At 39.2% G+C, this 142,250-nt stretch overlaps 5 protein-coding genes, 2 long non-coding RNA genes, 1 other non-coding gene and 1 pseudogene across 16 annotated transcripts; 4 read left to right on the top strand and 5 right to left on the bottom strand.

The window, feature by feature from the left end:
• Window positions 1-4,728: 4,728 nt before the first annotated feature.
• LOC145214980 (uncharacterized) lies at window positions 4,729-7,312 on the bottom strand. Its single transcript, XM_080083629.1, has one exon. The coding sequence runs from the start codon at window positions 6,392-6,394 to the stop codon at window positions 4,916-4,918; it is 1,479 nt and encodes a 492-aa protein (XP_079939755.1). The 5' UTR covers window positions 6,395-7,312; the 3' UTR covers window positions 4,729-4,915.
• A 14,922-nt stretch (window positions 7,313-22,234) lies between these two features.
• Window positions 22,235-31,041, top strand: LOC145212303 (b(0,+)-type amino acid transporter 1-like). 4 transcript variants are annotated; one of them, XM_080080393.1, is made up of 10 exons: window positions 22,239-23,023; window positions 24,073-24,215; window positions 24,623-24,845; window positions 25,187-25,399; window positions 25,734-25,867; window positions 27,543-27,677; window positions 28,246-28,446; window positions 29,245-29,394; window positions 29,810-29,978; window positions 30,776-31,041. In XM_080080393.1, exons 1-10 carry the CDS (start codon window positions 22,966-22,968, stop codon window positions 30,835-30,837), a joined length of 1,488 nt encoding a protein of 495 aa, XP_079936519.1. In that variant the 5' UTR covers window positions 22,239-22,965; the 3' UTR covers window positions 30,838-31,041. The 4 variants fall into 4 exon arrangements, with proteins under 4 accessions (XP_079936517.1, XP_079936518.1, XP_079936519.1 ...); XM_080080394.1 differs by having other exon boundaries at window positions 22,240-23,023; window positions 25,214-25,399; XM_080080391.1 differs by lacking the exon at window positions 30,776-31,041 and having other exon boundaries at window positions 22,235-23,023; window positions 29,810-30,705.
• A 66-nt stretch (window positions 31,042-31,107) lies between these two features.
• LOC145212304 (b(0,+)-type amino acid transporter 1-like) lies at window positions 31,108-41,394 on the top strand. Its single transcript, XM_080080395.1, has 10 exons — window positions 31,108-34,169; window positions 34,974-35,131; window positions 35,572-35,794; window positions 36,214-36,396; window positions 37,799-37,932; window positions 38,567-38,701; window positions 39,335-39,535; window positions 39,838-39,987; window positions 40,599-40,767; window positions 41,079-41,394. The coding sequence occupies exons 1-10, from the start codon at window positions 34,151-34,153 to the stop codon at window positions 41,138-41,140; spliced, it is 1,434 nt and encodes a 477-aa protein (XP_079936521.1). The 5' UTR covers window positions 31,108-34,150; the 3' UTR covers window positions 41,141-41,394.
• LOC145215698 (U6 spliceosomal RNA) lies at window positions 31,603-31,709 on the bottom strand. Its single transcript, XR_013857350.1, has one exon. It is a non-coding gene; the product is annotated as a U6 spliceosomal RNA (small nuclear RNA).
• Window positions 41,395-42,504: 1,110 nt separating the features above from the next.
• On the top strand, window positions 42,505-97,898 carry LOC145215087 (BCAS3 microtubule associated cell migration factor-like). The gene is made up of 20 exons (XM_080083739.1): window positions 42,505-43,321; window positions 43,436-43,487; window positions 44,181-44,345; window positions 44,847-44,931; window positions 47,135-47,195; window positions 49,121-49,305; window positions 49,709-49,785; window positions 50,300-50,383; window positions 51,789-52,028; window positions 52,824-53,090; window positions 56,293-56,420; window positions 57,910-58,049; window positions 60,259-60,510; window positions 86,388-86,580; window positions 86,995-87,469; window positions 88,047-88,159; window positions 89,226-89,342; window positions 90,591-90,715; window positions 95,035-95,247; window positions 95,703-97,898. The coding sequence occupies exons 1-20, from the start codon at window positions 43,230-43,232 to the stop codon at window positions 95,798-95,800; spliced, it is 3,162 nt and encodes a 1,053-aa protein (XP_079939865.1). The 5' UTR covers window positions 42,505-43,229; the 3' UTR covers window positions 95,801-97,898.
• Window positions 77,021-79,184, top strand: LOC145215088 (guanine nucleotide-binding protein G(i) subunit alpha pseudogene; annotated as a pseudogene). The gene has a single exon (XR_013857201.1). The product of XR_013857201.1 is annotated as a guanine nucleotide-binding protein G(i) subunit alpha pseudogene (transcript).
• Window positions 97,899-98,213: 315 nt separating the features above from the next.
• LOC145215089 (uncharacterized) lies at window positions 98,214-98,782 on the bottom strand. Its single transcript, XR_013857202.1, has 3 exons — window positions 98,573-98,782; window positions 98,451-98,500; window positions 98,214-98,387 (listed from the first exon to the last, which is right to left on the bottom strand). It is a non-coding gene; the product is annotated as an uncharacterized LOC145215089 (long non-coding RNA).
• An 11,844-nt stretch (window positions 98,783-110,626) lies between these two features.
• LOC145215678 (uncharacterized) lies at window positions 110,627-117,938 on the bottom strand. 5 transcript variants are annotated; one of them, XR_013857344.1, is made up of 3 exons: window positions 116,808-117,937; window positions 116,291-116,737; window positions 110,627-114,037 (listed from the first exon to the last, which is right to left on the bottom strand). It is a non-coding gene; the product is annotated as an uncharacterized LOC145215678 (long non-coding RNA). The 5 variants fall into 5 exon arrangements; XR_013857345.1 differs by having other exon boundaries at window positions 116,291-116,466; window positions 116,541-117,924; XR_013857347.1 differs by having other exon boundaries at window positions 116,287-117,938.
• An 834-nt stretch (window positions 117,939-118,772) lies between these two features.
• Window positions 118,773-139,274, bottom strand: LOC145215677 (uncharacterized). Its single transcript, XM_080084423.1, has 7 exons — window positions 138,859-139,274; window positions 138,177-138,780; window positions 126,724-126,994; window positions 124,763-124,909; window positions 121,274-121,350; window positions 121,033-121,145; window positions 118,773-120,835 (listed from the first exon to the last, which is right to left on the bottom strand). The coding sequence occupies exons 2-7, from the start codon at window positions 138,554-138,556 to the stop codon at window positions 119,514-119,516; spliced, it is 2,310 nt and encodes a 769-aa protein (XP_079940549.1). The 5' UTR covers window positions 138,557-138,780; window positions 138,859-139,274; the 3' UTR covers window positions 118,773-119,513.
• Window positions 139,275-142,250: the final 2,976 nt, after the last annotated feature.

The following is a 142,250-nucleotide window of genomic DNA, read 5'->3' as shown; positions in this document are numbered from 1 at the left end:
AACTATTTGTTGTATCTATGAAATACCAGCCACGTTGTCTGCAAAATATTAGATGTTTAGCAAAGTTTACCACGTGTGAAAGCGATTTTAGTTTGTCAAAATTGAGTTCACTCGCATCAACAATACAAGGTTCAGTTGAAACCATCCAAAAAACGGGGATTTTAGGTTCGGCCTGATTTTGCCGAAATTATTCGGCCTCAAATTAATTGTTTGTTCGTTAAACCCCTTTCGTATTTTAATAAGCAATTATTTATGTCACATTTCTCCTGTAAAACCAGCCAGGCGAAAAAAGATGATAACAATCATTATAAACTAATCAATAATCGAGTAAAATAACTGCTAGCCTACACTGAATAGCAGATGTATATGAAATATTTGTTCTTTTCACATCCAATTAATTAAGAAGTGCGACTTAATATATTGGATGTAAAAAGAAAAAATATTAAGATGTGCGAGCTATTCAAAAAAGTTCTTCTCTTCGTCAAAGTAAATATATTTTCGCCGACGTCTTATTTCCTAAGTGAGTCAGATTTCCAATCTTCTAGAATCAACTGTGATTTCTCTCAAATACGCTTAACCGAGGAACAGGGGTCAGAGGTCATGCCGGTCGTGCGGGAGAAATCAAAGACGTCACGCTGAGTCCGAATTGACGTTAGCTTGTGAAATGCTGTGGCCACCAACCAAGCCAGTGTATCGACCGTTTGAAGTGAGAAAAATACGTAGCGAGTTAATGTAAATATTCGTCTTTGCTGGTGGCCCTACAGCTGCTTGCTTCACCGACCGTGCACTCCTTATTGACTTATCAATCAAATGCCATTTGGCCAACAAGGCTATTTGCTCTTTAAAGTGGTTGGTCCTTTTTTGGTCAGTCGGGGTGATTTAATTGACTGTACGAATTTAAGGTTTTATGTTGCTTTTCTCCAAGGTCCTGCTGATTTTATATTTACCAATTGATACGCTTTAAACATTGAGATTGTAGCTAGTGATGCACTGAGCCCGCCTCAAAAGTTTCGGGACGAACCTAAAATCTATTCTGAACTGGTTTATGATACTTCAAAATCACTGCCACAATGCGTAAGTTTTACTAAACACTTTAATATTTAGCAGACAACGTGGCTTGTATATCTTAGATGCAACGATTGGTTAATCTGTGACGTTTCATATTGGAGATTTGAAATGACAGGTATTAATTTCATAGAATCAAAAATTTCGGTTTCGGTCGATTTTTTAAAAGTGTTTGGGCCAATTCCGAAACATTGGAAAACAGCATATTTCGGCCGAAATGTTTTCGGTGAATCACTAATTGTAGCCTCTGACGATAAAAAGCCGAACAGACTATTCTTTCACTTACTTTTGTCAAGCATTTTTCTTTTCTGTCTGAGTTGGTTTGAACGTCAAACTTTAATCTTTAAATCTTCTTCGAAAAATGTGGAAACTGCAAATTAAATTCTTTAATCTTTGTGAGTAAAACAGAAAAATTGTTCTCTACTTCCTGAGGTGAAAAGTTTGCTGCAAGCATTGAAAAAATCTTGTCTTTAGAGCCGCTGCAAGCATAAATCACGTTTTAACACATACGTAACTTCTGGCATTGCAACGTCATGTTCGAACAGTTGCCGTCTGACCCAAGCTGTATCCAATGACAGCACCGCGGGTTTGGGCAAGTACGCTGTTTGACACATAAGCTGAAGGCAAATATCCGGCATTTAAGGTTAACTTGCTTGCATTTCTATGGGCCAAGCTGTTGTTGTTGTTTTTCCGTTATAAGTAAGTCGTCAACGGACGCAATATCGATGATGTCATACAAAATTTGTGAATACACATTGCGAATCATGTTAGCAGTTAAATACGTTTCAAATATTTTGCCTTAATGGAAAAGATGTAGTCTACCCCCAATGACAAGTAGCTTATGTGTTAAAAATGTTTTATCGATAAAAAATGACTTAAAACCGACCCGAAGTGTTTTTTAAGATATACGTGTCACCAGAAAAGGCGTTGGTCATTCCTTATTCACATGGAATCAATATATTTTTCCATAAAGTATTATGTCGAACACAATGAATGTCAACATATAAGATGGCTGCTATTATAGTTTCGAATGCAGCAAAAGAATATGAACGGTTACCTCATCTGCAATTGAAACACTTCGATAACATTCAGTAATGGTTGTTGCGTGTAACATGTCGTCACTGGGATTTTGGGTTAAAGCCTCTCCATCGTTTGTGTTTTTTCCTGTGGGTCTTCAGCTCCGCAGAATTGCACTTGACCGCTGCAAGTGAACCACATAAGCTAAATTGAACTTTCGTGCCTGCCAGCTGTCAGTTATACCTCGACACTCATATTGAGTTGGCAGAGCTTACATAATCAAACTGGGGGTCAAAAATTGATGTTTGGGGTGTTTAATTGACGGTGTATAATACGAGTGTTGGTAGATATTATTATACTTGCCACTGTTTCATTGAATGTAGATATATTATTATGCACCAAAAGCAACTTACTAAACTCATAACTTATTGTAGGCTTTGTATGTTAAGGGTTACAATAAAATCTTAACTAACTTTATATTTTGCATTAGAATACCGCTTTAAAGTTACTACATTTTCATTTTAAGTTAATAACTTCTATTATTATGCCTAAGATAGGTCTCTCATGCACAATCTATGTTCCGTGCCTCGTTAAGGCCCAGTGACCCCTGTTATTACCCCTTACCCACCACCCTTCGCCCCCAATCGTATTTGTTCTGTCAGGTGTGGGGGTCCGATATCGAGTTACCAAAACACACACGCTACAATCGCTAAATGCTTATGATGTCAGCAGTTTTATTAGCTACTTCTAAAAACCGTTACGTTCAAAGTTTCGTAGAAATCTATTAGTGTTTTCAGCTAATCACCCCATTTAATTAGGTGTATCAAATTCTGTTTAACTATAATTAATTTTACTGATCTTCCAAACAAATTATTAATAATTTACATATATACTGTATGTTTTTTAATGGGGCTTTACACAATGAAGTCCTTTACTTTAAAAAAAAATTGGAATTGATAAATGTTAAACAAGTGTAAAAAAAAAAATTAAAATGCCACATGAAAAGGAATAGTTTCCAGGAGTTTGTAAACTGGCCCGTTTTGTCAGAAGTAAAATTTGTGTACTACCAGCATGCCCTACTTTAGATGTGGTTTTTAATATCCTTTCGCCTCTAGTGTCTCTTGAATATTAACCCTACTTGCTTTAAAATGAGATTTTTTTCTGCAACAATTTGTTTAACTTTTTAAACACAAATGACACAAAATACATTCAATGCATTTCCAAACAACACTTCAAGATAGTCTTTCCCAATAGTCGAAGGCATTCAAACAGCTGCTACCTACGTTCGTCGCGTGAGGGACAACACGGCTGTAAACTGATCACTAGGAGATGCTAAGCGAACCCGAAACTGTCTCGAGTAAAGGAAATGCAACAAACACTTGTCAACCTACCACGGTTATTGCTACACAGATGACCTGAGAGTTTACTATACGAGATCGTATATCTCCGGCATTTTAACAGGCAGTCATAACGTTGGGATCGTATTCCATATGACAGTCTCGTCTGCTTCCGTACAACGGTCTATTTGGAGTCAGGGAGTTCAGCTATTATTATTTTTCCCTATTTATTCCACTAAAACTTTTCTAAAGTTAGGTACACAGTACACCTGCTAAAATATTCCGTTTAAAGTAGCATAAAACTTGGTCATGGTAATAATAGAACGTTTCACAAAACCATTTGTCATCATCTGTGATGTAACAAATGACAAACAAAACAAGTAAAGAACACTTTTTCTTGCTTGAAGACCTGGTAGACTTTTTCATGTGACATTGTATTCTATTGCCTGCTACGTACTTTGTAATTTATTAGACTTTCGTAATGATGAGAAAGGTACCTTTTTCCATATAAAATCTTTTGACAGTGGAATATGTTACATATTTTGTATACATTGGACATTCCCTGGGGGTAATTATAAGGAAGCATAAAGTTTTGACATCACTATTAAGATGAAAAATGGGATGTGATTCGGTTAACATTGTTTTCGCAATGCCATATATTGCAAGCACGTTAGCAACATACTTTTAACAAATCGCCAATGGAAGTTGCTTTTCTTTCTTGTCTTTGCTTTTGCACAAATTTCGCGTTTGGTTTGTTAAAATTCCCTTGGAATTAATTTTGGTTTCAACATTGACTAAGGATTAAAGGAGACAAAAATTTATCGTCGGTTTGTCGGAATGGTCCTTGAAACATACTCTTAAATGAAATAGCAATCGAAACAATGAAATCTTTGCGTGATAAATTACAACACGTTGGCTTTGGGACGCGGACAGTCACCGTTACCGCAACATTTACGCGCGTTGTTTGTTTATTAAAACGCCCAAAATCGTATTGCCTAGCGCAGTTGTTGTCACACTTTTTAAGCACGCGGCATGTACAAACTTACACTTTGCAAGCCGACCACATTAAATTTGTCAAAAGAAAGTTAATTTGCAACTTTTTTTGGCTGAGATTGATTTTTTTAATGACAAATAAGATAAAAATAAGCTTATTAAGGTTATTATGCACGCTCGTACTTCGTCGTCAGTTGCTAAAACACAAGCAGATATTTTGCTACATACTTAAAAATCTCGCATGGTGCACTTGTGTGTCGCGGCACACAGTTTGAGAATTACTGGTCTAACGTTACGACTGCAATATCTGCAACGCTTTTTCAGACAACCCAAAATGGCTTTTTTATTTAGGAAAGATCACAGCCAAGAGATACGGGTATAAGTTAACAGAACGAAACACAAATTACAATGGAACGCGAAAAAAATGATTTCAGACAGAGACACAAAGATAATGAAAAATACGTCATGAACTAGTTCGCTGTGTTTGGTCCGTTGGCATGATCCTATTGGACTTGCAACTCGGTGAAACGCTTTAGGCGGGCAAACGCCGAATAAGCAAGTGGTGGGTCTTTAGATTCAGACGTAGGACTGTGAGTGGATTGGCCCAATTGCAACATTCTCTGTCCCTGCGACAAATAACAAGCGCTAAAGTTTGTTGTTGGCGCTGTGCTGGTTGGGTGATGCGCTACACTGTCGCCATTTCTTCCTCCCGATGTCGGAATAGAAATCGTATCAGCCTGTGCGCTTGGTGAAGTTTGGTCGTCGCGTTTTTGCAGGTAGAAGGGCAAGTAAAAACCGTCGGACTTTGGGGTGCTTGTTCGCGGGGCGCACTGCAAGCGAAGTTCGGTAGGAGACGTCTGCGAAACGCCGATGTCGCCATTTTGTATTTTTGAGCTTGATTTGTCGTCCAATTTTGCCGGGGTATCGCCGTCGAGCTTGAGTTTCTTGCTTGGAGTTTCGGGTCCATCGCTAGATTGTCGCTTGCGCCTTGGTCCTGCTTCGGTTGACTTTTGTTTGCTTGCGCTCTTTGGGGAAAATCTTCCACTAATGATATTCTCAATCGAGAAGCTGATGGCTTTGGAACTCGTAACTCGGTCATTCGAGTGCGACTCATCGCCTGACGAACTCTGAGCGAGTGGCGAGCTGCTACCGACTCCGGAACGACTCGAGTCGAAAGAGTTTGATTTTACCTCGCTGGCCGAATCGCACTCGCTTCGTGTGGGCGCCGATAAAACGCCGTCGTCGGCCGATCGCCTCGGCGCCAAAAAGCTTCGGAAAGCTTCGGAGTGCGGAAAGCCGTAACCCCTCATCAGTGGGTGAAGTGAATTTCCCCGCATTGACAAAGACGCCATGGCGTTTCGGTAACCCGCCATAGCGGTTTGGAAATACGCCACAGCTGCCGCGGTGTTTGCTGGACTGCCTGGTGTCATCTGTGGATACATCGGGGTCGGAGGAACAGTTGGGTGACGATGTTGTCCAGGTAGAGGGTAACCCGGGTACTGGGGAAAGGCCCTTAACCCTGGGACGTCGTACACCCCTCTGTTGTTGATCACGTGGTGTACAGGTTCGCCCGTTGATTGGTTGAACATTCTTTGGTTGAAAGCGTCGTGGGGATAGCTGTGTGCTGATGACTGTTGGTTTTTGTCTTCAGTTTTGAACCTTTTGCGACGACGCAGGAAACTTCCGTTTTCAAACATTTCCCCGCAAGTGGGGTGCATCGCCCAAAGACTGCCTTTACCAGGTTGATCTCCGCGCCGCGGAACTTTGACGAAACAATCGTTGAAGGATAGATTGTGACGCAGAGAGTTCTGCCAGCGCTGCGTATTTTTCCGGTAGAATGGAAAACGGTCCATGATGTAACGGTAAATTTCCGACAAGCTCATCATTTTGTTGGGAGACGATTGAATCGCCATTGCTGTGAGGGCGATATAGGAATATGGAGGTTTCTGGTCTCCGTACGAATCTCTGCCTGGTCGTGGCATTCTTGTAAGTTTCAAATAAGTTGGTTTAATATGCACTGAATAAGTTCGTAATAGATTGATCTAAATATAGAGAAAATGGGTTAGATTGCACCAAAATGTATTGCCACAGTGTAACATTTTGTAAAAATAATAACAATAAAGCGTGTTTTTATTCTAACATTTGAATTGGACTGCAAGTTGATTTAACGAAAAACACACAATTTAAGCTTCAAATGACATTATGTTAATCAAAAATTCAAAAAAACTGTTCAAAATAAAGTCTCTAAGGCAGCTCTCTTTAGATCAAATTCTCACTGTAATCTCTTCTGCACAAACATACAGCAAAACTTTCTTGCTAACAACCTCATCTATCACTCTACGGCGTCGTTACACCTGTTACCGTGTGTGCGCGCCAAGGCGCTATGTCGTAATGTTGCAAGCGACGACGTCTGGGCCAACTCATTGCAAATGTCGGTCGTTTGTCACTTTCTCGCCGCTTATGGAAAGTGCCAGACGGCTGAGTGTTGGTCTGCGACCGGAATTGACCGTCGCTAATTTGTTCATTCACTTGCAATTTTCGTGACCATTGTTTCTTAGGACGATACGATTCCATGTACCCCGGTTATCGACAAAAGCGACTGTTGCCAGAAATGGTCGCAAAACAAATTGGTTTGTTTTGGTAAAGTTAATTGTTAAAGACCACTTCGTTAATAAATACTTCGTTAATAAAACACTCTGTCAAAAACTAAATTTAGACTTATAAAGTGTACAGATACTGAACATAATCTTAACCGCAGCGCTGTCTTTCTACATTTATATACCTATAATGATGTAAAACCTTGAAAAAACGTCTCAAATACGTTACTCATTTTGTTGAGCTAAAATATTTGTTTATAAACTGTTCTAGTAAACTACCTTTGCGTTTTAGCGCTGCTAATATCAGGAGATGTGCTGGTCTCGAAGCCGAATACAACAATGTGGCGAAACATTGCGGCGCGACAGCTTTTAAACTCCCGTCAGTCGCGATATTTTTTCTCGTCCCGGCCGTGCATCGAAGTTTGTCATCCCGCTGTGGCGAGTCCAATACCCCTGCTCTCTGTATTTCAGGTGATTAAGCAAATATTAAGAGAAATACACAACACCGTGGGAGACTGTTGGTTTTGATGGGTTGCAACGTTTTAATTGGAACTTGCTTTTATTTTGAGTAACTGACCTGATGGTAGGTGCTAGTTTGGGTGTTGTAGTATTAAGCAGGTGGCCTAAGGAGAATGTTTTTTCTGTCTAACGATATTTCCCTAAAAATACTTGCATATGCCTATTCTCCATTACCTTAACACATGGACCTTCTTTTTAAGGAAATCTGTAATGAAATCACGCGTCGCTAACAGTTCGTTGACTTAAAAAGAAACCCTCAATCACGATGTTAAATGTTATCCAAAATATAAAAATATTTAATTGGCTTTATGTGCTAAACATACTCATTAGAATTCAACCTTACGAATCTAGTTCCTGATTTTTACGTTGATATGTAATGTAATAACACCAGTGCAGTGCTTTTATTTATTTTTCGGGACAAATTATGTCATAAAATTATAGTTTTAATAAACCACTATTCCAAATTTTTCGTCGAAAAAATCATTTTTCAGCATTAATTGTAAGCTTAAAACAAATTATGTTTTGATCCAAATAGCTATAGCGACAAAAAGGCGCGAAAAATATCTTTCATTACAATCCATCACCACGAAGTCCCCTCTAAAAAAACTAAATGATTAATTTTGAAAAAAATTGTCATGAATAAAAGTTATTGTGACATTTTGTTCACCAGCAGCGCATTGTTCTTGATAAACTCAGTCACTTATTTCAATATTTAAGTGTGAACTCATTTCAAATCGGTTGGTTACGCATCTACGAAGCGTTCAATGATACTTCTGGCGCGATTGGAGGCCGTTGTTTCCGAAGAGTGATCAGTCGTAACGAGGCGTTTAATTGTTTGTTCGGCGATCCGAAATACACTTGCAAATAAACGAGTCCAGTTTGCGCTTTATTTGCGAAAGTTAGGCCCTTTATTTACCAGGTGCCGCTGCCCTATACAGCACGTGCGTTTGACATTGAACGCAGTGTGTTGGCAAAGTAAGAGCTCCCTTGGAAGTCTTCACTACCAAGCGTAGTGAACTCAATCGTACTGTTTAATTAATTTGTTTTACTCGGGGAATAATTAGAAAGCAATTAGGACTGTTTGAAAAGGAGAACCCCTATTGTAAAGTCGTTCCATTTACTTATATTAATGTCAGTTTAGGCATTTTGTTAATCCGTTCATATTATAGATACTTTTACAACACAAAGATGCATTTCTGACACACGCCCTATACTTCCTTATTAAACTACCTCAATCTTTGTTTTAAATATATCTTTTTTTTATTGCGACCGTTAACAAATTCCAAAAAAACTAAAATTGTTGTGCTTGTACTTACCTTATTTTGTTTTTTACATCATATTTTTTATTTTTCTGTTTATTTTGTTTATTTGCGCTTTATTTTTGTTATTTTCTTTTCTTTTTATTTGTGAAAAAACGCCACCTTATTTTCTATTTGAATAAGAATGCATTTTTAAGTACATTTTACATTCGTTTTTAATTTTCGTAATTGCAAATGGAAACGCACGATTTACAGAGATGTTAGTTAAGTCAGTGTCCCTATGGGCTAAAGCTGTTGTTTTGTCGATAACAGAACAAGGCAGGTGTCAATACACAAATGCCGGCAACAAAATCTCCTTCTTGTCAAGTTACTCAATGAGAAACTGTCATTGCGATCAATTTTTGCCCGGTGATGAACAAAAACGTGCTTACGGCATCGTTTCAAAATGCCAATAAGGATTCAATCTTACTTGTGTGCGTGTGAAAGGGCTATTCTCTCGAGGCTGCGTAGGCGTCCAGGCGAAAAAAATGACTTCTCTTTTCAATTACAATACACAGCCGCCGTTACAACACACAAACGAAAATCCACATTTTATTAGTTTTTTTAAATCTATGTGGCGCCTAAAACCCATGGCGGCCTTGATCCGGTTGCGAAACCCATGCGTACTTCCGTTTTCAGCGTCAAACGGAATCTACGACTGGTTTTGTATGATACATATTTGTTCGCATAAATGGATTAGACCAGTTTGTATTGGCGTCGTATATCTGATGACCCCAATGTGTTCGTCGGCATGGGAAACTGTAGCATTTTGCGGCGCTAATTTTTAATTAACCGTGGCAGATTTGTAATTGGATGTGCAACGAAAAAAAGATTGGTTTAGATTTCTAAACATCCATGTTTTGTTGGTTGAAAAGTTCATGCACCTGTTATACGGATGATAGTTTATTACATTTTTGTTTTTGTTGACATATTATATTTAAACCAATATGTTAAGAGCATTCTTTTTGACCCCACTTATTAATTTGGCCTTACTTAGTGCAACAGTAATCATTTTTGCTTTTCAACAGAGTCATTAATTTAAATTCTGATTCGTTTGCAAATCGTCCCAATATGATATTTACTTTTTGTTTCGTCAATTGTTTTTATCTGTCTTAAATTATAAATGTGATAACTATATGCCTACTAGGAGCTTGTAATGTGTTTGTTATTTATCAGCATAATAATTTTTACAAATAATTTCAAAAATCCTTTTAACTACTCGAATTATAAGCGGTTTTGACATTGATTTCGTTAACAGTTTTTTTTACCGATCTCGTACATAAAGAACAGTCAAATCATTTGATGAACTTTTTGAAAGCTTCTCTTCGGCAACATGAACCCCGTTTATGTTTGAGATCAAACCGTATGTGTTTTTGCGCAACCTTGTTTTTTTTTCTCCACGGCACTTGAAGATATCTACCCTCATTAGTGAGTTTAATTACAAACCTAATCCGAATAAGCAATGAAAGAAAACGCCTCTTAACCCAACAACCACGTTTTCTAGCGTCTGTTTGTAAACGAAATCTCTCTTAGAGAGTTTAAGTAAATCTGTATCACGTTGAGTGGGTATAATTCCTACTTCGCTTCGCATTTAAACATCTTCAATTCTGATCCCTTATCGCCCAAATGAGCACAAACGCGCTGCAAACGATCAGTAAATGCGATAAATCCGATATCGGTTGATCCTAAGCCCCCTATCAAGCTTATGTCGGATTTGCATGCTTCCCTCGATTGGCCTATGCAGCCAAAGGTTAGTCGTTCAAACCTCGCCTTCACCACCGGTCGATATTTTATCATTTTAAACAAGGGGTCGCGTGCAGCGTTGACAAATGTGACGCAATTGGAAAGAGATTCTTCCATTTGTCGCAATCACACTCTCGGAGGCTTAGTTCATTACAAAACCGCCTTTCAAGCGCTTTTTGTGGCATTATAGAGTGGTATTAATAACTCGTAAAAACGATATTTGTATCTGAATGTAATCGATTTCAGTGTTAGTAAACCCTGCCAAAAAAGAGCAATTATCTTGAGCAATGCATCGCCCACTTGTACTCTTGATGAATTAACAACTGTTTGGGGTTTTCAATCTGTAGTGGGGTTGTTTCACAAAAATGTTTTTGTGTGTAACTTTTGACTGAAAGTTTGTTAATATAAAATAAGCAATTCATAAATTATCTAAAATTGATAGATTTGTCAACTCAGCCAAACGCAGCACATATTCATAGATCTCGAATTTGTTTGTTTTATGATTTTTTCTCGATAATATTTGTTGGTTAGATCAATTTTTGTTTTAACAACTATAACAGTTGCAAAAGAAAGCACATTGATAATTAGCTTGGTTCATTTCTAGACTACTATATCACACAATTCTTGTTTTGGTCGAAGCATTTGCGAATGTTTTGGAATATAAGCCGGTTCATAAAAGATTTTGCAAAAACTCGGATCGAACTGGAAACAGTTGTTCAAATCAATTCAAACGCACAACGTATTCAAATTTTTGTTGTTCAGGAACTTGATTTCAAACTCGCAAAAATTCAAAGCAGTAAAAAACAATGAACTGATAAAGGTTTATTATAATGAACTAGTGCTCAAGTTTATCCAAATATTGACCTCCAGGGTAAAAGAGAGCGAAAGCGCTAACAATGACTGAAACACTGCTGCAGGCGTTCGCCACCTGTTTGCCATCGGCCTTGACCAATTCATTGTCCAGTGTTTGCTGTTCTTGATCAATCGCCTGTACGTTGCAGTGATGAATGACTGTGCACCCCTGATGACATGTTTACAAACTCACCATTCGCACATTCACCAATGTATGTTTGCTCAAGTGTGACCATTTCTGCCCTCCCTGATTTGAAACACCTGTTGCGTGGTGACGTCGAACGACGATAATCCAAATAATTCGTCGGCAGTGTTGTTTTATCGTCGACCAGAAGAAAGTTATCGTACGATCTGTTTGGTATCGGCAATTGTAAATATCCTGCCACTTTCGGTGGCGCGTTGTTTGGCTAGTGTTCCTTGCGACTGTGAAAGTTTGACGGAGTAGCTTGCGAAATTCCTTCTAATCTGTATCGTGTGTAATTGAAACGGGCAAAGATGAAAGAAACTTTTTGTATGCAAAATCTAGGCTTAAAATAAGATTTCTGATGTATCGGCAGTTACTACATTAAACTGTTAGTAAAGAAATTTTTGATTATCGTTGTGTAAAATTCATGCAAGGAAAGTTGTCGTACCATTTTAATTACAGATTTTATATTTTAACTATAGTTTATTGACCATTAAAACATATATTTAAAAAAAAAACTGGTCCAAAAATATATTTTTCAATATATAGTTCAACATATCACGTCTGCTTATTATAAGCAGGGGATGTCACAAACTAAACTCCAAAGTGCCAGTCAAAGTTTTCGTTGGCAACAAAAATTATTTCATGCCTGTTAAACACTAAACTTTTTTATGAAATCGGATTTAAGGGTTTTTTCTACTGTAGCATTTTTGACCCTGTTAAATCGACTTCTTGATAGTTTACGCTACGTCTGAATATCAAGAGATATATCCGGAAATCGACGGAAAACAAATCCCTTTTTAATGTAAATACAAGCACAGGTGTCCACCGTCAAAGTTTGATTTGAAGCATTGAGCAATGTCCCGAAGGCATTAAGATCTCATACTGATTAAAATGCCCCGACATTTGCTCACGTGGTCGAGCTAGCTATATAGAGTCTACAAGTAACATTATTGAAATTGTATTTTGAAAAGTGTAATGTTAATGAACGATTGTTTTGATAACGTTTGGCATATTTTTTTACAATATATTTTTTACATTATTGTAAAGGAAACAAACATTATCACTAACTATTTTTCAGTTGTGGCTACTTTATTATCTGTTTTGTTATTCAATATACTTTTGGTATTATGTAGTTTATTGTTATTTTCTCGACATAGTTTTTGCACAACTTTGTTGACTGTACACCTTTGGAAACAATTTATGACATTTTACAGCATTTTTGTAATAACCCGTAAGGCAATCTGTATTGACAAAGCAAGTTAAAATTTACAATCTCATTACAGACCTATGGCTTTAGTGCCTTGCATTTTATCAAGCAATCACAACAGAAGTTTTGCGAACCTTGTAAGCACAATTTAACGGTCAACTTGTTTTATGGCACTCTCGTTTGCGAAGATAACAAACAAGCAATAAACCGACGAACGCTTTCCATGCGCGAGGTGTCGATGTTTAGAAACACTTGATTTGTCGCAAAGAAAATTAGGTGTCAAAAAAATAATAGCTTGTGCATTTGGCAAGCGAGCAGTTTTGACAATCGACTTGGTCGTGGTGAAAGAATGCAAATGCACAATCAATCACTTTACGAAAACACCATTAAAGTGTTTACAGCATAAACTTCTGGCAGATGAGGTATCACACGTTAAGTAAAAACAATCAAAAGTTTGAGTTTCAAAGGAGGAGAGTATTTTGTTTGTGTGCATGTTTGTCACCTTTACAATTTTAAACCATTTTTTCACCGCGCTTGAAAGGGCCTATTTGCGATCCCTGTGGAACTCCACCAACTGTTTATGCGACTGTCATCTCCTAATCAAGGAAATTGACACCCTATCCAATCGAAACCCAATCTGTCGGTTGAGCATTGTTGTCGAAACACTTCAAATCGTTCACAAAGAAGCGTTGCATTGGTTTTGGCTGGCGTGAAATTGCCTTCTTTGCGCTGCTATTATTTTGTCACAATGTACCCACCTGTGGAGCGCCTTTAAAAACAAATTAGCAGGCACGATTGATTTATTGACCAGCGCTCTATATTTAACATTTTATTCTGACCCGTGGATCAATTTAGTCGCTTTGCTGATGGGTTTTGGGATAGAAAGAAATGATAATGCGCTGAAAATCCGTTTATATCACATGCAAATGGCCAATGCCATGTATTAATACGCAGTTTATGGCGCATTAGGATTTGCTCTATTTTCAGCATATGCGTTTCTCATTACGACTTGGCACATTTACAAGTGATATATTAGCTGCCCCCTAAATGACCAAAGCTTAATTAAATGTTTACCAGTTTATAAGACAGATGGTCATATTCATATTGCAATAGCTTTCAGTTTATGCACAACTTCTAATGTAATATATTTAAGATTTACGCTGAACATCTCTGCAATGCAGACAAACGAAGCCACAAAAACATTTCCCAAACCTTCTTTCTCCGTTGGAACACTATACACGGATCTGTGAGTTAAATGAGGAAAATAACCGCCCAAATAGACGTAAAAGCGACATACTTTATTATTCAAACTTTAAGAACTTTCTTTTTCCTGATGTAAGTTTACAAAGAAATCAACCGACACCTATTTGTTGTTATAAATGTGAAAAAAGGTGCATCTATGTGTGTTTTAAATCGTCCATGAGTCGAGTACTTAAAAAATCGAAACTTAACTGTCTTGAGTTCGCTTTACTTTCTTAATGACAAATGGTTGAATTTTTATCCTCGGTTGACCAGCAACATCTGAATGTGTCATGCTCACAATGAATCGCCGACGAGCTGCCGGTTTCATCGCAAGTTCATTTTCGTTTTAAGATAAAAAGATACAAGTCCGTATTTGAGTGTAAAACACCAAAACGTTTCGACAGTTTCTTTTGTCATCGGTGAATGAAACCAACAGAAGGGGCGTTGTGATCTTTTACACTTAAATACTTGCTTGTATCTTTTTGCTCAGATTATCGCGCATGTGTACCTTCATTTTTTTAGTTTTTCGACTATGCGGGTTTGCGGCCTTAATTTAGTTTAACCCATCCTATTCCACTTGGTTGGAACAATGCCGTTTAAGTTTCCCAGGTTAACCCTACTGGTCGAGACGAGGTTAGAACCAGCAACCTTGTGAACAGGTGATTTGCGCTAACCACTAACCTTACCATCTGTTATGGATTATGCCTCGTGTAACTTATTTCTGCTGTAGTTTAAAACGTTTTTCCTGCTGTTGTTTGAACCGGATGGTTTATCAGAGGCGTAATAATGAATTAACGCAGAACATCGACTTATTCTGGATCAAAAGCAATGTAAAAGTGTAGTGTTAACAAGGTGTCTCGGTACAAGCTATAAACCGAGTCACTACAAATTAGAAAGGTATACCACCGTCCTTAACCTCCCATAAGCTCCTGAGCTTGTCAGGACCGGAGTCCTGGAAACTCCACACACGCGTGTCTTGCACTTCGGTTCGTTTGTTTATTGGAGAGAATGAGAAACAGAAGAAGAGAGCTGAAAAAAAAAAACTAAAAAGATTGAAATGAACGAGTGCGGTTATACATATATACCCCGGATAAAGGCATTAAATCGTACACATGTGCTTTTGCGATTGGCTCTTGCACAAATTCCCACAGAAAGCAACGTCCAATCACAACACGAGACAAAACATACGGCAAAAGCACATGAACACCAGATCACAAAGACGCTTCTACATCCCAATTAACTGCGACAGAAAATATTACAAAGTCCGAACATGATTCGTCAATACAGTTGAATTTGGTGCTACACAATTTAACTTCCTCGCAAGCTTTGAGCTAGCGAGTCAAAACGAGCTACTTTGGTAAACAATTATTGCAAAGTTTGCACAAACTACGTCCCAACCGCTACAAAAGTGTACTTCTGTAGTTCTAAAGCAGCGGTTTCCAGACTTTTTTATATTTTTTTCAAAACGGCCCCTTTGCCATTATTTCGAGGGCTCGCGGTCCTTCAGCCTAAATGTGTATTACATAAATACAAAAGCTGATTGCACTATTTTAGCTAGTTATGCAAAATTTGCGTATAACAATCATCCAAAGACAGCATGTGACATCACAAACAGGACAAAAACATTACGATTGTGCGCGAACAATTGCATTTTGATAGTTGTCATATAATAAAGGCCATTGTTTAGCAATAGAGACAGTCGATTCTCAATTCTACTTTGATTAAAACTTATTTAGTGGCACAAACTGACGCCAAATAAGATTTCAGAATTACTTCAACCGCTTCGCGGTCCCCCCAAAATTGCCTCACGGACCCCTAAAGGACCGCGGACCCCTGTTTGGGAACCGCTGTTCTAAAGGGAGCTTACAAACCACGTCGGGGTTGGAACCCGCAGCCTTCCAAGAGCAAAAACAGCTTAGGCAAGTAATTTATCTGCAGTAAAGAGCATTCTTGAATTATATAAATACAAGCAGTGTACCAAGTAACTGGGCCATTTCCATTTTTGTGGCTTTTCACTTAAAACAATCATAAATCAACTTAGAACCAATAGAAGTTTTTCATCCTTTTCTGAAACATCTTTACCACAAAATAGGCTTCAAACCCGGAACTAACGAACCGCGTTTTGTGTGAACAGAACCGAGCATTTACATTATGCTGTTTAGAACTTGCCGTTAATGTAGCGAAAAATCGTGTACACATTGGTGTGAGTGGCAGAATCAATCTTCCGTGGCGCAGGATTTTTGCTTGAAGCTTTGCTGCTGTGTGTTTTGACACCTAGTTTAGCATTTACAAACACGCTTCAGTTTAAAGGGGAAATCAACTAAAAAATAATTTTAACATAAACTAGAAAGCTGAAATTAAATTAAAAGTCAAATCATCGTCGCTACAAGGCATCAATCGAGGAAACAAAGAAAGAGTAATTAAAAATCTAAAGCATTGAATTTTTCTTTGCATTATTTTTTTACATACTGCCACAACAAAAATTAATACACTCACTGTAATACCAGCACTACACAAATATGTTACAAAAGTAATTAGACAAAATCAGTTTCATGATTTAAATGTTTGTCATTTTCTACTTTTTCGCTTCCCAAACGTAACACTATCTTTTTGGGCTTAACCCCTAATGTACACAACAGTGCGGCATGTTTAACAAGCATGGGATTAAACCAGGCTTACCCAAAAGTAAACAAACCGGCCCCAATACCCTACTTAAAGAGCATTAGGGGTCCCGGTTTGGCCCCAGGTACAAAGGACCCCCAAATAGCCCCAGCCCCGTCCCTTTTGCCTTCAAAGAGCTGGGCGTTATGTTATTACATTATGTTGGGTGGGGATGAAAGGCTCAGAGTTTTGTGATTAATGTTCTGACAAGTTTGGGGATAAAGTGTTAATGAGGCGTTGAATAGAAGAGTGTTTCTTGTGCTCTGAAGTGTTGACTATATCTTGAACTATCCCGTTGCCGTGTTAGAACGGATTATATGAAGTTTGTTTTTCGCCCAAAGGGCAAAGGCTCAGCAAATGCTACATTTTTGAAGAGTTTCTTCGTTTTTAAAATGTGACAAAATTGTCGTTCCTCTGTGCGTTTTGTGAAAATGAAGCAATTGACCACTTTGTCCAATTTTTGCTTATACTCGCAAGATCTGATGTTACATAAGATCTGATATTACATTGTAGAAATACTTTAAGCTTCTCGCGGTCCCCATAAAATCGCGTGGCGGAACCCTAAAGGACCGCAGACCCCCGTTTGAGAACCGCTGTTTTTTATCAAGATTGTTATAATATAAGCAATTCCCACATTAAATTGCATTTTTATGTATTTTTTTCACGGATTTCAAAACTTGAGAGATAGGTCCAAATGAAGTAATAAACAAGTAATGCAAAAGGTAAGAAAATTCAAGCATTTGGATGTAGGCCTAAAATTATTATATTATATTGTGATTGACAAACATTACACTAGACCGCGGTAGTTTTATATGGTGCGCCCTGGTAGGTAGCCAGGTATGTACGAGGATAACACAAAAGTTTTACATAATATGATGGTATTCTGAAATTTTCGGTATTTCGTAGGTGCACGTTGGGATAAACACGTATGTGAAACACTAAGTCATGTTTTTTACACTCGCACTACGTTGGCAGAACTTTTACAATTCATTGAAACAGCTGCAGACAATGCACACTGTTTCGACTTGTAAGGTCTCATCAGTGCAGCTGGTGACGAGAGATCGGCCGTATATTGGCTAGTGTATGTGTAATGCTCCAGATAAAATGTAGCAAACAATACACTTCGTGTTTTAAACAATATCAAAATAAGATATTTGTGCTTTTTTACATATACAACACATTCGCTGCGAACTGTCATACATAAAAACACCCTGCATCAAAATTGTTACTGTTTGAAAAGATTTGTTGGGTTGCAGTTACATGAGTTGATGAACAGATCAGTTGCATCCAAATCTAAATTATACGCAAAATTGTGATCCAAACCCGAAACAAAGCCCGAAACCAGGTTTTGACCTTCATTTTTTTCAAAAAAATCCTAATTAGACCCCAATATTAGATCTACTAACTTAAAAAGGACACAAATTTGGCCGAATATAAGGTCAGGCCCGAATCAAGCCTTTTTTTATTTAAACTTAAGCCCAAACACTACCCCCCAAAAAAACGAATGTAGTTACAATTCTGGTCGCAATATAAAGCAGAGCAGATCGTTACAAGGTGGAAGTGACAACAAAATACAGTCTTGACATTTAACTCATACCCGTGTTGACAATCAAAGGCTCGTAAATACTGAAGAGAACGACAAACGGTGTAGTAAAATCCCATAAAAATAAATAGACGTGTTATTGCTGCTTAGATCATTTGCGCAGAGAGCCGACAGGATCCACGCTTTTACGTAAATGTCAATCACCTGAACGCCTCAATCAAATTGAACAAATAGTCCAGTTTTATTGCCACCGACAACGTCAACGAGCCAATGACGTCACAATTTGGTGTTGGGCTGTAAATTGTAAAACGCTCGCGTGGTGGCCTGACTGCGGGACATGAAGGCACAGGTGTAAGTGCTCTGGTGTGCACGACCTTTATATGTGTGTGTTGCAACGGTCGTTTACATGATGTTTAACGCGTTCACAATAAGCATTTTATCCTACCCGCGAATAGATTTATGACCTTTAACCTTTTCTGGACACCGAAAGAAATGAAATGTCCGTAGTGGACTGCGTAAGTCGGGTGGAAAAATAACACAAGCCACAAAAAAATTACATTTTAAACACATTGGCCGTTGAACAATTCAAGTTATATTTGAAATGGGAATTGTATGGCTGTACGTAAAAATAATAACATTCACGATTATAAAATTTATAGAGCTCTTCTGGCAAGTGTAATTTTATTCCGACGTTTCGACGTCCTATACAGGTCGTCTTCATCAGGGTAAATAACACTGAATGCGACTATAGTACAGTAACGATAAACAAAGGAAAAAAGAGTTAAAGTACGTCACAACGCAACAAAACACCTTGATATTATGCCTGGCAGCAATCGCTTATATATTCACGATTATACTTTAATTAAACTTTAAAGTTTAAACCATGACATCGTATTTGAAACTGGTTGACAATATGAAAATTAATATGCGTAAAACGACATCTCACATTTGCATGTAGTTTCCAAGAAAGTGTACAAAATACAACTACATCAATAAGCTAACAAATATTTTTTTACACAAGACTGTTGATTAAATGGTGATGAATTTGTAAAATATTTTCGGTGGTAATCAATCCCTGACATTTTGCTTCAAAAACGTTGAAATGTGCCTAGCAGCTAAAACGGTTTGTCGGTATAGGAATAATTTTGTTGAATTTGGACTAACTGTTCAAAATTTGGCTCCAAATACCAAATAACGATTTTTTCGTGTGACGTAATCCTATCAGGCAACTCCGGCAAGAGTAAAGGAAATTAAGGGTTGTTTGTTTATCGCAGAATTAAACGGATGTAACACCCATGTTTCCGTGACATAATCGAAATCGGAGCTGATATTAAGTTGTAAAGACAAATAAGGTTTAATGCTGACCCTGTCTGGATTTTTTTGATCAAACTGAAAGAAAGAGAAAAATATTACAGGAATATTAAACTAATGTATTTAATGTTCATGCATTTCAATGATTTGTTTCTTATAAACGTTCAAATGGTAATTCCATGACATGTTGATGGAACAAATTTGTTTTCAATTTAATCGGTGTTTCAGTCGCCAAATACTGTTTCCCCCACATGAAGCTCTTCTAGCATTTTTTTTCATCAAGGTAATGGCGTGTCTTGGAAAACGAAATGCCTATGAAGCCACAGAAGCATCGGTAACACACAAAAACTGCTGGAAGAGCAATACTCGTTTATACATACTGTCTGGCAGCAACAGCCGTTTTTGAAAAGTTTTTTGATTTCTTTTACAGACTCATTCAAGTAGTCATTCCATAACATATTGATGAAACAAAGTTGTGTTTTAGTCGCCACATTTACCCACATGACTCTTTCTAAAACGATTCGTGCATCTTTTGTTGTCAAATTGCATTGTATGGTATGAATTTTGATTCTATTAATTGCAGTGATACCACACTACACAGACGAAAACTACACTATAAGTGACACATACATCATAGTTGAAAATACGAAAACTCATATAGGGCATGCACCGGGATATTACCCTTGTTTACATTTTGGTTGCGGTGACATAATATGATCTGGCATTGGCCAAATCATACAACCGTGCACAATGACCGGAAAGAAACCCTACCAAAATTATTTAAAACGAAAACGTTGAGACAAACAAAATATGGGGACCATTGGGCAATTGCGTTATTTAAGTGGCATTTGGGGTTTGCAATTGAGTGACATCTATAGTTTACTATCTTCAGGCAAATATGGATTTGAGGAAAGAAAATATGTCATAGTATATGTTGAATTTGATAAAATGTTCATCTATACATCTAATGTGTTTTTAAAGAACTGATGTGGAAACAACTGAAACTCTAAGATATGACCTCAGTGTTCGGATGTAAGTCACTATAGAGTTACGCAATAGTCAGCAAATTTCGTAACAACAGTACAACAAAGGTCTTATCTTTCCTAACACCTGGAAAGGAACGGCTTGTAGCCTTTATCAATAGTCCCTTGCGCCTTGGAGCCTAACAACGCCACTATCAGACGCGGCGCACGTTTTGTTTGACTTCGAACTTGCAAACACGGTGATAAGGTGCGTCTGCGCATTGTTTAGAAGCACCTCGTGTAATTTTTTATCTCTCTTTGGGTGAAAAAAGTTGTCAGACACAGAGTACAAAAACTAGCCCGGTTGCAGTTTAAATCATCAGTTCATCGAGTCATCAACAACCAAAGCATCAGTTCAACCAGCAGCAAGTAAGTGGCTTAAGAAGCATCTTGGCACTTGGGATTTGGAACTTACAGGAACTGGCTGGTTTAAAGTAGCAGCCTTTTCTTGTAAAGTCCCAATTACCGTGTGTTTTTACCAGCTTATAGTTATATAGTTTCGGTTTGACATTTGTACTTTGAAACTTACTGGAACTGGCCGATCATTTCGGTCGATTTTAGCAAGTTTCGACATGCTTGTGTCACCTTCTGCACCAAGGATTTTGGCCCATGCCGCTATAAGCCATGGAACATACTTGTAAGGGCTGAGAGTCGTTAATGAAGCAGCCCTTGACTGGTAGTTCCCCGGTTTTTGTCGGAAGTTTCATCGAACGATTCTACAAACAACAATTTTTGCCATTGAGCCATTGAAACTTGTTAGGAACGGGCCGGTAGCATACTTCGGCTTGCTCCAACAAGTTCAGCATGCTTATTATGGCACGTCGTCGGTTTAGTATTATTTCTATGCACAGCAAGCAGTGGAACTTGTTTTGAATTGGCTGCCAACATTGCGACCGATTCAAGCAATGTCCAATGCTTGGTTGTTGCAACTTCTTCATGTCATCATTATATCCGCTGCTTGAACACTTGGGATTTGCGTTTTGAAACTTCTTCGGAACAGGCCGTGTTCCTCGGCTGTCCCGTGGAAGCGTTCAACACGAGGTTCTCGCACGCCATCTAGCGGCATCCGAGTATTATTTGCTTTCGTGGTATGGAACATACTGGTAAGGGCTGTGTAATAACTCACCAGTCCTTAACATAATGTCTCAATGCACACAAGCGACAAACTTCACCATACAGGATATTTCATAGGTTTATAAAAGCAGCTGCTCTATGGAACTTACTAGAACGGACAGTGCAAAGCCGATTGGTCCGTTTTCTGTAAGATCCCCAGTGCGCCTTGCTAATGTCAACGTGGCCTTGTTCTATATAACTTTTGTTTAAACAATGGAACATGCTTGTAAGGGCTGTGTTGACCCCAGCCACTGCTAGTATGTCCCACAGTTTGAAACAAAATTCACTACTTGCAAAGATTTTTCGGTTGTTTTTGACTGAAACTTACGGGAAACAGGCCGTATTCCGCAAAATACTCCGGCTGTTTTCCGTAATTTCCACTCAAATTGTACCACGGTCTACAATCTACATAAATCAAGAAGCATTATTGCACAGCGGTTTAGCAATGGAACTTACAATGAACAGGCTTAATAGCATCACTGAAGTCTTTTCGTGTAAGTTCCTCTGCTCAGTTCGCCTTAATCTACTATGGAATTTGAAATGTTTGATATCTGGCCACGACATTATGGAACATATACGTAAGGGCAAGCCTATGTATAACTTCCCCTACGTCTATGTCCGACAATATCGGAGCCGTTATCTTCGTTACAATATATATGTACAGCATTTACTACATGTAAAAAACACACTCTTAAATGTCCACAACAATTCGACACTTTGTATATTGTTATTTTTCTCGATAGGTACGGCGACAATAAACCTACGATTTTACTTTTCTATTTCATGAACCCGGCGTCATTAACGCTTGACATTCTTTTGGGTTGTTGTAAGATATAATGCACTTGAAGTGGAAATTCCATTCAAAGCAACTTGGTTGTTAGTATATAGAGCCCCTCGACTGAGTCCACTTACGCCCCACCCCCAGTCGTTTCTATTCCCAATGCGCCAACCTTACTTGTTGGCAGTCACTCCACTTCATGCGCTACATAACCAACGTTGCACAGCTATTTCCAGCTTGTTAAATGTTTTAGTGCCATTTTAGTGCCGCTTTTCTTCCTTTCACCAAGCGAAATAAACTCAACTGTACAGGGTTCCAAACCAACTACATAAAATACCACTTTGAGGTTTTTGGCGATTGTCATTTCACAATATTTGTTTTTGGCGGCAAGCTTAACGCGACAATTGGACACGGTCGACTGCGTGCAACCTTAGCCCTTTTTCGCGCAGTATTTTGAACGTCAGTTCATTCCGTAAGTTGATGAAGTCGTTTAGTCGTGCATTTGACACAATGCCATCTACAGAGCCTGATACTAAAGGTGGATATGTTTGTTGTTTTGTCTGCTAGTTTATTTAACGCAGTTAGTGCTAAGTGTACAAACCGCGCTGCAAAGATACAAAATCTATCAAACTTAGTCATATTTAAATCAGGTTTACAATATAAATGCGGCATCAGCAGAGCACAAAGCAAAACTAACTACTAAAACGTTGGCAAAGACTGTTTTTGTATCGTGTTGTGCGAATAACAACATGGCTTGTTAAACATTAATTTTTGCATTTAAGTTGTGGACACTGGTGTAGTTTGGACAAGCTGTGTGGAGTATGTGTTCGGATAGGAAGTTATAAAATCTCTTTTGAAAGTTGAAACCAATCGTATGGTATCAACTACACACACAGACAGGAAACAGCTGTCAAAACTGCGCGTTCATGGCGAATGTCGTGTAGACGTTCGGCTTTTTGTTCTTTCTAAGTCATACTGTCGCTATTTCAAGGATGTAATTGGCCTTATGTATGCGCAAATAATAATTTTGCTGACTAAAACATCGTTTTAAGAAATTATGATATTGCCGTTATTGTCATCGTCATTAAGCTTGTTGCGCTAGCTTGAAACATTGCACAACTGTGTGGGGTCCGAATAAGTCCAAAGGAAAGAATATATTAAACCCGTCAGAGGCTTATTTTAGCTAAACGGTCATGAAGTTTTAAACAGAAAGGTAAGGTGTCGCAAAAACACTTTTACGCAACAAATTGATGGCCACAAATCAAATTTTAAGGTTTGAACGAACCACACAATGACACCAATTTCATGTCTTGGTGGTAAACGTAAGCAAACACTTGTCTTGCCGCGGGCTACGTTTTTTTACGCATGGTACCAATAGTGGGATTTACATTTTTTGACAGCCGGTTCTATTACAAAAGTCATATTTTTCAGCCGGTTTATTTACAGTAAATCCATAGACAGTAATGCTAACCGGTTCGCTAATCTCATAAAATTTCGCGAGACGGTTCTATAGAACCATGCAGTCTCACCGCTGCATATTACCTACATACACATGTAATTGAAGGTTTTTTTTTATACACACGATAGCTGATGATGCAGTGGCGATACCCCGACATATCGGCTTTGTCGGCGCCGTCGGTTTCATTGTCGGTGCCATTATCGGTTCGGGGATTTTTATCACACCTAAAGGCGTATTCAGCAATGCCGGATCTGTAGGAGTCGGAATGATGGTATGAACAAAATATGAATAATATATTGTGGTTGCAGTGCATATTTTTAATTTGTTGTGCTTTTAACTGTATTAAAATTGCGTTAAATAAATTTATATTGTCAAACCGGATCAATTCGTATCATTAATTTAGCGTCATTGTGGTTCGAACTGGAAAACATATTTAACTAAATGGCAACCATGTTAGCTTTTTTTCTAAACAGAAGCAACTTGCAAATGTAGCAACATTAAATGTTCGTGGTGTAAGTATGTGGTTAAGGCATTTATACGCTAAATTATGTTGATTTGAAGGCAGCACTAAAATTTTCACCACAATGGAATTAGGTTGAAACTTAATCTGTTTAACCGTTTAAAATTTAAATGTGTCTTATATACACACGTGTCTAACTTGCTAAAACCAATTCGCAGATCTGGTTGGCTAGCGGCGTCCTGAGCATGTTCGGTGCACTGTGTTACATCGAACTGGGCACAATGATCCCCAAGTCCGGCGCGGAGTTTTACGTTTTTCTGGAGGCTTTTGGTCCGATACCGGCGTACCTCTTTGCCTGGACTTCATCGTTTATCCTTAAACCTTCAACCTTTTCTTTGCTTGCTCTCACTTTTGCAGAATACGTGCTAAAACCACTATATGGTAAATACGCGTGGACTTTGATCAGTAAGATGCAGACTGTGCACTTAGTTTCCGGTTATAAGGTTTATACCCAGTTGTGACATCTTACGTACTTGCCTGTTGCCCACTGAAAACTGGGGTGGCGTAACGTGACTACACTTATACGCCTATACGGTCAATGTCTTGTCACTTGCTGCACTGATGGGACCTTAAGTCGAAACAGTATGTGCTATGTCTGCAGCCTAATTGCCAATTATTTGCCACCTGCTTGTATACGTGAGCTTTAATTTCGTGGTTACCCGATCTGTAATTGTCTAACAGTCTTATCTTCTTCATCAGTTAAAATAGGTATACTTATGTAGGGTTTCGAACAATTTTTACTATTGCAGCTGGTAACTGTGGGGGAATACCCCCAAACGCGGTCAAGTTGGTCGCCGCTACGCTCATCCTCCTGGTGGTCCTGCTGAATTGCTACAGTTCCGAGGTGTCATCCAAGGTAGTGACGGTGTTCAGTGTTGGAAAATCCGTCAGTCTTGGCATTATTATTGTTGGTGGGATTGTGTGGTTAGCAAAAGGCAAGTTTGTGACCCTTTCTCATGTTGATACATTACACTTAACTTTTTCTAGTTTATCACAATAGGTAGTTTCTAGTTTCGCAAAATATCCTCAATATGTTTTAAGGTCATAATATAGGTGCCGAAAAAAAGCTACTTTCTTGTTGAAATATTAAAACCAATATTTTCTTCTCGAAATATCAAAATCAATAACACGATTTTATCTCAAAATGAAGGTGGGTTAGTCTTAAACGTCTCTAAGCACTGGTTTACAATGCCTTGGCTAACTTGACAGTGACGTAACAATGCAAGCATTATCTATAAATGATTAACTTTCGTAGTTTTGTAACCCCAGGTCACACTGAACATTTTCAAGACGCATTCTCCGGATCGCCCCCTGGCGTACGCGAAATCTCGTTGGCGTTATATCAAGGTCTTTATGCTTTCGGTGGATGGGATCAGCTAAACTGTATGGTCGAAGAAGTCAAGGTAAATGCCCCAAACACTTTTATTTTCAAAACTTAGGTGGACAATTGTCGAGTCTGTCCATTGCCACTACACACCGCCTAAAGCAGCGGTTCCCAACCTTTCTGGTGCCGTGACCCCTTGATAACATTTGCCAAGTTGCGGTGACCCCAAGGATAAAATTAGTAGACTCTAAGTCTAAAGTAGCATTGACTGTATTTTTTTTCAACAATAAAGTGGTCCATTAATTTATTTATTTTGGGCCTAGTGCAGGGGCGGATCTAGAAAAAAATTAAGGGAGGTGTCCAACAATTATTTGGGAATTTCCCTGATGCGATACTGACGTTACATAATACGATTTGGGTATTCCCCTTTCTAAAAAAACGTCATAACGTTGATCATATTATCACAATACGCCTCACGTGAAATACTTAATTTGCACATCAAATGTCCAGTAGTTAATTGTTTCGTTGTCAATTTGATTTTCTAGTCCGAAACGACGAGTTAAGCGGCAGTTTGCTTTGTCCAGAATTACATGCAGGTCAAACCAGAGAGTATAAGACCTCAACCTAACTCGCAACTTTGGCATGCCGCAACGGCGAGCAGCATCTGTTACTACCCGTTATCCAATAGACGAAAAGATTTTTTTTTTTTTTAATTTCCAATTACGGATCTACCATCCTGGCTTACTCATCAAACTGCAGTTGCAAGATAAACGTAACTGTCAGGTAATCAAAATACATTAGTTGCTTTAAAAAAAAAACTTTTGAAGGACTGAACGTTTTGAAACGCTGGTTAACCTAGTAAGGTTTGCAATGTTACGAATGCAATAAAGTTGGTTACTATGCAAGGCATAAAAAATGCCAAGCATTGGGAAGTTACCAATTACGTGTATCTTAACATGGTTCGATTTTTATCGATCGAATATTTGTGACAAACCACGTGTTTGGTAGGTCATAAACATTAACATTGTTTGAATACGAAAACAGTTTAATGCATAACATTTAGTGCAGTCAGCACTTTTGACTTTGTTGTCCTTGGCGGATAATCACTTTTGTATTGTCAGCGCAATAAACTCTTCATTTTAACCCTTGTTACGTCACAATAGACTATTAGATAAGCCGGTATAAAATCATAAAGGCGCACGGCTTTAAAATAACGACTTTCTGGAATTACGCAGCGATAAACGGAACGTTTGGCCTAGTTAATGTACGCACAACTTTTTCCAAATAGGAGTCGGGCAATTTTCTGAGGGGGGTGTCAAAACACCAAACACCCCCGTCTAGATCCGCCCATGGCCTAGTGGTCCATGGCCTAAAACGAGTTGGAAACCATGCCTTAGGCGACCCCAGGCAAATTGTTAGGCAACCCCAGCAGTTGGCGACCAACAGGTTGGGAACCGCTGGCGTAAAGCATGTGCAACCTTTACCACTGAAAGGTAAAATACATTAGCTTGATTATACGCCGGGCCGCTCCTTCATTTAGCACAGATTGTCTTTTTTTCTTGCGTACCAAACACGCATATATTAAGTTAACAACCAGTACATTTTGTGATTCCAGTCGCAATATTACTCTGCAGAAAAATAGGGTTGATCTAATGGGGACAATTTAAGACTTATGTTCACTTGCCAACACTGTGTTGAAATAGTTCAACACTTAAATTAGGTTGTACCTTTTCACGGCATATTTGGAATTTCAGGACCCTTATCGCACCGTTCCTAGAGCTGTAGTTACTGGAATGGCGATTGTTACTGGTCTTTATTTCCTCACAAACGTTGCTTATTTATCTGTGATGTCAATGGATGAACTACTTTCTTCACCAGCTGTTGGAGTGGTAAGTTAAACGGTAGAGCTACTAACACAGGAACACACAGAAAGAGGTTTTGGGAATTTCCTGTAGGTGGCGCAACGGAGCATAGGCGTTTGCAATGGCAATAATTGCTAAGTTAGCTATTTGCAGCCATTGGCTGATTCTGCAATTATTGTTATCGTATACGCCTATGCTCCGTTGCGCCTCTTACCGGAAATACCCAAACCCCTGGTGTGAGTTCCTGTGTTAGTAGCTCCACTATAAGTTAAATAGCAATGGTATGTGACTTTAAATTGTAAGTTTTATGACCTGTTCGGTAATACTACATTATGTTGTAAAGATTTTTCGCATTGCAATTCCCCACTTATTCAGAAACAACTGTTTGAAATTAGCCTCACTTAGTAATTTAAAGAATACAGAGGAGAGAAAAAACAGTTCCTCTTTAGCAAAAATCAAACAACTTTACAATTACAAATTACAAATAGGGTTACTTACGATTGCTTAAAAGAAGCAAGTAATTCTACTGCCAAATGGACATAGTGATTTTTTGGTACTAAGTTTGCGGTTTCTAAATAACAAACCGATTTTTCAGACCTTTGCTGAGCGAGTTTTGGGCGTTGGGTCGTTGGTTATCCCTGTAGCAGTCGCATTTTCGGTTTTTGGAACCTGTCTTGCAATTTGTTTTGCAACTGTTCGTATAATGTACGTGGCGGCAAGGGAAGAACATTTCAACCAGGTGCTAGCCATGATACATGTTCGAACCCTTACTCCTGCCCCTGCTGTTATTCTTATGGTAAGCTGGATTTTTTAACTTTATATTTGGTAAACTGTCACTGAATGTTTGTAAACAGTGTTTGAGCGGTTTTTTTGATTTTCTGAAACGCTTTGTAAACTTAATGAAACAAAACAAACATGTACAACTGTGCTATGCAAATATCATCCTAAATCACATGCGTTCAATGCACATGACTCTAGTTGCGTAAATAGACCATTTGTTTCATATTCAACTAAAGCATAGGTGGGCAACCTTTTTGCATGCGCGGGCCAAAAAGTAGTGATATATTGCGGCGGCAGGCTGCAACGAAGATCTTGCAACAACATAGTAGTGCTAGGCAAAGTCAAACACACAATGATTTTGTCTTTGTACGTAACAATTCCTATTATTAGTAATAAACTAATAACTATTAACGTGTAATGTAACAACACTTCGGCATAAAAATGGGCTTTGACACATACATTCCGTCCTGCCGATCAAAATAAAATACGTGTCGCGGGCCGCTCCAAAGTTGCTCGCGGGCCAGATGCGGCCCGCGGGCCGTAGGTTGCCCACCCTTGAACTAAAGCTTTCAGTATACTTGAATCAGTTTGCTTTTTTATCAACGGTTAACTTTTATTTCTGTTTGAAGCTGATGATACCTTCATTTATTACATTGCATAACCAAAAACACAGACTGATTCAAGTATACAAAAAGCTCAGTTGGGCATAAAACAAACAGGCTATGTATTTTCTGCTGATTTGCATTTTTAGCTGCTCGCTCTTCTACGAGGTATATTAACAGTATCATGGCCAACGATGATTTTTTTTTGGCAGGGTGTCCTTTCAATGTTGATGCTCATTCCCACCGACTTTGACACTTTGTTGGATTTTATGAGCTTCGCAAGTTGGTCGTTTCGATGTCTAGCTGTGGCTGCGTTGATCTTAATGCGTTATACGATGCCAGACCGACACAGACCATTCAAGGTAACAAACCTGTACCTAAAGTAAAATGTTTCACAACCAATTAATCTACATGTGTTGCTGTAATCTTCGATACACAAATCAAGCGATTTGCTACTTTGCCCTACAAAGAAGACATGTATCTGCTTTTAATTCTAAACTTTTTTTTTAATTTTTTAATTTTAATTCTTTTTTTCGTTTTGTGATTTAAAATTGGTCCGATTTTTTGTTGGGTTTGCATTTCAATTTTTCTACAAGATAAAGTGTGTGATAGGAATGATTTTATTTTTCCAACGCTAAATTTGCTATATTTTTATTTAGAAAACATGTTCTACTCGGCTTTATAATGCTTATAATGATCTTCTCTGTTTTGTTGTTGTCCTTTTGAAATAATAAGATCGTTGGACAACCACAAATTTTGTTGTATGAACAATTTCAGGTTCCAATTATTATTCCGATTATTTTCGTCCTCTCATCCGCTTACCTGATAATTGCGCCGATTATCGACGATCCACAAATCCAATACCTGGTTGCCACTCTTGGTGTTTTGCTGGGATTGGTCTTTTATATTCCTTTCGTGCATTTCAAGAAGCGCAGCTTATTTATCCGTAAGTCAGTAAACTTTAACGATGGTCAAGTAGACTTAAGCACCTTTGCTTATTTTTCTGTTTGTTGTCCTATGAATATGAGGGAAAATAACTTTTTTTTCTGTAGAAAGGTGAAGCACAAAATAATATGTAACTAGATTTCATGCACAACCTTACAAACTTCTCTATTATTTTACATGCACAAGTAAGCTTAGACTGCCATTTGTCGAAAAAATATCGAACTTTTTAAATGACTGTGTTCGTCAAAACGTTATTTTCATCGTTATATATGCAATTCAAACAATACAGGCATTAACGTGCATTCAGTCCTAAATAGTGATGTACCGAATCTGTTAAATTTCGGTTCGGCTGAAACCGAGTATTCACCCGAAGTCGTACGCTACGCTTTTGACATGAAAACATAAGTTTATCTACCCCGAAATTGTTTTTGTGTTGTGTTTCGTCCTCATTTTGGTTCTGGGGGGTTCAACAATGCCTCAAGCATGATTGCGAACCTGCCAATCAATTAATACTTTATTGTCTATGCAGTGGGAAAAAAGAAAAATGTTCCAAAAATATTCATAATTAACACGATTTTCGTTAATGGGTAATTTAAAAGATTGTGCGGTACCTTATACTACGCAGAAAAGGCACGTTTAATGCTTCAATTTTGTGTTCGTAAAAGAATCGGTTTCTTTGCCCATATAGCCGATTTGGCCGAATAAATTAAATTCGGTACATCTCTAGACTTAAGTTGCATTTTTAGTTAGGTTTAGTCCTTACTTGCAGCAAAAGTTACATTGTTTTTTGCCTTGCAGGTCGGGTAAACTTGTTTTTGCAGAAACTGATGCAAGTGACACTTCCCGATGCTGAAAAATAAACAAAATTCGTATAAAAAAGATAGAACTTGCATATGAAACTGGGAAAATCGTTCTGTGATAGGAACTTTTTGTGTTTAGTAGGCTACTGTACTGTGCTGGAGGTTGTTATTTTTTCTGGCAGTGTTAGCACCTACTTTAGTCTATGGCTCTATGCAATGACATGAAATGCTGTGTTTACAGTTGCAATAAAATCAACAATGTCATTGTTTGTCTGTTTAAATTTAGCAATATTTTTCCCTACAACCGACAACATTATCATCAATGATCGCTGATTTTTATTCACTATGTTAAGGATAAAATGTTAACATTTTCAAAAATTCTGTTGCTTTGAAACGGGTTTCCATACATAACAATATTTGAATACAAGTACTATTTCGTTTATCCCACAAGCAGTTAAAAGCTATTTGTTATTATTACGCGTGAATATCTAAAATACAAGACATGTGTCCAAATACGCAATGAGCATCAGCGAAACGAAAAACCCAAGGGTGTCGCTAAAGAGCCATAAGCAATGCTACAATAAAACAAACTAAAGCAAATTTTCGCAGAAAAAACGCTCATTAGCTATCAAATTACCCAACCAAATAAAAGTATAAGAATGATGTGTTCTTGCAAACGAAGCACTTTTTGCTAATTCAACCTAATAGTGACGCAAAATGGTTACAAACCTCATCACATGGCTAATGCGGCCATTTTCTATCCAGGGATGGTCATGTTTGCAAAAAGGTGGGGTAAAGTTTAGTTTTCAATCATTATTTTTAATTAAAAATGAGGAACGCTTCACGATTTTGCGTGTCATCCTTGCGCAGGGGCCATGCTAATCTTCTCTGTATCGTTCCAATTTTAGTATATGTACTGCCGAAGCAAGTACAATAACACCCTCTCCCGCCCCCCTTTATGACCCCGAATTGTAAGGAAAAATCAAGGTTTGTGGTGTGCGCTATCTAGTCGAGGCCCAGACGTTTTTAATCGCGGCATTTACGTATGTGTGGCGCTCAGCAATTCAGTCTGCTGCTCTCAGTTAATTTTTTCAAAACTACTCTAACATAACCTATTTACTAAAAATAAACACAAATGCAATAATTTTGAGCTTTGTATAATATTGCAGGGCCTAATGTAGTAAAAGTTTGAAAAAACGGCCGTATTTCGTTTTTCACAGCGTTTACAGTGAAATTCATTCATAACCCTCACTGAATTTGAAATTGGTAATTCCCTCGCAAGATTCCGTATCTAGGACAACGACCTGTCACAAATCAAAATTTATTACTTGTTAAAAAATGCAACAATCGCCAAATCGCCCTAAACAGCAGAGTTAGAAATGAGTACGTCCATTAATTGAACCGTTTTCGGTCAAAAACAAATCATGCTTACAAATTACTCAGCAATGAAATGCAAAAGATTTTTAAACAAAAAATCATATTTGTATTAGATAGTACTTTTAAAACACAAATTCAACAACGTTTTGGAAACAAGTGCGTACAAATAACTTCAACCCCTGCGGTGTGGAGTTGCTCATTTCTCTTTCCTGTATCTCTTCAAAGCGCAGGTGGCAAAAAGAAACAACAGCGCTGACGCCAAGCCGGTTTCAACACAAACTATCTTGACAAAGGAAAATGAGTCAACAGGGAGGCAGTGAGGTACAGTTCGCTATCTCAAACTGTTTTTACTTACGCCTCCCATTGAGAAAGAGGTTACTTTGCTGCTGGACTTGCTGTGCTGGTGATTTGCTGGCATTGCATTTTGTGTTTGTACCAGCTGGTCTCTCGTGCTGCGATCGAACACGAACAACACTACCAAGTAAAACAGTTAAATACCAAGTCAATACCCCAGCTTCAAAATTTCACAGCACTTGTGTTTACTGTTTTTTTTTTCTGTGCCCATAACTTGATAAAACTGCAACAAACAACTTTGTTTGTTTCTGTTTGGTAATAAACACAGCTATTTAAACACAATTGACTGATATTTAACATTAAAAATTATGGACTGACGAGTGACGACTGAGTCAAGTTCGAATTGTGTGATTTTACGAATGGATAAGTGCAGCTGCTTATAACAACTTTGTTGCATACTGCTGCTATCTAAAATCTGATGAAGAAAGAATTAAATGTAACGGTCAAAATCACGAAGTTTTTAATTGCTCGAGGCAGGGCCGGGTTGACTATTAGAAAAAGTTCTTGGGACATCAAGAAAAGGTGGACGGACCTATTGTAAACTTTCATAGTTTTTCGGGTTTTAAGCTTGGCACCCACACGTCCAGTCTTGCAACGCTTATGAACGGCGTAATTCTCTGATAGGCATCAAAAGTTGTATCTTTTGACCCCAAAACGCTTCTACCAAAGCCTACATTACCAATTTTAAAGCATTTGGAATTTAAATGTGGGAGAGGATTTAAAAAACGCAAAAGATAACGATAGTCTCACTAACCATTAAGGAAAAGGACATATAATTATGTCATATAATGTAAGAAAACTATCGAAAGCGATTAAAACCGGGCATCAAATGTATTCCCACTGCAATTATCAAAAAGGTACCCTGTTTTTAACATGATAAAAGAGTCATTCGGCGTGTAACTTCAACGCTGTGTGAGGTAAGACAACTATTGCAAATCGAAAGATTTTGAAAATTGAAAGCACATCGCGCTGCACGCGGGAAAAAGGCACGTCGCATGTGACTGTGACCATTGAAGCATAGTGCCGACTGCCGAGTGACACATTTATGGAAAAACCCTGACCGTGTGTGTATTCTGAGCTACAAGAATCGTCAGCTTTATGTCAAATGTGCTTAGTATACATAGCAAAACAGAAGAACAATAGCGTTCAGACAGATATCGTTTTCAGCTTGGTTTCTTTCAGCGACAGGTCTTTGTTTTTATTACTGTTGGAATGCAAGCATAACAACGATTTCTCTGTCTGACTCTGCATTGGTGCGGGATGGATTTTGCCTCGCATAGCAGACATAGCAGCAGCAGCCCAAAAAGCGTATTGGCTTTTGCAATAAATAAAGTCAGATAGGTTTCCAACAAAAGTGCATGCCGAATGTGGTATTATATTTACTGCTTTTTCCATGCTACAGTTGCTTGGTTTAGTGACCAATGTCCCAGTTTTGAAAACAATCATTAACGCAATGTGTGGTATTAGCAAGAGAACCCGGCGTTGAATTAACAATACTGCAGGAGAAAGGTTCTTTGTTCTGTCACAAGCGAATCTGGCACAGCTGTCTCGAGTCTCCTCTTAGGGCGAATCGCTTAAATAGAACTGAAGGACTCGTGAATTTGGTACACAATTGGTGACTGCGACGGAATACATCACAAACATGCAGTCAGCAGGAAAAGGTAAAATTACGTTGTATCTTGTATGTTATAAGCTGCAACTTGTTTTATAGTGTGGTTAATTGTTTTCTTTTAACGTTAAGCCATGCTGCAAATATAAAGGAAATGGTACGTTTCCTGTGCTCAGTAAAAGAGATTTCTGGTGACTGGTGATGCTTTTCCCTTTAATGCGACTATTGTTTTACGAGCGTTCCACTAACACATCTGAAATGTGTTGGTTTATTTGTAAACGAAACCTGTACGTTTGCGTTATGTTTTCACCCCACCAAATTTTCTTTCTCAAAAGCAAACAACGGACTTAAATGTCATTGTCCGTGTTAAAATTATGCACATATCCGTTTGTAGTGTTCCAATGTAAAACGTTTTGACAGACTTACCGTTGTACAGTTGTGAGTGAAAGCGATCTTTTTGTCGGTTGCGGGCCCTAATGTAAAAAAACGACTGCATTCGGGCCTGAATTTGCACCCATAAGGATTGCGTCGTTTTTTCCACTTTGCGGGAATGTACAAGGTTGTAAATTGTGTGTTGTTTCGTACAACGTACATTCCGTAGACCTTTTGTAGTTATTTCGAATGTTTTAGAAAAAAAAACGGTTTCAGGCCGTCGCTGAAATGTGGACCCAATTTGGAGGGTTTTTGTTTGAATAAAACTACCGAAAAACCTTTTCACGTTTGTGTCTTCATTAAATGTGACTGTCAGGTCTAGATAGATTGTCGGCTTGTGATATTGGAATTAGACCGGGTCAAGGTCCTAATTTCGGACCCACTAACAAATTTGACGTATAAATCTTTTTTTGTGTGTTAATAGAGAAAGAAGAGGTATCTGACGGTTCGGTGAAACTGCACAGACAAGTTGGCTTTGTTGGGGCAGTCAGTCTTATCGTGGGGACCATTATTGGATCCGGAATTTTTATATCACCCAAGGGAGTCTTCAGAAATGCTGGATCTGTAGGAACTGGTTTATTGGTAAGCGTAAAAAAGAAATTGCTGCATTTTCTGCACTTTATGGTTCTGTGAAGCAAATAATTCGACTATAACAGGTGTCGGAAACATATTTTGCTCTGCTAACCGTTTTATAACCGAAAACCGAAATTTTACTGGTACGGCTTAAAAAAACACACAAATGTTTAACATTGAAAATTTATTACAGCAAGCTATGTTCTTGAACATTGCACAAATTAATAAAGCATTTAACCTGAAAAAAGTATACGGCCCGGTAACAAACAACTGGGACGCGGACCTGTAGTTGCCGACCACTGGACTAAAACATATACTTTGTATCGAAAATAGGAAAGTTTATTTATAGTGGATTTAAAGAGTTAAACTTATCCAATGTGGCAGGACAAAGCAGTTACGTTATCGAACATGTACAGCCATTAATTTTGGCTTTAAACTTGCTCCTACAGATGTGGTTTGCTTGCGGTGTACTCAGTACGTTCGGCGCACTTTGCTACACTGAGCTAGGAACGATGATACCTAAGTCTGGTGGGGAATTCCCCATCTTGTTGGAATCTTTCGGTCCGATTCCGGCATACCTGTTTGCGTGGACAGCCACTGTGATACTAAAACCATCGTCTTTAACACTCTTGGCTCTCACCTTCGCGAAATACGCCCTTGCTCCTGTTTATGGTAAGTTTGTACTTAATAGAAGTGTGGTGATTGGACTTGAGGTCCAGCGTTCTAAGAAGTCAATCTTACTCGAACCACAGATAAAACAATAAAAACTTCGGAGTGCAGCAGCATTGATTTGATTTAAATATGGAAAAATTTGCTGAAATTTGTTGATCATATTCTACAAAATAACTTTTTCGTTATTCTGACGGCACCTTGGTATTTTTCTGCGGTCGTAAAGTTTGAAAACAACCTTTTTAATATAGTTAATGTTCGGTAGAAAACGTTTGTGTATCCTTGAACAACGATGATTTAAAGCCAATTTATTCAGTTTTGTAAGCTATATTAGCAAATACATCTTAAAAAGCTTCAGGCATGCAAAAAAATAGTCAATTTCGAGCAGTTTGGTTTAAAATCTTTGTATTTTTCGTTGCTAGGCGACTGTGACAACGTTCCAGGGATGGCCACCAAGTTAGTAGGAGCTGTGGTGATTCTAACTGTGGTATTTGTCAACTGTTACAGTGTCAAACTCTCAACAAGAATCGTAACATTTTTTGGGATCGGAAAAATTATCAGTCTCGTGATTGTCATAATTGGAGGAATTGTGTTTCTTGCTAAAGGTAACCAACATTTATAGAATTTCTACAGATACTATACCAACAGGACCACTGAGACATTGTATTTTACTTAGAAACAAACCTTACAAAAATATCCTGATTGTTTTGGATTTGCGTTGGCATTTTAAATGAGCTGGTTCTGTTCCACACAAGCTTTGGCACTGTAGCATTTTTACATTGAATTGCAAAAACAAACTGTAAGTTTCAGCTTATCAGCAAATTTTCTCCCACAGCTAGTACAGAGTCTTAACCGCTAAAAGATTATGCAGCAGCCTTGCTGAACCACAATGCGGAAAGTATAAGAATGGGCTGTGACGTCACACTAGAGTAGCAAGCCTTGCAAGTGTTATAGACAGGGTTGCCATGCCGTCCTTATTTTGAACGGCAATATCTTAGTGCATCTTATTGTTCTTATTTCTGAGAAATATCCTTGTTTTTGACAGTCAAATCCCCGCTACAGGTAAAAGTAAAATTCGCCTGAGCTGTCGTGAAATGTACGAAATATTTCGAACGAACAAGCAATTGCCGGAAGATTCAGATTGTTTCTGGCAAAATATATGACATGTGGTATGTCATAGCTCGTATAAAGGCAAAGATTTGTTCGAAAACGTTTGTTTCGCATTGTATGAAAAAGTAATGTTTCGGTTTTCCTTATTTTTGCGTCCATGTCGATGGCAAACCTGATTATAGAGCCGCAAGGCTTTATGAATGGTGTCAATTTACTACATTGCTGGCTGTGAAAGTCGCGTTCTTTTTACATATTCTTTGCTGTTCAGGTATTGCCTAGGCCTTATGTTTGACTTGCGTGCACTGCTCAAACAGTTGCGTATTTGCGTTCTTGCTAAGCGTATTTGTAAAACGGGTCAGGAGGTTGCTGTACTTATAGCAGGGAAGCATTTTGCCAACTGCCGTTTTCAGTATGAAGCAAGCATGTGGTACACTGAATATTTCCGGCTAAACCGCTCAGAGTGCAACGCTGCACAGTATGTGAAAATTATCATGAAATTTGAAACCCAGCGTCGAATTACACAATCCTAGCTTTCGTTGTAGTTAAAAAAAACTGCACACTGTAGCTTTTAAAAGAACTTTGAATAAAGCCACCAAAATTATAGTTAAGTTGGTCACACGTCTGCGCACAATTACTACTGTATATTTTGTTTAAACTGTAAGACACACTAATGGGCCTGGTTTGAGTGAATATCAAGCGATCGCGTTGCATGTTTTACCACATTACTACGTAGAAACAAGGGGCTAAAGTAGTAATTTCCCCAAGTACAAGGGCGTTTCGATGAACGGTTCCACTACATTAAAACGTCTCAACGACTTTTGTTTTTTCAAAAACTCAAGTTCATATAATTGCGCCCTTCAGACATAGTGTTTGAATAACGTTTTTTGTTGTCTTTAGGCCACACCGAACATTTTGAAGACGCGTTCTCTGGCCCGCCCCCTGGTGTCCGTGAAATATCTCTCGGTTTATATCAAGGCCTTTGGGCGTTTGACGGATGGAACCAGCTAAACTACGTTGTTGAGGAATTAAAGGTGAAAGAGTAACCATTATTTTTTGAACGTATTTTGTCTTCATCTCAGAGTTGTAAACGGGCCTGAAATTGGAGCCCGAACCCGGCACGAACCGGAAAGTCCAAGCCCGAAACCCAGCCCGAACGCGAATCGTTTTTAAAAGCCCGTTTAGGCCCGAAAGTTTGATTGACAGACCTATACATTGAAGCCTTTGGAAAGACCAAGACAGCATACATAGTAGACTATTGGTCTTAAACAAGGCGCTTTAGGACTGTTTGACATTAAGTCAGGTTCAGCAACTGGCTACTTAGCCAGTTGAGTGCATTCAAAAAATTACTGACACAGAGTGTAAAGTCAGGCCCGAATCAAGCCCGTATTTTTCAAGAAATCGAAGCCCGAACCTGGTCCGTCTTACAACTCTGGTTCTTCTGCAAAAATTAGTCGGGCGGCAATCCATAATGATTAAAGCGGTTTCATATTTAAACGCTAGAAAGCATAAAAATGTACGTTATATGACTCTGTGTTTATTGGCTTCCGTTCTCTATTGCGGAAACTACATTTGTATTCAACAACGCAATGTCTAGTCTGTGTCTACTTAAAATGTATGCTATTGGTCTGGGTATAAGAATATAATTTACTTTTTTGTTGTTGTTAGAACCCGTACAAAACGCTTCCCCGTGCAATTATTACATCGATGGCGATCGTCACTGGTCTTTATTTGCTCACAAACGTCGCTTATCTCTCTGTGATGTCACTAGAGGAACTTCTCATTTCGCCAGCAGTGGGCGCTGTAAGTCTCTTCCCTTCGTAACAATCCACATTAAAACTGCCAAACTTTCAACAAAAACTGAATTTATTAACCTATTGGAAACGGATAAAACATTAACAATTTCGAAAAACGTCGAAACAGACTGTAACTGGATTTTTAGAATCTTTTTTAATTCTACATCCCAAATTTTTGAAAATTGTGTTGCCTTAGTCAAATCTTTTTTTCTTCCTAAAGTTTGTAATATATTTTCTTATTCTGATCAAGTTTGGAATGGTTTTACAATTTTGTTAGACGTGCCTGGGTGTGAGAAAGGCTGTAAGAGAAAATTAGTTTATGGGTTTAGTGTGTTCAGAAGCTCTAGGGTACATTTTATCTTTGAAAGTTTCCAAGAGGTACACGACAGAAAACAAGTTGAGATCCTCTCATAAGTGATCTGAACTGACCAGAACCCAAAAACACAAGAATCCGAAATATTTTTAAACAAAGCCCGAATGAGGCCCGAAAGTTGTTCAAATTACAGCACAAACGAGACTGCGGAGTGTGTGACCCGAAACAAGCCTACTTTACTTAAACTCAAGCCCCGGCATGACCCGAAAAGCATAGCCCAACTTGCAACTCTGTTCCAATCAATATTTTCGCACATCAACTTTGCAGACATTTGGCGACCGAGTGCTTGGAGTCATGGTGTGGGTAATACCCGTTTCCGTTACTTGCTCGGTTTTCGGAACTTGCCTTGGTTCGTGTTTCACAGCTGGTAGAATTTCATACGTGGCCGCCAGAGAGGGACATTTCAATCAGGTGCTTTCCATGATACACGTGAAGAAATGCACACCTGCACCGTCCGTTATACTGAACGTAAGTAACCGTTGGGATTTGAAAGCGCACATACTCACCCTTTACAAATCGTTCATAATTTAGACAGTAATAAAACTGCAAGTTAACTATACATAAAACTACTATTTTTATGAAATATATTTTACTAGTAGGGGTTGTCGAATTGAAAAACGTGTAAACCTTTTCGAAACGCAAATCAATTTCCTTAGACAAGCGATTCTTTTTATGTGGCCCCTCGGGTGGTTAAGGCAATTTCGCTTGGCAATGTTCCTGAAGTCTTTACCCAATTTTTTTTGATGAACAATACCCTTTATTCTTAACAGGGTTGCATTGCACTTTTGATGATCATTCCCAACGACTTCGACTCCCTCATCAACTACTACAGTTTCGCCAACTGGGCGTTTTACTTTTTGGCGGCTATGGCTCTTTTGTATTTTCGATACGAGAGACCAAACGCCCACAGGCCAGTCAAGGTAGGTGCCAGTACGTTAACAAAGAGTCATCTGTTATGACTCACTTTGAGAACTTGAAATTATTTTTTTGTTAATCGGAACACACTTTATGTAATTTATGAGTTTTGGTATGTTGTGACGTATTTTCGAACACACTTGATATGTAAAGTGACGTATTTTCGTAGTCTATGACAAAATTTACCAACACAGTTGGTATGTTATATGACGTCGTGTAATAGTGACGCAATTTTAAGGCTCCCATGTGGTATTTTTAAATTTTTGATACTTGACTACACTTTTTGTTATATTTGCTAATATGCGCAAAACGACCCTTGTTACATATAGCAAAAGACGAGTTTACGCAAATAGGCTATAATCAGTGGTGGGATTCAGCCGGTTTGCACCGGTTCTACAGAACCGTCTCACGAAAGATCAGCGAACCGGTTAGCATTACTGGTTACTGCCAACGGATTTTTGCATCTTATCTGTTATACAGATTTTTGAGATCCGGCTGAAAAATATGACTTTTGTGATAGAACCGGCTGACAAAAAAATTGAATCCCACCACTGGCTATAATCAACCCAAATCCTTCAAAATGTTTTTCTTTTATTTTCACATTTTTTTCTTGTAGGTCCCAATTGTGGTTCCCATAATATTTTGCCTTGCATGCCTCTACCTCATTCTCGCACCAATCATAGATGAACCGCAGATCCAATACCTCCTTGCAGTGTGCACTGTCTTTTTCGGTTTGGTCTTTTACATTCCTTTCGTCCACTTTAAACTTCGAAGCGAAACCATACGTAAGATAACGTTAAAATGTGTTAGCTTTTGTTGCTATATTTAAATTTCTTTTTTCCTGTAATTAGTTACACGAGGTACAGACACAACAAGCGGTTTTACTAGGAACATAATTGCCATTAAGCATAAAACAGAATACAATTAATACTTTTTTTTCTGTCATAAAACGACTGTCATTATTATGATGACAATATACAAAGCGTTAAAAAAAGAGAAAAAAATATAATTAAGCTTTTATAATTGATTTCTTAAAAATATAGCAGAACTCCATATTCAAAAAATCCTCTCTCTAAATTATTTTTTGTTGGTTTAGGTTCGCTCAATAGATTCATGCAGAAATTGATGATGGTGACAACTCCTGACAGTGATTCGTGATTTGCAAGTCAGCTTTTTTAGCCAAGTCGATTTTACGGTGTTACACTGTGGGATGGCAGTATCCCATGGTACTGCTGACTCTGATTAGCCTATGTGGTTTTGCACGCCCAAGCTCCCTAAGGTACTGGACTCTCAGCTTGCGTGTTTAGTTGTGATTGTGCTGTTGCTTGCTATGCTGCATATGTTTTCTTCAACATTTTTGTACTGTTTCAAAATACTGCGCACTAATAAACAATCCATGTGTAGGTTTGAAAGCAGTGTTTTTCCTGTATATGAGGAATTGTATTAAAAGCAGTCGTAAGATGTACACCACACTAAAGAAAGATAGGTGATAAGTTTTTTGGCTTTAAAAATGACCGAGGTTTTCGACTGGTTCGTAATTTCGGACTCCGATTTGGAGTATGTGTCTCTGAGGCAAAATTTGGACCATTTATCATGCAGAACTAAATTTAAACAGCGAAAAATGATTAAGTAGGAACTGTCAAACCAAGTTCGCATCTTGTTCCCAGGAAAAAAAAAATTGCATGTGGACTGGTTTGGTAAAAGTAATGGAAGTTTTGGCGCCTTTGGTCATTTTTGTCGTTTGTAGTTTTTATGAGAAGAACCAACGATGCAATGATTTTCGATTTAGTTTTAGTCCAATTGCCTATTTAGAACAGCAATCGTGTCCCTTCGCGCTAAGTATGACCCTTGTAAAGCAGTTGTGCATACTATTAACCAGTGGTATCAAACACGTGACCCGCGGGCCGGATGCGGCCTTCCAGGAGTTTTTGTGCGGCCAGCGAACTAACTTTTAGAAGTTATGTGTTTTACTCAGGCGGAATACCATGTCAGACCAGTGAGTTTACATAATATACTATAAGTTCTTTCACTTTTCTACACCGTATATCTGTTTCTTATACATTACAATATTGTTTTTTAATGTAGTTAATGGCATTAATGAACATTTTACTTACACTCTCGACTTACTTTAAAGTTAAGTTGTTTTTGTTTGTTTTTTTGCCCTCACAGTTGTTTGAGTTTGACACTCCTGCTCTACACTGCAGTAAGGAATGATGTATCCCTTTTTTATTTGCGGGAGCGAACAATTTGAAAATATTGAGTTGATTTTCAACTCATTTGTTTACGACACTGCTCTTACCATCTGTGTTGAACGTACGTACATTTTCAAGAATTCTGTATAGCAAACATTTTATTCTCAAATGGATTGCAAAACCAAGAAGGTCACGCGACGAAAAAATGACGATTGCAATATTATTTCGTCACAAAACAAAGGGGAGGCGTGACCTAGCATCCGTTCCGCTTGGCTGCTTTCCAAGGTTTTTGTTTACAATTTTTCAGGTCGAAGCTTTTTCACTGAATCAGCTGTTCGACTTTACCTTAGTTACGAATTCTTTTTGTTTCACTGGGAAGACGTTTGTGTCCGATTTTTTTATGGTAAATTTTTGTTGAATTGTAAGAAAAAATATTAAATGTCGTAGATTTGCAGAAAGTATACATGTTACTATATTTATTTGAAACAGTTCTGCATTTGTTTTGATGTTAATAGATTTGTCAATATTGGCCAGTTTTATGCAAAAATTACCACATACCTATTGTCTTGCTTTTAAATGTGTTTTTAAACATATATTTGTTTCTCACCATGAAAAGGTTAATTTGCTTTTATAAATATTGTTGTGTAAATTGGTATTAGAAAGCTTATACACCTATGTATGTATTACAAGTTACAATTGTACTGTAAACTACTAATATGTGTTTAACCCACTGATTGATATACTGTATTTAGATTGTTGATTAGTAAAATGTTTCATCCAGCTGGTGAAAAGTTATACAAATATTTGCTTTTAGTTGAAAAAAACTGAAAAACTCAGTGTACAGCAGCAGAGGATTCAAGTGACGTTATTACGATGAAATAAACAGTATAACATTACCTTTTTTAATGACAGTTGCAATAGTAAAACGTAGACATTTTGCAATACCAGCACTTTTATTGTTTTTGTTTGAATACATTAGACTGTGAATCGCTGTAATACAACTAAATTTTGATTAATGCTACACTTTTTGTTTGTATCTTCTTAAAGAAGAAGCAATGTCTGCATCTGCTGTCAACTCTGACAAAATGAGTAGTCGTCGTCGATTTGACAGCAGTGGTGGTCGGACAGTTCTGCCAGAGCCAGCAAAGTAGGTTTGACTTGATCAGTGTAAATTGCTGTAAATAAATGTGTTGTTTTACTGTGATGATGTTTAAATCAGGAAGTTGTCGAACTGCCAGTTAAAAACTGTTCTTTTTTTCAGTGGAAAGTCTTACATGGAAAGCGTTTTCAATTTCATTCATGACTTAAGCCAGGTATGAACATGCTAGGAAATGCTATGCTGATTTTGTACATAGTTGGTACTTAATTCATTCCAAGTTTTCTAAGAGAGCCTTAATAAGTGTAAATATAGGTTTCCCTACATGGCTATGGGTTATATGTTTCAAAGTGTAATAAATTTTAGGTTGCCACACCATTACACAGAACTACTTAATCCTAAAAAAACACACAAAAAGAAACATCTTATATTGAAAACTGAAAGTATTGCATAATATATCCATTACTTTTTCATTCTGTATGAAGCTTGTAGTTGGAATGTTTTTCTTTTGTGACTGGACCTTAAAAGTTAGTATTTTCAGTGTATTTTGCATTCTAAAGTTTTGGGTTTAACCAAACTAAGCTGGTGCACTACCAATGTATACCTGGCCTGAATTGAATATGGTTCCTAGTTGTCAAAAAATTTTCGTTTAACATCTATCAAAGATGAGCGAAAGTTCACCCAAAACCTAATGATCACATTGTAAAACTCAAGTCTTTAATATTATTTATATTGTAAGACCTATCCTAGTGTTCAGTTATATAAGTGTGACAACACCATGAATTTCGTACCTCAGTATTGTACTACATACAAATATACTTCATGTGTGACCCAAATGTGCATTTTCAACCATATCAAGTAAAACCTCAACACAAGATACTGCTGGACGTTAATACATTATATATCTCAGGCTTACTCAAATACTGCTCAGTCAGAAGAAAAAGAAACGATAACATGGGCTCAGTTCTTTAGCTACACAGATATGTTGGGTTACGAGGAAATGGTGGAAAATGTAAACTCACCAATTTTGCTTGTACTTGGATATTCAAATGGAATGCAAATGTGGAATCTGCTTGTAAGTGCAATTTAAAACAGCAAAATGTTGTGAAATATATACAGTAAATACCTCACATATTTTTATTAATACTACTAATATGCTCATAGTTAGTGTGTACATTGTTGGATTTCTTAAAATTTTATGTATTGTAAAATATGTCACGTTCCTACTGCAGGAATAAATGTGGAGATTAAATTTATACTGTCATTATTTTGACATCGCACTGGGGTGTCAGAAATATTCTAAAGGAGGCTTGAGGTACCTGTGGTCATGCCATTGAAATGTCATTTTTCCTGCGATTTCTTCTGCAATTATGTGCCTTAACATGACAAGGAAACAGTAATGGGCTTGAAATTGATCCTTATATATATATACAAATATATATTTATATATATATGCACCTTTTACCTTGGAACCCAAAAATATGTATTAGGAGCATGTATTAGGAACCCAAAAATACTAAAACTAATTTGTTTTGGGAAATATTTAGACACAGTCTCTTATGATTTTTGTTAACAGGGCACTGGTGAAGCACAAGAAGTATTTTCCATGAGAGAAGGTCCAGTAAAAACTATGTGTATTTTGCCACCGCCACCACCAACTAGTAAGTCTTTGTTCGTTTTCATTAGCAGTTAAAACATTTACAACAAATATCTGTATGCGAGAATATTCACATTATTGTGGATTAGATCACAGTATGTCAGATTAAAATAAACTCTTATTATCATTTTGCATGTATATATTTTTGGGATCTACCTAAAGCAGTGGTTCTTAACCTTATTCTGATCGCATACCACCTGATAACTTTTTTATATGGCTGCATACCACCTAAACCCTGTTTGAACGAATAACCCAAAATATATGCCCATTTTTCTTGACAAAGTTAGCATATTTCTAAAACCAGCAAGGTTAGCAACTTCATAGAGTTCCAAAAACAGGAGGTCCACCCCAAACAAGGACAAAACAGTTGGATCTGACTTAAATTGAGTATTACAGAAAGCTACTCGCTTACCACCTAAAAAGCTTTCGTATACTTGTACCACAGGTTAAAAGAACCACTGCCATTAGGCAAAGTTTTTTCAAAATGAGCTTTTATAATTATGGGTCCCCTTCCCTGAAGGGGACACATATTGTTTTTGTCTATATTTTTTTTTTCTTTTTTCTTTTTTTCTTTTTTTCTTTTTTTCTTTTTTCTTTTTTTCTTTTTTTCTTTCTAACGCAGATTTGTTCCCACGTTTTGGTCAAGAAAGAATGGTTCAAACTTTTTCAAATTTACACACATTGCAGATATTGGTCTAAAGATGGTCCATGTAAATTTTGACCCCGTTTGATCCAGAGGTTCACCCATAGGCCCCCAAAACGTGAAATTTTTAGCGCGGCTATTGTTCCCACGTTTTGGTCAAGAAAGAATGGTTCAAACTTTTTCAAATTTACACACATTGCAGATATTGGTCTAAAGATGGTCCATGTGAATTTTGACCCCGTATGACCCAGAGGTTCACCCATAGGCCCCACGAAACATAAATGTGTCTAACGCCCGTTTGGTCAAGAAAGACACTGTAGGCAGAAGTACCAAGAGAGTAACTCACTGGTTTACGATAGCGGGAGGGCTCAGCTTGACGTCGGACAGACGTTTTACGAGACGTCATTTCAGTGATTAGAAATCAGCTGTTTTGCACAGCAATGCTATGTCGTTTTATTAAGTGGTCACTCACATTTTCAGTTTTGGCGAAGGTTTTACACCTATGACGTGATTTAAACCTAATAACCGTGCTTCGGTTTTGTATATGTCAAGAAAAACTTTGTTAATAAAAGTTAAGATGAAAAAATTAACTTGAGTTTTGCCAAATAAATGTTTTTTTAAATGCTCGTTGTCAGGTTGGCTGCCGCATGATCACGGGTTACTTAAGGTCAACTAGTCGGTATTACAAACACAGCTCAGAACTTTCTTCATAACGTAGCATTTTTTTGACAATCAATTAAGGAGTCAATACTCAAGGCATGTATAAATTAGGCTTAACAGTATTGTTGAACACGAATGACGGCGTGCTATTGAAAACGGTGTCAAAAGGTCAAACAGTCGTTTGGCGTGTGCACCCTGAGAGGTTACTACTGGTCAATGGTACTCGTTTTGCGAAACAAAGTTAAATGAAAAACAATTTGTTATGTATACACTTGTAGCAAATTGCTTTTTAATTTAAAGTGTCTGTAACACAACTGTTACAGCTTTCTAAAAAAATTGTGTTCAAAACCCGACCTTGGAGGACTATATCTGGGTCAAAGCAAGAGATTAGATTTAAGTCTTTGTTACGTTTTTTTAATTTTGTAATTACATGACAATAATAGTGCAAAAAGAATACGAACAATTTTTTTTTATTGTTGGGTTAATGCTTTCTAAAAATTTGTCCTTAAGAATGTAAAAATCACCGCAACATTTGTTTACTGTAAATCCGCACAAACGCATGTGTGGGGACCCATCAGTTTTTGTTTACAAAAACAATCATATGTGTAGATCAAATGATGTGTATAGTTAATTGGTAAATATCGTATAGAATATATAAAATGGAAGTATATCAGAAAGCCACTCTTCTAGTTTTGTCTAAAGGGCATTTAATTTTGCAAAGAATTTTGCATGGTGATGGTTATCCATTAGTACTGTAATTAACTCCATTTATAATTGATTCTCTGAATAAATATACAGGCCAAGGTAGCAGCTGAAAATGACATGTTTTCATCATGGCAATTGTCATACAAAAATGCATTGCCAATATATATTAACACACTAAAATTTGTAATTTTGTGTTTAGACCTGGTTGATGGATTGCAAACATCACGACCACTGGTTGCTATTTGTATTGCCACAGACAGGTATATTTTTGCTTTTAATATGTGATTTACCTCCTTTTGTAACCTATTTTATCAGTTTAATAATGGTGTGAACCTACACAGAATTACCTATAGCTTTTTTGACAAAATAATTAGTACATTTTGTTAACTGAAGAGAATGCAGCCAAAACATAAAGATTTTGCATTACCCAGCTGCAAGTTTATTCATCTACACTGACTTGTAGTGATGGGACGATACCAGATTTTGAAGCGAGTACCGTACGAGTACCACATGTATAAACCTTTGATACCGATTACCGAGTACAAAGTGTGAATTCCACATAATAGCAAAAAAATATATGTAACCTGGCGGAACTTTGTTTCCGATTTGTGCTGCCTGAAGCAAATATTGGCACAAAGTTGCCCGTATTCTTATGGTATAAACTGACCTTCGGTATTGAACGTTGGTGTCGAAACCTGAGGCAAAATATTTCGATAATGAGTACGAGTAGCGATACCACTGAAAGCATTCGATACCATCGATACTGAGTACCATGTACCCGGTACTCGTCCCATCACTACTGACTTGCATAATATACCTAAGTTTATTGAATAATTCTGCAAATTCAGTGCAATGTTGATAATGAATATTTTAACAATGGTTAAAACAGTGATGTTGATTTGCCAAGAGTGCTTTGCTGTTGGTGTCACCTTGAAAAAAAAGTAAACTGACATTCCTGTTGAGAAACCGTTCGACTGTTAAGAAACCAAAACATTAATTTTTTTTTGAACCCCCGGGAGTATCCCATGGCCCCCTTTGGGGTTCTAACTTGACCCTCTACTTTAAACAACTCCTTAATGCTGAAATCTGTTTTTAGAGTGTTTGTCTGAAAACTTTTTTAAAAAGCAAAACTTGATCAATAGATAATGTTTTTGATGCTGACATAGTGTTTTGTTGAATTTTGTTCAGCATTACAAGTCCCCGAACAAGGTGCAAAAATGCTTGAATTAATAATTTATGTGCCGTGGTTTTTGCTCTTGATATTTGAGTTTGCCAATTGGTATTACAACTTGGCAGCCAATTCATATTAATTTAATGTTCATCTGTTCATTTGAAAAAAATGAAAACATATTTAGATGCAACATTTATATGTTGGTTGTATATTCCTTTATTGTTGTTTTGATTGCCTCAGTCAGTTTTGAACAAACAGGTTAAATTTCAAATTTGCCACATAAATATTTTTCTGTTTGAGTAGGACATGTTGCACCATGCAAGTATTTCACTTTACAACATTTCGTGTTTGCATCTGCTTGTAAACATACATTTCTTGTTTGTCAATAAACTTTGCACTGTAGGTGACATCAGATGTGTCACAGTGCAAATATGTTTACTATCAAAACCAAATCAAGTTCACTCAAGCCAAATAAACTTAAAGGTGTTCAACATATTGCCACAAAAAAAATCTTAAGTGTAAAAATATATACATGACATCTGGACACTTGCACTTTTATGGTAGATATAATAGATGTAATATGGTAGATGTAATAACTTTATTGTGCTAATGTCATAAAATAATTTGCCTAAAAAATGTTCGTTGTCAAGGTTAGCTATAAATTAGAAATGCATTTTTATATCATTTGATAAGCAAATTTTCCTAATTAGCCTTAAGCACAGTGGTTCTCAAACTTTTTTTTAACTTTACCTCTGAAATCGACCAGAAGACTTTCAGTTGTACTTCCTTTTAGAAAAACAACTTTATTACCAATTAGCATTTGATATGCAAAAGCATCAAGCCACTGTCTGCAGCTTAGCATTTGATATCTTAATAACTTTTCTGAACTAAACTTAAGGTTCAGTGAACATATGCATTGATTAGTTTTGATAACTGAAATGTGCACATAGAATATTCTCCTTTCTACTGCGGAAAATTATTTCCCATATTTGAACGTCGAGTTTTATATTTTAGCAAGCAGTTGTATGCCAGTGTAAGCATTCGATCACTGAGGAGTGGGGATCAATTGATGAGGCTTCAGTTTCCATCTGATGTTCTCAACATGTCGGCTGGGCCAGCTCCTGTCTTTCTGGTAACTCTGAAGGATTCTATCCATGGCTTCGACACACGAACCCTCAACAAGATGTTTGTGCTAAATGGTTAGTAAGTTTATACAGACAAAACCACCGACTAACAGTGCTTTATAGTTTTTAGCCATTATCCCTTGGCCCAAATGGTCCACTTTGTGCATAATCACCCATTGTGGCCAGATTAAAAGCATTTTGGGGTTTAGGTACAATGTTAACCATTGTTGTAACAACAAATGTAGTCTAGGAAAATATTTCTTGGTGATGTGTGATTAATCAATGTACTAAAATGCATGATGTATAGTTGGTTACTTACGTTAAACTGCAAGAATCATTACATGCATGTTTTGAAAAGTTTGTACAAATACAAAAATGTGTTATAAGTTGTTTTTGCATTCCTGGCATTTGAAAGTATTCTTGTCCCCTAAATGCAAAGTTGGTTTTTCGATATAACATATTTTGTTTTGTTTTTTAGGTTGCTTTAATGGAACTGGTTTTAACCCCAATCCAACAGCATTGGGTAGAAGATGGTTGGCATACAGTCCTGCTTCAGTAAGTTGAAAATCACTTTGTTTATAAGTTTTTGCATCAATATTTATGAATTGGCTCTTGTATGTTATACCATTGGGCCAGTGTTTTTATTCAACTGGTGGTCCATGATGACTTTTTGGCCGGTTCACAATATTTAGTGCCAACCTAACAAAAAGGTGCCATGTGCTAGTTGTGTATGCCTAATTGTATCCTTGACATAATGAAATGGCCAACAATATTATTTAAATTAGGTTGGTGGATCATGGCCTAAAGTAAGTTAAAAACCACTGCTGCAGTGTTTCTTAATTGGCCAAGTGTAAGACCTGTGGTATCCCATCACACCATGTGATTTCTCATGCAAGGCCCACTGTGCATTAGTCAACCTGTTTTCTTAACTTAGTACATGACTTCATTCACAGTGATCACTTTAAAGCCTGTATTGTAACAAGGCACTTAACAGTAGACAATAATGTTCGTTGAATACACACCTGAGGTAACGTCTATGTATCAACAAATGACATGGTTGTTTAAACAGGTGATGACTAATTGTCAGTCACAAGGTGGCGTTGCAGGTGATGGAGCACACTCTTATGTTTCATCAGTGATCAGTGCTGCTAAGGTAACTTAGTGTGATACACATGACTAGATTTGTTTTTTTCTCTTAATACTGCAAACTGTAGCCTGGACCTTTTTGAACCTTAAAATTTGTCCGCAGTAGGCAAAGATCCGGATTAACTGACTTTGGTTCAGCCAAGGTTTACTGTATTAAAATTATTATGGGTCCCCTTTTTGTTGATAACCCCAGTATTTACCCCGCTAGCCCCCTAAAATAGGTATTTTCCCCCGAAGTTGGTCCGACTTGTTTTTCTATCAAATGTTTGATGGATTCGGCTGAAATGTACACAGATGGTAGATGTAGTTATGTAGATGTGCATCGCACTTTGTTTTTGTTAATAACCCCAGTATTTACCCTGCTAGCCCCCTAAAATGGGTATTTTTCCCTGAAGTTTGTCCGACTCGTTTTTCTATCAAATGCTTGATGGATGTGGCTGAAACTTATACAGATGGTAGATATAGTTATGTAGATGTGCATCCCACTTTGTTTCTCCGGATAACCTTAGTATTTACCCCGCTAGCCCCCTAAAAAGGGTGAGTTTGTAAACAATGTCAGAATTGGCTAAAATTTGGATAGCTTGTAAAGTATGCCAATTATCGTTATTGCGCCATTGCAGTTCGGGGGTTGTTAACAGCCCTTTGACGTCAGAAACATTAACGGTTGTTGCTCAAAACACCTCTAGTGGTTGAAATTTTAAACGTTGGCAGATTGGACTGAAATTTTGCAGTACTATTGATTGAGTCATTGTGGTTTCCTACATTTAAGTTTGCGTGTGTTGAACCTCAATTAGTTATCCTACTAGCCCCCTAAAATGAGTTTTTTAATTTAAATAGTTTTTACTCCATATAGCATATTTAGATGTGCACAGTACCAATCACTGTGTTTGTCTTCACAATACCAAACTTACTCATTGTTATCTATTGAATTGCATTATTTTCAACTTTGCATGTGTGGGGACCCATGAGTTTTTGCCTGCAGAAAGAACCAAGGTTATAAAAGACGATGGCTAATGTGGGACCCAATACAAAATAAGCATAGGAAATATATTTATGTTTTAAAATAGATCATAGTGTATGTGCAAGGGCAATATGTGCTAAGCCACCCTTCTAGTTTTTAAAAAAAAAGTATTTCGGTCTAAATAATTACCCTAAAAAAACATACTTATGTGTATATTAATTGCAACTAGAGATGTGGAAATAGAAATTCGAATCAAAAATGCATACACAAACAGTTGGTAATACTACCAACAAAAATAATCCCCAACTTTAACAAGATAGGTTTTATTTCTTGTTTCTACTACTTAAACGCATAAACAAAAAATGTGAACAAATAAAAAAAAGTGATTGACATTTAATAACACAAGGAACTATAATTTTGAAAATAAAGTTTTTTATTGTTTTAATTACAGACAATTGGCAAAGGAATCTTCACATTCAGTGACACTGTGAATTGGCTCGCTGCCAAAAGTCACCTTGCTGCTTCGAACGCTGCATCATCCAACGATGAAACATCACCAAACGCGTCACGTGAGCGGTTGTGGGGATCTCGGAAGTCTTCGGGACCGCTCGGGATTTCCGAACGTGGTGAACCCGTGCCTGGTCTTGTGACGATTCTTGACATCATGAAACTGTGCGAGGAGAGGTCGAAGGTCAGTATTTTTTGACCTTTTCTTAAACGTTAAGGGCTTCAGGTTATGTATATAGATTTATTTGTGTAGAGCTTTAAAATTTCTCGCTATTTAGCAGAAATAGCAGAAATCATATATTGAAAATCTATTTAGGGTTAAATTATGATGTTAAGCAATTTTTGGATTGGTTAAAAGGTACCTTATGATACCTGTTTTGGCTGATACTTTCTAGCAGTTGCGTCTGAACCATAAATTTTCGCTAGTAAACTGCTGTGGCCTCCCACTCCACTAGTTAATCTGTTCTCTCAGAAACATTGCCTAACAGTCACTGTTGTTAATTTAGCTCCTACCAGAATTGTAATCGAGCCAGGCTTCTTGGGTTTAAAATAAATGGGGTTGATTCGGGCTTGACTTCTCACATTGAGGCTAATTTGTATCGCATTTTCGCCAAGTTTCGGACCTAATTATTCCCCCGCCTACCCTGAAAGGAACACATATTGTGTTTGTCCGTATTTGTTTATATTTTTTGCGTTTGGTCAAGAAAGCAAGAAAGGATGCTTCAAACTGACTCAAATTTACATATATGTCACCATTTGTACCCTAACCAATTCACATAAACACGTGTGTGGGGACTCATGATTCAAATAATATGTATAATAATTTGGCAAATCGGGTGTAGAATTTATAAAATAGAAATATATACAAAGCCCAATTTTCTATTTTTTTTATTTCATACTGAAAAAATCGGCTAATAAATCGATTTCAACAAACAATATCTCACTTTCCTGTGCCACCTAAATTCTGCGTCACCTTCAGGACGAAGACAGCGATCACACTGGCCACACGACGGCGGTAGAGATCAACTCAGATCCTGACCCGTCCACAGTGGTGGCTCACTTCATAGCTCACGCCGGTCAGCCAATCACCTGCCTGGAATTCTGCTCTTCCGGACGCATGTTAGCCACCGCAGACGCCCTGGGTCACTCTTTTCACGTCTACTCCGTGTACCCCCACCCCGGTGGTTCCCCAATGGGGGCCGTACATCACCTGTACACCCTATGGCGTGGTGAGACCTCTGCACAGGTAAGAAAAAGATGTACAAATTTGGTGGTCAAACATTTGACCTATATACAGTATTAAAAACCTGATCGGAATTCGTACCGCAGGGCGTCCTGCTAATTTCGAACCAAGTAAACAAATTATGAGATAATGAAAAACGTTTGTTTTAACAATTAGTTTTATGATCTAGAATGTGCATGCGTTCTGTCACTGCCTTGGTATAGACTTTATTTATCTTTATTACCCCAAAGTGCAGATGTAAATTATCTGTGCTACAAAACGTAAAACAAAAATCATTGTTATAGGGTTTATTATGCGTCCCCTTCCCTGAAGAGGACGCATCTTGATTTCACTATGTTTTTTTTTCTTTTTTTTTTCTTTTTTTTTCTTTTTTTTTTCTTTTTTTTTTTCTTTTTTCCGTCGTGAAGTTTGTCCATACACTTTTGGCAACAAATCTTTGTTGGATTTGGACGAAACTTTCACAGATGGAAGATATGGTTATGTAGATGTACCTTTTGGTTTGTTTGACTCGATAGCCCCAATATTTACCCCACCAGCCCCCTAAAATGGGTAAAATTTTAAACAATGTCCGAATTGGATGAAATTTTGACAGTTTGTTCTTTGTGTCATAATTAGGTGTCGATTATTGTGTTTCACCCTGCAGCCCCAATATTTACCCCACCAGCCCCCCAAAAAGGGTGATTTTTAAACAATGTCCGAATTGGATGAAATTTTGACAGTTTGTTCTTTGTGTCATAATTAGGTGTCGATTGTTGTGTTTCACCCTGCAGCCCCAATATTTACCCCACTGGCCCCCTAAAAATGGTGAATTTTTTAAACAAAGTCTGAATTGCATAAAATTTTGACAGTTTGTTCAGTTTGCCATAATTAGGTGTCGATTGTTGTGTTTCATCCTGCAGCCCCAATATTTACCCTACTGGCCCCCTAAAATTGGTGAATTTTTTAAACAATGTCTAAATTTAATGAAATATAGACAGTTTATAAAATACATCATCCATTGATCTCTTTTACCCTGTGATCCCCACCTTCACCCCAGTATCCCCTAAGTGGGTGTAATTTCTAAACATTGGCCAACTTGCATGAAATTTTGACAGTTTGTGCAATATGGCATTTTTAGGTGTCGAATTTGACGTTTTACCCCGTAGTCCGATCAGTTACCCCACTAGCCCCTTGAAAAGGGTTAACTTTTTAAACAATGTCATGAAATTTAGAATTTTTTATAATATTCTATTTTGAGTTGTTGATTGTTGAGTTTTGCTCTGCAGTCCCACCATGTACCCCATTAACCCCTGCAATGGTTAAATTTTGCAAACAATTGCCGAATTGAATGTGACTTGAATAGTTTGTACCCCATATAGCATGATTGTGTCTGCAGACTTTTTTATCGCCCTGTTTAAACAGATAGCACCAAAATTTATCATAGTTTTTTTGCAAAATGCATTATTTACAACTTTGCATGTGTGGGGAACCCATGAGTTTCTGCTTGCAGAAACAACTAAGGCTATAAAAGACAGTGGCTGCTATGGGACCTATTAAATAAAGTGTACGTAGTGTATGTGCAATGGCAATATGTGCTGAGCCACCCTTCTAGTTATGGGTCCCCTTCCCTGAAGGGGACACATATTGTTTTTGTCTATATTTTTTTTTTCTTTTTTCTTTTTTTCTTTTTTTCTTTTTTTCTTTTTTTCTTTTTTTCTTTTTTCTTTTTTTCTTTCTAACGCAGATTTGTTCCCACGTTTTGGTCAAGAAAGAATGGTTCAAACTTTTTCAATTTTACACACATTACAAATATTGGTCTAAAGATGGTCCATGTGAATTTTGACCCCGTATGACCCAGAGGTTCACCCACAGGCCCCCGAAACGTAAATGTGTCTAACGCTCGTTTGGTCAAGAAAGACACTGTAGGCAGAAGTACCAAGAGAGTAACTCACTGGTTTACGATAGCGGGAGGGCTCAGCTTGACGTCGGACAGACGTTTTACGAGACATCGTTTCAGTGATTAGAAATCAGCTGTTTTGCACAGCAATGCTATGTCGTTTTATTAAGTTATCACTCACATTTTTAGTTTTGGCGAAGGTTTTACACCTATGACGTGATTTAAGCCTAATAACCGTGCTTCGGTTTTGTATATGTCAAGAAAAACTTTGTTAATAAAAGTTAAGATGAAAAAATTAACTTGAGTTTTGCCAAATAAATGTTTTTTTAAATGCTCGCTGTCAGGTTGGCCGCCGCATGATCACGGGTTACTTAAGGTCAACTAGTCGGTATTACAAACACAGCTCAGAACTTTCTTCATAACATAGCGTTTTTTTAACAATCAATTTAGGAGTCAATACTCAAGGCATGTATAAATTAGGCTTAACAGTATTGTTGAACACGAATGACGGCGTGCTATTGAACACGGTGTCAAAAGGTCAAACAGTCGTTTGGCGTGTGCACCCTGAGAGGTTACTACAGGTCAATGGTACTCATTTTGCGAAACAAAGTTATATGAAAAACAATTTGTTATGTATACACTTGTAGCAAATTGCTTTTTAATTTAAAGTGTCTGTAACACAACTGTTACAGCTTTCTAAAAAAAATTGCCCGACCTTGGAGGACTATATCTGGGTTAAAGCAAGAGATTAGATTTAAGTCTTTGTTACGTTTTTTTAATGTTTTTGTAATTACATGACAATAATAGTGCAAAAAGAATACGAACAATTTTTTTTATTGTTGGGTTAATGCTTTCTAAAAATTTGTCCTTAAGAATGTAAAAATCACCGCAACATTTGTTTACCGTAAATCCGCACAAACATGCGTGTGGGGACCCATTAGTTTTTGTTTACAAAAACAATCATATGTGTAGATCAAATGATGTGTATAGTAAATTGGTAAATATCGTATAGAATATATAAAATGGAAATATATCAGAAAGCCACCCTTCTAGTTAATAAACATACATTTGTTGATGAATTTTGATGAATTATTGTGGTACAGACGCAAATGTCTTTAGGTAATTTCAGGTCTTAAGTAATGTATGGCCATTAATGTATTATTTGATGTTAGATCCTTAGTTCGGTAAACATATTAATTGTGTACAAACTTTTGTTATTACAGTTTCGTACTTCAAAGAATGTAAAGTAGTCACCTTGTTTGTGTGCATTGTGTGTGTAGTCTCGTATATTCTCCGGCCCGGTAGATTCATCACTTCTCTTTTTGACAGGTGCAAGGCTTGTGCTTCAGCTGGGACAGACGCTGGCTGGTCGCCAACACGCTTCGTGGAACGTGTCACGTGTTTCCAGTCGCCCCGTACGGGGGAAGCCCCTGTGTAAGAACCCACACTTCAGACAGGTGAGAAAAAAGTTTTGTTGGTTGTTATAAATATATTTCTCTAAAAGTGGTTTTGTACTTTTTTTCTTCGTTTTGCCTAGGAAGATGCAGATTATACCTTTTTTTAATTTTGTTACATGGTATTTACCGTAAGTAAAATTGTGTGAATTGTGGTGAGTTCATTCTTAAGAAACGGATTAAGGTTTTCTTTCAGAGAATGTTCCTTTTTACTTTTCACTTAAGTAGAACTTTGTTAAGTTGTTTCAAATTCAACATTGTTTTCATAGAATATTCTTACACTACTAGGAATGGGCCGAGCCGAGCCAGAACCCGAGTACTCGGTACCGAGCATCGCTGTTTTTGATGCTCGGTTTTTGGCCGAGCGGTTGGACAAACCGATCCGAGTATTAAATGTGCATATTCGTGCCCTGCTAACATATGAAACTAGTGTTCGAAAGGGCATCCAAGAACAAAAATGACTGTGTTGTTAAGTGCGTTAGATTGTGGAAAACACGTAATTCCGGGGTTTGTACAGCTTAACACATTGCTGGTGACGTAAGGGACCTTGAAAAGCTATAAAACTAGCGTGACGTCACAATGCACCCAGCGTGTTCGACCAAACAGAACATTTGCGGTTTTGGCCTATAGCCCATCCTTAATATGTAGGGTAAAACCTAAATTGCCCCATCATCGGTTGACCCACAGTCCCAAAGCGTGAAATTTCTAAATTTGCTACAGTTTCTTTGTTTTTCCAAGTCTAGAAATTTTGTTGATTGGTGCATTGTTAATTAAATTGGAAACTACCAAATAGGAGTATGTGCAAAAAAAGTTTGATTCAACTTTTGAGTAAGCTCACTTCCGGGCAAGACCCCTGTTGAGACATAACATGCATTTGGGGTAAAATATATTGCGTCACTTGGCATGACGTCATATTTTGCTGGCCCCGTTAGAAAATTTTTCCATTGAAAAAAGTCGACTGAATCAAGGAGGGAATTTTTACGCTAGCACCACACTTTTCTTTCTTTGGTATTTTTTTGTGATTATGGCAAAGTTTGCTTGAAGTTCTAATGAAAGTTCTTCTAGAAGTCGCTATCGTTAACAAAGTTCTAGTTGCATACAGTATGAAAATGTTTGGAAAATACCTATTTTTTAAACTTCAATCTCAACAAAAAAAAACTTGTGTAACTTGTTTTAAAACAGAACCAACTACGTTATTACACCATCTAAATCTGTGCTGTGTTTATCAAAGTTGCAAGCGGTCGGGTGTTTAGGCCCCATTCTGAAGTGGAAGCCTAAAACCTAGCCCGAACTCGAATTTTTAATATAAAGCAAGAATTGGTCCAAAAGTTAGATTTACCAAGACGAAATTATGATACAAATGCAACCGCATGTTCAGTCAGGACTGAATCAAGCCCGCTTTGTTCAAATTTACGCCCAAATCCAGTCTGACTTAAAACTCTTGTTTGATGAATGTATGAAGTTCAGAATGTAATCTTTATTTTTTTTGCAGAGTTGTAAACCGATCTAGTCGCTTTCACAAGAGTGCTGGTTTGGATGAAATTGAATTTTCCGAGTCTCAACCTGCTCCTGTGCACCGCCCTCTAGTGGAAAATCCACCACCTTTGCCACAAGGTGTCCTCGGTTGGCACAGTAAGTACAGATTGTGTGTTGTATTATGCACATATATTGTGTAATTTATTTAAATATATTTTATTAACAATGTAGTGTGGCTGAGCTTGTCGCGTTTTGTTATTAATTTAGTAGAATGAAATTTTGGTCCTAAGGAAAAAGTTTGTTTTTTGAATACTCAGATTTTTAAATCTGTTTAGAATTGCTTTTCTATGTAAACATACCCCTTCTAGATACTTATAAAATCGGCAGACTCGAAATGAAACTACACGTAAAAAAGTTGTTTCTATGGTGTAGTACTGTACACTTTAAAACATTTCTGTTTTTTTTTTGCACCCTTTGGGGTCGTAAATCCAGCCCCCTATTGGACCATCGGGGTATCAACGGCCCCCAGTCAAGAACCACGTAACTTTCATAATGTTGGTCTATAGCTGTAAGAAAATCCTGTTTTTTTAGAACTGTAAAAATTGTTTTCAGATTAGCTTCAAATTTAAATAAAGTATAAACGTTTTTATTTCAATGTATGACTTATAGAGATATGGTCTCACTTTTGTGTACGCGGTACTTGTTCGTGGCCACATGACTTTGTATATACTGATGTATATACCGCCTTAAATCATTCTCAGTTGTATTTATTGATTCGGTTCATAGCCCTGTTCAATTTTGACAAAACAGCTTAAAACCAACTGGACGTAAACACGAATGTTTACTAAGAAATCTGTCGGCTTTAAGCGCCGCGACATACAGCTTTCGGAGAATTTGCTATTAAACCAAATGCCAGACGAGTGGAACGCTTATACTACACTGTATCACATCAGTAGATTCCTTGCTGGCCAAAACCTGTACTGACGTTTTCTATCACGTGACATGACGTCAGATGTTGTTCGATGATGCGTCTCGGGGTAATATTGCGTTGATTGACTTTGAGCTTGTAAATTTGCGTGTAAATAACGGAGTTGTGATATTGTGATGATTAAAAACGTCGACAAGGTCAACAGTGAACGCGTTTTGTGTAAAAATCAGATGCAACCCCGTTTAAACCGATGTTAAAAACAAAAAGCAAACTCGTTTCAACTGGTGTTTCACTAATATGAATAGCCATTGTATTGTTTAATTCCGAAAGGGTGCGTCTACCGCAATTCTCATCAAAAAGCGCAATATGTTTTACTTTTGCGTGGTCATTTGCCTACTCTCGCCTTTGCCGTGAAGCGCATAAATTACGTACTGTTTTTTTTGTGAGGAAAACATAGCTTTCCTCTGCGCTAAGTGAGGGATGCGTAAAAGGCTTTGTCAAACTCTTAACGTAAAAAGCGGAACAGGTTGATACAACTAGACTGCGAGTGCCAAATTTCTTGTTGTAACTTGGTTCAAGCATCGTATGAGGTAATCTCGCTTTAAACTTTCAGTATGACTGTTTTGCAAAAGCGTTTTTAATTCCAGTCAGTGTTGCTGATACTATGTTTGAACTATTGACGATTATAACAAAGCGTTTATTGCAATTTGTAAATCCCCAAGTACTAATATTTGCTTGCTAATTGGTATATCTTTAAACATGACACAATTTTGTCAGAAATAATGTTAATGTCATGTGAACCAAAAATTTCCGATTTGTTGTGTATTGCGTCATACACCAATGACGTATAACCGAAGTTTCGAAAGCATGTGCTGCTCAAAAGCCATTACAAATGTTTCCATTTTTATCCTTAATTTTAACCAGTTAACGGCAATCTTGCGTCAAAGATTTTGTGTGGCAGTATGCAAAAGTTCTGGTCATGCTGTGGTGCAAATATGTATTTTCGTAATGAAAAAAGGCATTTTGACAAAGAAAGCACGAGAGGGTATTACGAAACCTAATCAATTTGGGTAAAAACACAACGAATTTCGGATATATTCTAACTTAAAAAAACTTTTTATGACCGATTTGAACCAGCGACTGTCCCTATTTGAACCATCAAAAGTGTTTTAATGGTTTACCTATTGCTCCTAATCCAATTACCTTAAAGATTCATTTCTTATATTCCTCACCTAAACACTGGTTTTAAGTTTAAGTGCAATGCCCCAGTGTTTTTGTTGCCATTTGCCCCAAATCACAGTAAAACAACTGGGGCTATAAAACAAAACAAAAGTAAAAGATTATTTCAACGTCCTAGAATACTTGGACCATTTATCAATTGCTACAGCATATATATCAACTTTAATGACTTCAAACATTTTCTTGTATCTTTTACAGCAGCTCAACACCGCTCCTCATCACCACGTTCTGCATCCTCGTCCAATCCTCGACTTCCACCTCTCCCACATCCGGTGGTGGTCCACGCTCTTGCCCACGTTCGCCCAGCCCCCGCCAATGTTCTCCCCACCCAATCGACCTTCATCATGTCATCTAGTGACGTCAACACTACGTCAGCGCCACGTCATGCCGAAGTCGTCATAGCGACGCGCTTTTTGCGACTGAACGGAGCAGAGATTGCGGCTAGATCTGGTAAGTTTTTGCTGTTTTGTTTTGTTTTAAGCTGTTAGTTTTAAAGCCTCTACTTAGGATATGGGATTGCTTTTTTTGTCGCAAATTTGTTGAAGAGATATTTTATTTTTGAGAGTTTTTTTTAAAGAAACAACTAGATCCGAAATAGTTTTTCGATAAAAGTGCCCTATTTTGGTTTAAGTTGGATATTTTTGAAGAGTACTTAGGACATAACATTTTGTTTGAAGGAATGTGTTATTTTCTTAAGACAATTAAAAAAAATCCAGAAGCAACATTATCCGAAAGTCATCAAAAATTTTATGAAAAAATAAAAAAATACCGGAAAAGAAAAAAAAGAAAAAAAGAAAATCACCGCAAAAGAAAACAAAAAACAAAAACCACCGGACTAAACAAAACTAAACTTTCAAACAAAATTCCAACCTTTTAAAAACAATATTTTCATATACTAGGTTATAAAAACAAATCAAAAACAAACAGTGTAAAATTGTGTTCGTGAAGTTTTTAAACACACGAAACTGCAAACCCACAGGATTTTTGCTAATTAACCCACTTACACTTCAAAGCTATTTCTTCATTGCTCTACAGCAGGGGTCGGCAACCTTTTAGGCGATGCTTGCCAATTTACTTTTACGTTTGCCAATTTACTTGTTATTTCCATGTGTTAATGACCTTGCGTGCCAACGTTTTTCTGAATAATAGTGATTCGTGCCAGCATGTATCAATAATAAAGCGAAAGCAGAGTGTTTTGTGTTTGTAAGGCTAATTTAAGACAACGGCATGATAAAAGCTGAAAACAAGTCATGTAACAGGTTAAATTGTAACTTCAATATAAACACGCAAATCGGTTGGCGTGCCATGAAAAGCCACCACCAAGGTTGGCACGCGTGCCAGGGGTTGCCGACCCCTGCTCTACAGTCTACATACAACAACATTTAATAATTTAAAGACAACATATAATAATATCAGATTAATGGTTTAACTGGATTTTTGCAACAACCGCCGCTGCTCTTTAATGTAGGTGAAACGTCGACGCCCGTTGAATTGAAAAATAGACAAAATCTAATTTATCGATCGCTGTTCGTTATTTTGATGCTAAAAACGGAAATATTCTTCCGTGTGTAGAATGGCTGCCCTTGTTTCCTTTTTATACAGAACATAGGGATATATACATAGCAGCACGTACCTTATATGAACAACCATTTTTCCTAGCAAAATCAGCATGTGTTTATTGAAATCTAAACCAATTTGGTTCTTGCATGACGAATTCAAGACAATTTTGTTTGCGTGAGTCATTTCGTTTGGCTTTAAAAGTTTTAAAAATAAAACATTTTTTTATTACTGTGACATTTATCTGATGGTAAAAACAGCGGGAAACAAATGACATTCCAGTCAAAAAAAGTGTAGAAACTGCTAATCCAACTTATAGCACGAGAGATGCGTTGCTAAATTGCGAAAACGTTGAAGACAGATTATTCCAATTTCCCAACTGCAACCAAGTCGTAAAACTTTACATATCATTACCACGTGACCTCATATCGTTAAACGTTATGACGTTATGTAACCCGAAAATTTTCTATCGGTTGTTTTGTGACGCCAGTCGCGTTCGGTATTTTTTCTGTGACGTATCGCAACTAATGACGCCATACGCTGACGTAGCGCCTTGCTGTATTGCCAGAGATTGTATGGACGAAGTGACAGATTTTCAGAGATTTGCCAGGGTATAGCTGTAATATTGAACTTGGCAGCAGACTTGACAATCGATCTGTTTTTGTGTTTTTGGTTAAAACACGGTTTGCTTGTGCGTGGGGATTTAATCGCCTTAATATTGGCTTTTTTATCTGATCGATGCTACTATGTGTGTGCTAAACCTATAGTTGTAGATATGCTTGCGCAGTTCGTAATTACAAAGCTGTTTAAGTATTTTGTTTTATTCTTTTGTTTAATGCGAATGCTTAATACCAGATACTCTCCTCCCTAAGGTATTTTATCATGTTTAGTGCGTAAATTTTGGTAAGCAACAACTATTTTTGACATGTGTAAGTTTGTGTGTGAAACAAATTCGGGGATCTATTTTATTTTTAAAAACTACCAAGGGACAAACAAAAAATATTGATAGCCTTTACTCTCTATTTTTGTGCGGACGCTGGTTTGAAAACCTTTAGTTTGCTGTCCTCTAATATTCTTGGTGAAAATTTTGCTCATAGATTTACTTCTTTTGAGTCCCGCGGATGGTATGGCTCATTGCAAGTTCACTATAATCTTCATTCGTCGGTTGTTTTGGTACTTAGTAATACACTTAATGTGCTCCGTGTAAACAACTACCAAGGAGACCAAGTGCATGTCGATGGCTGAATAAGTATGTTGGCGTGAAAAGAGAAAGGGTACAACAATGAAAAAAAAATCCGAAAAAAATCGACTAAAATCCGTTTGCAACTTGACTATTCGGACAAAAAACTCAAAATTGGAGTCAAAATTTGTTTGTTACGAAATTCTAAAAAAACAATAATGCCAATTTCACTCAAATACAAACACTCTTAGCGCCGCGTTTCTGGTCATCAATTTTCAAAATGAAACCGACGATCAGATTTCAAATCATATTGAAACGCTGGAATTTGTGTTTTGTTAAACTAAAACCGATAGCTTTAAGAGTAACGTGATCACATTAGTGGGGATTTTTATGGGTAAAGGGCATTTATGTGAGAGCAAGTATTGATTGTGTTGTGGTTGCGTTAAAAGCAACTCGCTTTTCTGGTAAATCCAGAACCAATGACATGAATACCATGAGAAGGTAGGGGCAGGTGTTTTTACCTTTTGTACTAATTTTAACTTTAACATAGGGTCTGCTTAGCCAGGGTTGTGGCCGCTTGAATTTTACCACTTTAGTCGGATGTTACTAGTAAAAAAATGTCCACCTATTTGGTCCAACAATTTGCACTTCAAACAACGTCTTTGTTAAGGATACAATAAGCTTACATGTGGTTATGTGTTGCGAATAAAGACACAATTACCTACCTTGTATCCTTCTGTTGGACTCTAGAAATTGGATTTTTGTGTCCTGATTTTCTTTGATCTGTCCTCGCCGGTGATTGGTTGTTTGTTGTCCCGTGCTTATAGCAACCTTTTGTCCCCGGTTTCTCCTGAGGTGTAGGTATTCCCCAAACGTTGATCTTTCATTAAGCGTTTGCATGCCCAAGAGGCAAAGACCTATATGGTTGAACTGTGTTTATATGACTTTTATGCTACTGTATACTTTATGCAAAATAGGGGAAATCAGAAACGATATCTTACTCAGCACTGTTTTGCATAATGCATTGTTTAAACTGAAAGTCTGTGTCATTTGTATGTGTGGCCTCGTACATTGGTTGTGGGTTTTACATTCATTGACCAGAGTGCTATTTTTACTCTGCTATACCGGGCCCTTTAGCGTACTATGGTATAGCCGTGTTGCAACAACGTTATTTTTTACAATAGAGTTTCTCTGCCTTAGTGCACACACTGTGATATAAATAGTTATTTGAAATTTGAAATTCCCGAATGTTGGCAAATAACCATTGTGCTTGGTTTTTCTACAGGTTATTCATGAATACAGCATGATGGCTTGTTCTTTTTTACAGGCGAACCAGATTAAGTCGTCATTTGTTTGGTTATACTTTACGCATACAAACGCGCTAATGGGTTGTAATTTTCATCGAAAAGGTTCTTTAAAATTTACATTTTACAACGTAATGACTAATGACAGCATTTTTGGGCATTAATAACATTTTTATCATTAATAACGGTTTTTAAACAGGATAGTCCGAAAGTTAGCGATGCTCAAAGCGTAAAATTTAAATTTTGATTTGTGTTGTAGTCCTGCTTGGTCTTGCCTTTAAGTATAGCTGCCCTATGATCAAACAGGATGTTGAGAAGTGTGGCAGCGTCTTTTTTGTGCATGTCAACAAAACTGGAATCAAACAGACGACTTCGAAATTGTTTTAATTGAAGATACCGATGATGCTGTAAAGGCGGAATAGATTTATCTTAAAATCTTAAAGAATGAATGACTAAATGTTTTTCATAGCCTTGAATAAAAAAGTGTTTTAATTAAAATGCAACGCCGTGGTGAAAACTGTAAAACTATAAAATGGGGGGAAACTGAAATTAATCGTAATCCTTACGAACGGAACAACTGTTTAAGTTACTTCCTAGAAAAATGCTGATAGTGAAAATACCCGGTATAAACATCAATTTATCAGCCGTTAGTTTCGCTTCAAATGGGCTATATCTATACCTCGCACTTCACCTAACGTGCCTTCTTTGTCCCGTCTGCCTGTAGAATATGCTCCTGTCGAGCTTACGGCATCTGGTTATCGAGCGTTCAAGCCATCAATGCCTACATCAGCAGTAAAGACGAGGTTGCTTAATACGCCTAAGGCTCTGCTAGGACATCGCTCTGAGCTGAGACAAGAGGTAGATTGGTAGGAACGGCATTCGTACACATAAGAATTGTATGAGCCCGCGCTTTTGATCGCAAATAGCTGCGATTGGGAGCAAACATTGTTTCAGGATCGGGGGTCGATGATCTACGGTAAACAGCTGATCATATTTGCCTGGCAGCAATAGACCAAGCGTTCAAATTTTGTAATTTGAGGGTGGTCTTTTGTTTGCACGTGTTTCTGCACTGGTATAAAGTCGTTTTTGGGCAACTATTACTGGTTTTGTAGGTCTTGTATATTTTGTGAATCTTTTGAACAACGATTCTTTCTGATTTTTAGTGACAACAAATTGGTTTAAAGTTTTGGGTTTAAAGTCAAGTTTTTTCGCCTCTGTGTTGCATTAAAAACAGTACTGTTGAGGTGACGACTGTACCAGTGCTTCGTACAAGATATGTTTATTTCTGCTTCTTTTACAAAAAGTTTTCGGCTTTTATTTTGAGGGACAGCTTCTATTCCACTAATAAGTTTCGTTTGTATTTACTTCAAACTCTGCTTACTTTGTGCACGATTTTGGGGCACAACGTATTCTATTTATTCCGAATCGATGTCAAATTAGTATTTAAACGACTCTAGAAAACTTATTTTGTCAATGATTTGTGCTATTGTAACTACCTGGGATTCATAAACTTTGTTCAATACCTCTTTCTGGAAACCTAGCAATGATAGACTATCATGAACTAAACATAGTTGTGAATGTGTGGTAAGGAAGTCGTGTATAAGTATGTTTAGTGGGTGTGGTCTTTGCACAGCATATACCAACCGTCTATATCTGGATTACCTATAATGTATACGGAACTGTGGTTTGTTCGCTCATTTTCATCACACATTTTAACTCCTATGTGTGTGTCATATGTTGAAAGCTACATTTTTGTCTTATTTTTTAGTTACTTGGCCACTAAACTGCTACTTTTGATTAGCAAATCCCAGATACTCAAACTCAAAGCTAAGTGTTAGACAGCAGTTAATCAGCTTTGAGAATGAATGTATCTGTTTGGTCCTTTGGTTGTTTTTGAGTTTATTAGTTAGATACGTTTGCAAATTTAAATTAAAATTTTGCCCCTATCGTAAGTAATAGTTAACCTTCAAATTTTTCATTAAAATACACCCACGGTAATAGATTATGGGTTGTAAGTTACAACTGCTTAAAAGTTTAATTCGAGTTGGTTGTGGGTTTTTACCACCACTAAAACATTTACGTGCGGTATAGAATGGTTAATTTGTATAGCATTTGCCTATCCCGAATATGACCTTACAATTTCAACTGTAGCTTTTTGTATGTGGTCTCGATATTATTAGTTAAATGTTTGCGGGTGGTTCAATCTTTGGGCGTGTGCTCAGCTCTGCGCATATTAGGTTACATACACAATGCTTAAGGTCACGTAGCGTGAAAATTACTGCTTCTGTTGCCTTGTGATGTATATGAGGCCGGAACATTCAAATATCCCGTACCCGCTACAATAAGGTCGTTTGTATTTTCGTCTCTCTAATAACGTACGCCCAGCGGCCGCATCTATCATCGATGTCGGTGTGTTACCACATCAACGTGTGGATTGGATATATCTGGATACGCCGTATCACGGAATTCGAACAGTGGACCTGGTAAAATTGAATTTGCGGTCACTTGGTATGGATGGTAGCCACAATATGAGAAAAGGCCTCCCACTGGCGTTGAGAGAGTTGTGATTATATAAGCATAAATCACATTTGCCAGAAGAGCTCTTTAAACTTGTGATTATATGACTCAACCGGACGTTTAGAGTTCTTCTAGTTGAGCCTGTTCGGGTGTAAATAGGTGACCATGTATCTGTGATTGGTCATTCATAGGTAGTGGAACTAAGTGTACGATGTTTGGCCGTTTCAGCCCCTAAAATATCTTATAAGTGGAACTCGTGTTCCGTGTGAACAAATATGGGCTGTAGAAAGAACGTTGTTATACAGAAATAATGTACAGTTGGTACATTTCAAATGTATGAAGTCTTTGTCAAATCCGAGTAGAAGCCAAAATGAATGAATCGTTTGCGAGAGTCTGCTATAGACCAAAATATATTCAGATTTATAATTGTTTGGGCATTTAGGCCATTTTTATTTATTTTCAGTAGTTCCGCAAGTGCTACTGCTGAGGAGAACCATGTCCTAAAAAGGTTCAGAAACATTATGTTAAAAATATTTCTTTGTTACAAAATCGAATGAACATATTGAATGACAACAAAGTACACATTTAATAAGTAAAGTTAAAGTTTCAAATAGCCCTACTCGATTTAAAATATTATGTGCTAGAACAGCGTGGTCCAACTGCAGGCCCGCGGGCCAATTGTGGCCCGCGAAAGTCCCAACATTTTAATGACAACTATAAGTTATGTTTTCAATAATTCAATGTTTTTAATATGTGATGATTAACACACACTAAATACTGTCAAATCTCCTATTGTGACGCATGACAAGGCATTGTTATGTAAAAAGGGTTCTGCTTCTATAAACCGTTCAGGGGCATTTTTGCGCTAGAGTGGAAACTGAATGCTTTTAACAGCTTCTACTTAGTAAATAACTATAAAATATAAACATTAACTTATCTATAGATAAAAAAGGTGTATAGTTACCCTAGTTTGACCCAGAAAAAAGTTTTTCCTGCAAAAATTTAAACCTTGGCCCGCGTAGTAGGTTAAACGATATTGAATGGCCCGCAACAAAATAAAGTTGGACCACACTGTGCTATACCCTGAATCATCTCTTAAAGATTAAGAAACACTGACATGGTAAAATCGTTTCTCAATGAAGTTAAATAAAGTCTGAAATGGCATAAAAGAAGTGTAAGAGCTCAGTGTATGTTCACGTTAGGGTTAAAGTCACAAACTTGCAATAGTGTGTGTAAAACAACACTTGTCTGTATATAGTCTTGTTTAGTTTCGATTTCTAACTACCCTTTTCCAGTGTCTGGTAAAAAAATCGAGTAATAAACTTAGCATATGTAGCAATTTAGGAAAAAACTTGCACCGCAGTCTAGCAAATTACGTGAAAAAACTCTTGTTGGAAGGAACACTTGATTGACCGTTTGCTTGTCGACTACAGCAAGCCTAATAATAGCATTGACATTTGGCCTGTCGCCTTTTAATACGTTGAATTGCAACCCCAAGCACCACGATTTCATCCTTTCCCATGCAAAACGGAACTGTGTGGGGCACGACATCTGATTTTCTTTCATTTAAAAGTCTTTCTTTGAACATGAAACCCCCTTGGTCTTGTTAAATTGTCGGAATTTTTTCGATGTTTTTAGAAACGAAGTTAAATAAGCTGATTTCAAAAACATCAGGGATAGTCTAAAGTGTATGTAGTGAGCTTCTTTTTATTTAACAAACATTTTCCCAGTAGTATTTCGAGTATTTATGTTGTTTTCAAGTCTACTTTTGATGTTTGGAAACCAAAGGAACAAACGGTATTAGTTTATTTTGTGTTGAAACTATTCAGGCATTGGAGTCAGTATGAGTTTTTAAATATATTTCACATAGTATTGTAAGCCTAGGGTTTCTGTGCACTTTGTAAGAATCAAAGCATTTTCGTTGACTTGTATTTCAGCGTAGGAGATCGATGCAATGAATATTGTATACGACCCCAAGCCCTTGTATTACACAACTGTGCCTACGGTTGCCACTTCTCTTTCCTATGGATCGAGTTTTGCATGCATTAGTGCGATCTTATATTGCTTTGCTGGATTGGCCTTTAAACGGCAAATCTGTTTGACAAAAAACGGTTGTTTAGTGCTGTATATCTTAGGACTCATAGGGATATCATTATGTGTTTGTGGAAGAAGTAAATTTATTGCTAGACATCTTGAAACATTGACTGTTTGTTTGTTGACAAAGCTGCCTTTTGTACATTCACATTATTTTGTGTAACTTTTCTTCAATCCGTCATGCTAAAATTAAGTTGCTAAACGATTTGAAACGATATTTTAACTTTAACCCTAACTTTAAAAATAATGTTGCTTTGTTTCATACACAAAGCACGTTAACACTTTATTTTGATGGGATATAATTACCATTTAGAATCTAAATCTAAATTTTAGATTCACACTTTTTATCAACCCCATGGTCCAAGCCGTTGATCACTGTTTGTATTTGTTTACATTATCTCGTGACGAAATTAGCACTTAAGACTGAAGTCACTACAATGGGCTAGAAACTATACACACCTAACACCAAAGCAACCCGAGAATTAAGAATGTGTTTTATTCATTCAATATCATTATCTGCCATCAAAGATTTAGACAAGCTCATATGAACCATTCAGAATACAGAGAAACACTGTTCGTTAGGCTGTTTTTAAAACAACAACAACAACAACAACAACAACAACAACATCATTTGTTTTCGCAATAAGTCCCCGTATATGAGAAAACAACCCCATATACCCCTTTCTACATAAAATTTCTGTATGAGGTGTAGCGCGGTTCGGCACACATCACTGTGTCGTCATAACCACTTCAGTGTGACGTACTGCAGCGCGGCGCGAAAGTGTCTCGATGTTACTTGTGTTTGCACTTTAGTGCCTGTGCGCTCAGAACATCGCTTCTCCATTCCCTAATGCGCGGTAATTACGCTCGCCCAAGCGTGTACGATCACAGTGGAAGTGGTGAATGTACCTTGTTTGGAAAACATGACGCCTGAACGCCTGCATGACTAAAGGCGGCAATTCAGGGTTTAGGCAAAGAGGGCGTTGTGTGCGCACGTCTTATGGATCTCGCCGTACTTTCTGGTTAATGTTTTGTTTTTTGTTTTGTTTGAAGTTATTTCAAGAGTTGAAGTGCAAACTTTTACCTGGCTTACATGTCGATGCTTTGGTCCAAATTTGGTTTGAGCAATTAAGACTTTTTAGTCTATTTGTTTCTTCGAGTACACTTCTCTGCTTTTCTTCGCCCAACATACAATGTATTTCAGTTTATTCTTGCCCTTACTTTACTTAGCGATCCACTTGATAGTTTAATTTAATGGGATACATAAATCTGGTTTACGAAACCTTGGGCCAAAACCGGCTATAATTTTTTTATATTATATCTTGCCACAAGGTTTTTTTTTATCAGCAATTTCTTATTCAAATAGAATATTTCCAATCGATTGTTGTATCATGTCTAAGAACAGCTACCACCTGGCACCCTTCTGTTCTAAGGGTTAATTTCAGTGCAAACTATATTTAAATTTGCACACGAGTAACACTGGCTTCACCAGATACGTCTATCAGATTGCAAAGGTTGTTTTCTGCGCATTGCAACTCCAAATCATTGCTCTGCGTGCTCAAATCGTTGATTACTTGCGGTGTTGGTGCGTCAGGCGTCCACGTCTTGGCAGCTACTTACGTTGATCTGTACGTCAGTGCGCACACGTGACAGCTTGATCGGCCCTTCCGTATTTCTTGCTGTAGTTGCGTTTATCCAGAATGCAGCTAACGCTCACATACTTGCGTAGCAACTGTGTTCTGCAGTTTGAATAATAACAAACTTAGATTTTAGACGCTAGGCCAGTGATTCTCAAACTGTGTGCCGTGAGAAACTGTGTGTGTGTCACGAAATATTCCCTGTTTTAAAGTGCAAATATGTGGTGTGTTTGGAAAAAATACTGGTTTGCATAACAATGTTTCCAAGCTCATACTTTCGTTACTGGAAATGAAAAGCATCCTTACCCACCACAATAATTTGAAAATTACCATTCTTTGAACAACTTTTGTGATGTTTACCTGCAAAGTGTGCCGCGAAAGAAAATTTCAGTTCTTTAATGCGCCGCTTGCTTTAAAAGTTTGAGAATCACTGCGCTAGGCGCTAGTTTGATAAACCAAACCCTTTTGAATTTACAAAACATTCTGAAACCCAAGCATAAAAGTATGTTTTTTTAGCTGAGAATGAAGTAGATTCTGTTTCTACGTATCTGTAATGACTGGGAAAAAAATCATTAGCTAATTAAATTAGTTTGTTACTATCATTTTTATGCTGATTGAAAAACGCAATGTTGTCATGTCCCACGAAGCAAAAATTTTCAGTGTTCAATATTATGTGTTTTTACATTTTCCGGACAAAGGGTAATAATGATTCAAAAAAGCGTTTGTGCTATTGTTGGTTAAAGTTTTGTGATTCTATTTGTATGCTGGGTTCGAATGTATAAGCTATACCGTATTCTGTTTGTAGAATTGCATTAACTGGGAAATTTTTGGAAAGTTTGACGAGAATAAGCGTAAATTTACTTTCGGATTCGAATCTGGATTGACATAATATCAAAAATATTGAATCTGTATTATCATCTGGTTCATTTTGCACCAACCAAAGATGCGTTTTTGGTTTTGCATAATTTATAAAACTTCGCTTTTCAAATTCCAAAACCATTTATTCATGCATTGATAACATCACCTGATTTTGAATGACGCAACTTGCCTTGCATTGCCTATGCAAGCCTTGTGTGCGCGCAAAGTTAATGCGCCTACGCACGCACATACCCGCATGCGGAAGCGACAAGATGGGCTATTTCCTCGTTCTCCCAGCCTACAGTACCAAAACCGAATAATGCTTGCCAACCAGAGCAGCTTTGGCCATTACAGAGCTAATTGATTGGGCCGATTTGAATGGTAGACTGTTAATTAATGACCATTGCGACAGGCAATGCACTGAGCCCAGTATATTCATCGCAGAAATGAAATGACTGCGACTACATAGCACGAAAATTGTTGCTCCGCTTTGCTAGAGGTTTAGACAGTGGTTTGGTTCGTTAATATTGCATAACTTGAGAATGAAGTGTGAGATATGGGTTTTAATCAGTTTTGCGTTCTCACCATGGCGATAAGGAGTGCTAAAAATATATATTGCTCTGTGAAACAAAATCACATTTTGAGCGCAGATGCCGCTGCGTCATGTTCGTGACGTCACCAACTCAAATCCGAATGCGCGGTGACGTAAGCAGAGATGGTCGACCTGCGCATACCCAGACTTCACGTTATATATAGAACACGCTCTTATCGGTTTTGTACTGTATGTTCGCACATACGGACGTTCGTGAGCTGTTGAGTGTGAGAGCCTATTGCATTATGGGCGTGGCTTAGGCAACAAGCGTTTACAGTCAATTGGCGGTGTAGCTATCTACTTTCAACTGTGTTCATAAGTTTCTGTTGTTCATTGCGTATTTTGCATTTTGCTTTGGTGAAGTTCGTATTTTGTACTTTGTTGAGTTTAAGCTGTATTTCGCATTTGTTTAGGTTGTTGCATTGTTTGGTAAACCCTTTCTAACGTTGAAAGTTCGAAGTTGATGTAAGTAATGTCAATTAAATGTGGTGGCTTTGTTATTGCCACGTCGTTCATGTGTAGCCTTCAATAATATACCAGTCTAGCGTTCAACTAACATGGGTGACTATAGATTCAACTCCTGACCTTTGCAATGTATATTTGTGGGTTATTTTCGTGATCCAAGTTGAGTATTGCATATATTCTAATCCGCTGAAAGGTCTTTTCTTAGTCATTTCGCTTTAGGCGTTATTACTGAAAGTTCATATTTTTGTCTATGTTGTGTTGCAATATTTTTGATTTACAAAGTGCTTTTACGAAGCAGATCGAAAAATTAACAAAAACTCGTTTTTTAGGAGGGCCCTTGGGCCAGTAGACCTAGCAGGCAACATGGTATAGCTATATTAAGCTTACATGGCAAATGGCCTGAAGGACTCTATAGTTGAGTAGTGACCAGTTGTAAGTTATAAGTGGTCCGTGTGGCACCGCCCACCAATTATGACTTGTATTGACCGTCTCTTTAATTTTGCGCCCAAAATGAGTCCCATTTTGGAGTGTTTGAAGTTAGGCAGGCTTCAATTGAACTTTGTAGTTTGCTGATGTTTCTAATAACTCCCAGTCAGCGGTTCATGGTATTTTTAGCCTTAAATCTTTGGTTTTGTGTTGCGTTCGAGGCAAGCACCGGTTTAGAGTAATTTTAAGCCCAGATTACACGGGTTTTCAAGTTGAAGATTGGTTATTGTTGCAGAATTTGAACTTCGGTTCACATGGTAAACTCTATGAACTGAACATTCGATACAGCAACATAGCTTACGCAGTAGGTTATATGTACTGAGCTGTTTAATGCACCCAATTAGTCTGTGGTTTGATGGTACCTTTTATAAGCCTTAAGTTAAGGTTCGGTTTTGAATTGCTGTTCTTTACCTTGCATGGTGTGGAGTTAGTGTCCCATTATATTGCATTTTTGTAGCCCTTAAACCTAAAGCCAATCGTTAAAATCCTTTTTTTTGAAAAAAGTGCAATTTTTTTAAACAAATTAACAGCGTTTTTGCCGGTTTTGGAATCTAATTCACAGTTTTTAATCCATTCGCAAAGTCTCTAATTTTTTTAGCACATTTGCCCCAACTTTTTCCGGTTCGTGTAACCATTGTGCCAAGTTCTAAATAGATGATTGCGCCATGCCAGTATCCGTGTCTATAAATAACTCTCAACCGGAATTGCGGGGCGTTTAATAACTGTTCCAGCATTGGGAGTCATCGACAAACTGATGTCCAAAGCCAAACTCATGTCCAATTTAATTAAAATTGCTGAGTTCGTCCTCAAACTCTCTTGTCTTGTACTTTCTTTGTTCTGCGCCAAAGGTTACGCCAAGTTTATACCAGTGCTTACTTCTTTGACAGAATTGGAAATCAGTCACGACTTTAGTTACCTTTTGTTCTATTCGAATAAGGATTGAGATAGGTTTGCATAAAGAATGTAGGTTAATCGGTAATCTGCAGAAAGGTTTTTGTCAAATGTAGATATGAGCGCTATTGTATTTAAACTGGTCTTTACGACATTTTTTTTTCTAACTCTTCTAGTTTCCACGAGTTCATATCAAAATTATTGGTTAGTTTTATGGATTGAATAACCGTTTGTTTTATGAACCCATACAAAAAACAAACAAACTGAAAACTGTTTTTTCGTTTATGTAAGCATTCAATGCAAAAAAATATTAGATTCTTCAGCAAAGCCCGCTTTAAATGCACAGAGTGATACCCATCACAGTGTAAGATGTAATTACTTCACGGCTCATGTGGTGGTGTTGTGGCACGTCGGCGTATGAATGTTCCCTTTGCTGAACATACTGTCACTCATCATCGCATGAATCACATCCTATCTCGTCGACTTCCCATATGACTGCGGTCACACAACCCCCGTGTATCAACTGAAGTTGGGTATTGTGCCTACAGCGTTTGTTCCACTTCCTAACAATGCTACAGCAAAAAATTAGATGAAGTTCGTACTGACAACGTTTTGGTTTCAGAAAAATATCTTTAATTTGAAGTTAGTCATTATGTGTTAAGTTTTGCGTTACCAGCTCAACCCACTTAGGAAAAAATTCAACCATCTTTACTAAGTCAACCGTGGTAGAATATATCCACAACATATCTTTGCCAAGTTTAGGTTTAAATCGGCGACTTATAAAGGTATGGCGCCATAAACAGGTAAATTCGTACTCAAAAATCCTAAGTATGTTGCGAAGTAACTATACATTGTTTTCAACCACAAATAAATAAATTGTTTATGCCGATCCATTTACCATTAATCTAAAACATGACTGTCCAATTTGCTCTAATCCAGTATTGATGTTATGTAACTGCAACCGGTTTTACATATTGGCCTGGCGCATGTCACCAACCGGCCCGCGCAGACAGAATTCATTAGTTTGATGTCACCGGATTGGGAGTAGGGATTTGTCTGTACCCTGTGGATTTGGGAGTGCTCGGTCCGAATCATTTTGTGCCACTTTATTCGCCCGTCGTCATGACAACGGTCTCACGGGTCTGACTATTTGAGCGGCATGAGGTCTTTATCAGTTCCGTTCAACACTGGCAGCCACAGCCTGGTTATCGTCGAGTCATAGAATAGTTGGCAGTTTGGCACTTAACACTTGCTTTAGTCCATGTGTATTAATCTTTGTTGTTAAACTAGACCTTAGCGTGTATGCAATGTAGGTGTTTGTCAAGATACAGTTTTAACTGAAGGTTTGTTGTCTTAAATCAAACTTTCAAAGGTCGTTTGCTAACGTTAAATGTGTAAGCGTATTAGCATTTTGACCAACAGCTGTTTTACATATACCCTAGATCTCAATATGTGTAGTCACTCTATGGTGCTTTCGGTCCTGAAAGGTCAGATTGACTCTCATATGCTAATAAGTAGTGGTTTTTGGCTGACTGAAGATTGTGTGTAAATTTTGACTAAGTTTGGAGACCTTTTGAGTTTGAAATGGATAAAATTTTGTGTTCGTTTTGAAAGTCATTTATTGTAAAGTGTAAACTTTATCAGTTTGTAGTCAGGTTTGTTAAATTATTCGGAAATTTTAGTAGCGCATTTAAACCGGCAGTGTTTTCGTCATAAAAGCTATATTTGTTGCTTGTTGGTGTTCACTTAGGGATTTTTTTGATGTAAATGCAGTGTAGGATGTTTAGTCCAAAACTCCAAACGAAAGTAAATCTTCCTAGTGGCCAGTTTCAAATAAATATATTTCTATTTTTTTTCGATTTTTAGGAGAATTGACCAAAATTGACTGTCAGAATCTAATTGTCTGCGTTTTTATGACGCATTTTGGTTTTGTCTATCGGTTGCGGCTTATTCGGAGGTTTTTCGAAAGAGTATGTGTTGTTCGTCACCTCTACAACTTTAAACTCTAGTTAAAAGCATATTTTCAAAGTGACCCTGTGTCGTCACACCTCTTCGAAGAAAACGCCAAGACGAACTCGATTTGAAAATAATACGGCTTTTCTTTTCCGCGTAATTTCGTGCTGAAAATCACAACACAACCTAGGAATGTTGTTAAATAAAGATCAGTCGTTAAGAATGTAAAAAAGGAACATCTATTTTGCTCGCAGTCACCAGAACAAAATAACATATGCTATGCGTTGCTCGGACATGTTCTGTTGTTTATGGCTTTAAATCGTGTATTCACTCACCAGGTATACTAAACAGTCGTATATATTGAATCGCGTCAACTGTTTATTGACGGGGCGGTTTGAAATGATATGTTTAGTGTAAACTTTGTAAGGCATATTCTTAACATAGTCGATTTGTATACAGTTTTACTAATGGGGGAAGCGGTTGCAAATTCGCTTCTAAAACGTGCTGAAAATCAATGTTCGTGCATGTATGACGTGTTGAACCATTGTAACCTTTATATGTCTGATAAGTTTAGTGGCTAAACGTGATCTCAGAGTTAAGAACTGTGAACTGTTGGTATTTTAGCGAATACATCCAATAAAAGTGGTTTTAAGAGAAACTCTTAAGAGATTCAGTTTTTTGTTGTGTAGTTTTATCTCATCAGGGCCGAGTTTTGTTTTGGAGGTCATTTTTATATTCGTTACGGAGATCATATAGCTGTTTGCTTTGCATTTTCAGTGGTGTACCTGGCACCCATTCAACGCCTTATGACAAAGCCCTTGCTTGCGCACAGTGTGGTAGCATTTTACGTTTTCCGGAATCCTATCAGGGAGTTGCTATGTGCAACAGGAAAGCAATAACTGCTTTGTGGTGGTGCTCAGCCCGTCACCGTGCTATGACTTGTCACACTCGCTAATAGCAATACGCACAGTCCATTGTTTCAGGCCAGTGTTGTTGTTATATCTCGTGCACAACGCAGGGCCTGGTAGCAACGAGCCAGCTGACGTAGCCAGCTCTGTCAGGAAACTCACAAGCGGGAAGTCGCACGCGCTCCTCTCTTCCACGCACGCGCGCACCGTCAAGGCACACGCACCTATTGCTGGGCATGTGCGTGTGTGTGCAGGCGCGTGGCCATCGTATACAGTTTGTAACGAGCCCGGAGCGGTTCATGCATTGGTTGGCTCAGCGCGACATGAAATATTGGGCGGAGTTCGACCTGGGTTTGGTCGCTGCACCCAGTATATGTTGGGGTACAGCTAGGTTGTAGTAAAATTAATAGTGAGATTTTTTAGGTTAAAAATGTAGCACAGGTGTAGCTTTTCAGATTTATTAGGCAGTGTTGCTTATTTGCAAATGATTAAATTGTTTTTCGTGACCTTTACAGCTGTGTAAGCTAAACTGTGAATACTTGCTGTGGATATATTACTCTTTGGGAATAGCTTAGCTCGTAGCAAAGCCAAAGTCAAGACTCGACTCTCAGCATGGGGTGTGCGGCCTCCAAGAACGAACTCGACCGAGACGCAAAGAACGCGTCCAACCAGATTGACAAACAGCTGAAGAAGGATGCGGACGCAGCTCGCAAGGAGGTCAAACTCCTTTTACTCGGGGCAGGAGAGTCTGGAAAAAGCACAATCGCCAAGCAAATGAAGATTCTTCACCAGGACGGCTTTTCCGAGGCTGAAAGAAAGAACTTTAAACCAGTTGTATTTGCTAACACCGTACAATCTATGGTGGCTATACTTAAAGCCATGGAGTCGCTTGGTATTGCATACGGTTGCGCTGATCGTGCTGAAGATGGCAAAAAGGTTCGAGCAGCTGCATCGCAAATGGAAGATATTGATCTCACTACTGATATCGGTGCGTCTTTGAGAAACCTGTGGGTTGACGATGGCGTGAAAGAATGTTACAGTCGGTCACGGGAGTATCAGCTCAACGACTCGGCTGCTTACTATCTTGACGAGTTGGACCGCCTCTGCGATCCTGCTTACATTCCAACGGAACAAGATGTGCTCAGAACCAGAGTTAAGACCACCGGTATCATCGAGACAGCATTCGAGTACAAGAACCTTAACTTCACCCTGATAGATGTCGGTGGACAGCGCTCTGAGAGGAAGAAGTGGATTCACTGTTTCCAGGATGTCACCGCAATCATTTTCTGTGTCGGTCTCTCTGCCTATGATCAGGTGCTCGCTGAAGACGAGGAGACAAACCGTATGCGAGAGAGTCTCAAGCTCTTTGAGTCCATCTGCAATAACCCCTTCTTCTCAAAGACGTCTATGATCCTCTTCCTCAACAAGAAGGATCTCTTTGAGGAGAAGATCAAGAAGTCACCTTTAAAAATTTGCTTTGCTGAGTACGAGGGCAAGGACGAGTACGAACCAGCTTCGGAATACATCCGCGAACAGTTTGAGAACCAGAACAAACACGGAGACCAAAAGGAAATCTACACTCACTTCACATGCGCCACCGACACTGGCAATGTACGATTCGTCTTCGACGCCGTTTCGGACGTTCTTATGCGCAAGATTCTTGACACTGTGTTTGGATCAGGTTAAGAAAGGCTACTCATGTGCACTAAAGGTGTTGTCCAGCGCGGGTTCCACTTCGAGTGAAGCTCGTTTGCCTGAACAGCACATACAAACCCTTGCGCATGCGCAGTGGACTTCACGTACGCCGGTGCCGGTTTTAAGTTCGCGTAAGCGACGCACGGCGCCTGTGTCATGTGATAGACAATTTCTCAAGGTTAGTTGTGATCTTTAAAAGTTGCCCTAAACACAGGCTGCCTATCAATATCGTCGTTTTCGTACCACCACCCCATGTGATGTATTCGGTTGTCGGTGTTATGCGCCCGTTGCATTAATTTCGGCGTAGAGTGTCGTCAGACGCGGCTGCGGAAAACCGGGCAAGCGTCTTTTGTCATCTGTAAGTTAAGCATTTTTATACAACGCCCCTTGTTTCTTAAGTTATTTCCGTCTCGCCGCTTTCTATCGTGCAATGTAGATCGAAGTGTGTAGAATTTGTTGACTGTCTGACGACAAAAAGGTTGTTGTCGAACCCTAAGAAGCATTTCCCATTACTAATATTATTCTTTTCTTGTTTTATTGCTGTTTTTTGTCGTTAGTATTGTTTTATGCCATTCCCATTGCAGTCACTCATGGAAGAGTCAAACACCATTTGAATTTGTTTGAAATGACTCTAGTCGTCACGTCAGAGTGCGTTTTAGTATAGTCCAAGCTGCACTACGTCAAAACATGCCTAAATCTGGCCCAAGTAATAACTTTTAAGCGTGTTATGTAACTCTTAAAAGGTTTAATCACACCTCAAATATAACACAACTGCCGTGACATTGTTTACAGCAACAACAAAAAAACAAACACGGTAAGCGTTTGAACAAGTCCGATGCGTTGAAATAACGCATTCATGTAACGCATACATTTGCAATTAGGTATGTGTCCTGCTCTATACAATGTATCTTTGTGAGTATGCGTGCACGAGGCTATCTTTTTTTTCTGTGTCGATATTTTGAACGCAATAAACACCCATGACTTTGACGGTTGTTACATTGATTACTTTTGCAGTTCTTTTCAGTATTGAATTATATCACATATGTAGCTGATGGCTCAGCGCCACAAAACTGGCTTAAACCATTGGAGTCTCAAACTAAGGTACATAAATTCGTTTAAAAGCACAAGTAAATGTATATAGATCACACAGGTTTATGCCGTACATGAGTACTACACAGGAACGAGGTTTGACACTTTTTTTTAGTTGCTTTGACATTTGAAACAGAACATTTTCGCCAAAAGAGTATTTTCATCGAAATTGTTCACTGATACACGCATTGCAATTTTTGTCAGAATTTATTTGAGCCGAAGAGAGGGATTGGGTTCATATGAATCACAGATCTATTTTGTAATTTGAAAAATCGGCGCGCAAATACCGTACTGTGGCCAGTCATCAACCCGCAGATTCAACAACTCAATCACAGCATACATCATATTTGCAAACTCCATACAGTTTTCATTCCACCTTACGTTTTTAAAGAGTACGGTTAAGTCATATTCTAAGAATGCTTCTTAATCTTTTTTCAAGCTCATACACCCTTAATTTTTGTGCACCTTGATTGCAATAACTAACACATATAATTTGTAGTTCTTTCTCCATAAGACACGAACAGCCCTTTTCTTGTAACCCCTATATTGTTGTTTTGTACCGTAGGCGTTACACTTGCCCCTAGTTAAGAATCCCTGTTCTAGGGGCAAAATTAGTCAGGTTTCTAGGGGGTCAAGAGTCACCGGGTTACTCAACATTTCAGGCGATGTAGCATAAACTTATTTAGAGTTATAAAATTTCCGCAGGTAAAACCCTTGCCGTGGTGATATTTTTATCCAAACGTGACTTTCCGTGTCTTCCATTTTCTCAGTCGCAATCCACTGAAGTAGCAACAGTGTAGTGGAAAGTCGTTTATCATGTCACCAATGTCCTGTTTCACTGTAGCGCCACTGCTGAGATCAGTAGTCAGTCCCAAACTAAAAGTAACGTTCCACATGCTTGTTTATGCTGTCCAGTGGTGTGGAATAATAAGATTTAACTAGCCGTAACATAATCGATTTGAACGAATGTAACCAAGCATTCAAGCCATTAACTGTCCAAACATATAACAGGCTAAAATCAGATTTTTGCTCAATCTTTTAAGGTCTTACACCGTTCTTTGTCACAGCGCATGTGTTTGCTGACCTAATGAAAAATATAATATATAAAATAGTATTAAAGGAAAAAAATGTGTTTGTATGGCGTGATGTAATCTTGGTCAAACAAAAACCTTGTATTATTTTTGACACAAGACTTGTTTAAATGACATGGATACAAAAAACGTTGCAAACACTTAAGCTTTCCTTTGCGAATATCTAACCGGGTTTAAATTGTGAAATTGATATTACTATGGCAATTTTCCCAGGTCATGACACGAGCTTGGCGAAGCTCTATAGGGTTATTTCCAAAGCTTTTTTTGCGGCCGTGCATTTCTACAGGTGCCAAAATGGTGCACGCTTGTTTTCTGTTTTTCCTATTTTCATGAATATTTCAGCGCCCCTCGACATTTTGTACAGGATCACAGTTTTTAAAAAAAGCTTTCAAATTTATGTCTTACATAATGTTATTGTGTGATTGTAGTTTCATTTTTGAATTACAGTTTTCGGTGTTGTGGCAACATTTCAAGATTAGGTGTTTGATCGGCTTATTATTGTTTCTGTAAACCTTTTTTTATTGCATTGTTCGAATAGAATTATTAACAGATGATTAATAAATAGAATCATAGAACACACATGCAATAGTTGACATAGAAGCACATTAAAAGTAAACCCCAACTGGAACTAAACATACGTGCAAGGTCATGAAAGTTGCTACCTGCCCCCAAAACAGGTAAAAAATTCAGTAAATGGGGACCAATTTAATGTTAACTGATTTGAAACGAAATTTTGTGACTTAAAAAACCATATATGTGTGTCATTTTGATTGTACAATTTTCTATCGTAAGTTGTAACCTTAGCAGTGGCCACAAAAAGTCATTTTCATTTCCAACGTCCATACATAGCGTACAATTTAATATAGGTTTCCGAAATTCATTTATAACGTGGTTCCCATAAGACCACGTTAACCTCGTAGTGACTTATGTACCACCAGTACTATGAACGATTCAAACATTTCATTTTCGAATTACAACCTCCCATAAGACTCAAACCGTCGTCCCTAAGGTAACCTCGTTTCACTAGTTTTTTAAAAAAGGATTTTTGTGACCACGTTAAGAAATATGGCCATATTGTATTTAAATGGAGTGTTTCTTTTTGAACGTGTGATCAATTGGTGACCTGCTCCCAATGATTACGCGTCATGTTGATTTGATTTTTTGTTAGTTACATTGAACCTGGTATGTATGCGTGAATAATTTAATAGCTCAAGTCACTTCGTTCATATGTCGCACTTATCGCACTACAAATGAGAAAGGTGTTTACGAAAACATACCCGTGCAAAAATGGTTGGTTGCCATGCATACGTCTTTTGGTTGGCATACATACATACATACATATATTTTTAACACTTAGAAGTGCCAACAACCTAATGTAGTATTTTTAAGTTATTGTGCGCCAGGCCTTTTGGAAGCGTACGTTATACCGAATCGAGCCAATCTCCCAAATGGCGTGCTTGGGAACAATCTAGTCTTTGGTGCGAACCGAACCAACGATTTGCATTTACTGTATGTCATTGTCCTATTCGGCAAGCAAGTTACAGCTGTTGTGAATATTTGTTTAACCAAAAGCGATGAAAAAAGTAAAACCAAAAAATGTTAATTACTGAAATATGATCTTGTATCCTCTTACTAATTGCCTACCTAAGCTGCCTTTACATTTATCTACAAAATCAGACATTAAAAAAACGATTTTGAAATTATCTATGACCAAAACTGTTGTCTTTGCCAAACGCGTAAGCACGAGCAGTTCACGCAATTTCGAGTTCACAATGGCCACAGACGCAACGTCCGGTGTTTCTTCAGTCATTTGACGGAAATCAATTACCTGTTCTGTTGTCATACCGGATATCATGAGCCTTTACTGCGTTTTACTGAGGCTCAATAACGCTAAAACGGATCGGTGATGAAACCAGTTGCCTAAAGTTGACCAGTTCTGTTTGTCTCCGACTAACTTATTTGTCAATATAACTTGTGTAGTGAAGTGGACTGTGGACGCACATCTTTAATAAATTTCCTTGATTAAAAATTTGAAATAACTTTCAGCTTCAGATTTTCGTTCGACTGGAAATCGGCAATAGGATCTAAAATAATACATTCCAATGACTCGCGTTTCAGGTTTGTTTTTACTTCTAGACTCGAATCACACAGCAAAAAAGTCGTACTGGCATATAAAGTCACTGCTGAAAAAAACCAACCACTCTATTTTGCCCCCAGACAATTATTACACTGGTGACATAAAAAATATTAAATAATAGACATGCTAAATTCTCTAACCAATTTTTCGTGAGAAACTCAGTGTTAAGACCCGAACGACTGGTAGAGTAAATGACTAATTTTGTTGATATGTGACCAAACAAGCACGGGTATACTAAGTTAAATATATACAAAGTAAAATATATTGTCCCATTTAGGCCCTAAATGCTCACAACTGGGCCCAAAAAATCACAAATAAATCTTCTTTTCCTCTACTCCCATGCCTGTTTTCCCACGCTATTCCTGATTAAGACGTCATAGAGCTGTTTCAAATAACCGTGTTGGCATTTGGCTCGGTTTTGATTGAAACTGTGTTACGGCGCCATTCGAGAAAACCAGATGAATTTCGTGACCTTTGTGGTTTTGGGTCAATGCAGATGTTCAGATAAAGTTTAATTTTGTACTTGATGTGATACCGGTATGTGCGTTTGTTTCTATGGAGTTGTATAGTATCTGGGTTGTTACTCGTTTTTCAACTGACTTTCTGCTTAAGGTTTACATTAGGCTTTTATTTCAAACTGAGAGTCAGCAAAATGCATGTGGAATATTGTACAAGCTTGAACACTGAATTTTTGATTTACATTTATAAGGCAAATATCATTACGGCAACCAAGTTTTTTTCCCACAAAACCGTCATGCCTGAAACCCAGGTAGCAAATACTTTTATTAGGTATAATAATGCTACCTTTACAATAAGAAGTATGTTTTAACACGCCCATAACAGCAGTTTCATAAACCATGTTGTAATCAACAAATTGATTTGTAATGAAAATAAATATTACATCAACCCTTGGGTGTGTATTTTATCGACTAAAGAGAGATAGTCAAACCACGATGGACAGAATTAAACTTTTGTAACCATTCTTGTCATTCTTGTTTCATCGCCTTAACCACAGCATCTTCAGACGATCTATTTAAATTCCGCTGTTTGACCACATCCGTTCCCATCAAAGGTCCGGTTTATTTTGGGATGTTTATATTTAGTTTTTAGTGTCGAAAACGATTCCCTTTAGTGGCTTAAGAAGTTCTTGACAAATAACACGAAAAGTACGTGAAAAAGTTTTACCCATAAACTTATGAAATGTGTTTTTGCTTCTTTATATTGCTAAAATCATTATGGATTTCATATATTTATATCAAGCACCTAAATTTGTTTTACATTTATGACTTTTGCACCATTTTGTGGCAAGCATGTTTTCACTGAAACAGATATCTATTTTAACTACCTTTTGCTTTTCCATTCATGGTTCCAAATATAGTCACTTTTAACAAATTAACAAACCGAACAATGAGACATATTTTGATGATTAATCAACATAACGGCTTTGTCGCGCATTCACTACGCATCTAGATGTTAAATATACTTGTTTGTGATAAAAGAGTGACAAATTGGTGATGTTTTACGCAAATTGCGCACGCAGCATAGTAACTTTTCCTTTAAAAATATGGTTTCTAAAAGGTGTTGAATGTTATTCATCTTTTGTTACTTGCTATTCGTTTAGCAACATTTGCCTACATGCGCGTAGCAGTTACACACAAAAAAAGAGCCAATAGTGATATTATATAGCAACGATTGCTCGAATACATTTGAAATGTGCAACTAAAAATGCTGATTCATGCGTTTAAGAGCCTAAAATTGGTCTCTAAACGGGGTTTTTGCAATTAAAAGTATTAGGAGCTCATAGAAATCATAACGGGTAACGAAGGTTGTGCTAAAATGAAATAAAATATTATTTTTTTGTGGTTGCAAATAGTTAATTCGCATGACAAACTACGTATTAACATACCTTGAGGCATAATCTCCCAACACACCTAAGTTATATTAGTTTAACTCAAGCCACTGTGGGCAAACCTCGGTTAATACCACAATCAAATTATACGGGAGAAGTGGTCACTTTCTACGTACTGGTAGCGGCTAATTACGTTGCTGTCTCCTGGATTCTTAGAAGAGCGGTAAACAGTACGTGGTAACAGTAACGTGTAACTTACATCCGCACTTCCTTTTGTGTTTTCGTGTAAACTTCCGTTTGTTTTTAACAAAAGTGTATACTTGGTCCGTATGTTCACCCACATTGCGTCTGTTTGTTTAGTAATCACAGCAAAAATACTGTTGGAATGCAGTTGGATTCGCAACATGTATTGAGAGCTTACCACCGAAAAGTCGAACCAGTAGTGCAGTTATCAATCATCCAATCACGCGATGGTTCTCTGTCACGTGATCCTGTGTTTAGCGCACGTTTTCAAACCTGTGAATTAAGATCTTTGCCCAAACTGTGAAACATGCAGCTTTAATAAGGTTTTTCTTGTGTGAATTCTTTGAAATGACGACTTAGTCAAGGCAATAATCCCAGCAATAGCTTGTATGACCACATTATTGGCTTAGGCGCAAAGCTTTTGTACTTGAAGTCTTGTGATAGTATTCAGATTTTTTGTATTGGACGTTAAACACTTTCAAAGGAGTAAACTGATACCATATCAATAAACACCAAATATAATACGAACTAGATATCGTATAAATTAAATAGCGCACTCACAATTTTACCTGATTTAAAACAATTCATTGTGCTTGTGAGATAAATGGCTTTGATGAGAGATTCTTGTTACAATTGCCTCATTCCTATGAATATCGACCGTTTCATTGTCGCGCCATTTGACAATTCAGCGCCACGATTACTAAGAAACTTATGCCGTGATTGGCACACGGCAATTGGATAATGGCGATTTAATTATATACTCGGTGGACTTCGTTATATAACCTGTCATTGCTTACGGCCAACTGGGTGTAAATTTGCTTAAGAAATACATACGAAGCTCATTTTAAAACTGCTGTGGTACCACGATATGTTGTCAATATTTTGGCATTGCTTTGTGTCAGAAGGACTGCAGGATTTTGAACAATCATGATAAACTTCAAACACAATACAGAAAAGTTTGAAAAACAGATTGGTGTTTTGTCTGCCAGCCTTTGCTTTAAATAATACATGAACGGTTTGCGGTCTTTTACGCGACATCATAGAATGGCACTTTGTGCACCATTTTCTTTGCAGTGCAGTTCCAGTTTCGATTAAACCAAGTTGAAAGTGTTTGAAGGTTTTAAACACGCAAGTGCTTGTAAAAACAGTTCAATTTGAAAAAAATACAAGCATTAAAACGACAAGAGTAAGTTGAGTTAAAAAAAAAACCTAAACAATTTGGCTACAGTACCAACACCACTTTCCCTAAACAACCAAATTTTTTTGGGTGGAGTATCAACACCATTTTACCCAAACGATTTTAGGTAAAGAATTTTTTACCCAATAAAGTAGGGTAAAAACTTTTGGGTAACGCAATTTTGGGTAAAAAACATTGGGCAACAAAACAGTTTACCCAAAAAAATTGGGTATGTTGCTGCTGTACCCAAAGTTCTCCCGATCGTTTTACCCAAATTGGTTTACAGTGCATGGTTGTATTTCACTTTGTTTACAGTTCCATGGTTATATCTCACGCCAGCTTAGACACAAGCGCTTACAGATCGTCTGCCATTTTTTTCCCGTTTAGAGGGAAAAACTATATGATAACTAACGACTATAGGGCAACAACTGCAATATTCCAAAGTCACCATTGAATATTGTAAAACCGTATACCCATGTATTTCAAGAAATTACCGATTAAGACCAAGCCGCTGGTCTCGGCTCTGTACGTCACAAATCCATACGTCATAACTGACCACGTCACAACTGCTGGTTTTAATTTTTAGCATTCGATTTGTTTTCAGGATCTTCTTCTGCTCAAGGCTCCAAAGCAGTGCGAATTCACGGAGGATGTCAGCGTCTTCTCATCGCCAGCTCATCGGGCTACCTCACCGAGTATCTCCTGGATCCGCGTCCACAGCACGGACTCCCTAAAGTATCCGATGATTCTCCTGTCGAACTCGTGGCAACTCCGTGCGTCTGCTGGCCACTTCAGAGGTATAATCTTCTTTTATGTAACGATTATTGACTGTTGGATTTATTATTCAGAATAATGGCATCGACATGGAGCCCAAAGTAAGGACAACCGAAAACATATATTTTCATACGAAAAGAAACAAACGTTTTTAAACACATCTTTGTAGTTATACGAGCCATGACATATTACATGCCGTATTTTTGGCCAAAAACAATTTGTTCCAGCACATCCTTGTTTGTAGAAGATACTTTGTGTATCTCACGACATCTCAGGTCTAGGTTTTCTTTTACTTGTAGCAGTAAAAGATGCTCCCTTATTTAGGCAATCGAAAGATGTTACCTTATACGTAAGACACATCTCGTAAACGAGTACAGACATTCTCTGTAATATTCTCAGTTTGTCCTATTTGAGATCCAAGTATTGATTTCGTATAGATCTGCGTCGTGGAGCATAGTGTCGCTGACCCTTTCACCTAGAAACCCACTCCTCCAAGCCGACGACCAGTGTCGACGTCACCACGAAGCCATACGCCTACGTCACAAGCCACGTAACGAGCCACACTGCCATGCTCTTACATCATCCAACGGATTCGATTCCATTCCCCTAGCGACTGATGAACACGGTACTGCTCCACCACTAATAGGCAGCAAAGGGGTTCGCAATGAGCAACCAAAACTCCGTGAGTCCAAAAGCAAACACTCGGGAAAACCCCCAGCTACCCCAGGTGGGGCTGTACCCTTTAACCACAAAGCTAAGGGGCGGAAAGAAAAGGACCCAGTAGCTCCCGTAAGTGAGAAGATCAAGAGAAATGGGGGAGGGAGGAATCAAAAAGAAGAAACAGAGCGAGAGAAAAAGAGTTTGGGCACAGAGCAAAAAGTTAATCTGTCTGAAGATGACTGGCCGTCACAGGTAAATGTGGTATTTGCAGAAATTCGAATACTCAGAACAACAAGCAAGCTTTGTCTATTTGCTTTACCCTGGTAGTCTGTTGGTAGAACAGCATGTATGATCGTTTGCCATTTGCGAGTGTTCGGACAAAAAATTCTTTGTTTAAACTTTGGGGACTTGAAATGCGACCTACTCTTAACCGTTTGTTGCTGGCAATTTGAAGCAAAAACCAGTTAAGTTGCTTTTTAAATGTGCGATTTGACTGACATTTTCTAGGTTTAGGGTCACCATTCCAAATTGATAACCTATTTCGTTGTTAGATACACAAGACACGGACTTAAACAGTAACTTTACTAAAAACCAAATTGCCAGCGATGTTGAATAAAACGTATTCATTTGATTGAACAGACGTTTCGTCAAAAACAATTGTCATTATCGGTAAAATATATAATGTGCAAGCGGAAACAAGCGCGTTTATATACTTCTTTGTTATTTTATCAGATAATGCGATAAAAAATATTTTTTCTTTCCGTGTTTTAAACAAACCAATCGGGGATCGGATAAGGCTTACTCTAAAACTGCAACATGGTTGTTTTAGGTTGAAATGGTTACACATGAGGGACCAGCACGTCGCCTATGGATGGGACCTCAGTTCCATTTTCGACCCCACCAATCTTCTGGTAACACCCACGTTCTCTCCTCATTATCCAGGTAACAAGCGGAGCGAGGTGTCTGGGTTTCTATCAGATAATCCATTTTTCTTTGTCTTAAAATTTCAATCTTTTTATCCTCTCGTATCTTATCGACATGGCTATTTCAATCGCTGTACATGAATTATTCTAAGCAGTTTGAAAAATGGTAACGTTGTTTGGGATATATTGGTCCCAAAACAACTGCCAACCCCTTGTTTTTTTAAACGCTTTACATGTAACAGTTCTTTATGTAACCGAGCATAGTATCTGTAAATTTGCAATTTGAATAAGGACACCAAAATAGACCAAGAATAGGTGATAACTCGATATTTTAAACTCTTGTTCGCATATGCATATCGTCTTGCATCAAATACAACAGACCTCGGTTAATCCGGACCCGTTTGGCCTAAAAAATTTGTTCCAAGTAGTCGAAGATCCGAAATAATCGATGTCGATTATTTCAAGCCTTACCACATTACAAATCATTTGTGCCTTAAGTTTTGTACGATTTAGGCAAAGATCTGGTTTACGGCTAAACCCAGGTATACTGTACATAAAACATATTGCACGGTGCTACATAGCGTCTAGTTTGCCAATAATTAAAAAAAAAACTTTTAGTGCGTAGGTTAACCTAGGGCAGGGGTCGCCAACCTTTATCACTCTAAGAGCCATTCGGATCAGTTTCACACAGTAAAAAACCGCTGGGTGCCACAAAGCCGTTTTGCAATTTGAAATGCCACTTTTTTGGCTCAAGCCTTTTGACTTTTTGTTGTTAGTTAGTTTCCTGCATATTAGGCACACGTACTTAACCGGTTTGTCAGCAGTAAGAGGTTGGCAACCCTTGGCCTAGGGTTATCACTCGGTGTACTTAGGAAAGATGTCAGTGCCCCTGTATCTTAGTAGTCACTTGCCCAAACTTGCAACTACTCATGTGTTCACGTTTTCAGACACACTTTTCTAAAACGTGTTTACACTCCAGACTAGGCCCTACTGCATATATGTACACCACAAGCTCCCAAAACGACCTGTTTTAAAATGTTGTTGTGATTTCTAAGTGTTTGCTGATCACAGCAATTTGTGTTTAGTGCTTTACTGTCGCACCAGCAGCACCTAGCGGATTCGACATACGGGAACGGACTTTCTCATGGTGACACCAACGCAGATGACTTGTATGATGAAGAACTGGACGTGGACTCTTTGCCGTAAGTACTTAAAGAGTGGTTGTATCTCGAAGGCAAACAGGTCAGTTCAGATCACATTACACCTTTACACAGTTAATGAGCAGCTGGAGTGAAGTAAAAACACGTTTTTGTGTGGATTGTGTTTTTGTGAGTGCAGATTTGCACAGTTTGAGTGTTTATATTTTTGACGACACAGGATACAGTTTTTAATTTGAAGGTATGAATTCTAGAAGTAAGAACAGTAAACTTGGTAAATGCCCCACAATTAACTTAATTCCAAGACTGCATGTCTGGCAATACTTTCGTTTTGTTATGAAACGTGTTGATATAGGAAGCTAATTTCTCAATTAACGGAAACATCGTAGGTTGCAATGAAAAATTGTACATATTTTCCACTACAAACTGCGTTGAAAAGACGGTTTAATAGCGCGATTGCGTAAACTATGTATTTAGATGTTAAGGCTAGGTTCGGTAGAAACGGTTACAACTACGATTCGAAAACGTTGGTACTTTTGCATTACTGCACAAAAAATGGTTAGTAAGGAGCAGAAAACTGAAAACGAGTTACTGCGATACGAATGGAAAGCAGGAAGTTTCAGAAAACAAACCCAAAGCAAAAAAGAAAAGAAATTAGGGATGGGCCGAGCCGAGCCAGAACCCGAGTACTCGGTACCGAGCATCGCTGTTTTTGATGCTCGGTGCTCGGCCGAGCAGTTGCACAAACTGACCCGAGCGTTAAATTTGCATATCCATGCCCTGCTAACATACGTAACTAGTATTCGAACGGTGTCTATGAACAAAAACGAATGATTTTTCAAATGTATTAGAGGGCGGAAAACGCGTACTTCATGGGCATATACAGCTTAATACACCGCTGGTGACGTAAGAGACCTTGTAGAGCTAAAACTAACGGAATGGGGAATTTTTGTGACGTCATAATACACCGAGCGTGCTCGGCCGAGCACCGAGCATTAACGTGAGATGCTCGGTGCTCGACCAAACAGAACACTTGGAGTTTTGGCACATCCCTAAAAGAAATGATTTAGTTTAGAAAAAGCCTTTGTCGATTTTAGTCAGTTTGAACAGATATAGGACAGATGTCGCCTGCAAAGGAAATGAGAAAAAGATCAAAGAAACAGGTTTTGTATGAAGTTCAGTAAGATCAACGTTTGCGAAGTGTCTGATTGTAATAGTATTACTGTACAAACAATACTTTTATGACTTAATCTGCACAACTTTTATTTATTACTGTCTACTCTTTATGTGCAGAATTCTTTCGGGAAGATCTGAACCCGTTCCCACCCCGGGACCTCGCCTTGGTGGTTGCCAAGACGACTGCAGTGCGATTGGTTGCTGTACCAGCTTATCACGGGTCACCATTGAAGCTGGATCAGGTCGGTTAAAGTTGTAACCTTATAATATCCCATCGGTTTTGCCAGTTGTTTGTAGTATACAAGGTTATAACTGGTTTGTCGGCCATTAAACACCACCCGGTACTCTAAAGTTTACTGTACCGTGTGGACAGTTTGTAGTCAGGTGTATTGCCGCTGTGTGGCGCTAGTGGTTTGTTAGTGGCGTCCTGATTGTAGTGTGAAGTATTTGGAAAAGCAAGTAAGGTCGCCCCGTCTTGCGAAGGTCACCGAAGGCGGTTAGTTATCGAAATCAATATCACAATTCAACGTCATAATTATTCACATGCAAAGAGTGACATTTCAATGGTTTTTGATGGTTGTTTTCAGTTTAAACGGTTGATGCTGTTTTAAAGTTGCTAATGCTTACGTGGATAGGTGTTTTTGATTACACTAACCCGAACAACATCTTCCGAAAAGGTGCTAAAAGCCTACAGGTTACACATAGATTTGAGGCCAGTACAGTCATTTAAAACCGTCAAGTACAACTGGGTTTCATTTCGGAACAGACAAGTTGGTCACGAGCAACCCAGGCGCTTTGACAAAACGTGCATGAATTTCCGTTTGCGAGAAAAATAAAACCTGATTCGCGCTCTGACTTGTCCATTCCATCCTCTATAGCAGTTAATCAGTGACAATACGCGAGACAACTTAACTGTCAACAGCCACATCTCGCGCGCGCTCGACACCGATTGAACAGACGTTCGTCGCTACGAACCCTCCATATCAATGTGGCTCGCGAGCCGCTAACCCCTTCCCCCCAGTCGTCCGGATGCGGTCCCCCTTGATTTGCCCCCTTCTAGATGACATTATCACTTCACAAACGGGTGCTTCCACCCCCTGAACGGTTCGACTTCTATTATGACACGACAGGCGGAATTCGCGTGCCCCCTGCATTGTTGTTTTAATGCCGACGCGAAAGAGCGCGCCCGCTTTTTAGCTGCGACGGCGTTTAATGAGATCCATCAGACTTAACGCGCGATGCTAGACGCTCCACCTGCGCCCGTTTACAGCCAAAACCCCGGTTTACCTGCCAACGGGTGGATCTGTCACTTACCCCCGCAATACTCATTGTACTCGTGTCTTTATCAAGTGTTAACGCTCTCCCCCCGACAGCAGTGTTGTTTTAACTCTTTTCCAGTCATTTCTGATGATTTCAGGCGCCGTGATAAGGCGTTATTGACCGCGGGACCGGTGTAGTTTTAACAGCTAGTTTTTTGGGTTGCGCACGCGAATGTACCGCTGGTGTGTTTTCTCTGTGACATTTTTTGTTTTCTAGTGCGCCAACGGTTGCCGTTTTAAAGCTTGTTTTGCGCCTTTTGTCGTCCTCTAAAACTTTGGTATTGTGTTGCCAAATATTGGTTGTGGTCAATGACTGGCATAAATATGAATTTTGATTGACGTGTAGCTACATTTTCTCGTAAGTTTTGTATGACTGGATTTATACTTTCGCTTTAATATTTCTTTCTTGTGGCATCTTTAATAAACAGAATTAAATTGGATCTTTTATACACGTGCATTGCAAAATTACATAAAATTATAGTTTTTCTAAATTGTGCAAACGACATTGTAATGAACTACGAGGATTGCCACGAATTTAATTACTTATTTTTCCATGCATAATAAATATCAACACTGATTTGAATGTATAAACCATAACCCTTTGTTGGGGGAAAATATACCTCAATATTACACCAGCGTACATCATCTAATTCTAAACAGTAATGGTAAATCAGAAAATGTACTGCTTTACAAAATATTGGATATGGCGCCCATTCATTTTCCAACTTTTACACATATGATTTACTTCCTTTTAAGTTTTCGAGTGAGAAAATGTCTTTTTCTTTTCAGCAGAAAGCGAATTTGCTCACTGAATGAAAAAGACTTTCTCAGTCAGTCCTTGTTCCTGGCGCCAATTCACCTCTTCCGGCATTTGCATTACACAAAGCGTGTTATTGTATTTACCCGTTATTACCCCGAGTCTGCGACAGTCACTTCGCCCCGACCGAGCGTCCTATTTCCGGCAGTGGCGTGGCTTTTGGCTTGACCCTATTTATTCTCGTTAAACGCCCGGAAATTAAAACTTTGCCGCCGTGATTTTGTTTACACCCCGACCGGAAGTGACGTGTATTCGTGGGGCAGCGCGAACCCTTTCGCTTAGTGTTTTACCGCCGATGGCGCAAATACGTCACGTGTGCCTTCTACGCGCCGCCAAAATCGGCACTTGGGTTAAAACAACCCGCCCCACCTCTTCATTCCGGGACCCCCAAGCCCAGATGTTTAATTTGGCCTGCTGCGAGCGCCTCGTTTCCGGCCAGGCGCGCTTCAAAGCGTTGATGGCATTGTCCGACAGGCGAGCATGCGGAACATCAACACGCGGGTCGCACCTTGCGTTTTGCAACACTTGAACCGTCTGCGCCGCGCTATAATTAAATAATCGCCGCGAATAACATAGGAGAGGCGCGCCACTTTCCATTATCGAATACCGCGCTGTTCCCCACCTCAACCGAGAGTTGCTTTCATTTGCCCGTGAACCATGACCTTTCTTCTCGCCCGCTGCCTGTGAAACGAAACAGAAACAAGCTCACGAGTCGCCGAGAAGTCATCTATGACGCAACAGCGTTACACAAGGATCTTTTCATGTTGTCTTTGCGCTACGGTGCCTATCTTCACATCTGTTCGCGTTTTAATTGCTTTGCTGTGGTTTAATGGAACTTTGCAGACTCAATAGCTCGCGATGGCCACGCTTTGTAGATCAACGACATGTTTACTTGAAGTTCTTTGCTTTTAAGTGCCGCGAGCCATTGCCTTTCACATAAAAATGAAAGCTGTTTTCTGTGAACCATATTTCAACACAGACAAGTGTGACAGAAAACTTTCAAAGTGCTCCCATCTGTCAAACAAGTTGTTTATAGTCGTGTAATGAATTTCAGCTGTAGTATTGATGCCAAAACAACGGTTCACTGAAATTCTTTGTTTTTTAAGTCCTCGTGTGGGTGAAGCCACGCGATTTTGTTGTGACAGGAGCGAAACATTGCGACATTGCTGACTTGCTTGACAGAAATGTCACAAATTTGCTACATTGTAGAACAAAGCAGAAGTTTGGAAATATGAATCCGTTTTTCTTGGATTGATTTTATGTTAGTGTAAATCATCTATAACAAGAAACAAAACCGAAACTGTAACTGAGTTCATATTTATTTTTTTCTGTAAAATTCACTTGTCTTTTGTGCCACAAGCCAGCGATACTTAAGGCTCTTGTGTTTAAGTACCTAGACACTGTGAAGTATATTATCACAAACTATTGAGGGTTTTAAAGCCACTCTAATCAAACGCACAAAACAAAACCATACAGGTATAGATCTTTCATGTTTGTAAAACCATTCAGAAGAATTAACAAATACAGCCGGGAAAATCCCCTTAATCCCACAAGGACCCCATTACGTAAACCCCAGAACGTTTTTTAATATTTAACTCCTATTGACAATTGACGTTTAGAAAATTCTCTTAGTAGCTGAATAACAGTGTATGTTTGTGTGCCTATGCACCCAGGCGGAAACCTGGAGGGGGCGCTTTTATTCAAGACCGACCTCTCTCGGGACTATGCAAATAAACTAGATCTAAGTGCTGCGCATTTAAACATTGTGTGTCGCTAAATAAACCTTAAAACGTGACTAAATGAGACTTTCCATAGTAACCAATGCCACTCCAATTTGTGCGTATATTTAATATTTAATTACATTTCTACTTTCTTTAACAAGGATTCGTAGTACCCTAGGCCTATCAAAGAGTTGTTGTTTAGTTGTATGTTTCTGCTTTAACATCGTTCCTTCTGTTTGAGATAGCCATAATCCTTACGGCACATAGTTGATCATATCAACTCTCAGGGTCCAAAAGCCCACTACTTTTTGCAACTTGTCATTTGTAATATTGAAACCCTCACTACAACCTCTGACTAGTAGATCACCTGCTGTCGTGGATTTTTATTCATCGCTTGATTGAATGGATTAAGTAAAAGTGGACAATCCAGTTTAACTAGTTGTTTTTTTTTCAATGTTTTTTTTATGCCGGATACATATGTCGACCAAATCAAAGTTGCGTAAGCAATGTATATTTCATATATCGTGTAGAGTAGACTGTAGACGCTACAGAGAATGGTGTATGTGGTTGATTTTTGTATGATCTGGTGTATATAAATTGCAAATTTATCGGAAAGCCACCTTTTTAGCAAAAGGCTCGTGTTTGTCCTAGCATGGTTTTCATGTTAGTTGCAATTAACTGTAACGTGTTTTCGTTTTTTGCAGGCAATTTTGACAAAGTCTCTCACATGCTTGAGGTGAATAACCTCGGTTCGTTGGAGGAGCCGCAATCCCTCACCGGCCGTGTGGTTGAGGATAAATTGAAGGAGAGAATAGCCGATGCTATGGTGGAACTTAACGGGGGAAATCCCCAAACGAAACTGGTGCCCACTGATTTTGGGACTTCCCCAACGCTGTTACGCAACAGAACAAGATCTGGTAAGTTTTGTTAAGTTGTGTGTTTTGTGTATGTGTTGCTTATTCGACTGTGCTTTATCCAGAGAAGGTCAAACTGCTTGTTAAGCTTTTAGAATTTAGCGAAGTGGTTTTCAATTTTCAATACTTTGTGCCCGCCTGTAATGTTTTGTGCAGTGTGAAAAAAGGAAGAGTGACAAAGCATAGTGGCTAACTTAATTACACTATACATAATAAGCCCAGGGTAGTTATTGTTGATCAGTGGCTCTCCACATTAAATATTTTGTGCCCCGAAAAAAAAATAGTGGCAACGGATAATGTTCAACTCAACACTAAAGAGTTTAGGGAAGTCTTTTTTGTTTTTCGAGTATTTTACTGTTGTTTTAGGTGGTTGTCATTAGTGAGGGCCTACACCCGTGGTTTCAGGTTGATAAACGCCGATTTTGCCTTTTTCCTGCAATTTTTTTGTCTTTTTTCAGATGGAAATGACTTTGAAAGTCTTGGAATTGTGCCAGGAAGATTTGAATTCAGCAACAACGATAATCAAACAATGGCACAGCTTCCAACTTACGACTGACTTTGAAGCCGATTTCGACAGGTGTCGGGGCTGCCACTGTCACCTGTTCCTCCAGGCACATATCATGACACATGCCACTGATTTCTGACACTTGTGGTGTTTCCACACTTTCTGCTTGATCCCTAATTAGTAACAACAGCCAAAGTACCAAAATATCATTTTTCGTATGTGGACGACATCATAAAGATGAAGCTATTGGATAAAGGGAAACTTCTTACACCCAGTAGTACTTTTGTTCAGAAAAAACTACAAAGACATACGTTCTATTTATACGTTGTTTCACACATTGTTGTTCTATATGCTATTTTGTGTGTTTTCTGGTTTGTAATGGTCTTTTATATATTGCCAGGCCATATTTTACCCATAAAATAGTTGGTGTTATTGGAGTGTGTTGTGGTTCACCTTCGCTCAACTGGAGGTGAAAATAAGTTTCTTTCTTCAAAAGAACATTGTGCTTAGGAATGGAACCAGCAACTGCGTTCATTCCACATACTAACTAATAGCTGGAGAGTGCAATACATTTTTTTCTCGTCTTGTTTTAGGTCAATCTAGCATCGTTAAAACAAATTTATCTTGACATTCAAAAAATGACAATGTGCGCATTCTTTTTACCTGTTTTCGGCCTTTTATGCAAGAACAAAAAAATACTGCTTAATTCCGCTGAAATAATACTTGGTGCCTACACACGTGCAAAATGCTGATCTTAATTGTCTAAAAATTATGCTGCTTGTAAATGCCTAAAATAAGGGGCAAACCTTTTCAAAAAGATTCGTCAACTGGTGTTTTCTTATTCTACTAAAGGGGCGTTTTTGTCTATTTATGTGGTACTTAACCAATGAGCAAATACCCACAAGGGTTAATTTAAATTTGTTTTGAAGTTATTTCATCATCTTTCTGTAACGTCATAGTTGGTATTTTACGTTTTTGAATAAGGGTTAATTGAAATTCGACGGGTTGTTCTTTAAGGTAACGACAATAAAAAAGTTAAGAACTCATGATTTACTGGCACATTTTTGAATGATAAATTAAGGTAAGCCTAAACAAAACAACCATGTATACATTAAACCATTCAAAACTGGGAATTTGCAACAGATAATTAAATCTTCACCATACAAGGAAAGGGATGTTAACTTTGTACCAAGTATTTAATTACGTAACATTTTGTGGAACTTTCTTCTGGGCAAGTTTTTGTTTTATGTTGTCATTCAATTTTGTGTTGTTACAAAAAATATTTTCACTGGTGATACTTTGTTTTGCTGGTGGTCACCTATGTTTTTTGTTTTTCTTTCTTGGCGCCAAAACCCTTTTACACAGAGGCTTTATTTGCATATCAGTACCTACGTGTGATTTGAATAAGTGTTGTTTGTTATACAATATATTCTACATCGTTAATGGCTCTTGAGCACTTAATTGCATGCTATAAAATCCACTGCTACAAAAAATGTTTAACAATGAAAGAAATCCACAAAAACAGTAACAAAACCAAAATCGACACAAAAATATGTTGTATTTTTTACGTTTTTATTCATGTATTGTTTTTCTTGTAATGTCAAGCCTTAAAAAACGATGTAAAAAATATTTATTTCGTCTCATTTAGTAAACGATAAAATTAAATCACAAAAAATTAAATGAAATTTAGGGTTTTCTTATGATCAAATATTCGTGTTTTTAGTACACGCATACTGGCTGTGTGTTATTGTGTTTGTTATTAGTTTCTGTTCGCAGTTTGTACTTTTTGTTGTGTGGTTTACATTAAAAAAAGAACCTTAAAAAGATACCAAATAAGTCATTTCATTATGTTATGAAATCCTAGACGTATAGAGAAAAAATTGCTATATCTTAAACACAGTTTTTTGTGTTTGACACACAGAGTCATTGACGTGCTTGACACCCACCTTTTAATTACAAAAAAGAAGCATTTCGTTTCACTAACACCATTCGTTTGTTTTGTTTGTCATCAAATTGTCACCTTATCTTTTGTACATAGTGTGTATACGTGTGTTTGTGAAAACTTCTTATTGTTGCCTGGAGCTTATTTTTTTACTTTCTCGACTGTGGAAAAGCTATACGATAAATATATGGCGACCTAGAGGAAAAATAGCGATTTTTTCTTGTTAACAGTTTTAGTAGGTTGCTATTTTCGAACAAAAGTATGTTCGAGTGTTGCTTATTAGAGAGACTGATATCCCTACAGTTTACACCTCTATGCTGATGTGTAAAAGCGCCTTGGGTTTCTTTTGAGTTTTGTACGAAAAAGTGTGTAAGTTATACTTGACTTTTAGGATCAGGTGTTTGAATTTTGGAAACATCTTTAAGGTTTGTAGATGTAATTGATACGTTGTAAAGCATTAGTATTGATTGTGTTGTGTAGATTGGCTATAGCGTAACTAACATCCACGACAACAACTTGATTTGTAAAACATAGCAGTTGATTTATTTACAGCTGTAAATTGTTTCGCAAGAAAATGTAAGATTCTTTCAGAAGTAAAAATACGTCATTTTAATACCACATAGACGCAAAATAATTTATCTGAATCTTAATTTTTCGAAACGTTCTTGGTTCAAAGTTCCATCCCGTAATCAAGATCTGTAAAACCACATTTTAATAAATTCTTTCCCGTCTCTTTATTGTATTTTACCACAAACATACATGCTTCTGATCTCTCCAATCGGTTTACGCCTGAGCGTCCGTGGTGTGACCTGCTCGACAGCGGAGTGATTATCGGAAAGCGCCAATCGCGTATTTACAATCAAAATAGAATATCTTCTCACCTTTATCATACAACATGGTATTGACCTGCAAATTAATCGTATTACGACGTTAAGCAGGTGACTTTAATCCTTCTTTCCACACATACATAAGAGGTCAGTGGTAACAATGCCCGATCATGGGTATGAGACAAATTCGAATGCACAAAACAAACACTGAACTGTGTAAAAACACCGCAGTTTAGGCCCCGGGCCATTTGAGCGCTTGTCACAAAAAATCAAACCCTGTTCAAAGTGTGAAACTTTCAAGCTGCTTATGTCGGTATTAATAAGATTAAATGCCGTTGCTGTCAAATTAAGGTCGAATTCCGTCACGGCTTAAGCGCATCGCCCTCGACTATTGAAATCGTATCTCACTTCAAGGCGTGTTTACGTGAATTTCGGTCGTTACTGGCTATTTTTAGACCTTGGTTTATTTTCGGGTAAACTTGAGTGGCTGAGTTTAAGACGCTAACCGCATGAATTACATCAATGTTTGTTTGAACAATTTGTTTTGTTGGAAGAAAGTACTTGAGGTCTTCCAATCGTTTGTTTGACAACTAACATTTGCAATGAAACCACTGTTGCTTTTTTGTAGCTAAAAATTCCGGATTATATCATTTGTTAAGCTTTTCTCCGGTGTTATATCGGTCAGATTGTACACAATTTTATCAGCGTTTATAAAGTTGTTTGCTGTTTTTCTTTCCCTTTTTCAAAAGTAAAGGACATTTTTGCGTGAAATCAATTCATTCTGTTTGGTTGGCAGCTATTATATATTGCTTTGACTCATTAGGCAAATGCTACTTTTCGTTTCTCTTTATATGCCCAAAGTTAAGGAAAACATTCTCCTTCTCTCTTTTATTTCCGATGTAATTGCGTTTGTAAATTTACCTAAACAAAAGAAAGTTTTTTTTACATTTTATTTGAATGTGATTGAATACACTGCCATTACGGTACTTCCAAATCTTTAACTCTACAAGATTTCTCTTATCAATTTTTATTTTTATTTTTTTTGAGGGAAGGAGGTCAATCGTTTTTCGCTTTCGATTCCTCTATGTTGAAATTTACCACAATTCATCAAATTCAATCTCAATAATTCAACCCAAGACGACCCAAGATATAGATAGTGTATACTGCAACGTTTAAACGTTCATAAACTATGTCCTTTGCCCCAGGAGGCATCGGCAACATTCTTAAAACGGCAAAGCCCGACTTAAGTCCAAAGTTTATGATTACAATCTATCGAATGTAGTGTGAACTCTTACACCCAAATCACCATGCTTTTTGGATATGAAGTTGACTCTTGTGTCTGGGTATCGTCTTACGGTCTGTCTGCCCTTAACTGAGATTCGTGTTAGGTTAGACGTTTTCCCAGTCTCTGTCGCCGGACGAACCCTTTAACGCGTGTTTGTTGGTTTTGGAGCAAAGTCGTGGGTATTACCGCCAGTTTTGATGACACCGATAACGCAACGAGCCTTCTACACAAACACTATCTGCATCCAGTAGTTGTATGTATATTGCAGCGATTGTTTGTCTTCGCCGGGTTCAACGCCAAATCCTAATGCAGTCTCAATTCAAGTCTCCTGTGCGGAGAGATGGTGCATGAGATTGCTCTAATCTCGATATTGAATAACCGTAAATATCGCCGGTCTAGGCGCCGACGGGACGCCAACATCGGACGCTGGTAATCGTCTTCACCATCGCGTCATTCATCGACCTTTTCCGATAGTAACGCGTGCCCCGTAAACATATAAATAGTGTTAGGTCTTAAATCACAGCAACGATGCTGCTTCAGTGTCGCCGCTTTGCTTTGCATTTCTGATCTAGTTTTAATATCTGATTTGATTTTTTTCGGGATCGTGATGTTGCGACCATCATGTATGAGTGCAAGTTTTCGTGTCGTGATAAAGCACGAGCTGTGTTCCGGGGGGCACGGGCGTAGATTCGAAACACCCACTAAAAGTAATTTTCACTTTAACTTTTTTCCCGAATTTAATCGACTATTTCACATCTTACTATTTGTTTATAGTGAGGTTTATCACGCTCGTTTACTCTATTAGACCTGTTTAAGGCCAAAATTAATACCGCATTCCAACGCGAGATTGTTATCTACATTTTAAGGGGGCCACAGGTCTTACATGGTAACTTGAAGGGGGCCACGAGGCCAAAAAGTTACTTTAAGGGGGCCATGGTCCACGAAAGGTTGGGAACCACTGATCTAGAACTTTAGATTACTGCAAAACTCAATTTTGTTGACTATATAAGGTAACTTGTTAAACTTAATTTTCCATCTTACTTCAGATATGCTAACTTCTGCAAATATTTATGAAATAAACATCACCAAAACGCCTTAGCGGGTTGCAGAAAACATGCTATAAAATTATCCTCAAAACAAATTGAATTGCGGGCCAACAATATGTCATCCGGTTGAGCGTTGCGGTCAAATCGACATCAATCACTTTGGTCGAGGCACATCTCCGATAACTCGCGCGTCTCAATCATCTCAATGCATCTCATTCATCTACTGGTCTCCTCTTTGACGTCACAGCTTGTGTACAGCGGTTTGTAATCTGCCTAGCCTCGGGAAGAGTTGTCAGACTCCATCAGTTACGCCTGTTTGATTGACACTCCCGTGGCCTTGGTTAAGCCACGTTTCTGAGATTTGCACGGAGCGGGTAGCACTTTTGCTAGCTGCAACCGTCTGTTGTGCAATACAACATAATCTGGCAATGCAAGTTCGATGAGATATTGTCCATCATGTTGATATCCGTGTGGGTCGTGATTTTTGTGACGTACAAACCTGGTTCGTGGAAGCAGACCGCACGTTTCCACAAGCTATAGTTCAAATTATGTTTCATTGCGACAAGGTGTTTTGTCTTGGCTGTGTTAATAAGATTTAGAAGTATTAAGTGTGAGTATATATTTAGGGTTTGTATTTAATGAGCATAAGGTGGTGTGATATGGTTGCTAGTGGGGGTTAAAGGAACTGCTGGGGCCTTTTTTCTTAGTGAGGAGAAAGCTGTGTGAGATTGGGAGTGTATCTTTACATGCTAGTTAACCGTGAAATGAATATTAATTGTTTCCGAAAATATGCGTTTATTTTTTGACTTGAGTACCAGGGCATGTTGACTCGTTTTCAAGAAAAAGGATTCTAAGCTTCGTCTATGGTTCGAATGCATATCACCCTTTATCTGTAGAACAGAGATAGACGATGAATAGAAAAAGGGTAACTGCTGAGATGTGGTCAGGTTCGACATGAAACGGAGCAGAAAAACCTGACCCAATGTTGACTACTTTCTCCTGTGCCGTGCTTTGTGGGAAGAAAGAAAGTAAAACGAATTGCATTGAACTGCGAGTTTCTCATTCCACTTACGTTGATTCTCCCGTCGTTTGTTTGGGAATTCAACTGAACATTTTCAGCTTTCTCAATGGAAATAACTGATAAAGTTGACTTTTCGGGATGTGGTTTATGTTCCTATGTAAACGAATGTGAATATATGTGAGGGGATGGAGAGGAAATTACACTACACAAAATGTCACACCACCTCAATTCTGCATTGCGTTATTTATATAGCCGTTGGGTTGGCAGCTATGGTTCTGTCGTTAAAACGTAAGGTTTAGGTGGACTGGAAATTATAAAGGAGCCACACCAAATGATGTTGAATTTTATTTTTTTTGGTTTCAACAAATATTTTTCCCCTTTGACACACTCAGTTTCTTATTCAATTAAACCTAGAAACATAACTTTAGATAAGTATTGGAAAAGGTGAAGGCGTTTCCAGCAGCGTGTTTATGGCTTATAGCGAGTTTTCTATCAGAAAAAATATTTTCCTTCACACTAATGTATATAAATTGCTCATAAACGTCATTAACACGTTGCGTGCGTGTCAAAACGACGCAAAATGCCCCGATACCCGCTTCAGGGCCAATCCCGCATCGAACAATATTAATATAAATTTCATCGCACCGTTGCCCGTAATTGAGCGTAACAATTTCACCTCATTTTCGCCCCTGCTTTAAACAGTAACAGTAACATAATGAGACCACGCATTGGCTACGTCGCACCTTCAATATACCGGCGTGGACAAAATGAAATATTTATGCTTGTCCAGTGAATAAAATACTGAGCATAATATTTTGGCGACTGGACGCAAGGTGGCGCTCGCGCTTCGTTCTAGTTTAGTTTAAAATGTGAAACAGTTAAAAGCTTTGCAGGTTGCACCTTAGTATTAATAAACGTTGACCTTCGTTGCTTTACAAGCCTTATAAAAGTTGCGCATTCCTTATGATAATGCCAGTGTCGTGTTAAAGCGGAAAATCGCGCAAAACACATCAAAGTTTCAGAAATCCGCTATTTTCCGTGCTGCTATTTCAGTCACAAACAACAAATGAATCATTCATTTGTCCTTGGATTATGGAACCGGATGCAATTTTTAACATGCGTTTTCTCAAATATAATTTGCCATTCATTTTAGGTTAATGCAGCCATAACTTAAATTCAGTAAATCAACATGTTGCAATGATATATAACAATAGGTTTGCTTAAGGACAGTGTTGCCAACGTTCAAACTTTAGGCCCACATACTTTCCCTTACTAAATATTTTCCCGCACACCTAATCCGATAACCGGCTACACTAAGTGGCGATGATCAAATTTCCTAAACTTTATTCTTGAGGGATTAATAACAACCTAAATCCAATTCGTTGGTGGTAAACTCATGCACATTCACATTTTATCAACCTGTCTGTCAAATGACTTTCAGCCCACTGTTACAGTTGTAACTGTAAAAAGCTGTTTAAGTTGTAACGATTACCTTTGGATATGTTTTGTCGTTTAGAACACAATAGTTAAGTGAAATTAAATTTGTGTTTGAAGATCAGTTTATTTGTGCTACGTTTCCTTAATTGGATGCAAATGTTTTTGCTCCACAATTTTTTATCATATTTTTAGTAGACGTGAAAATGCGGCAAGTATAATATTTGATTTTAGACTTAGAGATAATGAAAACTTTTGGTTTTGAAAAGGGCAACTGAAATTGTAATCATTTGCAAAATCTATGGTAGAGTAAACAAAAATGGCGGGTTTTAAAAATTATCGGTTTAAGCAGCCGCAGGAGACAGTATTAAGTTACAATTGTTTCCAAAGTGAGATTTGAAAATTGTGGTTATTACCAATATTAAATTACGTTGTGAATACGTTATTTGTTTTGAACCAATTTTTTATTTGTGTCATTTAAGTGTCAATTTCAAGGCAAATTTGTTTTTAGGTGTTTGGCGCTGTGACCTTTTTTATTTTTTCCGATGTGCAGCCTTTACAATTGCTAATACTTTCAAACTGAAACTAATATGGCAAGGCACACGAGTCACAGTACTCGTTAAAAATGCAAACTATTGTATAAAATATTTTAAAGCGCTTTTTCAAGACGTCAAAATATGTTTCACAAACAGTGCTGCAAGTAGATTTTTATTTCTAACACAGATTGTGTCTTTGCATTGTTTTTCTTTTTTTTAATATTTCAGTGCACATAAAAGAATACGTTAATTTTGTGCATGGTCGTCCTAGTAAAAATAATGCTAAGTTTTTGGTTTAGTTTATTATCGCCTGACTGTTGCTGCAAAATACAGACTCATATCTCTGAATTTCTACTTGGTAATTGATATTTTCCCAATTTGTTGTGTGATTTCCAGTTTACGACAACATATCGTGATGTTGATTTGTTGCTATGATTTTTGACACTTTTTCCTTGTTTTTGGACTTTTGCGGCGAGCTTACTTGTCAATACAAGCACAGCAACTTTGTCAAATTAATGACCTAAAAACATTGAATCATTTTTCTTAAAAAATGTCCCATGACTTTACACAGACTTTGGCGGCGTTTCACATATACAAGCACATGCATTGGCTTTGGAAATTGAGTCCATTTTTTCTCCAAAATATTTGCATGCTTTTATATGGGTCATATCTCAGAGTACCTTCTTCGCATATTTATCCCGTTCAGGCAGGTCAGCCGGCGGAAACTCGTCTTGGCTCGTAGCTTGTAATTCCGCCCGATTACAACCAGCACCGTGTTCCCTGGCTTACGTCAGGTCGCAGTGGGACGTGTTGATGCGTCGTCTGTAAGCTGAGAGCGTCACCCATGAGACGCGCTAATCTAATATAGCCTCGCTGCCTGGCGCCATGTTGACTCCAGATTCCTCTCCCGGCCCTGCTATGTCGAATTGTCGGCTACAAATTTGATTTGGGCCTGTGTTAATATGTGATGTTCGACCTTAGCCGCGCGAGGTCAAGGCTGATGACGATTCAAGGGGGGAAGTGTGGTGGTGGTTCGCTGTGTCCGCTTGAATAATCTTTTTAGTGGAAACACTAATTCTTTTAAAATGATTTGTAGGAAGAAAACACTTTTTACCAACTGTTTGGTCAACGACACAACATTGTGTTGCAAAACTTTTTGGTTTCAACCTGTTTTTATTTACCTAAACCAGAATGATTCAGTCATCAATAAAGCCTTCAATTTCGTTTGTTTGGGGCAAAACGTACTTTGGCAAGTCCATTACAATAAAACACTATATTTCTTAAACATTCTAAATACATGTCAACATATTTTCTTGTAAATGCTTTTTTATTTAAACGACTTTGGAACTAGTTTTTGTGGGCATGTTTGGAAATATTTTCAGAATTGATCCTTTGGAATAGTTTATTGAATGTCGTTTTATCCTAATACTATGCCAATACGAAACAGTCGCTTCATGAAATTTTGCTATTTAACACGTCCGCTGCCGCATAAAATTATATTCTTTACTAATTATTTTTTAAGAATTCTCAGTTAAAGCTTCTTAATTGCCCACAATACACCGTGGCAATTTATATTTTGCATTGATGCCATACGTTTAAATGTATGACTTTACAAATGTACTAATGAATATTCAATAACCCCTTACAATGTTCCAGCGCTATTTCCGTCTTTGCAGCGCCCCTTGCATTGCAATTAAAACGCATAAAGACTCTTACCGCAAGTAAAGTGGCATATTCACCTAACCACCTATTATTAGTGACCTTTAGTCCTTGGAAAATGACCGATATGGGACAATGGGCACCCCTGGTCATCCTAATCGTTGCTGTGTCCGGTTTGTAGCGCCTTTTGGTTTTAGTAATTGCTAGGTGCTTTGGCCATCTTACTTGCTGCTGGTTGTACATAATTGATGAGAGTCCTGCAGCAAGCTGCTTAGTCTTGCTTCTTCGTGCATTGTGTTCGCTGTAAGACATTGTAAAGTATAGGGGATTGTCCCTTTTGGTGATATTTCCGGTACAACAGGGATTTGAAATGTCAAGTAGCTATTATGCCACAAAAGAGACAATTACAACTCGGTAACAACTGTTCATCAGTATGTTTTGAAACGGGAAATCTTTGTGTGAACTTGATATTTGTTGTTTTGACTTTTTCAAAAAATGTTAATTCTTCACAAAGTTCTTCTTCTTTAGGTGTGTGTTGGTGCAAATCATAGGGCAACAAAACTGTTCATGAAAAACATGAAGCTTGTGCAAAATTTGGCTAAATACATTGGTTAATACATTGGTTTGCTGGGTATCGCCACCAACGGTGCTGTACAGTCCGCTAACCGTATGTGAATGTCAAACATTGTCAGATAGTTTTATTGATTCAAATAAAGAAAAACAAAAGGCCAATCGTCATTTGGTAATGCATTTTTCGTTTTAATGGCATAGTCAGTATCTTATTCAAACAAAATCAGGATGCATTGTTATTTTATTGTAATTTTACGCTTTGACTATTACTTTAGAACCGATTGAACCCATTTGAACTTTGAGTGAAATTATAAACATGCTCCCACACACTTCTCTGTATTTTATTCCACAGTGGCGAAAAGACACCAAATGTCACCACCAGTGAGCTTCATACACCGCTAAAATTTCAAGTGATCTGTATAGCACCGCTGGTCGACGCACAAAACCTCAAATTCAGTATTGTCTGTGGTCCAGGTCACACAAAGGTGACAAGTACTAAGTCCAGTTTCGAGTTGATATGTGGGCGTTAGGCGCCGATCCTACCGCATAGGATTAAAGCTCTCTTTCATGTGAGTAATTTGCGCGATATAAACTCAAGCCAGCGTAGAACGATTATAGCCACAAGGCTTATGTCCCAACACAACAAACTAAGAACACTGTTTTGTATTTTGTTTGCGTTGACGCCTAGTTGGCTGTATACGAACAAAGGTTAAGGTGTTACAATGGTTGGAAACAAAATGGCTCAATTTTTTCGGTATCCTATTTTGTATGACATAAAAATATGGAAATAATGTAAAGACAAACCTATACTGGAGTAAACTGGAGTAAAGCATGATGTTTCTTCAATTATTTGTCATTTTTAAAAGATAACTATTTAAATCAAAGCTTTATGCTTTCTACAGCGATTCATGCATTAAGACCAATCGACTTTGAAATGTTCCTTCGGAAAACATTTGAAATTATAAAACATTTTTAATTTGCATGGCATGTTTATGACATTAACTTTATTAGGATCTCAGTAATCTTTAGAATTCTCACAATATAACTCTCTTACTTAAACATTTTTTTATGGGTGCTTGTAATGGGTTTACACAATAGCATGCAAATTATTTCTCCAGTCAAGCAAGCATGTGTAACTTGTTTGCTTATGATGCAGACGGAACACATTTTTGCGTCTTGCCACTTGGCAAAACTTGTTGTAATTGAGTGTCACAGGCGCCTTGTCAGCAGCTTAAAAACTTCCATGTAGCTGTTTGTAACCATAAGAGTGCAGGAGTGTCAATGCACTTTAAACTGTCGTAATGATGTCAGATATTAAGTGCTGGTGACCGTGGATATCTTTAGCTCTTTTGTCACTTTTTGTTTCTGTTTGTGTGTGATGTTAATCGGCGTTTTACATTCTTTGTTTTTAAAAATATTAAAATCATGAAATTAAAAAAATAGCGGCCAATGTCCCTGCGTAAAAAGAAAATATACACTTTCCAACCTTTGAACAATTACTGTTGTTGTCATTGAAGCAAACTTCTAAAAGCCTAGATGGGCGTTACATAAATGCATGCAAAAAGCAAAACAGTTACATACAGAGTAAAACAATATAATTGCAAACTAATAATTTAAACTTGTTGCATTTTTGTTTTATTATCTTATTATCACCACGTATGCAATTGCTATCTGTACTGTACAACACCATTTATTATTATTTAATTTTGTTGCTTGCGTTTAAAGCATCAGTCAAAAGCAGAAATGCCTAAATCTTTTAATTTTCATTTCTATTGTTTTAAGTTTGTATTGGATTTGTTGTTAACCTTGTCAAGGAGACAAAAACTAAAGGATTGCGCATTCCAAGCTCGAACGATCAAGTTGTGGCCATTCTATCTTGTTCCAAAGTAAATTAAACCTTGTAAAATGTTTCTTGTCAGATTATTTGATAAAATGCCTTCAGCGGGAGCAGTGCAACGCCATTTTGATTTAGGAGTCTTCCCTCTTCGTAATTTGGTAACAATTAGTTAAAATCAACCAAACAATTGGTGTTACTACTATAGTTTTCTTTTAAAAATTTAAGTGCTTTTGGCAAAAATTTCGCTGTACTCTCGCGGCAAAAAAGATTTAATTTAGGATGCAATACAGAATAATCAAAAAAATGTCTTGGCAAAAACTCAACGTTTTTTTTACAAAATAAGGCCTATTTCGTGTTCAGTTAAAATGTTGAAAAACAACAACAACTAATTAACAGCCTATAACTTCAATGCCAAACTTATTTTTAAATCAAATGGAACTGGGGTTGAAAAAAAACTGTTAAATTTTTAATTATAAAACTTTAATTTTGTGCGTGAATCTACTTTTCATAACATGAAAATTAAATACAGTCGTAAAAGTAAAAATTCTTATTACCAACTCAAAAAATCCAAGCACATACCAGACTTTATCGAAAAAAACGCCAATGGTAAAGTGAGAAATTTGCGGTTATTTCTGACGAAACGGGACGAGACAGGCTTGAAATTCATGCGTGGATTTTGTTGACCACTGATGTTATCAGGCGTGAGTTTTGCTCAAGATTTTAATCTCGGCATCGTTCGGTCGCCAGCCACGTATTGCATCAGACCTTTGGCTTGTCATTTGAGCTTCTAGGTTTTGTAAATTTCAATGTGATGACGCAAAAATGTTGTGGTATGATATTGTGGCGATTGTGTACATGGGGTCAATGTTAGATGTTTTCTGCAATATTTATATCGTGGGAAAGTTGACAAACTATTTGAAACATAATGCTTGTATTCAACCAGAATTGATAAAAACATGCACTATAAAAGATCAAGTCTTTTTTTATGCTGTATTTCAATTTTCTTGATCAAAAACAACCGTCCGACAACCTCTACATAGTAAATACATTTATTGCAAACTTTTCACAATTACTGATATTATTATCAGTGTATGCTACTTATTGGGTGTCTATAGAATCCTTACGAAAATATTCGTCATTAATCAATTTTAAAAGGGTTTTTGTTATTAATTGTTTAACATTTTGCTCACCAATTTTTGCTATACAACAGATACATTTTTTAGAAAAAAGGACAATTACTCGTATTTTGTTTTGTCTCCGTTTTGACCTTTGAATTGGCGCGAAGATTTCCACCGCAGACAGAAAAATTGTGAATTCATTAGGTGCGGGGACCGCAGCGAAACGCGCTCTCTCGATCACGCGGATAAACGTCACCAGGGCAACGGGCTAACGTTGATGCTGTGCGATCTCGCGTAGTTGGTTGTGACAATTGTGGCGGCCGATTAAGAACAATTTGTGGCGCTGCCGGAGCGTCGAACAACGATTATGTGCTTAAGAATGGCGCCAAGGTTTGCCACAGCGTTCATGACCTGCCTTATCCAGAGCTGCGTTGCGTTACAAACGGATCCCGCTGTTTTCCTAATGGCTGCCCCCGACGCCTGTTTATTTGCTCCTATCGTTCTCTGCTTCCAATGTCCTCTGCGGCAACCTTGTTCTAATGTTGATTTTGCGATGTGCAAAACAGATCAACGGTTTTGTTTAAATATTATTACCGCCCGATGCTGAGATTTGTGTTGTTCCGCGAGCGCCCGTAAACCCAAATGCTAGCACCAAATGTTGGTTAGTTTCTCTCTATCTTGGTTGTGTTTATTTTGACTTGCAAACGTGATTTGCAAGCCTTGACTAATTTCGAATTAACTTGTCAAACCAATGTTGTGTCATGATTTCCAAGTGTTGATTTAGAAGAGTTTGACGCCGGATCGGAAGTTAGATTGTGTCGTGGCTACTTTAGATTAAATGGTAAATGGTGTACTGCTATAAACGTCATCAAAAATAATACATAAAAATATAGCCTAAAACTTCGTAATGTAAAGACTAGTCTTCAATAATACATGGTAATGTTGTTGTTGTATGTAAAGGTTGCGTTTGTGTTCTGTTTTCTTTTTTCCTCTGCAAAAATGGGATCAAGTATGCAACGTGTAAAAATTTTAAACTTATTAATTGACCCGTAAAATAATGTAATTGTTTTATCACAAACCGAATTACGATGTGCATATTTTCACGCGTGACCGACAGGGGGCAGTAGAAGTCCATCTCTTAATCAATGACGCATTTTACGTGCGCCGCTGCTCAACGTATTGGCCCATGCAATATAGGGGTACAATAGTACCGATATTGCATATTCTGCAATTCTACGATTTGTCTAATTAGTATTCTACGATTTGTCTAATTTTCGTTTTGTTGTGAGTTAACCATTGCAAGTGTAGTTTGTTCACACTTTTTGTCTATTATTAAAATAAAAGCAACCCACCGAATAAAATACTTTTGTGTCCTTCCTTTTCATAAAACAACATTTTAAGTAATGTGCAAATGTTCAAATTTTTGAGGAAGTGCAAATTATTTAATAAATTTGTAAATAATATTTTTGTATGTTTCAAAAAACGTACATTTTAAAACAGCGTTCACTTGGAGCAAAGTTTGCTATTTCATTTTGATAATGAACGAGTCCTAATTTGGTCAGAGCAAATTTTGGCCGGAAATGTACATGGCTTACAAAAAAGCACAAGTCCCTTAACACTTTTATTCATGTTCCAAAACGTGTCTCTACATACAGTGCCCTTAAAGGCATTCACTCCAACACCGTATTTAAGTGTACAATCTCCCATCCTGCCAGACAGCCTCCAATCCATCATAGTTCCCAATGACTGAAAACAAAACGACCATCATCGTGTGCAGATGAAGGTTTTTGTTCTCGTTTCGTCGTCCTGTTAATTCCTGGCCACGACCAATCTGCGTGAAACGACATCACTCCGGCGGTCAGTTACGACAAGTCCGCCGCGTGTCCAGCAATAACAAAACATCAAAACTCGATTGACCATCTATCATACTTAGATATCCTGAGCGGACGGGTGTTGTTCTTTCTCTTTTTTCTCTTCCTTCCCCGCTCTCGTTTCGTGGGCACGCATCAGATAAAGAGATCTCCCCAACGGGCTGAGTTTACCCAAGTCATTATCCCCTAGTTGGTTTTGCTTGCAATGATATTTTTGGGGAGTAAGCTGGTGAATCTTGCTCTACCTTCTACAGACTGTTTTCACAGCCTTTTTTAAACCCTGTGCATTTGTCAGAGAAATTAAATAGCTTAAAAATTGAAACTAACTACCCCAATAGACGCAAATAGCAACATATTGGCGTCCACACGTGTTTAACAAGGAAACGCAAAACAACTTGTAGTGGCCATGGTCAGTTTATGCAAATGAATTTCATACTGTGAGTAAATCCCTAGAGCAAAAAGAGGATAAATTTAATACACCAGCCAACCACTTTGTATAGGCCGGCGCCACTCGTAATTCCATTAAGATCTGGCAGGCGTCACCAGATGGAAAATTAAAACGAAACTCGAATGCCCGATGCGTCGTGAAACAAAGAACTAAGTGCGAATTCAAACGCTTTTTCGATCTTTATCGCCTAATTCCATAACGTTTAGCCCAAACGTTTGATCATCAACCAATACATGAATACAAATAGATGGGATCAAGTTTTTGCTGACAACGGTTGCTTCCAAGGCCCATATTCAAAACTTGACGTCTCCAAGACCTGGTATCAATTACGCATCCGACCACAGCAAAATGACCTGCGGGATTACAGCATTAAATATTGATGTAAGTCAGGAATTTGAAAAGGAACAAAAAGGGAAACTATCTTAAATTGTTCCAAACCGCGGCGCGAACAATGACATACAATTGGACGTCCTCTGTGCTAATGTTAATGAAACTCTATACGCTGAGGTAATCACTTTATTAAAGCTGTTTAATTCTTTTGTACGATTTTGGACAGATAAAGAATAAAGGAGCTTTATTTGTCACTCTGGGTGAAAAAATTGCACTGCGCTGTCCTTTTTATGAAATAAAATCAGCTCAAAGGCGCATAGATGTTTTTGCTTACCTATAGTTATTATACTTGGGAGTCTAAAACGAAACAAAGTCCATTAACTAATTTTATTTTGCTTTATACTACTAACATGTTTTAGTAGCTGCACACCTTTATTTCTTGCGTATTAAAAAAATCAGGCAGTTTAGTATTTATGTTTGCAACTACCGTCCAAGGGTTTTGCATGTCTGAAATGATTTTATTATTGTGGCTTTTCATGGCCTATGACCATGAGCTTTGTACAATTTGTTGATGCAATGGCGGCGCCAAAACGATGATTATTATACCCACTAACGAATTAACCGATTAGTTGCTTGAATCAACAGCTTATCGCCAACGACAAAGCGTGCGACTTTGCACGTTGAAGTGAACAACCAGCTCTGGAACACACGAGGGCCCTTAAACCGTAAAATGGAACCTCGTATATAAACAAATGCGCTGGTTGTTGCTCGAACTACTGGGATCTGAGCTCCATCGTTGAGCTGTCGTCGGAACGTGTGCTTCACACCAATCATCACCTTATTTTATTAACGCGCGAATATTAGATCGAGGAATGATAATCTACAATCGGCGAGGGCCGCACGCCCGCGATCGAGGACCCTTCTTTACACCTCGGCCTTCGAGTGGTCGCATCGCCGTCAGTCCGGCGCCAGTAACGCTTGCTCCCGTCGCTTTTAATCAACTCGAGGGCCGTTCACATATCTCACGTGCCAACGCGTCAACATCGCGCCAGCCAAAGTCGCCAGTTTGTGGGTACAAATCCCAGCGGGTGCGCGATGTCGCCAGTACGTCGCAATAAACGCAATGCGATCAAAAAGCTTCGTCACCACCGCCGGGTTTAATTTGAAGTAATTTGTGTACTAATATTTGCAGTTTATTCATGTGGCGTGGCGGCCGACGGCTGAGACAAAACACAGAGCATTGGCGGCTTTTCCTGCTTGTCAAATTACGCCTAATGATTGACAGCGGCAAATTGGATTAGCGCAAGCCCCGAATGTCTGAAATACTTTTGGGTACACATTGTACAGTTCGAAATTTTCTGCAAGAAATGCAATGCAATATGTTTGGACAAAATTAAGGTGCTGATTTCTTTTTTTACCTGAAGATGTCAACGGTAAATGCTAAACGTTTTATCCTTGAATGTTTTGCTGTTACAAACGACACAAAGGCAACATCATGTGAAGACGATCTTTTTAAACCTCCAAAAAGTGATTATGTATTGGAAAAATTCGTCATTCAAAACTTTTTGAATCTTGAATCTTATTAAATGTACTGTGATTCTTTCAATGCTCTTTTTTCTGGTACTGTTAAATATCTAAAAGAAACTAGCTAAATTGACGTAAAAAAAACTATGTTCAAATACTTTACTTATACAGTATCATGTTATTAGAAACTATAGAAAATAACTTGAAAAACTGTCAGAGAGATTTTGTGCAGTGCATACATTCTGTTGCAATTTTCTGCATCCATTGTGTCGTTTTAAGAACCGCTGTGGTCATCATCACATTTTTTCAAAGATTTTGTCTTTTCTCAGAAAAGTTGTATAACCGTGGCAATTTTGAATTGCATTGCAAAAAGGAACTTATTGCTGATGTGTGATAGGGAGTGGAAATCGTGGGAAGGTTGGCCGCTAACGCATTTCTTACGTTGTGTATCTTGTGGGTCGTTTGTTTAACGCCGCAGCGTCTGAGTGTTTGTTTGTTGAAGTTCCAAATCGTCAAGAAATGTTGTAGTTATGCGACCGTAAACCTGACGTCGGCTAGTAGTTCGTGCAGTTCCCTGCAGATCAGATAGAATCTCGGCTTCCACGCGCTTGTAAACATTTTTACCCAACGTATCATCTCATTTGCCGTCCAACCTCCACTGGTAATCGGCGAGGTGCAAACCACCGCTCCTCACCACTCCACCTCCCGTAGGTTTCTTTTTATTCTCCCCCTGCTCCCGGGCGCGCATCGTGGCGCCGGGCTGGCGACCGCTTCAGACGATTCGATTGCTTGAGCAGCGAAATGCTTGTGACGTCATCGATCGCGCGCCGCTTTGCGCCTCTAAACAAATATTTAGAATTAGAACGCGCGAATCGCCGTCTTCGTCGCCATTCGCCACCAGAACACAACACTCGCGTAACAAGCGGTCAGTTGTGCTAAGATCCCTGAAATGTTTGCGAGCGTTATTAATGTCTCGTTGCTTTTGCTCATTTGGGCCGTTATAGGGCGCTCGCGCGAGCCTTCAACAACGCTTAATCACTTCGTAGTGGGAAGATAGCAAACACCGCGGGGAAGGCGCCTTTTACAACTGGTGTAAATCTATCTTTAAAGCGGCTTCTTTGAAATTTTATTGTGTTTTTTTCTCATCAATAGATGTTAAGGTAACGTCCTTGTTAAAAATATTTTATGTTATTTTCAACGGAGGGTAAAAATTCGGACTACCTCAATGTGTACAATTTTGTCGAATCGTAAAAAAACAAACTCTTTACCACTCCTAAAAAACGTGTTTACCAACAAACGCTTCAGACAATGGACCAAGTACATTACGCCCATTGCATGAAGTCAAATACAAACGTTTCACATGCTTTAAATTTGTAACTTCAATACGAGATTTTTTTCGGGTCAACTTCAAAACGAACGAAAATCAAGCTGTATGTGTGACTATTTGTCTATCAAAGTTTTTGAAAAATGCATTGGTCGTGTACATTTTACTCAACTTTGTTTTCTATCATAAGGAAATCTGAGAATCTTGCTACGCTATATTGTGTCCTTGGGTGGTGCACCATAAAATATAAAACACGGAGCGTGTTTAGGTAAACGGTAATTAGCTTAAATCATGATAAGAATTTACGAAGGTAACATAAATCAAAGGCACCCACTGGTTCCTGAACAGGCAGTGTACTGCGTCATAGCATCTGTCGTTGGCCACAAACAGCCCCGTATATGACCTCCGTTATGTCAAAAACAGCAGAAAAAATCCTGAATACCGAGCCCCCCCTTGTCAACCTGGTCGCTCAATCAGACGTCCTTGTAGCTCAAAGCTCGTCACATATTTATGCATGCACCGTCCTCTCGATAGCACTAAGCCTGCCACGGTTGGCGCCACGAGTCTGCGCTTGGTCGGGGGCTAAACTGCCCAAGTGGCCACTCTTTGGCCCTCAGAGTCACTTGGACCGTCGTCGCAGCTACTGATCGGGCAAACTTAACCCGCTTCGAGCACCTCTCCTGGCCACCGCACGTGTTACCCTTGTCAATTGACGCCGGAGATTGTTTACCAAACTTGGTTTCGATTGTCGGATTATAGGAGCCGTTTGGGGGTTGCCACTATAGACTTTGGACAACGATTCTTCCCCAAATAAAATCAGTGTTTCCTCGGCGAAATGTGTCAACTATTTCATGGTCACAAGATAGAGTTTTCGTCACAATAGGTTGTGCTTATCTTTGGGCAATAGTTTCATGCAATGCGCCCTTGCTATACTGCGGATTGTACTGCTTTAAGCCAAAGTGATTTGCTCGTAACTGAAACGTTTCTTTAACAATATTTCCCCTGTCATAGCACATAGTGTTTCGTGTTCATATGTTACATTGCAACAAAATTGCAGTTTCTCAAAAACCTATTGTTTCCGACATACTATTGTGCAATGCTTATCGGTAAAAATGCAATGTTGTCTTGTAACCCAAGCTTCTGCAATGCAATACAAGTTTGGCTTAGAGCAGGGGTGACTCAAGATCGACTTTTGAAGTAGTCCAACTCTTGAGATCTACCATTCCAACACAAATTAGCAAAGACATAGCGAGTACCAGAACAAAGTAACAATTACTACTGCAACTATATACTATTGTAACGTAACAAAGAGCCTACTTATGAACTTATTAACATATCCTTATGATTAATTCACACACAAAATTATCTATGTACAGCAACGCGTTACAAAGCAACTATTTTAAATAATTTCTGCAACCCTCGCGATCGACTTGAAATCAGTCCGAGATCGACCAGCAGTCGATCGCGATCGACGGGTTGGTCACCCCTGGCTGAGAGCTTCCGCAAGTAAATTTGGATATCTCGCTTAACAAATAATATGCGTGTTATTGTTGAAGTTTAAGAATAGTTTCGATTAAATCAAGTGTTTGCAACATCACGTGACGATTATGAGGTGTTTTTTCTCACTATTTTTGTTGCTTTTGATATTGTTATTCCTTTGCAATATATATATACTTTGCAATACCAAAACAACAATATCACTTCTTCCAAACTGCCGCGAATTGTTCATTCCTAAACTTATTACAGATGTAATCTTGTTAAAAACCTGCCGAGTCATGGTTGGAAGATCCCTTTTTTGTCGATTTCTAGTAGTCCATTGTGTCAGATGCTCTTGTATGTACAGCAAGTTAATATCGGTGGGCAGTAACCGCTACAACACACCTCTAGATAATTGGAAGCGATTGAGAGCTATCAAGTGTGATTTGGAAACGCTCCTCGACTCCAACTGGAATTAGAGTTGATATTTTGATGACATAATAGGCAAGCACTTTATCACGTCACAAACAATTACAACCATACCGGGTTTTCTGCAAGCGTCAGAACTCGAGATAAACTCAACTGCTCTCCTGCCAATACGACGCTCTTCACTGCAATTATGTGCTTGATGTGAATTCGTAAGGCGCCGACTTTCGCAGCTTAATTTCCCGCTCCGGAAGATTAACTTCCCGCTGACCAAACAGGGGCATTTGTTCGTCTTGTGTGCTAAGGAGGTGCGACTGAATGTAGAAATAATTATGGCATGACGAAGACTGATATAAATATCGCGGTCTACCAGTGTATACTTACCAATCCCTCCCGTTCTTTCATTAGTAGATATTTATGTAGAAGACATTACCGGCTTTAAGGTGACAACGTGTGTTTAAAGAAATTTTAATCATCTTTTGTTTTGCGTCCTGCAAAATTGAGGGGCACCAAATTTTACCTAGAATTTTTGTCATTTTACAAGAGAAGAAAGTCTGTCCAAATTTAGGACCTGAATCCAATACTACAGGACCAAAACCCGACCCGGACTCATATCTAAACAGAAACAAATTAGGTCCAAAAGTTACCTTTTCCGTCCCAAAAGAAATGAAATTATTTGATATTTGAAGATGTAGCATAGAAAATTGGTCAAAATGAAATTTTCGTGGATGTTATGTGGGTTGTAGATTTATACTTTACCATTTGAGTAAAAATGACTATCTGTCAGCACAAAGCACTTTTATCGACCTAATTTCAAGCCTGTATCCTGCAGTTACCTGTAAATAATAAATATAGAAGGTTCGTTTCTGTACCTGGATGACAATAGGGGAAACTGATTACAGGCAGAATCCTGGCGTCTGCTTTATCACTGAAAATATACAAGGGTTGGTGGTTTAAATTATTTTTACCGAATTTCCGTCCTTCATTCAACAGTTAAGCTGAGAATAGCGACTGGAAGGAGGCGACGAGTTGACAATCGCCGGCGCGTCTTTACACACATCGGAAGACCGCGCGCGCCTGAACGGGCCAGCCACCCCACGATGTGCAATTTTGAAAGTGGTAATTGCCGCGACTCGTAGGCGCCGGCCCTGTAGCCTCGATATGCCGCTGGGAGGTGGCACGAACACCCGGCCTTCCAAGGTGAACGCTGCGGCTGCACATGGTGGTGACATATTGAACCCCAATAGCAACTTCATGAATCACGTATGCCCGAAAACGAGCAAGGCGTCTTGCTGATGTTTGACAATGTGGCACAACGATCGATATGTTCCAATCCCAGTCGTGCCGTATCTTAAGGAGTGCTCCAAGATGGGGAGAATTTTAAAGCTAAAGACGACATACGCTGCGTTAATCTGTTGCCATATTTAAGTCAGCCAACACCGATAACCACTGTTTAGCGGAAGCAATCTGTTCCTTGTTGGCGTGGCAATTTGTTTTAAACACACTAACAGATTTGGGGTGTAATCTACACAGCGCATGGCAGACCTCGTTTGGGGTGTCATCCCAAAGCCATTATGGCTGGATGACATATTGTAGGTGTGGAACCGCAAGCGATTTGCATAGAATCTTGGCCTTAATTACCACGTCAGGCTATCGAGAAAATTCCACGCACATTAAAAAGCTGTTAATTTAACCAACTGACAGATTTTCAATATCTCTTTAATAAGACCTCCACTCGGTTTTAACGACATCTGAAAAAAACCTGACAATATCACGTAGGTGTGTACTAACGCCAACAGCTGTTTATTTTTTGTGTGTGTTTTTAATCTTGACACCAAGTGTAACAAATATAACATGTCTATTAAAAAAAAAAACGTTTACTTCAGTGAACTTTACTGCACCTGATCCGAATATCTAAACCGGTGTATATTTAAAAAAAAGGTTTTATTCAACGGTTTGAATCATCACAGCTTGCCATTAAGTTGTGTTTATTGAAGTCCATTACCAAACTTCTTATCATAACATTTTTTTACTTGTATTGATTATTGTCGTAAGAACACCAGCCAAGGACTTGGGTTCAAGCAAAACATGCATAATCGCTGTGTTTATTGCGATAACAAATTACAACCTTCTTCAACTGCTGGTATGTAAAAGTGCGTATGATGTCCTAACCGTGTTTTGGTTCAACAAAACCGTAATAGAATTTTGAAGCAAATAAACATTTGGATTTTGTATTTGGACCAACATTGCCTGAACTTTGTTAAAAGGAATTCTTTGATTTGTTAATTTGCTCGATGCTTGACACTTTCTAAGTCTGTCTTCTAATGCTATTATTCTTAAATATGAAAATTTGCTTCATCGTAAAGATTTATTGCTTTCATAATAAGAACAACTTAGTCGTGAATTGGTACTGCACTTGCGCCACTCGTAAGACGAGAATTAGCAAAAAACACGCTGAATCAAAAATCGGGATCACGGCAGTGCCACGGGTCGCGCAGAAACGTGCTGACAACAAATTGACGTTGAAGGGTTCGGAAAAAGTGTTCGTGCAAAAATGTGACCCGCAATGATCCGTTAAAGTGTGCGAAGAAACTGAAACGACGCTATAGAAGATAAAAAAAGAAGACGGCGATATTATATTATAACAGGCGGTAATACTATTTTCTGTGGTACAGTCACAACACACTGCACATAATACGCGACGCGCGCATGAGAAACGATGCAGGAACATAAATATGACGTCACTTAGAAGAGTAGTGACGTCACCACTTGATATTGGGATCGTATTGACGTCACGCATGCAAAACAAGCGATGGTTGTGTATGAAGAATATACGATGAAAAAATTAGCGGTACAAGTACGTCAGTATTGCGCCTTATGAGGTATCTATGTAGGGCAAAAGGACAAAGGGGACTCTACCACCTTTAATCTAAACAGGACAAAATGACGTTTCACTACAAGCACCAAATCGTACGCCAGTCGCAGCGTTGGAACCAAGACGGCCGATTTCTATCTCTTGTGGATCTTTTTGGCTCCGAAAGCGCAAGACATGAGGTATGCCGCAAATCCAATAAAAAGGAAGACTTGCAATTAAACCTTTTCGCATTTCATCTCGGCAGATCGTTTTCGCGAGCGATCGAGTCCCGAAACAAGGTTTTCCATATTTCTCAATTCTTGCACAGCCGAATGGAAACTTCCTTCAGTCTTTCGTTCGCTCGTTTGTCCATCAGACGACTCGGACGCTGTTCGAACTCGTGACGTTGCAGGTGAACTTGACGGTGATCCGCTTTCCGATCGCTTCCTCTGCCTCTCGAACTGCGACATCCTGTGGTGAGAGCGTGAGAAATCAAATCGACATCCGGCTTCCGGGTGCTCGGCGTGATGTCGCAGAGAAGCAAGGTTGAAGGGCGGCATGGCGTACGGCGAGAACCGCGATTTCGCCCCATTCATAAAACTAGGCGAGGACGTGGGAGCCGACCCCGGGATGGGGATTCCATCGGTGGGTGAAGACGCGGCACCGATGTTCTTGGCGAATGCCCCTGCTGCCGAGGAATGGCGGTACAAGCGCGACGCAAGTGAGAATGGTGAAAGCGGTCTTCCTCCTTGAGATGACTCTAGTCTCCCGCCAGCCGACGCCGGGGTTGACAAAGCTGAAACGGAGGGGCTGGCTCCTGGATAAGCCGCCGCTGCGGCTGCCGCTGCCGCCGCAGCTGCCGCTGGGTTATATGGGAACAGATTGGCGTAAGGACTGAACGCCGATAACGACTGGGGGCTGTTGAAAAGTGAAGATAGGGAAGGGGTGGAAGGCATGTTGCCCATAAAAGTTGGAGTTGGTCCCTGGGTTGGAGGATGACTGCGCGATTGTGCGGACATTGCTCCTGCGTTTGCGACCGCTTGAAGCAACGCAGGATTGAATCCGGCTCCGAATTGTTGGTAAGGATTCATTGCTGCGCTAAGGGCGTTCATTTGATTCGGTTGAAGGAAAGGATAAGCGGCGGACATGTGCGGCATAAAGGAGTTCGCGTAAGCACCGAAACCCGCTGGCAAGCCTGGGTGGATAGGAATGGGCGACGTTAAAGTCCCGGATGATGAGGATGACGCGGAGGGATTTTCTTTGGACAAACTGCGCTTGGCGGACGCCGGCGACATCGACGATCGTTTCTCGAGGGGCGAATGCAAAACAGGCGACTTCCCCCTTGGCGAAACCTCGCAGTGCATCTTTTCGTCGAACGAGTTGCCTTCGTCGTCGCTGCACTCCCGCGCCGGATATTTGCCGTTTCTCTCATCCGTCATGCCATTGCAATCTGACTTGCGTTTCTCGCCACCGGTGGGTGACGTCATTGATGATGTATGTTCGCCGGGGTTATTGTTGTTGACCGGTCGCATTTCCTCGTCTGTCGAACCGTTGTAATCTGGAGAAATGAATGATGACTCGGTGAAATTTAATGCGTATGTTTTTGTGTAATCTTTGTCTCTGGACCACCAAGCGTTTTATCATTGCCTTAATGTTAAGCTATTAAACGTTAACTGAAGTCAATTTTTATTTTGGTCATTGTATCATAGACTTAAAATATGAAATCTTTAACGGTGATTTCTTGTTACTATATACCTGATCGATCAGAGTAGCTGTGGTGTGAGCTGTTTGCGTCCTTGCTTTGTCCGTTAGTAGTTTCATTTTTAGAGTTTCCGATTAGCTGCTGTTGAAGATGAAAGTGCTGGCGCCTGCAAAAAATCAACTCGTTTACTAACTTGAAGTTGTTGATACGGACGTCCCAATGGTCATTCAAAGATTTCAAATAATATGTAGCGTATTTTTTTAAACGGTTCATAAATTAGGCAATTTTTGTTACCTCTTTTCTCGTTTTCCGCTTCCAGAATCACGAAAGCCTTTAGCGAATGGATTGTGGTCGATCTTTAACTGTGTAATCTGAAATCAAAATGTACTCGGTTATAAATCACGCCAAAACAGAAATCACCATCACACCACAATAACTATAATGGATCAGCTACACGCGTTTTGCTCACAAACAAGGTTTTGCGTACGTGATGTTCAGGACTGCGAACGGGCGATGTGTGATTAAAACTGTTCCGAAATAGCTCAGTATTGCCAGAGCTCGGAAACTATCGAAACCGCAAAACTGGACCAAGTTGCAAGAGAAACAACCCGGTGCGCTTCCATAACAGCCTGTGATGCTTATTGGAGTGCCACGCCAAATCACCGCTTATTATAGCGAAATTGTCGATTGCTCAACGCCAGAACAGTGAGAATGTTCGGTTCCAACCCACACGATGGACTTTTACTTGTGCGGACGAAAGGTCATTGAAGTAGAAATTAGGCTCGGAAAATGGCACAAAGGTCACCTATTAAACGTTGTCAACGATAAAACTGCTCTAAAAGTGGCAAATGCATTTATACATTACGAAAATCTTATTCAAATAGAAGTGAAAGTCTCCTACGAACGTGTGAGTTTTGTCGGCATGCGTTCAAACATACAAAAATGCTTGCATAATTGTCATTTATGTGTTCTCTAGTTGAATCTGTGTCACTTTTTAGCTTCAAATATTGCAACTTGTAGATGCCGCCACCTTTACTAGCACGAGAGGTGGCAAACGTTTACCGTTTCACGCGGCGTAGCGGACAGGGCGCCGAGCAGTCGACTATTGTGAGCGACGGGTTTGGCGAAGCGCGAAGAAGCAGTGCCGATCTAATCTCTCCGCAACTCTGGCCACCGCTTCTGGTGTTACTGCCACAAAATGGCGATTTAACCCGGAGACGCAGAGACGCCGGTAATCCGCCAAACTCGACCAATCAGCTGTTTAGTCGTCACGCGATTAACATCTGGCACGCTGAAGCGATTTTCCTCATGTTTGCTGGGAATTATGCCGCTGATCGTATTAGGCCGCTGCCCAACCGCAAAAAAATAGAATTTGATTCAAGTTTTCGCCCCGAAAGCCGTAAAACGAATACCCTTGTCCAAAACGTACGCAATCAAGAATTCCTTACAAGTCTTTGCTGTTGTTTCATAACCTGACACATTCCACGTAACCACCTAATGTTATATTCGAGAAGTTTTGTTTATACATCACACACATTTGCTACCTCGCCGTAGGGAACACGTGTACTAGAGTATGCAAACAATGACGCACCACGGCAGGGGGCGAACACCTGAAGTAGGAAATCAGTTTATTACATTAAAGTGAGTTTTTAATATTGATTATATACTCGTTTTTTCGTAACAAGGCGGTCGCAACAACATAGGCGACAACCGTAATGTGATGGGTTTGACTTGTTTAGTAGACGATTTTGTCTCTCGTTTCGTGTCAATTTCAGTGACAAGTCCTTTGTTCGAAAGTTGGGGTTATTTCGAGTGCCCTCACATAACTGGGGTTGACAGCGGCGCTACTTCGGCGACAAAACCCGGTTCTGAGGTGTGCAAAGTGATAGGGGTCATTTCAACAGCACGTACCGTCATTAGCTATCTCAGAGGTGCATCTCTAACCATGTTTTCTTACACAAAAGCGGATTTCACTTCTGGCTGCTTTTTGAAAGTGCCAAAATGGTTTTAAACACAAGTAATGTGATGTAAATTTGGTTGCAAAAAGGCGTTTCAAGCAAAGCTGAGTTCCTTTTGAGCTGCACATAGCGTCAGTACACGTCGGAAACTTCAGTGACCCAGAAATGCCGAAAGTGAAATTGTTTCAGTTATAAACGGCTCCGGGGCAGCGCTTCAAAGCGGATCGCCCAAAGAGCTCCCCAACCCCCCTCAAACCATTCTTTTACCCCAAAAGCCCAGGGGACTAATTACCCTTCAGCCTAAATCGACAGGTCTTTACATTAACTGAACTAGATGAGCGCTAAGTACTAAAGGTTCTAGTTCTTTTAGGGGGGAATTGTTTTGGTAAAGGGTTTGGTCCACTTTTACCTCAGTTAATAAGGCGGAACTCTGTGCCCAGCTACTGTGCGTTGTGCCCCAACCCGGGTGCGTGTTTTCACGAATTAGACGCCACGGTGTGAGATAGGATCTTACTACAAGCGCGCGAAGAGCCAGTTGTTTTGCTTGAACGGGCTATCGCTTTTAGATCAGAGCAGCAGAACTACGGCACCCATGGCGAGCATATAACGACGATTGCTGCGGCCAGAAAATGTAAACCAAATTCCAGTTATTTACACCAATTTCTTCCATAGCTTTCCATGAGTACTTCTTCTGTACGAAATCTTAATCTTGCTTTGTGGTGTTAATGTGGCTTAGATTGTTGTGTTAACTGCTAAGTGTGCGCCACCGAATTATAAGTCCAAAAACAACATAATGTAGACCACGCGTCTACGCTAGAGGTGACATAATCCCCGTGCGCACTTTTATCATCTCCATAAACTTTCCCCTCGGCTTGGCGAAACTTCAAAGGCGGAGAGGAACCGAAAAATACCGCTAAAATTTCCGCGTTTTGACACATCGTGGCAGAGGGAGGACGACCGCCGAAGCTTTGTCGCCTAATCGCCGCGATTACGCAGTGGCGTCGCCGACCCTATTGTCAGCGAGGCTCATTCAGGTCTGAAGCCCTAAACGGCCACTAATGGTCTGAGCGCGTACTGTTGTTCCTACATTAATCGATAAAAACTTTTATTTTAAATTATATCTTCCTTGATTTGTTTTTGAGCACCCTTATACAGTATATTAACTATTGAACGAGCAAAGTGTAATTTCCTCGCATAAATTTCACATTCCTAAATTTGTTTATACATCCGCATTCCTTTTTCACACCCCTTTGCCTAGGTGTACAACACACAGGGCGTTTTCGCATAAAACCGACCCAGTCACGGTCTAAAATCGAGTGGCGCCTCAACTAAGTGGGGTATAACGTCTTCCAAAGATGGTCGGCGTCGGTTTAAGGATTCAGGATGTCTTCTTGTGCTATCAGCTCTTATTCGCCGACACCTCACGGGCGCTAATGGAATGACTGATCTTTGAATGTAATCTGTGACATCATACAACGCCCATTGTTGCGTAATTCCTGCGTTTCCGCCATTTTCGCCGTCATATCTTCGCATAGCGAATATTTGCGCAAGCGAGTTTTCCCACGTTACGTGTGAGGCTGCTTGAATCTCACCTCAAAGGTCAAAGCCGTGTACGTGATTTCATTCAAATATTGAAGGGCTTGGGTTTAAAAAAGTTTTTCGCTTGCGCATGTGCAAATTCCTATGCTTGGAAACATGATAGCACTGGTGTTTTTTCATGCATTATCTTGTTTGTGAGCAAACGCGTATGTTCTGTTGGAACCACAAATCCCCGACTGGGTTAAATCACATGCACCACGCCCGTCATAAGTCGCACAACACGAACCTTCTCATTCTGGTAAGCGGTAACGGCGATAAACTGCATCTCCTTGAAGACGTAGGTTCGGAACGCGCAGTAGGGAAGCTTCGAGATGTCACCACAGCGTACCACATGAAAGCGGGGCTGGTACTTGTGCATCGAGTTCAAGATTGTCTGCAAGTGAAAATGGCAAAGCGTTAACAGGGCTGGATGGCTGCGCGCTGATAAAACATGATGCCTATCACCCGGTGGATCCGCTTGTTTGACATGCAGAAGCACGTTTTACAAGTGTCGCTATCTAAATGAAATGAAGTTCAAAATATCGCAAGAAAACGCTTGTTCTGCAGTTATTTATTGGTTGCACTTTGTAGGCAAACTATATGAAGAAAAAAGGGTAAAGTGAGGCAGTTGTTTCAAGTTAAAAGCCTTAAATCCGCTTGTACCATTTTCTCTTTGGACCTTCAAAAATGACCTTGTTTTTGACCTATACTTCCGTTGATGGCGTTACTTTGCAACGATACCAACCACTCGAGCAAGTATGGTCGCAAATTGGCACAGGCTCAAAGTCAAGTAGTCGGCTTGCCAAAGACTTTACAAAGTTCTCTATAATGTACCAAAGGACTCCCCTAATTTAGCGCGCGAGCTCACTACGTTGAACCGTGAGATCTGCGCGGCGCCGCGAGAGACCAAGGATCATGAAAAGTTCAGCTTAGCTCGGCGCGATCAGGGACGGCTTGTAGTACATCAGGTCAAATGTGCTCCTTGTCCCCCTGCGTTCATCACGCGACTTGAAAAGGCGAAGCAATTACGCACAAGCGCCAGGAGACTCCCCGCGAGCTGCTGGAGCACCGGAGATTAGATGCAACACGGCGTCGGAGGACAAAGCCTCTTTAGAACTTGTAGCGCGGCCTGTCTAGCTCGGACATGGTCAGTAGGAGTTACAGTCTACGCCGGATATCAACTTAGCCCATTAAATTATCACCAAAATCGCTCTGGACCTCCCACACCGATCCCTTCACTCCCATAGTCTCCAAACACCTTCCAAACGCAAGTAATGATTACTTGTACAATGTACAGCTATAAATACATATGGAATGCTTACTACTTCCCAAAACCGTTAAAGCTATGATCTGATCATTGAAAGATGCATAAGCATGGGCTCGCAGTGCGAATCATTCTTGATCAATGATTGAGAAAATAACTTTAGGTAGGAAGATGCAAGAAGGTAGTTGGCACCGTTGGGAACGCTGGCATTTAACCTCAAGGTTATGGATGTGTCTAATTTAAGCGCGACGTCATGATCAAATTCCTATCGCGAACGCATGCATTTTCAACTTTGAAGGAAACCTCTTGAGCACTACTTGTCACCGTGTCGGCGACGTCAAAGTCATGATCGCTAATTTGTCAAGAAGTTTTCAGCGAATTTGATCTTCCTTCATGATACCGTAAAATGTTTGCGTCATTGCTTTGAGGTAGTGCCTTGTCATCCTCGAGTCGCATCCAGCTATTCTTGAAGCCCTTACCGAGCGACGACAATCACTTAATGGCTCGCAAATGGCGATGTATAATTGTCGGGCGCGGAGTTTAATGAAGCCGATCTCTGTCATTACGTGGGGTGGCATTACTTGCCGCTGCATACAATCAATTACAACTCGTCACTGTGTTTGTATCTAAACTACCTCAGCTGTGCATCAGTCATCTGTAATGTTAAGCGCCGTGATTCCGGCCACACAAAATGGCGCTAGGATGCGTAAAACCTTCAGGCTGTATTTCGTACTATATCTTTTTTAAGCGTGATGACGGCATGTTGTACAAAATGCAACCCAGCATAGACTTGGCAACAAATGTTTTGTCTTGGTTCCCAATCCCAACTATTTCGCCTGGTTGATGGGATTTGTACAATTCAAACATGCGTTGACATATAAACAACGCCTTTTAAACGATTTTTTTGAAGATTTAAGGCATAACAAGGGTGTTCAGATACGTACATGTCCATGTGGATCTGCGATGTTGTTGGTCAGTTTCAGTTTATGGAAGGACACGCCAGGTCGGTTCATCCACTGTTCCCCCGTTGCTGGTGAGTCGGGGTGGATGTACATTCTCTTGGGCAACTCCGGGTCTGCTTTTCCAGCCACCATCCATCGGGAGTTGTGAAACTTGTAGCGGCAATCGTCAGCAGCTACGATGTCCATCAACATAATGTATTTCGCATTCTTGCTTAGCCCACGGACTCGCACTTTGAATGATGGAAACATTCGCCTGTGGAAAGATAAAATCTTGCGTAAATAGAAGGTTACAACTTGTTTGTGGGAAAGTTTTTGCAAGCATAATATCCTAGTTTGTTTTAATTTGCAACCTGGATTGTTCTGTGTTTTGGTATGTACTGAGTGTTTTATTTGTGTATTAATTTGTTTGGAAAACTAATTTTGCAACACTAGCTGTTTGTTTCATTTGTGTGAAAATTACCAAGCTTGGTGAACGCATAAGACATGCTTTTACACCAAGAAACTCCAGTGAAACAATCGGATTTGCTGTCCAACTGTTAGTACTAAACATTAATTCATAAGCTTTGACTCCCCGCTGCTCAAAATTTGCGATTAGAAACTTGTATCTCTGTGAGATCGAGTGACTAAATCTTCACGTTAATCGTCCGGCCTCATCGCACCCGAGCTGGGTCCATTTAGCGGCTCACAGTTCGCGATTTGATGTTGTGGAATGGCGCTGGTCGATTATCGGATCGTGGCGCGGCGCCGTGACAAGCAGACAAAGCGATTTGCCGCAGGACGTCAAAAACAAACACGCAGCCAGTGTCCTCCGAGACGCACAAATCGCCATAATCGCGGTTTACCCCGTCGCATTACATCCAAACATGATCTCTGACCTGACAATCTGCAATCTGCCCCGATGTGAAGCAGATTGCATGCGCCGTCGCACTGTGGAATAGCAATACGCGAGAATTTCACTCTTTCCCACCAGGTTTAGGTCAACGCTGGGCACCGGGAAGTCTATTTGTCCGCATTAATCCCTGCAGAGGTGAAGTGCTGCTGATGAGCAAGCCGGAATCAAGCGTCCAACATCGTGCAAATACGACGCGGGGTCAAGCCGGTCCTTAAACCGCCAAGCAGTGGCATGTGACAGCAACAGAGGTGTAATAACAGCAACAGACGTACACACTTGTCAATAATGTTTTCATGTTGTACTGTACTGTGAGATATCCCAGTCACTTCAAATTTTCGGGAGTAAATTTTAAAGCAGCTTGCCATTTGTTTCGAACAAAACTTCAAAGCACCAACAAATATTTGTTATATGTTCTACATTCATTTTACACAGTATTAGGGAATTGTAAAGGTAACCAAATAGTGGCTGTTAAGCAATTTTTTTATATTAGGGGACTTCAAATGCAAAACATCTTTACTTTTTGCCCCAAGCACTCTTTTAACAATTTACAAAATCGGTTCGTTTAGGCGTTGCTTTTGTTTGTTTAATAATTTGTGTAATGGAAACGTCTTTCCCGAAATCCACACCTGTTGCAATTAAGTGAGCCATTTGTTGCTGGGTGACCGGTGGGACGGTGTGACAATGGGCGTAGTGCCACGGCAGCAGTGCAAACAAAACTCAACCGCAAGTTATTATACGCGGCAGCACACACGAACAAATGGCACAAGCTTTGTTCTAAAGCCAATACCTTCCCGTGGCGAGAGTTATGTAATCCCGCTGCTAGGAAAACACAAAGTTTCGCTGTTAGTTAATTGCGATACTGGCTTTACTTGCTACGAGCCCAGCTGAAAGCTGATTACATTCGAGACTCAATAGTTTGTTTGTGTGATTTATAACGGCTCGCTCCGGGAGTAGCATCTTAAATAAGTTTGAGCGGGTCCGTGTTGTTTCGTGAGTATTTGTTTGTTCCCCGTGCCAGAATTGCGCTCGAGGTTTTATTGCTTTTCACCGCGTGATGAGTTCTTTGTTTTCCCAAGGTTAGGAGAAATAACCAATTCCTCATAAAGCACTTGGTCCGATAATTTGATGTACATTTTTACACGAAAGCATTGTTTGTTGTAAAAACGCTGTTTGGTGCACTTTTATACCATTTGCCAATTCCATGAACAAAATTAGAATACTCGGATAATTGAAAATAGGTTGGAAAATTATCAACCCCCCAAATAAATTTCAGGCATTTTTGGCACAAGTTTACATATAACACCTCGTAGTTCAGGCGGCAATCATGTAAATTTGCTAGACGATAATAATTAGGTCAATAATATGTACACTCGCGCCTACTAATAACATTTGCCGCCATTTTTAGAGTAAGCGCTTTCCAATTTTCTGTTTAAAATCCCGAAAGGTGGTACTCAAAAATAGGGCATTTTAATTCTAGAACCAATAGCCCACATGTGTTTTTCTGACAGGCAAAACCGCTGCTCGGTGGGTTTTTCACTTTCGCTGCCAACGGGACGACGTGCAGCGCGTGGAGCCGGCGCTAAAAGAGGCTATTAGACGAATATGCGTGCCTCAAGTACCCCGCGATGGGTTATTTCCTGTTGCCTTTCGAGGTGCGATTTCCTCATAGATACCAGCAGCGGTCGGCGCGTCTGCTTCGGCGAAACGCTACCAGCACTGTTTCGTTTAGGTTCGCATGCACGTCCGAGGCCAAATTCTTACATTTCCTTTGGACCCTGTAAACCGCTATTGGTTATTTCGAGCTACTTAGCTCGTGTTGTTGACGCTCCCGTATGTTTCGTAGATTCTAAGCCCAGGCGACGTATTGACCCATAGTGGCCTGGCTATCCGGGCAAATTATACACGGAAGCGGTCAAGTTTTCCTTCACGCTTGCACAAAGGGCTTCCAAATTAACGGAAACCGTTTCATGCCGTCGGACAATGTGTGTGGCCGCATCCATTTCCATTAGTCGCGTGGTGCTGTAGTGTTGTTCAAGTGTCAGGCAAACCCAAAAAGTTGGCGACTTCAAAGTTGCCAGAGAGGATGTTTTGATTCGAACACTCTGATGTGTACGTGTGTTCTGTTACGTCACTACGCGAGTAATTGTTTCGACACAAGCTGGTTATCATGTTCTGGCAGAGCGCCGCAAAATACGGGATATTAGCGGGAAGCCACTGACAATTATCCGTCTGAACGATGCCGATGGACCAGTCTTCTTTAAAGTGCTCCTAAGGCCTTTGGTCACTTGCCTGTCGGGTCAAAGGTTACGCCGATTTATAGTGCGAATTCTCGGGAGATGTTTTATAAAAGCGGTTTAGTTTTCGGGTGTCGGAATGCGCGCCAGAGTGTTTGAGTCGCCTTTCAATCAAAGATGGAAACGCAACCCCAAGCTTAGCTGCGTTATCTGCAGCATCACGACGCCTCGGGATTTGCCGTGAAACGCCCCGCACCTTATCGCTTTGCCTACATCCCTGACCTTTCTGCCTTCGGACAGAGGTTGCCTGCAAGTATATAGTCAAGTTACCCACAAAGGTGTACGCGGATGCTTGTACATTTGATTGACGCATTAGGCAGTAACGTAACTCCACAGCAGACTGTGTTTAACACGCCATTGACCTTGCAACGCTACCATCTTGTGCATTAATTCGTTACGCCAATATCGCTTTGTCGGCTTGGGTTTATGCCGACCCAGACCAGACGATGTTATCTCCCTTATAGGGGTTTGGTCGGAGCGTCACAATGCAATAGAGATGCCGCTTGGACTAAGTTTAGTTGCGGAAAAATGTAGAAGATTGATTTTAAGCTTGTTGTACGCTACGATACGATGTGTTTGTGCAATATTTACAAATAATCTTGCAACCGTTTACCACTCCCGAGAAAATTGACATGAAATTGAGATCAGGTCTTTTAAAGTTGACATAAGACATGGTGATTGCTATTATGGTGCACTGTTTTCATTTTTATGGCTTTTCGAGATTGTTGTTGGGAAATTAGTGATCAAACTGACCAGACAAGATATTTTTACGCCGAGTGTGTTAAAAAACAAATGGCGCCAAGAATCCTCCTAAAGCCGGCCGCCATCTTGCTGCGCATTTACCTGGGACATGCGACGCGCTAATATGAAAGCTCCCGCACTGTAAAACCTACAATCAGCTAAGTGCTATTGTCGCCCATTAATCGAAAGTGTGTCATGTAAACTGATGGGTATTTTAGTTGGCAACAAGCGTTTAAGTAATCTAGGAAGCGTCCATCAATGAGAAAGCCATTTTGTCACCTAATGCTTCCCTATGTCCAGTGGCCCGACATGAATTCTCCATCCACCTGCTGTTTGTATAGAACTCCTTATCGTCGGACAGGACGTGTTAGTTGTTCACGAGGGCGGGATATTTAAGCTTGTGTTTCCGTCCGGCCCGTGTAATGTGTTTTGCGTGGAATTACATGTGTTCTTAGTGGACATGTGTTGGATAATGTGTCTTTGAGCAAATTGCTCTCCAGATTTCGTGCTGTAAAGATCATCACATATACTGTAATTGTGTCTTATGTTGGTGAATTTTGGCGCCTTTTTAATATTCCTTTTGTAAATATTTTCACGACAAGGAAATTGTATTTATCAACTTGTTTGTTTTTTAGTTGTGTGTTTGCCTTCCCAAATCGGTCTACTTAAAGCTTTGAATTTACCACCGTTTAGAACAGCACTTGCCAAATTAATGTTGACCTCTATGGTTGTTCACACGCTATTTAGACCTCAAGGAACAAACGTAGGTCGATAATAAAGCGCTCTTACAAATCGGTTATTTATTTCCATTCGCCATTACCATTGATCAAACGGCCTCTAAAAATTCCCAGAGGCCAGGCGCGTTAGCCCTTCAAATAACTAACATGTCGCAAATGCCATCGGCTGCTATTAAAAACGATTTTTGCTGAGTTGTTGACGACTGTGGCGACGAAGGTGACATCTTTGTTATTGAAATTTGTCGCCGTTCGAACAAACGGCTGCCTGAGTGAATGCGCGAGTTATTGCTGGAAAGTCACTTGGGATTCGATAAAAACGTCGTGGGCGTCCGTTTTCCGCTTCTTACCCTACTTTGGCAGATGCATGTCGAGCTTGGCAGCCGCAAGAGCCGTAATTACCCAAAATGGTTGTAAATAAAGCTGACACAGAAATGTTTGGTTTGAAATGATTGAATCGTTTTTGCACCCGTACTTGGTTTACGATGCTTTTGACCTAGTTTTAAGATATACCAAAACTAATGTAATGATTTTTCTGCTACTCAAAGTTTGTCTTTTTTTAACTAAAGTTAGAATACATATGAAACATTCTCGCGTTTGTCCATTAGTCCATTGAAATGTAGCAAAATTTAGCAAAGTATTATGTGTTTGAGCACTGGAAAGAGGGGCTTTTCAGTTATTATCTGGAAACTAGCTATTAGTGCAATTTGTGTTACTTTGGCGCCAGATAATTGTTTGTTCATTAGCACACTGACAACGCGACTTGCACTAACGTAATTGTCGCTGGGCGTTTGTGAGTTACTCGAATCGATCCGCGTATTCCAACAGGCGATTAGCACAATTGCAGTGTACTTTAAACTGGACACGACACACCTACACCAAAACTCCTAATACGGCACAAGACGTTTCCTTGTCCAGCTTAAAACCGCGCAAAATGTATTTTAGTGACGTCACGAAACGTCACTAGGGCGAAACGCAGGAATGATTGTGTCTAGATATGTGGTGACGTAATGTTGTCAAAATTTCGGGCGAATTTACTTTCGTTGGTTTGTGGCGAAAGGGGACAAGGCCGTTCCCCGGTCGATTAGGAAGCTAAACAAGCTAGAGTTACACGCGCTCCCGTGAACTTGGTACTGACCTTGGCGACTTGACCTCGCGCATGGGACCTTGCGTCATAAAGGCTCACAAATCCATAGCTTCCGCAATGGAACATTCGAATTTGAGTTGGGATTTGCGGTTTAAGTTAACGATGTTGACTAATCTTTATTGGCTCAATGTGTCTGAAACTATCGTTTGGACTTGTTATGTCATCTTTTAGTTGACAATTTTTACCCTTTGTCGTGTTAACACATCGATACGACGACATCGATAGGTAACCGGTAGCGTATGTGGGAGAAAATACCATTTTCGCAAATCTTGACGTTTGCCGGGAACGGCGACAATAATAACGGCACTGGCGAAGCACAAACACATAGTAAGGTAGCGGGGCGGTATTTAACCCGCCTTTTATGCGATAATTCAGGGTCTGGGAAGCCGGACAAGCACACAACATTTGCTGGTCTGGGAACAAACCCTTAGAGGTGATGTGTCGGAAACTGGCGATAATTACATAATACCTGAGCGCTTTTTCTCACAAGAAACAGCGCCACTATTGTCGCCAATTTTGACGTCAAAACTGACATATACGTCACACAGAGGGAAACTGTTTCCCACTCCACAAAGGAAAATTCCACACAGCTTACAAAAAACAGATTTTCGTCTATTGCTTAACAGATTTGTTATTGGTTTGTACCCTGAGTTTAGGGATTATGTTTTCCTGATATGCCCTGCCTCTGAACAACATCACGCAATCAGCGAATGCCCTGAATTTCGCTAGGTTGGCGATCTGGTGGGGTCAGGGTTTACAAACAACATCGCACGCAGCTATAAACAACGCCCGGCGCTGACGATTAACTCTGCGGCGTCTGGGGGATTAACAACCGGCGGCGCCAGCGCGGAAATCCCGATAAAAAAGACGAATTAGGCGCGAGTGATGGGCGCATGGCGCGAGTCCCAGCACCGGCGCATTCATCACCCTTTCGACATTCGTCGCCTTGTGCGGGATTGCGATGCCACGAATTAGCCTGCTGGGGCAGGACACGACCTTTGCTTGCCGTAATCACAAGTGCGCCACGCGAGCAATTTTGCAGACAAGCACTGTTGAGCAGCATCCATCGTATCACCTTGTTTATGTTGATAGCTAAAAAGACTGGCTTTCTGGCGAAATTGAACTCATCGCACTGGAGTATTTGTTTTGCGTGACAGCTAGTCAATTAATTCACACCGAGCCGAACGCGTCGCGGTTTCTTCAGTTCTTGGCAGTACGAAGCCGCGTGATCTTTACCAAGAGTCGCGACCGATCGACAAATAGTTTATGAGTCAACGTGTCAAAACTGCGAATGATTGATTGGCCTCAATTTATTGAAACATCGATCACTCATCGCCACTTTAAGAAACACCAATCGTTGTGAGCAAACAAGACCAAGTAAAGTGTGAATAGAAATGTATCAAAAACTCTTAATCCAGGTACGCACTGGGCTTAAATTCGTTTCTTTGGAATTGACGCAATCTGGTTTAATTGCCTTAACAAAGGCCGCTCAGCTCGTGTTATTGTTTGACACATTTGCGTATATGTGGCTGCTATTGAAGACGGATTAGCAAGATCACGATTTTCAACGCTCGGGCTAAAAGGTAAAGACCCGTTTTATAAACAACTTCTTATTTGTATGACTTCATATTGGCACTAAATGTTTTTGAACCGAACTTTTAAAACTAAACTTATAACCAAATGTAGGCACAGAATTTGGAAAGTTTAAACATTTTCTGTTCAAAAATATTTAAAGAAGGTAATGTACTTCAAAAATCAGGCTATGGTGTTTTGAAATAACAAGATTATGAGCAGTGATGCATCCCTCGGACCCCAACACCCCTAAATGGTGGAGACCAATGCGAACCATTTGAAACCCCATAGCCCCTTTTCCACACCCAACCCCCGAAAACGAGACCGCGTTGTTTACAGCCTGGCTGGGACAGTCGAAAGCGACAAAACCACTTGTGCATATCGCACGGCACGCAAGTTCACGCGATATCCTGGTTTCTGATACATTAAGCAGGTGTCGTAGGTTGTTGTTCGTTTGGCCTCGGCTTGTTGAGGCACAAACCACACGTCGCAATTCTGACGGATTCCTACTGAAACGGAAACCCGCTATTTTGGGCAGGTGCCGCTTTGACAGAAGAGCCACAACACAACTAAAGTCATTGCACTAATGCCTGAAAACGCGCAAATAAATCCTTCCGGCTTGGACGCAGTGTAAAACGTATAGGCTCAGCTTCAAAGGCGTTGGCACAAAAGGCGTTATTGAACAATCGGTCACTGTTCATTTCCGCTTTTTAACCAATTCACGCGCAAAGAGATGTTTGGTTTCGGACGAACAAGCACTATCGGTGCCGCTAAGCAAATGTTTGCTAAATCATCGAACGCTTAACCGCACTGGATGAGTGGAAAGCAAAAGCCACGCCGGGTAAACAGGCGCCGTTGCATTTGCCCGGCAAATAGCATTGCAATCATGTCGCAGTTTGGCGATATCAAAACCGAGAAGCGTCGGACGATTTTTTCGGCCGCTGTAAGCTGGCGCCTGATGACGGCGACAACGCTTTCACATTTGTTCCACGCCCATTGTCGGCCGCGCGGCGCCAAAAGTCACCGCGCTAACAAAAGACCGAGTGTCAAATCAAACACGACCGAGGATTTTCGCACATCTAATTCCTCGCGCCCAAGCTCTTTGTTTTGAGTTGCAGTGAAACGATTGGCTTACGCAACAGCGATAATGAGTAACAAAACTGTTAGCTTTACCAACACCTAGAGCCAAGTGCTTTTACGCCTTTACGATACGTTGTCACAATCAAAACATGCGCCACATGGAAACGAATCGTAACTATAGCCATTCTGAGCGTTTCCCACCCAAGCTTCTCAGACATGAAGTCAAAATCTTCACATATTCTGTTGATATTTACAACCCGCGCCTTGGAAATGGCAACAACGTGGCCCAACACTCAAATCTTGTCTGTGGGCGTGAAACCTCTCCGTCTATTCGTTCACATCTTCCTGATATATAACCTTCAGGCGTTACAAAGCGCTGGTGTTTGTTGTTGGCGCGAATGTGCGAAACTTGATGATTTGGTGACGATTTGTTGCCTGGCCCTCATCGTTCCGATTGGCTGTTTGCTTACTCGGGTTGCTATGGCCATTGCCTCGTGATGCCATAAATTATTTCCACATTCGATTGCGCCACTTTTAAATGTACCTGACGATGACCAAACTCATTGTGGTAACGAACTGTTTACTAAACTAAATTTATTTGTGTTCAAACGCCAGAAAATCGGGTACATTTTAAGGGAACAGCGTGTGAGTGGGATTTTGTACGCCTGAACTTCCAAAGTTTCTTTACTTACGAATCAGCTAAAGTAGGTGAATACCAGATGCTTAAACACGCCTAGATAATGCCAGCCACTTTACACACCTCGCTGTTTCCTCTTTGTTCAAATATGGCGGATGCGATTTGTGTTTTGACGTAGCTAGCTACATGTAGCACTTAAGTCAAAGCCGTTTTACCGCAATTACGATTTGGTTCTTTGCGATTATACCATAAGTAAAGGCGAAGAGATGCTAGTTGTGGCGCAAGACAAGGCGCCGTACGACAAGTGGACAATTTGCAAACGTCTTGGACGCCGTACGTCATAAGTGCGCCGTGTAATTGCGTTGCGCTAATGGGACGAAACAATTTGTAGATTGCTAGGTGGCCGGTAAAGTATAAAGTGATTTTATTGCGACATATGATGCGGCGGTCGCAATAGCTGGAAACATATGATTAGGGCTACAGGGTTTCCAAATTATCGACAGCAATTAGGACAAAACTTTACAGTCGCTTTACTTTGAAACAAAATTAACTCGCACTAAAAATGCGCAACTTCACAAAAACTGTATGAAACAAAACAAGAGCCTTAAGTTGAGGACATATTGCTTTCTAAGCAGTTTGGCAAGCAAAATTGAACTGCAAGCGCTTGTTACAGCACAACGCGATACAACCAAAACCGCAAGCGGGCAATTTTCCAAAACATTGTTTTTAAATTGGCCTATCAGAAATGATTTAAAAGCCCACGTACGCATTTGATTCCACATTTTGAATTGGCAATGTATTTAACAAATTACAAGAAACAGTCGAAATATCTTGTTCTAATTGGGGCGATCGTCTTGCAGACTGTTCACGCCTTCTAACACCGATTTAGTCTCAAATTATTGTTGACAAATGACGCCAGGAAAAATGGCGCCAACGAGAGTGATTAGTGCGCCTCCTCCCCAACACTGCACCCTAATCATCAACAACGATACAGATCAACCATTTTTGATCCGTTTTCAAAATGTAACTGTGTTGGATATATGTGATACGTATAAGGTTGGGTTGTGTGCGTGTAACATGACTTCCTGATCAAGTTTTTTTTCTAAAACTATAACGATTTGTAAAGCGATACGATTTAAATGCTTTGTATTTCCCTCATACAGACCTACAAGTTTTCCAAAGAGTTTACCTAATAATTGAGTGTACATGCTAGAACAAAATTGTGTGTAGGTAATGTATATTGTTCCTAAACCGCCTACTCAAATAAACTGTTTATATTTTGCAATTTGCAACAACTCATTTTGGATACAAATCACCCCGATTTTGTTGCTCACTTCCAGCCGCTATCTTACTATTAACAACTCCTGCTGAAGTGCCGTAATTACATCACGTTTAGTTCCATATCGATCGGGCAATTACCAGGCAAGTAACGTGGTTTGCTTGTATCTTAACGTGGCACTAGGTGTGGGTGGGGTAAACACTCGCTGCTTGATCGCCAATTCAACACATTACCAGACATTAATCGCATGTGTTAAACCGTAATTTGTGACACGTTTTTCGGTTAAGACCAGTCATTGGTCTTTCACACCAAACCATGTCACGCGATTGAAGTCGAAGCGTCCGCTTACAAGTTTTGCCGGGTTATGATAACTGAAACGCCGCGAAATGAGATCTTACATGTTAGGGGAAGAAATTTCAAAATGGCGTCGCGTTTGAACGCAATTTAAAATCGGTATGACTTGTCGATCCTGGAAAAATGATCTCGATCGTGGTAAAGCCGCGCGCAGGTGGTGCTATTTTCTCACGCAAGCGACGGTAATAATCAAGGTTCCCGATCTGGAATTGCCCGGCTCTGGGTCACAACAGCTGTCTGCAAGACACAGTGCAAATACACAGGGCGGGGGCGATATGAGGCGAAAGTACAAGTCCTTATTGGCACCAGGTCGTATCAAGCAGGTGCGGAAAGCAAAGCGGCGTGCGGCTAAGGCTTAACCAAGCACGAATCTCACACCTTCGCGTTCCTGCGACATTGTTTACACACCTTTGCCACACTCGAAGGTGGAATAGGCGCGTTTCCGTCAGTTTACAAAGATGCGCCCACCTTATTAGCGTTTTCGTTTGTTCTACGTGCCATAGAAGGGAATTCGCGGCGATATGTTGCCTGCTGACTGGTGTCAAATTGACATTGCTTTCATTTTGAAACGTCCCTGGTGTGATGACACTAACCGCGGACCACCAAAGGCGCACTGAACCTCCCACCGTGTAAATAATAATTTGTTGTGTAAACCCTGAACGTTTGAAATTAAAACACCCAGATTCAAAAAGAAAACCTTCCTACCTTCCAGTTTTAGTGATGACCATTTCTGTTCCTCGCTTGTGAAATTGTTCCCACAGTTCCATGTTATCAAGGTCCACTTGTGGATCGTCTGGCTCATTGTCATCAGGGTCGACGAACTTCGTCGGCGGCATATCACCGCCTTGGTTCCCGCAAAGTCCACGTTCGAACGCTGAGCCGAGACCAGCTGGTGAAGTCGGGTTTTTCGAAAACATAAGGGATGAGGGACAGTGGGATAAGGACAAAGCATTTGGAAGATACGAGGGCGGAAAGAATGGAAGTTCTGCACCGTGTCTGGATGAGAGCAATGCATTGTGTCCGTAGGCTGACATTACTGCCTGTAAAGGCGATACTGGTCCAGGCTTCATTGAGTCTTGTATCATAACTTTGTTTGGAAACGCCGTCGTTTTGGTCTAAACCGTGCGGGCTGATTCTTCGTCTTTGATCAACTGTGTGTTTGAATTTTTCATGCACTTTCAGTTCACTGGCATGTTTAAAACGACACGAAAAGAGTTGCAATTCAGATCACAATGAAGTACCGATTTGCACAGTCAAGTGTAACGACCAAAAACTACAAGTTCTTAGGTCGGCACGTCGTCCAATTCACCTGCACATAACAAAAAATCACAATAATTCAAAACCGATTCCGCAATTCAGTAGCTCTCAAAATGCAATAAATTTTTACCCTAACAGTTTTTCTCCTCTCTTCTAGCTGTGTACTCTGTCACTACCCTGGTGCTACTGGCGCGCTTCGGTGGCACCAGCCACTTAAAAGGCACTTTCAATTTGGGTCGTGTTGTGGTTTAATATCCCACCGACTCCAGTGATTAATCCAGGGCGGCACAAGGGCAGTTGAACTGAACTGCAAAGCCTCGAACCAGTGTCCTTAAAATTTTCCCTGTTGCTGTTTCAACGCATTTTTTCTGCTTTTTGTGTCAATATGTTGGCAAAAATAGGCAAACACTGCTCAAGGCTTGCTAAGTGAATTAGCATTTGTTTGTAATTGCAAACAACACAAAATTTAAACTGTAACATATGCACCTCTTGCATCCCTAAAATGAGGCTCTCTTAAGTGCCCTGCAACTCAGTACTGACCACCGAGTATGAAGTACTGACCACTGACTCGGTATAACGCATATCTCGATTGACTTGGTGCTTATGGGGATTCATCCAGAGGCCAATCTCTTTCCCTGCCCCTTTTTTCTTCTTACGTTCGCGCAATGAGCAATGCACGTCGTTTTTCGCGCTCGCCATTTTATCCTTCTTTTGTCTTTGTCGTGCGTCGGTGCCCTCGCCCGTCGCCGACGCACTTGTTTACAAGTGAGCGTTAAGCCCGATGCAATACTTCGGACACGCGCACTCGCGAACCGTGTTTATGTTTGGAGGCTGAATCGTTGTGAAGTGGGCAACGAGTTTTTACTTCAAAACGTAATTCAAGTCACTTTTACCAAAACCTTGGGGCTACAAATATAAAACACATTGTCAACTGTTTTTCATTTTTATGTATGATCGATAACAAAACCCTCTACATTTCCTTGTACCAAATCAGTTTCTAATGCATTTTGTTGGTTTAGTCTATATATTCTTGTTATAAACCTTAAACTCTTCTGCATTTGCAATTGATTCATCCTGAATTCAATTCTGAGTGGTATTTTAACAGTTCAAATTAAGCACAACTGAAGTTGAACGAAAAACCACCAATGGTACTGTGGTACTGAGTGTCGACACAACAAGCTTTACTGAGCTTTAGCGTGATCACAGGCCACCTTAGCATGTGTTTGATGTAGCCAGTTTGGCGCCGTACTGATATGACGCCGTTGGCATTGTCACCTCGTCAAAATCTCCGCTCATTACCCGTCCGACCCTCGGCTTCAGCAAGCGTCAAGTTTTCACACACTGGACCCCATTTTGCTTGTCTCGCGCCTGCGAAGCTTTGTGCAACAGATGAGGCCGCTTCAGACAGACAAGAACGCTCTACATTGTCTTTAGCCTCGCCAATGCAAACTAACACCCGAGAACAGTGAATCAAAGCAAAGCTAGGAACAAATGAATCAGCAACACCGCGGGCTCCAGTTTTATCTTAACCGCCGCGTCAAAATTGCAACTTTCGCTTTCATTTTGCGGCTTCTGCTGTTGTTTCCGACCCGACGCTGTACGTTCGCGGCGACATGGCGCTCTTACGCCACCGAGTGGAAGTAGTCGATTGTTTACTCTGGTATAGTGTGATGCTACGGGTTGTTTCCGTGTTATTTTGATGGAGCTCAAATACTGCTAAACTTATATGTTGAAACTTTGTAATCAATGATTAAAATACACCTACTATGTGCTATTAATTGTGATCCTTACATGACAGGTTTTGCAAATTCAACTTTTTAAAAAAAAATGTTTCACAAGCCAACTGCTATTGGTTATTACTGCAGTCAGTAATAAAACTATTGGCAATGAAGAAATTTAACAATAGTTACCATCACTCATTTCAAACTAGACAGCATCACGTCAGTAATATAAAGACAGGTTCTTGCGCTAGTTGCTCAAAGTTACTCCACAAAATTATAGTGATTCAATAAAAACAACATTTCCGGATTACTCCATACAACGTGTCGATGGTTGAAAACTATTGGCTTGTTCTTTGCAACAGGAAATATCCACGTCGCTTCTAAACTTCGACGTGTACTGAAACACGCGCCACAACGCAGTCAAACACAGTGCTGCTCGACAAATGGCTGCCCCTCGTCGCTCTGACCTACAATTAAGACCTTTCACTCGGTACGGAGCTCGGTACATAAACTATACCTTCGTGGATTAGAACTTGCAACGCATGGGGGTTGTACGGGGTTGAATATGCACCGGTTTCTGAGCTAATTAGGGTGCACACGGACACACAGGACGTGGAAATAACAGCTTTGGCTGGTGGAACGAGCTGCACGGACTAATGTATAATGTCTAATGAAGGGTTGGGTGATATTGCAACGGCGCAAATGCTGCATGAACAGAGTACGTATAAAAGCAACACTTTCATTTCAGCTGGGTAGGCCTGAGATAATTTCCAACACACAAATAAAATGGTGAAGGTAATTTAACAACACGCTATTTTACGATTAAAATAACAGTTTTAGTAACGGATCAAACCACCAACATCAGGGCTTCAACTGACGATTACTGAAAACATTAAAACTATCGGGACGTTAAATTTCTTGGTCAAAACAGAATCAATCAATTTTCTGTGAAGATATACATATTTTGCCTCAATGGCATCGTCGGTTCCTTATTCAACTAAAATCTATTTATACGACTAATTGTGTTTTTGTAAACACAAAACTTCTGACATGTCTTAGCGCTCACAGGACAAGCTGAAATACAACGTCGATGCAGTTAAATTCACTCCACATAATTGTGTGAAGAATAGAAAACATCGACGATCTGCATGGCAAGCTATATCATCAATTTCTTAATTTAAACCGCCTTTGAACCGCGTATTTTTATGTGTATCAATATCAGGAATGAGCATCGCTCTTACAGCACCACCACAGTTAGCCAAATCATGGATTTGAAACCTGTTCGTATTTTAAACATTTGCTGTATTGCCCCTCTTGTATAGCAAGTCACTTACACTTGAGGACCCAGACACGTGTATAACGTCCTTGAAGCGGATTTTCTGTCCTTGAGGACGAATAAATCTAGCAGTAATAACGAACGGTAACCCTACAAATCCCGATGCATTGATCCGATGCGGAAGAACCGCCTTCTCGTTGCAATTAAGCCGCCGTTGACTCGTCCCTGACGCTGAGGATTATTCGCCAGCTTGGCGAGGCAATTACCGGAAAGCCGAGATGACGATTTGTCATTTGCAATTAGCACAGAGTGAAGAGGAATAGAACGACACATTAATCCCTTCAAGGGCATTGCAAGCCGCTTTCGGTGATGGTACGGGCAATAAATTGTGCAGCATAACACGTTTTCTAATCACCTCAATTTAACAGCGATTGTGTTGAGGTTATTCACCATGATGGCAGAGCGATTATCCGACATATGTCAATTTCGTCGCTGCTTTTCAATGATTGACATTTTGAAGCCTAG

Source organism: Phallusia mammillata, chromosome 2 (assembly GCF_965637545.1).
Source record: "Phallusia mammillata chromosome 2, kaPhaMamm4.hap1.1, whole genome shotgun sequence".
NCBI lineage: Eukaryota > Metazoa > Chordata > Ascidiacea > Phlebobranchia > Ascidiidae > Phallusia > Phallusia mammillata.
This window is presented reverse-complemented; position numbering and strand designations above follow the sequence as displayed.

Excerpts from the sequence above, each read along its gene's own strand:
- LOC145214980 (XM_080083629.1), bottom strand. The coding sequence starts at position 6,394 with ATGCCACGACCAGGCAGAGATTCGTACGGAGACCAGAAACCTCCATAT.
- LOC145212303 (XM_080080391.1), top strand. The coding sequence starts at position 22,966 with ATGAAGTCGTTTAGTCGTGCATTTGACACAATGCCATCTACAGAGCCT. Across the intron at positions 25,868-27,542 it reads GTATGGTCGAAGAAGTCAAG|GACCCTTATCGCACCGTTCC; the intron begins GTAAATGCCCCA and ends TTGGAATTTCAG. Across the intron at positions 29,395-29,809 it reads ACCGACACAGACCATTCAAG|GTTCCAATTATTATTCCGAT; the intron begins GTAACAAACCTG and ends GAACAATTTCAG.
- LOC145212304 (XM_080080395.1), top strand. Across the intron at positions 35,795-36,213 it reads CGCCCTTGCTCCTGTTTATG|GCGACTGTGACAACGTTCCA; the intron begins GTAAGTTTGTAC and ends TTTCGTTGCTAG. Across the intron at positions 37,933-38,566 it reads ACGTTGTTGAGGAATTAAAG|AACCCGTACAAAACGCTTCC; the intron begins GTGAAAGAGTAA and ends TGTTGTTGTTAG.
- LOC145215087 (XM_080083739.1), top strand. The coding sequence starts at position 43,230 with ATGTCTGCATCTGCTGTCAACTCTGACAAAATGAGTAGTCGTCGTCGA. Across the intron at positions 49,306-49,708 it reads CAAGATGTTTGTGCTAAATG|GTTGCTTTAATGGAACTGGT; the intron begins GTTAGTAAGTTT and ends TTTGTTTTTTAG. Across the intron at positions 90,716-95,034 it reads CACCATTGAAGCTGGATCAG|GCAATTTTGACAAAGTCTCT; the intron begins GTCGGTTAAAGT and ends CGTTTTTTGCAG.
- LOC145215677 (XM_080084423.1), bottom strand. The coding sequence starts at position 138,556 with ATGATACAAGACTCAATGAAGCCTGGACCAGTATCGCCTTTACAGGCA. Across the intron at positions 121,351-124,762 it reads CCGCTTACCAGAATGAGAAG|ATTACACAGTTAAAGATCGA; the intron begins GTTCGTGTTGTG and ends TTTTGATTTCAG. Across the intron at positions 121,146-121,273 it reads AGCGGAAAACGAGAAAAGAG|GCGCCAGCACTTTCATCTTC; the intron begins GTAACAAAAATT and ends GATTTTTTGCAG.